General features: G+C 37.4%; 1 protein-coding gene across 4 annotated transcripts; it reads right to left on the bottom strand.

Moving 5' to 3' along the window:
• Nucleotides 1–20,326: 20,326 nt before the first annotated feature.
• LOC131070717 (uncharacterized) lies at nt 20,327–120,215 on the bottom strand. 4 transcript variants are annotated; one of them, XM_059207554.1, is made up of 12 exons: nt 119,877–120,215; nt 119,695–119,745; nt 78,573–78,785; nt 56,532–56,604; nt 56,179–56,291; nt 56,017–56,061; nt 55,653–55,820; nt 55,474–55,517; nt 52,340–55,381; nt 52,117–52,221; nt 51,661–51,838; nt 20,327–21,150 (listed from the first exon to the last, which is right to left on the bottom strand). In XM_059207554.1, the coding sequence occupies exons 1-12, from the start codon at nt 119,970–119,972 to the stop codon at nt 20,944–20,946; spliced, it is 4,335 nt and encodes a 1,444-aa protein (XP_059063537.1). In that variant the 5' UTR covers nt 119,973–120,215; the 3' UTR covers nt 20,327–20,943. The 4 variants fall into 4 exon arrangements, with proteins under 4 accessions (XP_059063537.1, XP_057862305.1, XP_057862304.1 ...); XM_058006322.2 differs by having other exon boundaries at nt 55,474–55,511; nt 55,934–56,071; XM_058006321.2 differs by having other exon boundaries at nt 55,934–56,071; nt 119,877–120,214.
• Between the last annotated feature and the right edge of the window lie 18,206 nt (nt 120,216–138,421).

Here is a 138,421-nt window from a genome sequence, read left to right on the forward strand (position 1 = left end):
CACCGGATAGAGATGCAGTCACCATGTGATGAGATGCCTGATAGTGAATGTGTATGTTTCAAGATATGTTGCATAGACAAGGAAGCCACATGAGTGCATTGCAGGATGCAGATGACAAGGATCCACTACCACCAGTAAGTGAAACTTATCTCCTATTATGAAAAGTGTGCATCATAGCTATGTGAGATAAGGAAGAAGAGTAAAAAGCGAGTGTTTGAAGGCTCGCACCAGATTTAATGGTGAAACATCGGGATGCCTCAAGTGCATGAAATCTGGAATATGCACTAGACCGAAAAAGTAGGCATGATGAGTTGTCGGGACATATGAAGTGTGATGGGTTTGTCACTTTGACAAACCGGTTGAGATGATTTCCAGGTTGATGAAGAAAAAGGCAAGGTTGAGAAACTGTAGATAGAGAGTGCAATCGGCATGCAGATGCCTCAGATCAAAATAGTAGAAGGTTGATGACATGGTATCATCAAAGTGTTTACTGGTATGTATGTTCACCGGTAATATGGACAAGGTGCATATGCAAAAGACTCCCATATGATGAAGATGTGCATAAGGAATGTTAGCAAGAGTGATGACCGGTTGAGTGTTCCATCGGAAGAGAAGCGGAGAGCAAGGATAATGACAGACCGTTTAAGGGTTTAACCGACAGGGTTAGTAAGTCGGTAGAGGAACCTGGTAATGGAGTTGGTCGGTGATCCCATCCATACCTACATAGATGTTCAAGAAAAGGTGGATGTTGACTTGGTTTCTACATAGATCTATGAAGTGGTATGCATGCATAGGTCAGTGTGTTGAGTTGGTGAAGCGTTACGTCGCGAGGTAGTTGGTGACAGGTCGACATTTATGTCTACTGCAAGATTCACGAGATGCATAGCAGTGCTTTGCGGCTCGAGGTCAAACCGACAACAAAGAACTATCATAGACTGGTTGAGCAGATCGAGGAAGGTGAAGGAAACCACAAAACCATTCTTGGTGATTGACCAAGAAATCCGCTGACAAGTTAAGCGCAAGATGCTAAAAATAGAAGGTGTGTTCTAGAAGGCACAAAAATGGTGGGTTTGATTGATTAGTTACAGTTCATCAATCTAGGCAATCAGATCGGATGAGATCTAATTGGTTTTGGTTTGCCTCGAGGTTGATGAGGAAACCCTAACCACTTGGAATTTGAATTCTTTTGGTGGGCAAACCAGGTTATAAATATGCAAGCCAAAATTGATGAAGCCTGCCATTGAATGAGAGAGTGTTGCTGCATGTAAGAAGAAATCAGTAAGTGTTCAACGAGTATCAGAGGAGAGATTGAGTGTGAGGGAGAATAGGGTTGAAGTGTTCAATCGGAAATGGAAGTGCAGAATTGGAAGTAACCATACCGACAGAGAAGAAGTGAAGAAGACTGAAGAGAAGGAAGGCATAGAACCCGCAGAGTGTAGTACCAGTGGAGAGCAATGGTGTAGCAAAGAGAATAGAGAACCGGTAAAGTGTAGAACTAATAGAGAGAAGAACTGGCAGAGAAGGAGAAGAGGCTAAACCAGCAAGAGTGCAACAGAGAGTAAGGTTACAGCAGTGTGAGGGTTAGCAAAGAACTGGTAGTGAACTCGATAGAAGATCCAGCAGAGAGATTTGCAGAAGAGTTACAAAATCCATTTGCAACAAGGCTATTAACTTGTAAATGATTATGATTATTGAGTACCACTAAGTTGGAGCTTAGTGCAGGGGTTGTAGCTCCTTGGGTTGGTGCCCTAAATCAGGGGTTGGTGCTCCTTGCGTTGGATTGGTGTCCTAAACATTGTAATCAGAGATTCATTGTGAGGTTGGATTGGAGTGTTGGTGTTATGTTATTCTCCCTTTATGTGTGATTGCATTTGTGTTAGTCTCCCACCTAACCAATAAGTTTGCATTCAGTTAGATCTACTAACCGGTATAATCACATAGGATAGTTAAAGGGAAATGTTTGAGAACCATTGATTCACCCCCCTCTCAATGGTACATTGTGTCTAACAATTGCAATCAGAGACCTAGGTTCCCAGTTGATAAGCTTTCTCTAGCTTGGGTATATTATAGCTTAAGGACACAATGGTCTGTTTAGTGTCAATCCCTAGTCTGATATTTGATGGTTCAAACTATTCTATTTGGAGTTGTAGAATGGAAGTCTACTTCTCCTCCCTAGGGTTTGATGTGTGGATGTCTGTTGTAAATGGTTGTCCCAGTAAAGTCAGTCCTCCCACCAATTCAAATGTAAAGAGAAGAAACCAGTGCAATAATACAGCAATGAAGGCTATACTTTGTGGTTTATCTGATGATGTTTCCTCACAAGTGGATAGATGCAGATCAGCAAAGAGCCTATGGGACATAATGAAGAATCTCTATGGAAATGAGCCTACTACTGCATAACCGGTTTGTGAAGATAGAATGAGAAATGCATCTCATGTATCTGCTGATGATGGAGGCAGATCTGCTAGCAGCCACAGCAATGATGATGAAGGAACCCACCTCTTCATGGCTCAAGAATCAGAAGATGAGAAACACACATCTGAGAATGGTCATGCAAATCACTCCTATCGGAAAGATGTGTTTGGCAGTGATAGTGAAGTTGAAGAAGAAGAGGAAGCAGAAGTTGATCTTGAAGGTGAACTTGTAAATGCACTTAAATAACTCAGTAGAGTAAGAAATGAATACAAGTTATTCGATAATTTTTCTATAGTGGAGCAGAACTGGTTGATCAAATGCCTTGAAGAATCTAAGAAATGTATCTTAGAGTTGAAAACTCAAGAAGAAGACACCAAGGAGTGTCGGTGTAAAGATCTAGCATCTAAGATAGAGGTAAGAGATAAATAATATCAGCAACTGGTTGGAGAAATGGAGATTCTCCGAAATGAACTTGAGAAATGTCAGGATGAGCTCAAGGTAAGAATCTGGTTTGATGGCAGTAGTGATGTCTTCGACAAAATATCGAAAAAGAAAAAGCATACCAAGGACACCGAAGGATTAGGAAGCGGTCTCGGTGAATGCTCTGCCAGCAAGAATGTCCCCCACAATGACATTTTGTTCATCTCCTCAAATGGAGAAAATAAGGGATAGACCTTCACCATTAGAAATGCTCCCCAGAAGAAGGTTGATCTAACCACAACCGGTGAAGACATGTAGACAATAATGAAGATCGGTGCTGCAAGAAGGAGGAACAATGCAAATCCCAAAGGAAAAGGGAAGATGGGAGAAGATAGCTTCTTCAGAAGCAAGAACATGAAAATATAGCAAAGAAGATCTCCTACCAGTAGAGTTCAAGGAAATTCTACCACCCACAAGACAAAGCAATTATGGGAAAAGAAGAAAACAGATGGAATAGTTGTATAGAATGGACAACCTATAATCCATCTCTGGAGAAGAAGAAATGGAGATACTAAACTGATAAGATCTCCCCATGCATGGTTGAATAAGTTTGTAAGTTATAAACCTTCCTTCTCTGGTTATTGTTTTGCATGTAATGGACATGGCCATAGGGCAGAAGAATGTAGAAAGGGATCTAGAAGGAACAAGTTAGGACCTCACAGTTATCATGCATATGATAAAAATGCATCAAGGGTTAGATACATGCATAACTCCTCTCCCGGTTATGCAAATAGTGTGTGTTATAACAGCAATAGATATGGCCATAGAATTTATGAATGCGGGAAGAAGAACTTGTAGTCACATGGAAGTCGGTATAGTAGCTATGCTCAACATAGAAATGGATGCAAAGAATATTGAATTCAAATACTTGCATGGAACCAAAGGAGAAATAACCCTGCAGGATCAAGAGGTCCACCCGTTCCAGTTGCTTGTCACATCAACATGACTAAAAGAAGATGCTCAAACCGGTATGTTAGAAGGTTCCCAATCATGAATTTGGGATTGATGTTGTGTGCTACTATAGGAATGCTTCCAGTTTTGATGCAAAATCTGGAAATGGAAGGACCCATCAGCAAAAAAAGGTAAGACCTGCTCCCAAGACTGAAAATGGCAAGAAGAATGTGACCAAGCAGGATTGGAGGAAGAAGCAAAAAGATGCATCCATGGACCCGCACTGTGCATTCAATGCACATGTGATATCTCCTAAGGCTTAAAGGAGATGCGAGACCTTAGGGGGAGTAGTACACTGACCATATCATTCACCCCCTCAATGAAGAAGGACACATAAAAGAACAAGATGTTGTCGATATGAAGGAAGAAAATGAGATGATAAGTGTGTGTAGTGACGGCCTTGGCTACACATCTATAGATCAGAGTTGAATCATTGTTGCATGTGTCAATAGATGGAGATTAACAATTGGAATTAGATGCAAAGTGACAAAAAATGTCAAGAGTTACAGGGAGGTGCTCTAGTAGTGATGATGGACCAGTACAGGAAACCGGTATGTGCAGGATGTTACTGGTATGAATGCTAACAGGTACTTGCAGGTTATGTAAGACAATGAGGTTAGAGATCATAGTATTAGCCCTGGTAGCATGGAATGAGGAGTTTATATCTCAGGTGGTGTTGATGAAGACTAAAAGACATATGTTGGCTCGGTTGTTGATCATGCAGGCATGCATGTTTTTGGACTAATCAATTTAATTTATGGCATGATAATGATATTGTATGGCATTGTGTACATCCAAGATCATGTCATAGGTTGTGGTGGATATAATGGAGCTGAAAGATCATCAGATGATCACATATGCATAGCTCAACCGGTATATGGAGTTGATTAGAGCCCCAGTATTCGACCTGACCGGCATCGAGGACCTGAGATGCATGACTCGGGGGGAGTTCAAGTGCTTATGAAGCTAATTTGACATGCTTGAACTTGTGAGTGTACTGACTGCCTAAACTGCAGATGATGGAAATTATTGTAGGAATACCCAAGAGAATTTCATGGTTAAGGGTATCTACTTTTCATTTGGTTGGTTGTATTCATAGTACAATCACACTTGATTCTAAAGAAATTTGGGATCAGTCGAGGGAAGCTGCAGTTTGACCGACAGGTAAGTAGCATTCACAAACACATTCTTCTGCAAATTGAGTGCTTTAAAAAATTAGTATCAAATTTGCATGCTCAGTTGGTGTCATTTGATGGTTGAGTCCTCCATCTCAAGAGTTGTGACTTGAGAGGATGTAACAAAGTATGAAGGTTAAAGGAGGAGATGCATCCGGTAAAGACAAAGGGGAGAAAGATTTATGTCCGTTCTCGGTAGATATAAGGAGGAGTAAAACCCTGATAGTTCCCTTTGCCATTGTTTTCAAAGGGGGAGAAATATTTTATAGTATAGCACGTACTACATGTGTGAGGATCCATGGATTATACAAAGGGGGAGAGTTGGATCACACAAGAGGAAAAGAGAATATGTAGTATGTTGGATACAACATGTGATGACATCAATTCCAAAGGGGGAGATTATTTTCATTGTGTTGTCATTGATGTCAATCGGTATAGAAGGACAACCGGTATGGGAGTATAGTTGATGTGCAGTCATTGATGTCAACTAGTGTTGCAGGTCACCAGTAAGGAAGAGATTGTCATTCAGATGAATGACCACTAGAGTCGTCGGTACACAAGTTATTGTTTGCCTTGTGTGGATGAAGTGGACAGGTTATTGGTACAGTCTATAACCAAAAAGGAAAGGTTGTCAATTGGTAAGAGTTGTATTGACAGTGAGTAGTTGCCAACCAGCAAGCTTATGACCAGTGTACAAGAAGGATGAGCAAGATGTTGGCAGTTGATTGTGATGAAGAGGTGGAATGTTACCTAAATCGCATCAACACTGAAGGAGAAGGATGTAGAGGTCACTAGTATGTTGTGTGGATGATGAACATCAGGACTCCCACCAGATAGAGATGTAGTCACCATGTGAAGAGATGCCTGATAGTGAATGTGCCTTCTTGAAGATATGTTGCACAAACAAGGAAACCACATAAGTGCATTGCAGGATACAGATGACAAGGAATCACTACCACCAATAAGTGGAAATTATCTCCTATTATGCAAAGTGTGCATCATAGTTATGTGAGATAAGTAAGAAGAGTTAAAAGTAGGTGTTTGAAGGCTCACACCGTATTTACTGGTGAAACATCGGGATGCCTCAAATGCATGAAATCAGGAATATGCACTGGACCAACAAAGTAGGCATGATGAGTTGTCGGGACAAATAAAGTGTGATGGGTTTGTCACTTTGACAAACCGATTGAGATGATGTCTAGGTTGATGAAGAAGAAGGCAAGGCTGAGTAGCTGTAGATAGAGAGTGCAATCGGCATGCAGATGCCTTAGATGGAAACAGTTGAAGGTTGATGACATGGTGACATCAAAGTGTTTGCCATTATGTATGTTTACTCGTAATATGGACAAGGTACATATGCAGAAGACTCCCATCTGATGAAGATGTGCATAAGGAAGGTTAGCAAGAGTGTTGACTGGTTGAGTGTTCCATCAGAAGAGAAGCAAAGTGCAAGGATAATGATAGACCAGTTAAGGGTTTAATCGGCAAGGTTAGTAAGTTGGTAGAGGATCCTAATAATGGAGTTGGTCGGTGATCCCATCCATACTAACATAGATGTTCAAGCAAAGGTAGATGTCGACTCAGTTGCCACGTGGAGATGAAGTGGCATGCATGCAGATGTCGGTGTGTTGTCGTTGAAGTGTCAGTCAACGAGGTAGCTGGTGACACGTTGACATTTATGTTGACTGCAAGATTCACGAGATGCACAACGGTAGTTTGCGGCTCGAGGTCAAACAGATAGCAAAGAACCAGCACAGACTAGTTCAGAAGATTGAGGAGGGTGAAGGAAACCGAAAAACCATTCTTGGTGATCTACCAAGAAATCCATTGACAAGTTAAGAGTAGGATGCTAAAAATAGAAGGTGTGTTCTAGAAGGCACGAAAATGGCAGGGTTGATTGATGTGTTACAATTCATCAATCTAGGAGATCCGATCAGATGAGATCTGATTGGTTTTGGTTTTCCTCAAGGTCAATGAGGAAACCCTAACCACCTGGAATTTGAATTAACTTTTGGCAGGAAAACCAGGTTATAAATATGCAAGCCAAAATCGATGAATCATGTCGTTGAATGAGAGTTGTGTTGCATGTAAGAAGAAATCAGTCAAGTGCTCAACAAGTATCAAAGGAGAGACTGGGTGTGAGGGAGAACAAGGTTGAAGTGTTTAACCAGCAATGGAAGTGCAGAACCAGCAATAACCATATCGGTAGAAAATAAGTGAAGAAAACTGCAGAGAAGGAAGGCATAGAAACAGCAAAGTGTATTACCGGTGGAGAGCAACGGTGTAGTAGAGATAAGAGGAAACCGGTAAAGTGTAGTACCGGTAGAGAGAAGAATTGGGAGAGAATGAGAAGAGGTTGAACCGGAAAGAGTACAGAAAAGAGTAAGGTTGCATCAGTGTGAGGGTTAGCAGCGAATCGGAAGTGAAATGAATAGAAGATCCAGCAAAGAGATTTGCAGACGAGTTACAAAATCCATTTGTAACAAGGCTATTAACTTGTAAATGATTATTTTTATTTAAGACCACTGAGTTGGAGCTCGGTGTAGGGGTTGTAGGTCCTTGGGTTGGTGCCCTAAATCAGGGGTTGGTGCTCCTTGGGTTGGAGCCCTAAATCAGGGGTTGTTGATCCTTGGGTTGGTCCCCTAAAAATTGTAATCATAGATTCATTGTGAGGCTGGATTGGAGCAATAGACTCCAGCAGCATTTCTCACCGAGGTTTTTCCCATCCTAGGTTTTCCTCATATATGTTGGTGTTATGCAATGCTCTCTTTATGTGTGACTGCATTTGTGTTAGTCTCCCACCTAACCGGTAAGTCTGCATTCAGTTAGATCTACTAACCGGTATACTCACATAGGATAGTTAAAGGGAAAAGTTTGAGAATCATTGATTCACCCCCCTCTTAGTGGAACATTGTGTCTAACATCCTTAGCAGATGCACAGTTCATGACCTTGACAAACTCTTTATCTGATAGCATGTTTAGCCTTTGTTTTGTTCTCATACTCCTTCTTAGCATCTGGATCAATGGGACGAACATTAGGGACAGTATACCCATTCTTAACAAACATCCACACATCAAAACCAAGGGAGGAAATATAAGTCTCCATTCTTCTACTCTAGAAGGAATAGTTAGATCCATCAAACATGGGGGCTTTTGAGGAGGCGTACTCATTTCTTGCCATTGTGTTCTTTGACCAGAATCTACCCAAGCTACAGAAAGTTTTAATCAATCGAGAACATATGCTCTAATACCAATTGTTGAACACAATGTACTAGTGAGAGGGGGTGAATCAGTGGTTCTTGAAAATCTTCTCTTTAAACCTCTCCAAAGTCGGTTAGACATCTTTCACTGACCAAGACTCACTATCGGTTCAACACACCTTACCAGTATAACCTAACTTCACCGGTGGACCTTCATACCTACTGACCTCTTCTTTGCTGGTGGATCAACTTGGTCTTCCATCAAACATGTTGATCCATCCAGTGAATCCATTTATCAATTGCATTATACTTCTCCTTGTCTATCGGTGATCACATCCCTTTATTCTCCTTTGCTTGCTTGTCAGTGGTCCTTCTTTACTGGCAGATGCTTCACTTCATGTTTACCGGTAACATACCTTTAATGTCTACCTACACACTCCAACCTTCATATTGGTTGACATCATTATTCACTTCACCCATACCAGTCACCACTACCTACTCACCGGTGACCATTCCATATTGGTTGACATCAATGACAACATAATGCCAACAATAACTTTTAACAAAATTTTGTTTTCTATCTGACTCACTCTCATATTGTTCTAAATCATGTTGTAAAGTCAATAATTTATCTTCTAAAACCATACATTCTTCAAATTTAGACAAAAATTTCAAAAGTGTTACCTCTTCCCTTTTCTTACCTTCTTCAATTTCACTTTAACTTAATGTTCATCTGATTTCCTTCTTCAAGATCCTTCTTTAAGACTTCAACATCTTTCAATGTTGAAACCTTGTGCTGAGAGTTTTCCTTCTTCAATTTGTTGATTTCTTCAAGGGCGCATAGTAATTCTCCTTCAAGATCTATTTCACCTTCTTCAAAATCATCTTCATCACTCTGATCTAGTGATCAAATTCTCATGAACAATACTTCACCATCCAATTCATTACAATCTTTGAATTTAATTTTTTTTCATTAACACACAAACTCTTCTTCCTTGAAAAGTTTTGTTGTTTGTAGAAAGTTTTGCCTTTATACTTCTTGAAATCTTCCTCATTGTCTAGATCATCTTTGGTATAAGGACACTTGGCAACAAAGTGTCTAGTTTCCCACAGTTAAAGCATTTCAAAGATTATTTCCCTCTTGTTATCTTAAATCTCCTTTTTATCCTCTTTACAAGCTCTTCATCTACATAAATTTTTTACTCTAAAGTTTCTTCCTTTGCCATCCTAATTACTTTGAATGCAGATTCCCTTTTGGTAGTTTCTTCATCAATAGTTCTCATCTTATAAGCAATTAATATTCCATGTAAATCATCAATAGTGTGTTTTAAGATCCCTAGCTTCTTCTATAGCAGAATCTTAGCATTGTACCTTGAGGGAAGTGATCTTAATACCTTTTGCACAACTATTTTGTCCTCCACTTTTTCTCCAAGGCCTCTTATAGCATTCACTATCTTGTCTACTATCAACAAATACTCTCCAATTTGTTCTTCATCTTTCATCTTTAAGATTTCAAAATGAACCTTGTAGGTTTGAAGCTTGGCATGTTTCACTTTGTCATCTCCTTCATAAATACTCTTCAACTTGTCCCAAATATCCTTGGTTGTTTTACAATGCATAACCTTGACAACCTCTCTGTTAGATAAACCACACAATAAAGCATTTTTGGCTTTAGCATTAGTTTCATAATCTTTTTTATCTACAATATCAGTTAAAGGAAGTTTAGGCATAGTATAACCATTTTCTATTGCCATCCTAACATCAAATCCTAAGGAATAAATATAACTTTTCATTCTAATGCTCCAAAAAGCATAATTGGTGTCATCAAAGAGAGATGCCTTATTAGAAGATGAACCTTTCAAACTAGTCATGTGTTCTATTGCCAAAACCTACTTAGACTGATTAAGTCTTCTCCAAGTACCGACTCTAATACTAATTGTAGAACATAGGTTTACTATTGAGAGGGGGGGTGAATCAGTATTAATTGAAACTAAAAAACTTTTTGATCAATTAAATTCTTTTGTAAAATTGATTTTAAATTGAAACTAAAATAACAATGCAAATCAATCACACAAGGAACAACTGCACAAGATTTGACGTGGAAACCCAAGATAGGAAAAACCACAGTGAGTAACTCTGCTAGGATCTACTGTCCTAATCCACCCTCACAAATAAAATAAAATATAATCTTTAAGGGCATCAAACCTAAGGAGACACCAAACCCCTATCTTAAGAGTACCAACTCTTTCAACCCCCTAACTTTTCAAAGTAAGCACTGACTCCGCCCTTTTATGATACCAAATTTGTGAAAAGAAAAATTGAATTACAACAATATTAGTGATTCAATTAAACTATCTTCATCCAAATATTAGTTTATATCATAAATTCAGATTGTCATAATTTGATTGTCTTCACTCTTCAAATAGAAAGCATCACAAAGATTTGAAAGCTTGAAATTATTTGAAACTAATTGCATCTTGATTGCAAGTCTTTGCAATTTCAGTTCTTATTCTGAATCAGATTCAGAATTGTCTTCAATGTCTATTCAACATTCTCAAATTTGTATGCAACACATCTCACCAAAGAAATATACATAGGACAATCTTCATTGTAAATTTATAACACTTTATCAACCTTACATCTCTATGAACATCGTGCAAACAACCTTTCAAATTATGAAAGATATTTTTTATCCTTCGGATTGAGATCTCACAGAAACGCATTCTAATTTATTTCCTTTCTTAGCACTTACACATTTTTCTTTATTTTCATACCCTCTTAACCTTTGAACAATGCATATATAGTAAGTGAATGCAAGCTGGGGAAGTTATAACTGTCAACATAACTACCTCATGGTTCAAACTACTTTCAACTAACCATAATAAATTATTCATAAACCAAAACATTTTCAAAGACTTGTCAAAAAAGTCCTAAGAATAAGAATAATGATTAGTTGTAACTTGAAAAAAATTATAACTTCTAACTTCCACTAAAACTATCCTTTTCATTATAAACATATTCATTTCAAGAACCACATGTTGCTACAAGATAGACATTAGATCTTATGTTCAATTGTTCCAAAAATAGCAACAAAATAATGGTAATGATATTGATTTATGTATTCTCATCAACACTATTATGTTCTTTATTCAATTTTTCCAGTTACTTCTTATATATCCGTTGTTGATATTATTAATACTGTTGCCAATCTATAGATATCAAAATTCATATTAGAAACTACAAGCATTACTAGCCCAAACTAGGTGAGCAAGCATACATCAATGACAAATATGCCAACAAAGACATCTTGGATAGTTGTGTGGGTAGAAGCACAAGGAATAGGCAATATGAAGAGTACTTGGTTAAATGGAAAGGAAGACATGTTGAAGATTCATCATAGCTATCTAAGGAAGAGGTTGATTGTATTGGTTATCCTCAAAGTTACCCGAGGACGCGTCCCGACCTGAAAACCCTCGTCCCTGTCCCGGGGACGTTTCGGGGACTTGGGGACGTTCAGGGGATGTTTCCCCCCGTCCCCAAATTGCCTTGTATTTTCAGGGGACGTCCCCAAAACGGGGGGACGCCTGCCCTAGCTCTGGGGGACGTCCGTACGTCCCGGGAACGGTTGGGTATGGCTGGGACGTCCCCAATCCGTCCCGGGGATGGCAAACATCCCCCATATCTAAGGCCCTTAAAAAATATTTAAAAAATAAAAAAAAATTGTATTTTCAATTTTTTATTTAAATTTTCTAATATAGGCCCCTTATTAATTCAAATTGTTATTAAAAATAAAAAAATTAGAAGATAACATTAATTTAATTCATAATTTTGGAAATGAAACTATATGGCAGCAGTGTAGCCTTTGGGCATTTTAACACAGAGATTAGAAAATAAGTTTTTTAATTTTTTGGGCATTTAGCAGTGTAGTCAATAGAAAAATAACACCCAATGCCTTTATTAAAGAATAAGTTTTTTTGGCCTCGCGGGGTGCTGCCCCTCGACCCCGCCCTGTATCGTGACAAGGAGCGTGCAAGGGGCGTTGCCCCTTGACCCCACCTTGGGGGCGCCGCCCCCAAACCCCTGTTGAAAAATATGGGGGGAAACTGTGTCGATAGAAGTAGGGAAAATTTAACCTCTGAGTCTATTGATATGCATATTGAAAATGTTAATGAATTGAAATTCTGATTTATGAATGCATAATTGCATATTGTCTATTGAGTATTAACAATGTTGTATGTTCAGAATTTACATTCTAAAATGTTTTCAACTTTTCATAGTAACATACACATGCTATATCCATGTTGTATTGTTTTCATATGAATATAATGTATGTATGCATGCTTTATCCATGTTTTCATATGAACATTTAGAATTTTGAAATTTTCCTATATATTTTAAATTTTTCCTATATTTTATATAGCTATCCCCTTTGCCGTCCCCCGCCATCCCCAAATTTGGCAAAAAAAATTGTCGTCTCCTGTCGTCCCCATCCCGGAAACTCGAGGTAACTTTGGTTATCCTCAAAACACCTGAGATGTGACAAGGTCACTTCTCAAATTACCCCAGGTGTCTGATGCAGGAGCATCCACGGTGTAAAGAAATATTGCATCACTTAAAAATATTATTTAAATTTTCAATAAGGTCTATTTTTAGCAAGGTTACTATTTTTAGTAATTTTGTATTTGTGCATGTATGGACCTAAAAATTGACCCCAAGAAATAGAATGTAAAATCTAATTATTGGAGAAAAAATCATCTCAATATCAGGTATTGTTTGGGAGATATTAATGTTTCAATGTTCAAAAATCCTATAAAAATATTCAACTTGAATTTTGGACCCTTAAATGATTGAATTGGACCTCAATGAAAGTCTTATCAATTCTTGATAAGGGTAAAGCATGGTGTAGATCTCTTTGAAATCTTCAATTAAAAATAAAAAAGATGTTGAATTGGGTTCCCAGATGAAAAGATATGGCCTCCGAAAGGTTTCCTACTTTAGGAGTTAAAAATAAAAATTCTCAAAATAATCCAATGAATGCGAAAACCCATTTTGTAAATATTCTTGGCATATTCCAATATAAAGAAATGGGATACAAAAGTAGTCATCCTCAAAAGGGAGAGTTAAACTTTCCAAAACATTCTAGGGCAATTAAACTTCCCAATATAAAGAAGACAAATGAAGGTTTTAAAGAGTAATTCTAGTAGTGTAAATTGTGGTCTGGCTTACAAATTATTGTAATGAAAAGGCCCATGTGGTTGTAACATGTTATTTTCTTAATTTTGTAATTTAATTTCATTGAGATAATAGAAAGATAGTGTTTCCTTTCTTGCATTTTCTATTCATTCTCTGTTGTTGTTGTGTGTTTGGGTTTGTACGAGGAGTACCCTTCTTCAAAATTTGACTTTCTTTCCTATGCAATATGCATGTTTCACAATAAAAACACAAAGATGTTGTAATAAGAGTTTTTTCATCCATACATGCAATAGGGGTGTTATCAATAAAGTTGATGTTGCAAACTTGTTAACTAGGTAACAAGTTGTAGCAACCACTTCTACCCAAAACTTATATTCTAAATCAGCTCACCAAAGAATCTCTCGACCTTCTCCATCGTCGGTCATGTTCATTCTTTCTACAACTCCATTCTATTGAGGAGAGTAGAGTTTTTTATGCTTCTCAATCTCACACTCCTTGAATCTATCAATCTTCAAAACAAAATTCATAATCAGTATGCATCCTTGAAACATTAATCTTCCTACAAGCTTGATTTTTTAAATGATTCTTGAACTCCTTAAATTGACTAAAGACTTAAGATTACCACTAAGAAAATATATGTAACCTAAATAATCATCTATAAAAGACTAAGAACTTAAAGAAGCATTAATAGAACCAAATACATCTAGTTAAATGAAATCTAACGCCCCAAAAGATTTATAAGAACTAGAATAAGTTCAACATGGTTCTATTTACCGTTTATAGTCTTCACAAAAATCATTTGAAAGCGCAATCATTCTTCCCTTAACTGTCATATGGAAGGAAGCACCAAAGTCTAGCATTGATGCACCTTTAAATGCATGTCTTGCCATGGCCACAACATCCTATGAAGATTTATCAAAATGACACAATCGTGACTCAGAGGGTCCTCAAAGAGAACAATTTGGATCATGCAGCAAGTGTAACACAACGGAAGCAACAACACATCATTGAGAAAATGCAAATTCAAACATCCTGATGTAGGAGCACCAGTGTAGTTAATACCAATAAGCAGTTAGCAGTGGAATTGCTTGGAGATTGTGGCATTTCTTCATGTTTGAGATTTTAGCGTTGTGGATTTGCAATTATCGCCTTGAGTTCGTTGTCTTTATCATGTTCAAGATTCATGGCCTTTGGATTTAATTCTGGTGAGATATCGATTTTGGTATTGGCCCGGTTGATGTGTTCTTACCGGTTAGTCTTGCAGTGTGTGGGTCGAGGATGATTTCAAGTTGTGGTTGATTTCCGTGACTTGCGGATCGTTGCAAATGTTGTTTTGGGCCTTGGTCTGTATTTTTGGAGGTTCACGCATCATTTTATGCCTTTTGTGATGTTCTTAGTGATTTGATCCAACATGTTACCATTAGCACATTTCATTATGAACCAGTTGGTCTTTGGACCGACTTGATCGAGTTATTATTATTTGCGGATGGTATAAAAAGGAGTTGTGTGAATCGTTTGGAGGGATAGAAGACATAAGATAGAGGATAGAAGTTCGAGATCGAGTGAAGATGTAGATCCGGCCAGATTCTAGTCCGATAGGATTGAAGCCGGAAGGACTGAGGTCCGGATTAGGGTTTAACCGACAAACTGTTACTGGAGGCTGAATTGATGTGTAGATGATCTATGGATCTTATAGTTGTGTTGTAAGCATTATTTTTAATCATGGGTTGTGGTCCAACATGTGGCATAAGTAATTCATCAAACTGTTATAAAATTGTTCATACTGTTTACCGATTATGTATTTTCTGATGTTACCGATTGCTAATTCTGCTTTATCTGGTGTTGTGTTACCGGTTATCAGTATATCTTGCATGGTGTTTATGTCAGTCTGCAAGGATGGGATGTCCTTCAATGGATCTCCCTACCTTGACTGCATCACAACTACAACATCATATATTCATCATAAACTAGCCAATGACATATGGTATACATGCAGGCTTACAGGCATAGAACAGCATACATTCCAGAAAACAATCCATCTGGACCTCCAAGAGGTATCCAAATTACATAACATGAATCATTATCATACAATCTCTCTCTTCTCTTCCAAAGGATTGAATATAACAACATATATAGCATCTGGAACACATCCGAGTTGCCCACAAAGATCGCATTCTCCAAGACAGGAAAATGAAACATGTAAACTAGGTCGAACCCAAAATGTGAAGATCTCCTCCACAAAGAACGCAAATGAAGTGCAGAAGGAAGGTTGACCAAGGGCTCAGGAACATCGAATGATGTGCCAATTAGATCTGCAAGCCAAGAAATCGCTCTACAAGAGAAGAAATCTCCAACTAGCCGTTAAACTCAAAACTACTACTGGAACCAAGAAACAACCAATCCGGAAGGGCTAACTTGTCGGAAAAGAGTCCAAATGAACTGGAAATATGGAACAAGAAATAAGAACACTTTGGGAAGCCATGAATCTGATCCACAACAACAAAAAAAATGAACAACAACTAGAGAATTCTGAAAGAAACACAGAAACTACAACACGAAATAAGAACAATTGAAAAACAAATATATTTTTGGTTGATGCAAGATTGATCATAAACCGAGGATGCTCCTACATCACAAAATCATCAATTTTTTCTTTTCCTTTTTGCAATCTCTTGTGAAGTGCTAGTCTTTTCGTAGCTCCAACACTTAGTCGTGTACTTCTAAAAGACATAGATCTCCAGTAGAATCTAGATATAGGTTTTTCTTTCTCTGTATCCTTGTATTTCTCCTTCGATCTTCTATAAACTAACAAGGCAAGGATACATAAGCATTTCACTACATATCTAATAAGGATAAAGCGGCCATTACATTATCCATATAAATCTTTAATTGTCATACCTACTTGTAATCCCACAAATCTAACAAAAACATAAAGAGAGTTATAAAGATCCTCTTTTATCTCATTCCAATGAGGTGTAACTAAGTCATGATCGTATTGAAAATACTTAAGTGCTTAGTCATAATAGAGCAATTATCATTCATTCTAAAGGCATATAGCTTCTTTCTCAAGAAAAGTTTGTTAACAAAGGATTAAGTATTGTATGTGTCTCAACTTCTTCCAAAGAGCTTGTGACAAGTTCTATACATTCAAGAATACTAGATCTACAAATTGGCCTAGTGAGGTTATTCGCCTTTTTATACAATAGATTCTAATCAGCATTTGGCATTGCTAACAATTCGGATCTAGATATAGCAATCCATAGATGTTTGTCCACAAGTGTATCCTTCACCTTGAACTTTCACAACTCTAAGTTAAGTGTCAATAAGCCTATCCATCTATACCCTCAATGTAATTGTCATTTTCCTACAACAAGATTTCCTTCTATGCAAGCTTAAACTCAAATCAAAATTAGACCAAAAAACCATCATTAACACCTAGGAGTTGAAATGAACTAGTTGTGCCTCCAAATGAAAAGAAACAAAGGTGTGAAATATGTTTATTGCTCTCATCTATGAGAGAAATGAAAAAATAAAATTGATCATGCAAGGAAATTAACACAAAAACAATCATACCATTAAAAATGACTAACGAAAAAAGCCCTTTCAAAAGAAACATGTCACTCCAAACAACTCAATGTATTGATCAATAATCAACATAGTTATAATACACTTGCAATGTCTAGACCTTTACAAGTGTAATCACCAACATGTACATCTAAAGTAATTCTGACATAATAATACATACAAAACTCGTTATAAGACCTCCATCAATACCAACAAATAAAAAGATAAATATCAAACAAAAATCCAAACACGGTTTTCTAAAATCATATGCCAAAACCTTTACAAGAGTAATCACCAACATGTATATATGGAGCAAGTTTGACAACATAATAATACCCATAAAAAATCACTATAAAACTTCCATTATTAGCATTTAATAATCATCAAATATCAAACCACAAACCAAGTGTGGCTTTTCCAAAACCATGTGCTGGAACTACGACTCAAAAGTGACACCATATTTGGCCCAAATATCAACACACAAGTTGGTTGTGATCTTCTAAGCTAAAAATATAATAAGTTACACCAAGAATCATACCCTACCATAGAATGTCATATGTAATTCTTTATTTTAACATATTAAAACTCGTTCAAAGATGTCTTATGAAAAGCATCATAGACTATCATAATGACAATCAAGATTCCAATATAACCCCCTTTAAATACTCATACATATCAAAAAAAATATCATAAGATCTACCTTACAATATCATAAGATGCTCTTACACATAATGATAACGCTAAGTGTTCTTACATCTTCTTGCACATTACAAAAGATCTAACATGTGACAAAAAATGTCACCTCAAAGTGGTACACCCTCTTTTCCATATGAAAACAAAATGTCCATATTTCTTTTCTTCAAAGAATCATTCCAATTTAAAAAAATGTATTTTATAACTTCCCTTAATCAATACCTTACAAAATAATTTTTTTGTCATATCCAACATTACAAGTGGTGAGTATGTCATCATTGATTCCTTCAAATGTGCTACTCGATTCCATTAGTGCCCCTTCCACCCCCAACCCCAACCCCCAACCCCCACATTTCTTGAAGGTATGCATCACAACTAACTTGATACTAGTATGGTCAAGGTGCAAAGACCCCACCACCAAGTCCAAATTAAGGACTTTGTGACCACTCACACCTTAATGTTAAATGTCATTTTTCATAATTCTAAAATTATATTTTCTATGGCACCAAATCCTCGTTATATTTTAACAAATATTTGTTCTTTAAGAACTAATGGTGAAGAGGGGTGATATGACCAATCTATATGATGAGCATTGCAAGGTAGAATTTGTTCTTTAGAGAACTAATGGTGAATAACTAATGGTGAAGAGGAGTGACCAATCTATATGATGAGGGTTGCATGGTTGAATATTCTTTTTATTTATTTTCTTCTATATTGTTAACTTTTTTAAAACCCTTTCGACAACCATCAAACACTCAAAAACATTTATGAAAACTTGATATCATTCACTATTGCCTCACTCTAACAGCTTCCTCCACTTCATACATAGCACGAGTTGTCGATGATATACAAATTAAGAAATATATGAGCAACACCTTCCTAAAGTTAAGAAAGCATGCAACCAAGTACACTAACAGTTGTTTTAATAGTCTATTCTGCCTCCAATACCCTGTATATATTCCAAATATTTGTTCTTTAAGAACTAATGGTGAAGAGGGGTGATATGACCAATCTATATGATGAGCGTTGCAAGGTAGAATTTGTTCTTTATAGAACTAATGGTGAATAACTAATGGTGAAGAGGAGTGACCAATCTATATGATGAGGGTTGCATGGTTGAATATTCTTTTTATTTATTTTCTTCTATATTGTTAACTTTTTTAAAACCCTTTCGACAACCAACAAACACTCAAAAACATTTATGAAAACTTGATATCATTCACTATTGCCTCACTCTAACAGCTTCCTCCACTTCATACATAGCACGAGTTGTCGATGATATACAAATTAAAAAATATATGAGCAACACCTTCCTAAAGTTAAGAAAGCATGCAACCAAGCATGCAACCAAGTACACTAACAGTTGTTTTAATAGTCTATTCTGCCTCCAATACCCTGTATATATTCCTTCTTTCTTCCAAGGTTAACCGTTTGTGTGTGCTATCGTGTTGTTTGTTTGTTCAACACTAAATAAAACCATTATCATGACAAAGACAAATGTGGTAACTATCGACATCCCCTAGAGGGACTAACAGAAGCCCCCAAGCCAAATGTCGGAAACATCAGAGCATCCCCCAAAAATCTTCATATGGAAAAGGCATGCTAGAGACATCCCCTGCTTCTGCAGAACATTCCAAAAATGTCCTAACTCCATTTTTGGTGTTTGGAGGGTGACAAGGAGTTCCAGAACCATTTCATCTCCATCCTTGTCCTTTCTGAAACTCTCCAATTTCAAGGGAGGGAGCACCACTGTGGAACACTAGCTCAAACACCTATAATTTACTGCAAGCACCTGGTACTAGTGGGTGTGCAAGGTAAGTGAACCGAACCCTTCCCTTGGTATGTTCAGAATAAAGGTATATGTTGCAGATACATAATAATGCTTAAATTAGTCTTATTCTGGACAATCGCTTTGAACTTAAGTTTAAGTGGCATATTTATAATTTATAAACCAGTTTCATGCCTCTACACATTATGTTAGTCACAATAAAAAGCTTCACTCCTTCAGTAACACTCAAACTAATAATCCATGTGATATACCTATATTTTATAAATAAAACTTATATAGACAATGCCAAAAGATATCAAATTTAAAGAATCCTTACCTTTAGCATAGCTTAATAAATTTCATATGATTAATATTTATTAGAATTTAATTTTTTAAATATGAAATGATTTGCATGCAAAAAAAATAAAAATAAAAAATAAAAAAATAGAAGTTTCTTTTAAATTTAGACTTTAAAAGATAATTTTTTAAATTAAAAATTTCTTTTAAATCTACATTTTAAAATATAATTTTTTAAGACAATATTTTTAAATCTAGATTTAAAAATATATATTTTTTACATTTAATAAATAATGTAAATAATAATAGAAAGTTGTTTTTTAATTTAAATTATAGTTTTTAAATTTTCCGTTGTCATAATAAATATTAATAATAGAAAGTTGTCTTTTAAGTTGATTTTAGTTAGTAAAAAGTTTTTTAAATAGTATGAATGATGAATATGTCATCGTTCTATTTATAATTAGATATCCTAAAATCAGCATCATTGCTAGCACAGTTTCCAATGTGACATTTAAACCTTTAATTTCCTATATGCCAGATCATAAAAGATCATTTTTAGATATTTAAAATTGTTAATATGATATAAATCATTAGGTTTAAATATAATTAATCACAATAAATTTGAGAGGTTACAAAGCAATTGAAGAATTTCCATGTCTAGTCACATTCCTTGACAAACTCGAGTGATAGGACAAAAAATGTTTACGTGATCCTGGTTTTCTGCATACAATACATGAGCTGGTGTCTGAAATCTTTGGACAAAAATAGTCAAAGAATGCTCAGTAAGTTGCAAACCTGATTTGAATTGACAATATCCATTTAGATGAATTTGATTCCCAGCATATATTCATAGGGAACTCAAAGCAGGCAGATATTGCACAATATATTGACAGGAAAAATCCATTCTACCTGAGACAAACTCAGCAATATCATGATTGCCAATGTAATACAGAATAAACTTTTACATTCGTCTATTTTTAAGCTTTGATCCAGAAGAGCGAATAATATTGTTCCTGGATGTTCAGCAATGTTGTATACTTTACAAAACTGAAGGCGGCCTTGGCTATTTTACAACTTCCAGCAAAAGTGCCAGAAAGAATTGCCAAAAAATATAGGGCTGTGCACCACCTCCACAATTAAATGTCACCGAGAAGATAGTGCAAACCAAAATTTGAGAAAAGAATGTAAATCAACATGTAATCACACTCTACCTCCTGCGACTAAGGAAAAACTCATAATCAGATTGTTTGCTAATAACCGAAGTTCTATCTTTCTTGGCACACCCTCTTGCCATCGTGGATGCTGTTTCTTCAAGAGTCTTCAACCTTTCTCTAAGCACGTCAGAAGGATTTGCAGAAATGTTTCCTTTCATCACATGTTCAAATTGTTTTCTCGGCATAAACCAACCCTCAGCCTGCACATGGGAAAAAGTATTAAACTTGCTTCAATTGAACAAACTTCAAATCAACCGAATTTGAAAGTCATAAAATTCAATATTAAAGTTCACAACAAAAGCCACAGGCAACTAGACATTTTCAACTTATTTACTCTCCAACAAAGCAATTCAGCCAACTGATGAAAACTTTGCCTAGAGTGCCATCCAAAACTTGAGTAACAGTTCCTACATCCACATATGTTGTGTGGCCTAGAAATGGCACTAAAATACCTCAAATTGGGAGAATGTATGGTATTCTTTTCTAAAAAATATCAGAATACACTGAATACTATAAATTTTGCGAGAAAATTATAGCTAGAGTACATAGTACACCAAGAAAAAGAATACATTTCAGGTCCAATTAGTCAATGATACAAATTTATTTTCTGAAGTTCTATATGGCCACATTAAATCCCACCTTCCAAAGAAAGGAAAATCATTTAAACTAAATTATATTACATACAATCCCTGCAGATGGCTTACAAAACCACAGGTCACAAAACATGGTTGCTCTCCAAAGAACAGGTCTACAAAGAAACCATGGAGACATTGACCAATACAAAAGTCAAATATGCCTAACGAACTAGAAATCCAAGCACCCTAAGGTTAAAAGCACAATGTCTAGAAAACACACACTGAACTTACGTGCATTTCATTTTGTTTTACTATTTTAGTAATCTTGGCAAACAACAATTAACAAAACTGGAAAGTGGAAACTTGTAGTGGCTTAGGTTCTATACACCATAGTCTCCTTAAAGTTATTTAAGTTCCCCGACAAACAACACTTAACAGAACTGGAAAGTGGAAACTTGTAGTGGCTTAGGTTCTATCCACCATAGTCTCCTTAAAGTTGATTGAAGTTCCCCAATCCAGTGGCCTCTGAAAAGATTGTCCATCTGAAAAGTGTGAACGTAAAGTCATGCAGAGAATCCAATCCATAACGACAAACTATGTTTAGCATTCAAACTGTTATATATAGAATACAAATTACAAAAATGAGTAACTGAGTCAAAATGCTCATCTCAATAAACACCTTGCATAATAACTAATAAAATAGCATGTCAGAGACTACAATTAAACTATCAGTTTATGTAATTAACACTTTTCCCATGTCTGGGACGTTTTGGGGATGAGGGTACAGAATGTCCCCAATCCATTTTTTCTTTGTAGGGTGTTCCCTATTTTTTTATACTTTTGGGACACCATCGTGTCCCCAAGACAGCCAGGAGATGCCATAAGTCCCTCAACTGAAGCTGTTTTATGCATGTTAATCTACAGTTAGATGTTTTCAAAATCCATGAAAACTGTGAGCCCTTAATGCATTTTCAAATAGCAATAGAAAGGAAATAAATCTGTAATGCCCTGGATGTGAAACGTAATTTTCTATCTTGATGTAATCGTGGTCACCGTTGCTGGTTTTGCCTATTGGGGTCAATGATGTCATCATCGTAATTCACAACCACTGCCGAAATTGTCAATGGCTGCCACCACCATGTTGATCTTGCTCTTGCTACACATGATGTTTACCACTTTAAATGCCCTGATAGTCTCCACCAAAACAACACCAAAGCTCTTGTCTGATAGGTGGAAGTTCTGGTGGCATTACAGGTCCCCTGTGGAACAATGGATATAAGTAGGCACCTCCATCAGTCACCTACTTTGGAGCAAGTATTAGGGGGCTTGAAGTCCCTGTGATGGTGGGGTTAATGGTGGAATGGAGATACGCCAAGGCATTGGCAGTTTCAATCGATACATGCAAGTCAAAAATAAGGTATAAAGACTTCTCCAAATATTTGCATCCTTTCCTTCAAAACTTTCGATATTTATATAAAGCTGTTAGTCATGCATCACATTACTTGCAAGTTCGTCTATATCCATTATTTTAACAGCATAAATGGCTTTGTCACTGTCAAGTATGATAAGTCATCATTATGTACCTTCATCAGTAAACCTTGTGGTTGTGTAGTTATGCTCTGGACTCTAATCATCTAGGATAACATGTCAGCAACCTTCAAGGAAGATATCTCATACACCATATATCATAATGGTGGTGATTGATATTATGCTTTTGAAAATATCAAAACTGGAATTGCAAACCATGATTGCCATTTGTAACGTTTAATATTTCGTTAAAGAGTTGGTAATAATAAACACAAAACTGGGCATATTGAAGCCATGTGAATGATTTGGAAGATATATTTCAGTTGAGTATTTAGTATTACATTTTAACAGATTCGTTCAGTTTGTTCAGCTTATTTAAATTTACTTTTAATATGTTTGTATTTTAAAATTTAGATCTTAATTTTTATATGTTATTTAAAGTAGTAGTACCCCCCACCATCCAAAAAAACTTTGGTGCCCCCAAAGTCCCAAAATACAGGTTATTATATGCCTACAAATTATCTATAGTTCAGATATAAATGAATGGTACAAGCTAGCAAGCACACAGTTATGACCGCAATACTGCACATCAATTTTTAGCATTTCAAAGATGCATGCTAAATTTGGCAGGCAATAAATATGGCTTAATTAAAAACGATGATTGATTTTTTTTCACTTTAAAGCTTTGGTTTAAAAATAGATAATGATGAATTTCCATTCAACATATTAAGTGGTGCAGAGGCTGGAAAGATATATTTTAAAAGAGAATTCTGTATCATTTTTTTTAATTTTGACTTTATATTTAAATTATTTTTAGTTTTTTTAATATATTTGTATTTGACCATTCAAAACCTAATTTTTATATATTATTTTTGTAGCCATCCCCCATCATCCTCAAAGTTATATTATAATGAATGCATGGTTAAGCTGGCACGCACCCAGTTATGACCATGATACAGCATGTCGATATTTGAGCTTCTCAAAGATATATGGCAAATTTGGCAAGCGATAAACATAATATGGCTTAATTAACAATTATTTGTTTTCCTCCATTCCTTCAAGTTATATCATTTCAATTTCCTTCTTAAATAGCCGCTGGCACAGACCAATAACCAATACAGATTAATATTCGATTAATCAAATTAGATCTCTGATCCAGGCAGTAGACATGACTTAAGATCACTATCTCCTAGTGGCAATTTTAGTAACATGTAGACATGCAATATTCTGAGGGAAGAAAATCTTGTGCACAATGCTTGGCTAAGGGACATGCCAATTCAGCACGCACAGTGTTGTTGATGTGTTTTTTGTACACATGCGAACACAAAATAAAATACCTAGAGGTACCTTATCCTCTCTTGAACAAAGTTCCTGACTGCTGAAGATCTCGCCGAAGGATCAATCGAGGCAACTCCAAGGTTCTTGTATGTAGGTTCTCTACGTGTGGATAAGCTTCTCGCAGTATGATATGATTTTGCTGGAATCACAAGAGGACTTACATTCGATGACCTGAACGTCTGATTTGCTGGAATCACAAGTCCTATTTACTAACTGGAAGACAAACAAATGGCAAAAGATACAAAGTTCAAGAAGTCTACTCTAAGACCTAGAATGCGAGAAGATGGATGAATGACTAGGTGGAATCCTACTGGGCTGGGTCTCACCATCAGGTTGAACAATCCAACACCAACTCAGTGCGATCTTCTAAGGGATGTTTCAAATATATCCAAATCGTACACCATCAGATACTGATCACCATTCAAGATAATGCGTGAACAACAGAGGTGTTATGACTAGAGATTAAGCTCGTTCTATGCCAGTTGACCACGCAAGGCGCTCTTACAGTCAGCAAAAGGCTAGTGGTTTAGACTAGGTAGATTCCACGCGAGTACATTCAATCTAATCATTTATCATCTACAATGAAGATTCAACAAGAGACCATGCGTATTGCAAAGAAACGACACATTTCACCATATCTTCAATGAAAAGGGGGTTCATTTACAATCAAGGCAACAATTTCTTGCCTTCTCTTCCTACTTTACTCTAATTTCTATTCTATTCACTATTGATCCTTAGCTATGCTAACCTCTATGAACTAGCTATTAACCTTTACAAATAAGGAGCCAAGGCTTTATATAGGGAGCCCTTTACAAACAGACGGCTCTGATTGATTTAGAATCAAAGGCTAGGATTACAAGATAGAAACCCTAATTAGGGTTTGTTACAACAAACTTCCCTAGCCAATGAGAAAATTACATTCTAGGAGTGAGGACCAATAGAAAACAAGGGTCGGTGCCTCGAAGTTTGTGTCGTCCCCAATGAGTCAGGTACATTGAATCTGGACACGTTGAGGTGGACCAATCCGACTGGAGGAGTGATGATTGGGATGCCACCTTGTTTGACACTTGTAACTTGGTTGATGTTCAATTTGATGAGGCTGAGAAGCTAACTTTAATTAACTCTTCTGAAACTATCTGCTTCTTCAACGGACCTTTGCTTTGACCTCCTTTGTCTTTGATGAGCTAGATGGATGGTGTACCTTTCCTTGAAATGCTGGCATCGCCTTCCTTTGTCATCTTGTGGTTTCTTAGTGTGGCAAAGTGAAAGTTCTAGAGGTAGCTGGCAATTCCTTGAACACCTTGAGTCTTCCCTTTTGCCTGTGGAACGTCCTTGACGATGATGGACTAGAATTGGTCGTCCTTGATGATGTTGGATTGGAATTGGTCGTCCTTGATGATGCTGGACTGGAATTGGTCGTCCTTGATGATGTTGGACTGGAAGAGGTCGTCCTTGCCCTGGCTTAATTTTCTCCATCTGCAAAATAAACCAAAAGGTGATTAAGTACATATGACATGTTCATTTCAACAAAGCATTTTCACCTTAAATCATCAACAAGAAGACTTTAAAATAAAGTTCGTTCAAAATCCTTCCCAGGGACAAGCCCTATAAGAATTTCACTCTGGACCCTTTGGAAGGGTCAGGAGCGAAATTTGCTATTTTGCCCAATTTAGACCTCTTTTCAACATTATCTCACGACTAGCCCTTCGCCTAGCCCAAACAAAGTGAAAAATAGCAGTTTCCAAGGATTTCCCCCTGGACCCTTTGGAAGGGTCGGGAGCAATTTCCTTGATTTTGTCTTAACTCCCTCATTTTTTCACTCCAAAATCCTCTTAATGGTGAGCATATGCTAGTTTTAGCTCAACAAAGCCTAGGAATTCAACTTTTTAGCTTCCACCAAGGGCAAATTAGGTGATTATAAGAATTTCACTCTCAACCCTTTGGAAGGGTCAGGAGCGAAATTCACCTTTTGCTTGCTTATCCACACTCAATTTCATTTTCTTCACTTCAACTCATCTAGACTCCCTCATTTTGAATCCACTTCTCAACTTGGCAATAGTTGTTTGATCCTCACAAGGCCCTAAAAGGAAAATTCGCTCAAAAACCTAGCCAAGGACAAGACCTATCTAGAATTTCGCTCTAGACCCTTTGGAAGGGTCAGGAGCGAAATTCAAGTATTAGCTCAAAATTCACATTTTTGATAGTCAAAAATCTTTCCAAGGCAATCCAAAGAGCTTTTCTCACCTAGGTCTAGGCCTAACTTCACTCAAATTTTGGAGAAAAAGATGGTTTTTAGGGTTTTCACTCTGGACCCTTTGGAAGGGTCAGGAGCGAAAAATCTTGGTTAAGCTCAATTCCTTCAATTTCAATGATTTCTTAGCAACTTGAAGTCATTCCTAAGGACCTCTCCCATCACAATTCACCTTAGTCTACACTAGGCATGGCACAAAATTCGGAAAAAAGGTTGTTTTGAGAAAATTCGCTCTGGACCCTTTGGAAGGGTTAGGAGCGAATTTCTCATTCTTGACTTGACTCTTTATCCTTTCAATCACATTCTTCCTTGCAAGATAAAATTCCATTGTTTCTCATCCAAGGAATAAAGTTTTAAGCCCAAGCAAGGTTAAAAAAATAGGTTTGTAAGGAATTTTGCTCTGGACGCTTTGGAAGGGTCAGGAGCGAAAATCATGATTTGGGTTTGATTGTTCATTTTTCAAACTTCAATCTTGTTTTGGGAGCAAACATAGACCACTCTCCTTGCATCTCCATCATGGTCCTGACTTTGGCTAAGGGGAAAATGAGTGTTTTCAAGAATTTCGCTCTGGACCCTCTAGAAGGGTCAAGAGCGAATTTCTTCCTCTAGCCCAAAATCATCATTTTTGGAGACAACAATCCATTCAAGGGCAATCTCAAGGGCTTCTATCATCTTTGTCTAGGCCTGGCTTGGCACAAATATGAAAGGAATAGGTGGATTTTAGAATTTCGCTCTGGACCCTTTGGAAGGGTTAGGAGCGAAATTCATGATTTGAGCTTATTTTCTCATTCTCTCAACTCTAATCCACCTCCAAGAACTAAGGATACATCGCCTCACTCCTATCTAGGCCATAAAAACCAAAAACTTAACTTGTCTTGCAAGGAAAATAGGTGTTTTTAGGAATTTCGCTCTGGACCCTTTGGAAGGGTCAGGAGCGAAATTCATGATTTGGCTCAATTCCTTCAAATTTGATAATCACTGGCAAGTCAAAGTCACACCTAAGGACACTCCCAATCCTAATTCACCTTGAACCACCCTAGACTTGGCATAAAATTGAGGGAAAAGAGTGATTTTGGGGAATTTCGCTCTGGACCCTTTGGAAGGGTCAGGAGCGAAATTCACACTCTAGAGTTGACATCTCATCTTTTCAACTCCAACCTTCTTTGTAAGGCAAAAATACATCATTCTCCACCCAAGGAACAAGGTTTGAAGCCCAAACAAGGGAGCAAATGAGGTTTATAATGAATTTCACTCTGGCCCCTTTGGAAGGGTCAAGAGCGAAATTCACGCTCTGGGCAAAATCTTCATCTTTCAAAGCGTCCAACTCCCTCTCAAGGCAAGAACATACCAATCCACCTTCCAACTTGCCTTAGAGACCAACACTTAGCCAAAATTAGGAAGGAAATGAGGGTTATGAGGATTTTCGCTCTGGACCCTTAGGAAGTGTCAGGAGCGAAAATCCACCTCTAGGCTAATTTCCATCACTTTGTAGTCTTAAACCTTCTCTCCAAGGCAAACATGCATCCAAGTCTCCTCAACTATGCCTCAAAAATCCAAAACTTGGCCATATGAAGGAGCAAAATAGAGGAAAAGGTGAATTTCGCTCTGGACCCTTTGGAAGGGTCAGGAGCGAAATTCATGCTTTAGACAAAATCCACACTTTCAAACATCTCAAATCACTTCCTAAGGCAAGAATATGTCAATTTGCCCTTACCATGCCCAAGGAATCAAGGTTTCTAGTGCAAACAAGGAGAAAAAAGGTGTCTAGGGAGAATTTCGCTCTGGACCCTTTGGAAGGGTCAGGAGCGAAAATCTTATTTAGGCTCAAATCTTGATTTCATTTCTCACATTTCTTCATCCAAACAAGTGTTTTGCCCTCAATAATGTCTGGGAATGAGTTAGTTTCTAAGTTTGGGTCAAACTAGAATGTCTTATGGAGAATTTCGCTTTGGACCCTTTGGAAGGGTCAGGAGCGAAATTCGACATTTTGGTCTCTCCGTCAGGATTCATGTATGGAATATAACATTTAAGTATAAGTGATTTTCTTATACTTTAAGTTATATTCCATATATACTATCAGGATGTTTGAGAGTGGTTTCGGACCTCCAGGAGTTATAATGCAAAATCTAGTTTTTGGAGGATTCTTCAGTTTTCCAGACTTGGTCAAATTTCAAGATCAGGAAGACATTCCAGACAGCCAAATTTCAAGGCATTTGAAGATCAGGATGACATTCCAGACTTCACCACTCACCAATTTGACCTTACTCAGACCTTCAAGGATGATACTCACTCACCAATCATGACACAATTAGCAACAAGAGCAAAATCGGGCCCTAAGGAAGACTCTCAAAGAAACCCTAATTCTGGGGCCCTATGGACTCACCCTAGCTCAAACAGAGCCTGACATCCTAGTGATCCCCCTAGCGACACTCAAAATGCAAAGGCTAACAAACAAAACCCTAAAAAACCTAGAAAAACAAACCCCAAAAAGCAAAAAGTAGGGGTCCCCATTTATAATGGGGCGATGTGTGAATACGTCACAACAGGTGTGCACAAAACATCTGACAGTAAGCAACTCCGCACTAATATGCTTGGCAACCAACAGTGAGAAACTCAACACTTGGGCAATGGAAACCCAAATAATAGTAGTTCCACAATTGTTCACTCAACATCTCAAAATGAGCCACATAGAGTCCTGAATGCCTCAAACTTCCAAACAGTTGTACTCCCAAACAGTTCAACTCCAGACAACTTGACTGTTGATAGCTCAATTCCCATACAGTTCGATTCTAGACAGCTTGATTGCAGATTGCTTCTTTCCCATACAGCCCAACTCCAGATGCTCTGCAATCCAAGGGTCACCCAATGTGTTTTATTGCATGTCCATTACGATATGGAAGGTTACTAGCTAATTATCATGTTTTCATCCAGAGGCCAACATATGAAGCAGTTTTGAAACACCTTCATGACCAGTTTTGAAACACCTTCTGCATCGAAAGGGAATCCCTCCATAGTTCAAAGATTGGACCAAAGACCCCTTAGAAGATTAGAGAAAAATATCACAAGGCAACCCTTTTGAAGCATCCAAATCAACCAATATACAAGCAAAGGTGGAGTCGAGAACATCAAAGGATCCATCATCCACCATCAAAAAATCTCCAAGGGCTTGACCCACTTCCTCTAAAACAGAATCATTACATAGATGAAGGGGAAGATTAGGTAACCTGACCCAAGTTGGAATCTTATTAAATGTTTCAGTAGACGGGTTGAAATCAAAATGCCAGGGCTTAATCATTAACAAATATTTCTCCTCCCAGCTAAAAAAATTATCACAAAGGATTTTGGTTATGTCCTAAGCATTATCAAACTTAGCAACAAAAAACCCCTTAGCCATGGGGAAGATATGGACTTTACCAGTAATAAGGGGCTCCCATTGATCCGAGATCCATGTGTGCAACTAAGGGAGGTGTTGACGTGTATTTTGTACACAATCATACACAGAATAAAATACCGACAGGCATCTTATCCTCTCTTGAGAAAATAGTCTCTAACTGCTGAAGATCTGCAAAAAGGATCAGTTAGATGGACTCCAAGGTTCTTTTAGTGGGGTCTCCACGTGTGGACAAGCTTTTTAGTGGTATGATGTGATTTGCTGTTTCCTCCAAGGCGTCTTACGTATTCAAAGCTCGATGATTTTACTAATCTAAAGGTACTTTCAAAAAAAAATGAAAAAGATAGGGCTTAAGAGGTCTAATCTAGCCTAACCCTATGAACGACTTAGCATGAATGAGATTTGGCAAGACTCAACCAACTTCAATTTTGCCATAAGATAACAACTTAATTGAAATTAGTGCGATCTTCTAAGGTAATAATGGTATTCAATACATCAAAGACCGAGGACACTACTATGAAAGTACATCTCCTAGATGCAAAAATGCTTGAAGGTTAAGGACTCAAAATGTTTTCCAGTCGACCACGCAAGGCGTTCCTACAATCAGCAAGAAGCTAGTGGTTTGGATTGTGAATCTTACCAAATATCAAACCTCACACTTAGCCTTTCAAATTAACAAACTACTTTGATTGAGCATGATTCAAGTACATCCAACAACCATGAAGATAACTTATGAAATTTGCAACAAAACACCATAACTTCAATATTTTATTGATTTCCAAGTCATCATATACAACAATTGCTTGAACTTCTCTCTTCAAAACTCAATCTTGCTACAAAATAAAAATTGCTTACAACTCTAATCTCTCTATTCCACTCTCAACTCTATTCTCTATTTTTCTATTGACTATTCTATTACAAATGAAATGGAAAATGGGGGTATAAATAGCATCCCCAGTTACAATGAAAGGTCCAGATTGAAAGTAAATCAATGGACAAGATCATGACACCTAAACCCTAATTAGGGTTTGTTACAAATGACCTCCTTTTTACTGAACAATATTAAATACATAGCCAAATATTAAATTTGGCACAAAAATCTAGGAGGTATCAACCAATGAGAAATAAGATGTCATGTCATCTGTAACAACCTTTCATCTAGAATCTTATTCCCTTTCCAATTCTCTTTCTTAGCATATGCAATGAATTTCGTCACGATTCCTTCGATTTCTGTGCTTGGAATCTCGGGAAGATTCTTGATACTCTCTTCTAAGTGGATAACCTGATCAAATGCATCTAGAAGAGTTGTGTCCCAAGTGGGTTCAAGTTCCTTCGTTCTATCAATCAGGAGCATGGTAGCATACATCTGATCATATTGCTCATCTGTAACATCTGCGTCCTTGCGAAAGATGATCTTGATTCTAACTTCAAATTCTTGTAAATCCACATCTGTCTCGACCTCGATCCTTCTGCCAAGAATGGTACGAAGTACCTCAAATACTCTGTCCTGGATCGGATTGATCACCTCCTCAACTTGACCACATCTAACACTGATGTCCTCAAAGAGAACACTCTTTATATGGAGTAAGGTTGACCACTGAAACAAACTGTGAGAATCACCTTCCAAGATCTTCTCTTGTGCTAAAATTCTTCTGGATGTATGTCTTATAACTTTCAAGACAGGGATGACAACATCCTTGGTATGGGCAAATGCAGCTACTATTGCCATCAATCTGTGGATTATCTCAAGAACTTGGATAGCCTGATGGGTGATCTTCGACATCCTTGTAACAAACTCAATGGCCACCGTGTGAGATCTATCCATCCAACTACACGTACGCTGGACCATATTCCTGAATCTTTCTGCTTCATTGATTGATTGAAGGGGCAATGCCTGCAATGGTGATCTAACTGGATCCTGACGTCCCAAAGGTTCATTGATGTGACTGAAATATGTCCTCCATGCACCGACCTCTTTCTCAAGCTTTCTATTCTTTTCTACTTCTCTAAACTTATCCTTCAATGCCTCAAATGTGTCGGTGGCATCATCTAAAGTCTGCTCTGCTGTGGACGGTCCTAACTCAATAGTCTGTATATGATAGTCCTCTGCTAGGATCTCATCCTCATATTTGTCTGCTGCCGATGTAGCTATCTGCAGTTTTCTAGATCCAGTCTCATCTCGAATCATCTTGGACATCTTTGTAGCCTTCTTCTTCTCTGTTGTCATATGTGAACGTCCCACGAGGCTCTCTAAATCAATTGCACTGTCTTCATCCTCAATTACGATTACCTTAGTCAATCTTTCCTTCAACCAATCTGGGATATTCGATCTTGTCTCTTGAACTTGAATCTCTTTATGTACTATTTCTTCTTGTCTGGGAGGAGATGTTACTTCATTATCATTATCTAAATCATAGTCTTGGAGGGATCCATCGGATGAAACATGCTGTGCCTGTTCCTCTTCCTGTCTATCATTCTGTACCATCGATTCCATGGATTCTTCCACTCGAACTGTTCTATCCTCTGGCCTGGAAGAAGTACCTGGTGTTTGATCTCTGTTGGCACCATGCTTTTTCTTGGAAGGTTCTTTCTTCTCTGATCTTTCCTTTCTCTTCGAACCTCTCGAATGGAGATTGCCCTCACTGGCACATCGAAGGTTACCTTCACCTGAATTCCTAGGATTAGGATTGCCTTCACTAACACTGGCTCCACCTTCGGCTGGCTTTTCTTCCAAAGTAAAAGACATGGCTATGCCTTGTTCTCTCAACTTCTGATGCTGAACGTCTACCCATCTGCGAGTACAAGACAAGACTGGTGCCATCAAATCATTTAAATCCACGGTCTCGGGTTCATTCCAATTCAAACTTATTGTTTTGCTTTCTCTATCATATGAAGATTGGATGTGCCTGCCGTTGTCCTGAGCTTGGTCGGCTACTCTGTAAATCTTACATTTCCTGATGAAATCCAAAGGCAATCTAGAATGTATCTTTTGTTTCACTTCGAGATCATTTAGGAGATTCATCATAAAATCTTCAATCTGGTACTCATGTCTAAATCTTCTACCGACTGTCTCCTCTAAATGTCCATGTGGATCAAAACTATTCCTCCAGGCAAAAGATGAAAAAGGATACAAGGCTAACTCCCTCTCTGCGTCATCCATGGCTGAGACATTGGGACATACCTCAACTGAATTACCCAAAATAATAGGTACCTGAACTCCATTCTGATGTCTGTGTCTGAATGCCTTCACATATGCTGCCAACTGCCTTGTTACTTCAAGTAACACAATTCTATCTGTCGGGTACCTTGGCAACATGTATGGAGGTAAAGGACATCCATACACTCTAATGTAAGTGAACTTGGGAAACTGAATGAACCAAGCACCGTACCTCTTGATTAACTCCTGGGCATCCTGAGATAATCTGTTGTGAATCCCTCCTTGCAACGTCCTTGTGATGTTCATCGTGAAAGTATCATTGATTAACTTGTAGTTCTTCCCTGGTGGATGATGCAAGTAGGTATAGGATTCACAAACTCTGCCCTCGCCAGGTCCTCTTCCAATCACTCCTCTGTGAGGTAGTCCTGCGTACTCAACGCTCCTAATTAAGGCATAGATGACGTATGAACTCATGTGGAAGGACTTAGTAGCCCTGAGTCTTCTCAACTGTACGTCTAAGCAATGGCTAATTATCCTAGCCCAATGTATTGTACCCTTTCCTTGAACAATCACCTGGATGAAGTAAAACATCCATTTCTCAAAATAGAAGGCATGAGGTGCTCCTGTAACTCTGTTGAGCATGGTGATCAAATCTCTGTACTCCTCTTGGAAATCGATCCTGTGTGGTGTGTTCGGTACTTTGCTCAGACGGGGACGACTCTTAAGTAGCCAGTTCTTGTTGATTATGCTTAGGCAAGCATCTGGATCATCATCGTACACTGATCTGGCTCCTTCAATGCTCTTGTATATCATGTCCCTGTGCTCTGGAAGATGGAAGGCTTCACTTATGGCTTCCTCTGAAAGGTACGCCAAAATGTTTCCCTCATTGGACACAATTGTCCTGGACTGTGGATTGTAATGACGGGCACACTCGATCATCAACTCGTGACACTGAATGGCTGGAGGAAAACCGGCCGCCTTAATGATGCCACTCTCTATTATTCTCCGGGCGACAGGTGATGGCTTGCCGATGTAAGGGACCTCCCGGAACTTCTTTGTACTAAAGTTCCCCAAGTTTGTATCTCCAATGTTACTCCACTTGGACACGATCTTGGTCTCCACTTCTTCAGTCTTCTGATCTTCTTTCATGAGAGCCGAGCGACTGGTGGATGCTCCCGCCTTTGGGGTCGCCATACCTACACAACATTTCATTATGAGAAATAGATTTTTGCAATAAATAAAGTAGATAAAAGAGATAAATTTTAGGAAACCTTATGATAAGTCTCTAGAGTTATCACTTCCTAAAATACAACGATTGAGCTAAGAGAAATTCAAGACTCAAAAATTTCAAAATTTTGAAATATGGCGAGGAATGAATAAAACAATAACAATTAAATCGCCATACCTCGATAGAGAGCTAACTCTAGAATGCAAAAACAAAATTTGCCTAGGCAAAATTGAGGTATAAAGTAATCTTCAATATGATCTCCTCAAAATTGACTTCGCCACCTCTGGATAGAATGTGATCTTCACTTATCGCCTTGGACGTGGTCTCAAATGGATTTTCAAGTTCGCACAAATAAATCTCCAAGTCTTTAGCAAATTCGCCTTAGGCGTGGTCTTGGATGGATCTTCAAATTCGCAACACCTTGGGAATGTCTACGCCACCTTTGGTTTGCAATCGCACCACCTTTGAATGTCTAAGTGCGCCACCCTTGGATGAATGAAACTCGCACCACCCTTGAACACACTTCGCACTATATTCGCCTCCCTTAATTCGCATGTAGAGAAGGTAAAATAATGATGTAGAAATGATAACTTTTACCCCCCTTATATAGCGCTTGCATCCTTTACCCCTTAGGCCGACTTAATAAAAATAAAACCATTTTTTGAATGATTTTTAAATGATTTGCAATGAAATAATAAGGCCGACCTCCACATATGAGCGATTGAAATCGATTTTTTATTAATTAAATAATTATTTATTAATGCCTTGCGTTTTTTTAATTGAGGATTTCGATTTTAAATAAAGGCAAAAATAATTAATACATGTTAACGCCATATTAAATGCCAATAAAAAATGGATTTTCGATTTTTTAAATTGATTTAGCATTTAAAGAAATTCAAATTGTTTAATTTGGCGCCAAAATATGAAAATAAAAGGACGTACCTCATCGCTCTGGTCCCTTGGAGAGGGACAGGAGCGATCCATGATTGTGGTCTAGATTCTTGCGTTTTTAACGTTCAACTCCTTCATTTTCACCTCCCAAATCGATCATCTGGTGGTCCTTTGAATTTGAATGCCTCTCTTGTGCGAGCAAATGCATCTCATGATCATTATCGCCCTGGTCCCTTGGAGAGGGACAGGAGCGATCTCCATGTTTTTGCTTGAAATTCTCCATTTTGGTACGATCCTTTCCTTGCATCAACTTTTGAATGTCATTTAGAACCCTGTGCGCCCTTGATTTTAAAAGAATATCATGCGCTTTGTCTAACATCGCCCTTGTCCCTTGGAGAGGGACAGGAGCGATCTCCATGTCTTTATGTTCATCTTGTATCTTTGACCTTCGAACTTATCAATGCTTGTGTCCTTTGCGCACGTCCCACTCGCTTTTGCAAGTTACCTTCGATGTTATAAGGATCATCGCCCTTGTCCCTTGGAGAGGGACAGGAGCGATCCACATTTCTCCTTGGTCTTGGCGATTTTAAAACTTCGATCTCCTTTGCAATGTCTTTCAAACGTCGTCCTTCGCATTTCCTATCCTCATTTCGCCTTGATCTTTGAAGGAACGTGAGTGTTTTGATAGGATCGCCCTGGTCCTTGTCCAAAGGACAGGAGCGATGTGAGGCCTTTACACCATTTGGCGATGTTTGGACGTTCAAAACTCTTGTCTATCACCTTGTTATCATACCATGGACCCTCCAGAACATTGCAATATATTGTCCTTACGTGGATTTTGCATGAATTGATCAATACATCTAATATCGCTCTGGTCCCTTCCTGAAGGACAGGAGCGAAGTCCATTATTAGGTGCTTGTTCTTGTTTTTACCAACTTGCAATCATCTTCATTGCGTGGAATGATGTCCTTTCGACCCTCTTGGTAACTCGAAACTTTTTTGTCTTTTGAAATCTACGCCATTATGTAGGTATCGCTCTGGTCCCTTCCTGAAGGACAGGAGCGATCTGGGTCTTAGAGCGCAAATCCTTCCTTGTGATGATCTTTGCAACGTTGCGCTTGATGGAAATGCCTTGAGATGTCTTCGCCACCCTTCGTCTTGACTTGGATCGGCCTTGAACTTTGGAGGGACGACCTTGAACTTTGGAGGGACGTATCATCACCATTGTATCGCCCTGGTCCCTTGGAGAGGGACAGGAGCGATCCTCCCTTTGTGGCCTTCATCTTACTTTGCCAGGTTCCAAGTTTATATTCAACGGAGTCGTCCTTCTTCACTCTATCCGCCCATGCCTTTACATTGTTTGTAACTTTGCAAGAAAAGCAATTATATCAAAAATCGCTCTGGTCCCTTCCTGAGGGACAGGAGCGAACTAGGCATTTAACACTGTTATGGACGTCCCAAAAATCTTTAATTTATATTCAACGCATTCATCTCATATTCTCCTTCGTTTTTGAACGTAAACTTGCCTTGACCCTTGTCTGGATTTTGCAAAATGGAGGAAATCGCTCTAGTCCCTGGGAGAGGGACGAGAGCTACAAGGTACCTCGCCCTGGTCCCTTGGAGAGGGACAGGAGCGATTTATTCAATATAGATCATTCTCCTTCGTTTTTGCATATCAAATTATATTCATTTGGCAAAGCATCTTCCTTCGGGCGTCCTCAAATTGTTAATTTATCAAAATCTTGCAAGGACAAAACGAAATTTGAATCGTAGCTCCGGTCCTTCACTGAGGGACAGGAGCGATTTTCTTCCTGGAGGCCTTTCTGTGCTCATGAAAATCTTCAATTTATATTCAATGGAAAGATCTTGTCGTTCTCTATCACTTCAAACGTAAAATTTGTCTGGACTCTGCAAGGATGATGAGATATTTGAAATTGAGCTCCCGTCCTTCACTGAGGGACAGGAGCGATTTTGCTCCTACAGGCCAAAATAACAAGATTTTTCACATTTTAACACTTCACGAGGCGAAAACAAATCAATTCCAATGCCCAGGATCAAACTTCAAAAAAAGTCAAAATTTGGTCAAAATATTCAGTCAGACAAAAATTCATATTGACGGTCACTATTTAGACAAGTTTAAGCTCTGCATGAACATTCCAATTGAAAATTAGACCATTTTGGCGAATTCATTGCATTCAAAATTTGCATTCTAGAAAAGAAGCTCAAAAGCTCTCAAAAATGACTGGATTTTGGCTTGAAAAGGCAAAATTTAAAACCCTAAGGCTTGGCCCTAAATCCAGACAACTAACTGACTGACAAAACCCTAAAAAACGAAAGCGAAAACGAGCGAAAAACAAGCAAAAAGAGGGGGTCCCCATTTGTGATGGGGCGATGTGTGAAATGGTCACAACAGGAGGGAGGGCCAGAAACCTCGAAACTGACAGATCACACCATGCAGGGAGAGAATGGAAGCATTATAATCGATTTCCTCTACTGTATCATCTTTCAAATTAACGAAGATGACATTAGCAACAGTGATGAACCCAAACTGCTGCCTACCAAGCCGAAACCTCCGTGCACCCTGTCCAACGGACTCATTCGGCAGTATGCCAGAACCCCTTGCTCCTTGTGAAGAGCCATCAGCCCCGGGGCGAGAGGAAATGCCCTTCCCTGCAACCAAAATGGCAGATCCATTCACAACAACCCCATCACAGTTTGCAGAGGACTTGCACGTTTGGGTCGAAGAACCGATGAAATTTCCACCCCTAGCCCCATGCGAAAAGCCATCAGCCCCAGGGCGGGAGGAAATTCCCCTCCCGGCATCCACAGAGGCAGATCGGTTCATTGCAGAAGGAACAGAAACAGTCCCATCACGGTTCGATGCAACTGTAGGGGCACACTTGAGCGTTTGGGCAGAGAACCATTAAACCTGCCATTCAAATTTCCAGACATCTTGGTCAAGTTAAAACTTTATGGTTTGAACCAAGGATGTAAGCACTACAGGCAAGAAGCCCCACTATTTCTCCAAGGTTCTCCCCAAGGTAAAGCGTGCTCCATTGTTAACACGGTAGAGACGAACCTGTGGGGTTTGAACCTAGGTTGTAGACACTACAAGCAAGACGCCCCACCATTTCACCAAAGGGTCATCCCCAAAACTTTATGGTTTGAACCAAAGATGTAAGCCCTACAGGCAAGAAGCCTCAATATTTCTCCAAGGTTATCCCCAAGGTAAAGCATGCTCCATTGTTAACACGGTAGAGATGAACCCATGGGGTTTGAACCTAGGCTATAGGCACTACAGGCAAGAAGCCCCACAATTTCACCAAAGGGTCATCCCCAAAACTTTATGGTTTGAACCACGAATGTAAGGACTATAGGCAAGAAGCCCTACTATTTCTCCAAGGTTTTCCCCAAGGTAAAGCATGCTCCATTGTTAACACAGTAGAGACGAACCCATGGGGTTTCAACCTAGGTTATAGGCACTACAGTTAAGAAGCCCCACCATTAAAGCTTTATGGTTTGAACCAAGGATGTAAGCACTACAGGCAAGCCCCACTATTTATCCAAGGTTCTCCCCAAGGTAAAGCATGCTCCATTGTTAACACGGTAGAGATGAACTCGTGGAGTTTGAACTTAGGTTGCAAGCACTACAGGCAAAAAGCCCCACCATTCCACCAAAGGGTCATCCCCTCAAATGGTTTGAACCAAGGATGTAAGCACTACAGACAAGAAGCCCCACTATTTCTCCAGGTTTCTACCCAAGGTAAAGCATGCTCCATTGTTAACACGGTAGAGACGAACCTGTGGGGTTTGAACCTAGGTTGTAGGCACTACAAGCAAGAAGCCCCACCATTTCACCTAAGGGTCATCCCCATTCGGCTGCACAATGTGGCTTTGAAAAAAAGGCTAGGTCAGCTACTTGGTGGAATGGTGCTTCTCATCAGCATTACACGGTTGAGAAGAAATCTGATCAACCTAGGAGCTTTTCTGAGGTGGTTGCTAGGGAACCACAGGCTCCTGAGGCCTCTTCTCCGGTTGATATTGTGCTTGAGTCTTCGGCTGAAACCCCTACTGTGAGAATGATTGGGCTTCAGGAGGTTAATTTTGGCATTGGCGCTCCGGATTCTGGTTGCCTTTGTGATATGGCCATGTCAACAGGACAGATTTCAGTTGATAACTCTGGGAATGAGGCTGTTGGCTTTCTTTCACAGAATAATGGTGGGATGGATTGGCATAACTTGGCAGCACACATTGAAGAGGGTTGGATTTCTATTAAGGGCAAGAAAGCAAAATGCTCTAAGCCTCCTTTTGACATGACTATCCGCTCCCACAAGAGTAGCTCTAAAAGCAAATCTTGATGACTCTTTGTGTGGGGGCTGGTTGCAAGCTGGCTGTAAGTTGTCCTCTTTGCAGCTGTGTGGCTGACTGCATGATGTTCCTTCTACAGGCTTTTGTCCTAGGTTGTTTGTGCCTTCATGTTTATTTTGTTTAGACAACTTTCTTGTAGAGCATTCCAGATCCTTTCAAAATCTAATTGTATAGGGTTTCGAGTCCCTTCAAAACTTGTTTTTCCTTTAATCAAAAACATATGAAGCCAAGAGATGTGGGTCATTATTATCATAGCAGAGTATCTTATTTTGCAACATCCTGCATCAATTCAAGGAGTTAGTATCAAAAACATAGACCATTCTTAAGTTGATCTTCTACACCAATTCAGGGAAAAACCATCAAAGAAATATTTACAACCTCACAACATTCTAGGGAATGTGTATCAAAAAAATTTATTGCTTGATCAATGCCCATTGTTTAAATCTAACCAGTACATGCATGTCTTCATTGTTGTAGTCATTGGAAAAGCAAGCGAGAATCCAAAGAATTACCAAAACGCTTTCAAAGTCTCAAAAGCAAGAAACAACAAATGCAGGTTTACATGGGGGCACATCCCCCACCTCCAAACCATGCCCATGTCCCTGACCTCGTCCTCCCCAACATCCTCAGTACAGCAAGATGGCAAGGGGCATCCCTTAGCCATCCCTTGTCACAAGGGAAACCAGGGACGTCTTGCAAAAATCTACGTCCCCACAATGTTCTAAGCAAATTTAAGGAATATTTATAAAAATGAATTCTTACTCAATCAATACCTAATGTTGAATACTAACGATATGCATGCATGTCTTTGTTAGTGTAGTCATGGAAAATGCAAGCAAGAATCCAAAGAATCACCGACTGAAAGACACATTTTCAAAGTTTCCAAACAAAGAACCAATGCCTACAAGGATATACTACATCTCAAAAGCAAGAAGCAACAATTGCTCGGGGTTAAATGGAGACACATCTTCCCCCTCCCAACCCAAATCCCCATCCCACCTAGCATCCTCAGTATACCGAGATGACAGAGGGCATTCCCTATCACCAGGGAAACCAGGGGCACATCCTCAAGATGACTAGAGATGTCTAAGACAACCCTCAACCATCTCAAGAGTGGTCTGAATTATTTTTACAAAAGCAAAATCTTTGTACAAAGAGAAAACATGTGATGGCATAGAATTGTCAAAAGAAAGCTTAAAATTTTGGGATGACTGCATATGGACATAGAATGGAAGCATGCAATTGTTGAACAACACATATGGCTATAGAATGAAAGTGTAATGACAACATACATTTCTTACTCTTGTCATCAACATGAAATTGTTTGACCACATGCAACTGTAAAAAGAAAACTTATAGTTGTTGAATGACTACATACAACAGTGAGTGAAAATATACTCTTATTAACCAGCATATAGGACAATAGCAAGAGCAGCACCGAGTGCAGCACCAGCAACAAGAGGCAATGATGAGGCAGCTTCCACATTCACATCCAAAAGCTCCAGAGAGGCGAGAGTCAACGATTGTGTGAAGATTTTAGACAGCGTCTAGATATCCTCTAAAGAGTCAAACAAATGCCCCTACGTAGAAGAGGCGGGTGACTAGGCTCGAGGCGACAAAACAGGAGTTGTAACACCGACCTTTGTAAGAGGGACGGAGACAAACTCCGAAGAAGGTGGAACCTCCTCGACAAAACAAACAGAAGCATAAAAAGGAATAGTCATTGAAGCAGACAATGAAACAGATGAAGAGATTACCAAAGCTGATTTCCATCGATGAAATTCCAGAACGAGATCCTGCTCGAACTTGCGCTTAGGTTCTACTAGAGACACGGGCCTCCAATCAATCGTAGCATTTTGAAAGATTCCTAGAAAACACTGATATAGATGTGGCTGCAAAGCTGGAGGATCAAACAAGGCTGCACTGGACACCACTTGTGTATTCAACATGCCGAGTGGCTGAGAAAGCAGAGGCACATCGAGAAAAGAGGTGATAAGAGGAGGCTCCAAGGAGTTAGCAATGAAAACCTGGACCCACTTAGGGTGAGGCTTGCCAACAATTCTTGAAGCAAACAAGAGCAAGATGAAAGACGAAGCTGACGATACGAAAAAGGGAACAAGGCAAGCAAGCGCGGAAAGAGCAAAGATAGGAGCAAATACTAATAACTCACTCATAGCCTTCAAAGCAATCTCATGCTCGCAAACCATCATTTGTCGATGGTACTTACGCTCATGTGCAAGTTGGTTCCGGTGTAGGTGGGGATCAGGAATGGAGCTTGAGAAGGAGCAATGGCACCATACTCCATAGGAGACGCCTCCAAGACCATTACCGGTGAAGGAGGCCCAACCGATGAAGTAGGAGGTGCAATTGAAGATAGACACCACAAATACAACCACGAGTGCCCTTCCTCTTTTTGCACCAAGAGCAGTCAAAGGAATAGGGGGTACCTTCGGAGGAAGTGATGTAGGAGCCAATGGTGACGAGTGAACACGAGGTGAACACTTACCTTTAGCGTACCCAACAAGGCGAGGCATATCATATAGGATCGGAAGCTCAAAGAGTGGGTAGGTTGCAGACTTTGTCAACACAACTGTATTTCCCTTGTCTGCATCCAAAGTAGTCACGAAAACGGAAGACATCATCGAGGGCTAGCCAACCCCAAGTGGGCAAGGAAGTCTACCCTTAGGAACAGGTCTATCGCCAACCCTCAATGAAGAAGGAACATAAGACACTACCTGCTGCAACACAAGAGCAGACAAGGAATATGCAACAAATACCGATGCAAGAAGAGGCAACGAATACTCAAGCTGAACCGACTAAGGAGCCAACTCCCCCGTCTTATATTGATAGTACGCTCTATACATTAAATCACCATGAGGAAGCAAAGGCCCAACCGGAACAAGCCAAAAGTGATCCAATGAAAAATCCCCATGGGCTACCAGTGGTCGATATCTAGTATCTTGGACAACATGCGCCAAGCCCTCGCGAGGAAACTTTAAGCACTTATGAATCACTGAGGAGATCACATCCATGGCAATCAACCAAGGGATAGCTAATTTAACCTGAAAAGGATTCGATTCAGGAATAATAATGAACATACTTGATACGACCTTGGGTCTCACCAAGACCTTCACGGTGATATTTCCCAAAGGGCTAAGAGAACTTGTTATGTGTATGAAGGGTTGCATGACACTCATCGTATATGTGCCTATGCCAACCATTAACAAACAAGGCCTCCTCCATAATAACATCAACTCTACACAAAGGATTAACCATCATACCTGTAACAGTCTAATTGTTTAACTTCGTAAGGATATAAACATCATATCTTAGCCTATGCCAACCATTAACAAACAAGGCCTTCTCTATAATAACATCAACTCTACACGAAGGATCAACCATCACACCTATAACAGTCTAACAGTTTAACTTCACAAGGATATACAAAGGAGCAGATTCTCAACAATAAGGGGCATCCAAAGAGGTGAAAGATATATCAATGGTTTCTGCCCTCTGGCTAGGAGGCGAGATCGGAGTGATAGTGACCATATTAAAATACAAGCTTGCGCTTGATTCTGGACCCAAAGATGATGCAAAAACAAAGTTAGATGAATGAGGTGGAAAAGGATCCGTGTATATTTGCAACTCACTATTTGCCTTGTCAATAGACTTATCAAATTTTTGTTTCCTCTCACCAACCCAAATAGCTCCATTGTCCATGCGATCTTCGACAAGATGTCTAAGATGAATGCAATGCTCGGTGTCATGTCCAGGCACATGGTGAAACAAACAAGATTTTGAACAATCATACTGTTGATGTGTTTTTTGGACACCTCTAACACAGAATAAAATGCTAAGTATTATATCCTCTCTTGAACAAAATCCTCCCAAGTGCTAAACTATGTGATCAAATGGGATGACTCTAAGATTTTGAATGTCCCGTCTTGACATGCTCTTGGATAGACTCAGTGTGTATGATGTGGTATTGCTGGAATCACAAAAGGGCCTTACATTTTGCATGAACTTTCTCGAATGCTACTGGAATGTGGAATTTAACTTGATTTGGAAAAAAAAGGGGATTGGGGGTTTAGAGAAGTCATCATAATTCCTAGAATGTAAGAGACTGAATGATTTAATGAAACTCAACCATGCTTTGTTTCGCCATGCAAGGAACAACTACGCAAAGCTAGTGCGATCTCTAAGGAGAGCAAAATGTTGTTCAAATTACTACAAAAGGCATAAACACCATCAATGTAATGCATATCAATGAGCGAGTAGCAATCAAAGTTAAGCTCATGTAGAGAGTTCAGTTGACCATGCAAGGTACAATCAGCAAAATACTAGTATGAACATACGAATTTCACCACTAATAATCCACAATAGCTTTCATCCATCTAATCAACATGAAAATAAATAAATAAAGGCCATGCAAATTGTTGAATCAACACATGAAATTCATCATATCTTCAATGAAAATGATATGTTTCTTGCAACAAAGTCTTGTCAACAATCTCCTTTTCTCGTACTCTACTCTACCTATCTGCTATCTAATGTATATTGATCAACTATCAACTACTAACTATTTTCTCTATTACTCTATTAACCTTACAAATGAGAAAACTAAGACTTATATAGATAGCTCTTTACAATGAGTGGCTCATATTGATTCACAATCAATGGCCAAGATTCCAAGATGAAAACCCTGATTAGAATTTGTTACAAAAACCTCCTTTTCGGCCAATGAGAATATTACATTTAGGTCCAACATTGAATGTGAACCAATAGAAACTGAGGTTAGGTATCTTGAATTTTGTGCCTCCATTGAATGAGTCAAATAAATTGAACCCAGACGTATTGACATGGAGTCCTCTGGTTGGTTGGTGATGACAAGGATGCCTCCTCAATTTGCTCTGTAGACTTGGTACCTCATCACATTTGTAAATAGTTGAGCAATCTCTCTTGATACTCAACATCTCCAAGCTTGGTGTGATGATGATGGGATGCATCATCTTGGTCAAGTCAACCCTTTAACCTTGCTTGCCTATCTTGCCTTGATTAACCTGTCTTGATCAACTTGCCTTCCTACTAGCTGACTTCTTGATGACATTTGATCATGAATCCCCATCACTTTGAAGTCCTTCACCTGAAGTATCAGCAATGATTCTTGGATTTCCGAAGGAAATTCAAGATTATAAACATTTTCCTCTGCATGGGAAGGTCCTAATATTGTCCTCGTTTTGTAAAGCAATCTTTAGGTTGTAATTTTGAAGTGATGATGCCTGATTCCTTATGTTTGATTTCCTCCTGATGTTGAATCCTTATATGTATATCTCTCAACACTTAAAACAAATTTAACCCTAGCAACTTAGCATCTTTCCTTGCAAACTGACTACATTGACAATATTGACATCTTTGACAACAATCTTGGTAGCTAAAGACCAAGACACCTAACAAAATGATTAACCTAAAAAGCAAAAAAGTGGGGGCCCCCATTTGGTGATGTATAAAAATGTCACAACACATACCACCGAGGGTATGGTTTGTTGTCAAGCAAAGGTCTAACCTCATAAAAGGTTATCAAGTTATCTTTTAACAATCTTTGCATTATACTCGAATAAAAGTCATTTAACTTTGTAAAGACTCTATTTCACTCGATTCCTGTGCAGATCTCTCAGTTGCCTAAGGTACAATAACAACATTAGCCACAACTTTATTCTTTCTAGACCCTTCCAAGGAAGACATACCCCCAAAGGTGCCAGCATGAGAGTTCGAAGTGGATTCTTCGAACTAAATCACCGTATGTTGGTAGTCAATGCAGAACACAAAATAGCAAAATTATGATATCTATTAAGGGACAATTTTCTCTCAATGTTGGTTGCAGATTACCGATGAACATCCTTTACAAGTCGCTATCTGGCAAGGCAAAAGGAATTCTGGTAGAGATAGACTGGTATCAAGAGATGAAACCAATGATCCTCTTAGCTATGGTGACCCTGCTACCAATGTTTGCTTGAAACCATTTTGAGGAACAAATCCATGAGCTGATCAAATGTTTGGATTGAATGATACAGCAAGGAACTATACCATTCTAACACAAATCCCTTAATGGAGCGAGAGAATAGTTTAAGCAAAACAAATCCAAACTATGATAGTTACTACACTTGGTCATAAAGGAATAAATATGCACATTGGGAAGCCCTTCTCCATTGGTAGCTATGGTGACCCTGCTACCAATGTTTGCTTGAAACCATTTCAAGAACAAATCCATGAGCTGATCAAAGATTGGATTGAATGATACAGCAAGGAGCTATACCATTCTAACACAGTTCCCTTAATAGACCGAGAGAATAGTTTAAGCAAAACAAAATCCAAACTATGATAGTCACTACACATGGTCATAAAGGAATCAATATGCACATCGGGATCCCCTTCTCCATTAAATTGATCAAACTTCAATGCCTCAACCCCCTGGGGAAGGATGGTATTAAGGATACTCAAGTCAAGCAGGCTCTTGAGATAATAGGCAAGTAGTGAAGATTGACCAGAGGCAGATGCAAGATTTGTGAGTTGTTGTAACTATTCCATGTTTTGCAATATGGTGTTTAAAATTGGATTAGCAAGTGGAGGGGGTGGAGGTGCGCCATGCACACTAGCGGATGCATGAGTGTAGCAACCACCACCAACACTAGCATGAGGTCCAGTACCACCACCAGAGGTAGTACCAGCCCCAATGCCAACACTAATGGAAGCAGTGTGAGTTGTCGCAGAAGCAATAGTAGAGCTATTAGACATACCAATGTATCCTAGGGAAATACAAGTGGCATTGAAACTAGGAATCTAGGGATATCAATTGTAGGTCCAATGTCAACCACACATATCATCACTCCAAGCATGTCAACATTGATCTAAGAATTAATATCAACGAGCTGACTATACTGAGAGGGTGCATCTACGAGGGGCACATGACTCTTAACAATTAAGGATAATGCCCTCAACATCTCCAAGCCTCTGCTATATGAAATTAGCATATCCATTAAGGTATTTACCACATTCTTGGCTTGGGGGAGAACGTTTTCCCGATTCAAGAACCCTTCGAAGTCTCTCAGGTTCTCCTCTAATGATGAGTTCAGTCATATTGGACAATGACTACAGAATCATGGTCAGCAGCAAGAGATCCCGAGGGACTATTTACAAAAGTAGTATTTTATGATCCTGAGGTAGAGAAGCCCCAAGTCATAACACTCTTAAGGGGATGAGAAGCGAAGAGATCATTTGGATCTGGCATTTCTGTAAACATCAGACCGGGTCAAGTGGAACTATAACGATCAGGAGGGATACTTTGCCTAGAAGTCCTCACAACAACTCCAGTGGCAGTCTGAAGACAAGCACTACAACACTCCGACCACACTACGAGCATGCAATAAAGGATTCTTAACGCAAAGTAGCACGCTATTTGGTTTAGGGAAAAGTTTTTGAAGACTAAGTTCTTTTTACTTTTAGTAAAATTTAAAAAGACAAAATACACACACAACGAAACAACACTCAAATGGTTCACATCAAGTTCACCAAAATGTGGAGGAGAAAATTAAACATCCTCAAGTGATAAAATCCTAGAGGAGCAAATAAGCCTACTACACCTCACTAAACTGGTACTCTGGTGAGCCAGGAGATACAAACTACTTGACTACCAAAGCCTATAACAGAGTTTACTTGATAAAAGGCATATCAAACGTGAGAGAATACATCACAAAGACTCTCTAGTAACCTCTGCACAATCCATGCCTAAGGACATGCGCATGGGTCGAAGACATAAGCACAGTGTGCTAGAATCACGTACGGACAGAATACAAAGATACACACCGAAACTACAAACTGATGTTTAGATATATCAAATAGACTTCTAAGTTAAATGAAAGAGTGACAGAGCGAAAACCAGTGTAATGTTGAATATAAAAGAAGAGAAACAGAAGAAGGGTGTCTCATAGTTGGTCCACGACTGAAGCCTCCAGCTAGCTCCCAAGCTCACTTTGATAACTTACACACAAGGCGGGCAAAGACTAAATGTTGGGGTTGTGTCTTAGAGGTCTGCCACAGTCAGACCCCCACTTTGGTGTCTGTAACACTAAAACGGCCACCTTCAGTCTGCAGATTCGCAGGACATTAACGCGGCGCGCAAACGTCTCTGTTGCGTACTAGCGAACGAGAGTTGAACAATCAATGAAGTCAAGAAAAGGCCAAGGCAAAGGCTGACCATGCAAACCATGCAGACAAAAGGACAAAAAGATAAAGAAGTTCCCCATTCAGTGTAAAGCGAAGGCGCTTACGTAGTGTGGAATTGCATAGGGTGCAATTCACGACACTACATATACATCTTTTCATAAGTAATTTTTCAAGTACTATATGTATATCAGCACTTCCACTTGCAAAATATTCTATAGGAATATTCCTTCCATACAACTACAAGACAAAATTCTCAAGGCCCTAAACAGAATGCTCCAAAATCAATGATTTGATAGTATTCTTAGCAGTTTGGGGTGCTTCAAACTTAATGTTAAGTTTAGCTATGATGAAAAATGCATCAAAACTTGTGTGACCTACAGAATATCACGAACAGCTCACTGCTTCAAACCCACATAGATCTAACATCGAATGTCAACTTGGGATGTAACAAAAGGAAAAATCAGCTTATTCGAACACTTTAGACACAATGGTGAGATAAACTTAATCTACTCCACCAATTACCAAAACAAAGCCACAAAATAGAACTCTTAATCTTCAATGGAAATAGACACACCTTGGCTCACCAAAAAGGCTCTAATACCATGTAAGATCTTGCAAAAAATGTTTTATATCATGTAAGATTTGTTGATGAAGCAAACAATCCCATAATTTTGATGACAGTAGCAATCACAATAGCAAAAGCACAAAGAGAATTAAATTGCAAAATGCAATATGAAAGCTATTGCAAAATTGAGGATGCATTACAATGAGATGCCTCCAATATCTGCACCGATGTGCAAAAGGAGAGATGAAGTACAATGAGTTTAATGGATCAATATCTGCACCAATGTGCAAGAGGAGAGATCTAGTACCATGAGATGAATGGATAAGTGTCAGCAAGAGGTGGGCATTTGAATAATTGCAACCAAATGGGAATTAGTCAAAACCAATGTAGAATAAAGATGTACACATGTAGTACATCTCCACCAAAGATGGAAAGGACAACCACAGCTATTAAATGCATGTACAACCCACTTAACGAGATACCTCCACAAGTAAGTTTGTCCCATCCTGGGTGCATAATATGCAATAAACTAATTAAATGAATGCACCAACATTAAACATTCTAGGTACATGATATTCTAAGAAGTTCGAGCTCTATGTTTCTATGGCAAATTGTCGCAGCACCATGCTGTTTATTTGACAGCAGGGTTTTATCTCTGCTTTAATGTTGTGTCTATCAGGTATCAGATGTTTGATTGTGAACCCACATCTTTAACTTTTACATTTGCCCTTTGAGACACCACATAAACTTTGTGAATTTGACTCTTCTTGTCTCAGTTTATAGAAGCCTGTTTTGCTCTTTTTTAATTGTTCAATGGGGGAGGATCTCGACTGCTCGCTCCAACCCCTGCCTCTAATCCCTCGCCCTCACCGGGGGAGTGAACTGTGAATCTGATACATCAAGTATCCAAGATTTTGATAAGTGTCCCCGTTTGCTTTCCTTGGTCTATTGGAAGGATGTCCTTTCTTGTGATTGTCTGGTGAGCAAACTATATTGCCAATCTGCCAAGTAAATGAGATATCGACAAGTGTCATCATTTCATTCACTCAGCGTACCAGTCTTCTACTATATTGGTTTTGTTCTGTTCTGTTGCTTTTACATCACGGTGAATATTTGAATCTTAATAATTTAAAAATTCCCTTTCAATTCTTGTACTTTATTGGGTTTATTCTATGGTTTTGCTATTACATTATACTTTACAGTGAATATTTAAATCTTAAATACTTCCTTTCTACTTTTGGTTTTCTTGAACACCCTTTTTGTTACGACCCAATTTTAGCCATCAGATCAGACTTAAGCTTTTCATCAAAGTGGGAAGATGAAGTGTCTGTTCAACACACATCTTGGTGAACAATGATTGATTTATCTTGCTGCCATATCAAACTCATATATCTATAGATGGCAGTCAAGTTCACCATATCAGGAAATACAAAGCAGAGTGCATTTCAGCTTTCACATTCTTCACTGAGCAGAGAAGAGTTGGTTCATCAAGAGTTTCCATTATTCCAAGTTCCCAAGATCAATACCAGTGCCATTTTCCCACTTTCTCGGGCAATAAAGGATCGCCAGGATATGAGTTATGATAAATTGCACATCTTTGAGCTCAATGACCAAGTCTACAAAATGATTTTAAAAGAGAACCAGAATAACAAATTTGGTAGACATCAGCGTATTAGAGATTTTAAGTGGAACTCAAATAAAAAAGCTCAGTCAACTTACAACAAGCCTAATTAACCAAGATTGTGCCAAGTCACAGTATCTAAAGGAAAGAAAACAATGGTAAGACGAATTAATGCATGAGATTTTAAGATGCCTAACTATGCAGACCCCTAGAAGAAAAAATAATGGGCAAAGAAGGTTAAATTGTTAAGTGGTAGATGTCATTTTTCTTATTAAATCACCACCAGTACTGCAATTAAATATACTCTCTCAAGAAATTTAGAAGAGTTCTGAAATTACAAAACTAACCAGACTACCAAGATCATACAGAATAAATTGAAGAATATCACAGCTGAAGACTACAAATAGCAGCGAACGGAAAGCAAGACAGTCAAACAGTACATACTGGAGCACAAGATACCAATTTTTCTCTCAATCTGTCATCTCTCAAAAATTACAATCAATTATTTGAATTTCACAATTCATGAGCACAAAACCACTGTCCTCTTATGCTCCACAACCCATCTTGGACAGAGAATGATATCCACTGAATATTAGAGTTTTAAGGAAAGAAATGCAATTATTGTTTGTGATTTGAGCTATCGGTATTACCAAAGGGTCAACAAATGTTTAAGAGCAGTCAACAACGTGCTGAAGAATTTTGTTTGGGTAAATCCGAGAGAGTTACCAAGATAAGTTCTACTCTCCGAATCACTCTTAAATCTTAAATTCAATATTATAATGAAATATGTTCAGTTTTAATAAAGTTATTAATATATTACCATTCTCATTTTAATTGAAAATTGGGGACATTACAGTTTAGGGCTTCGAATCAATGAACATGTGCTTTGTAGTGTTGATTTATTCCCTGGGTGTCTATTCATTAAATGCTAATGGATGAGTTTTACATGTCAATAAAAATTTTGTTACAGCAATATTAAAATTGTCGTCATTATTTGAGCATTTTTTGTCTAATGAAATAAATCTTAAATATGTTTCAGTGTGCAGCATCCCTAGCATATCCAGGTAGTGCCATTTGCGTTAAAGATGGTATGTGGAATATGCAATAAATTCAGTGTTTTTTTGCCAATCTGAATTAAAATATTTTCTCCCTTTCCCTTTGTCTCTTTTCTATTTTTCTTTTGGAATTAAGAATCACCATGTAGATATGTTAGTGTAATAACACTTGTCCATTATTTTGCAGATTGATTCTTTCTATTTTACATAGTTTATAATAAACACTGAGAGGGTGTCTGACAACAATTGCACTCATAAACCAGTAAGGTCACTAAATGAGAGGAACTCTATTCCTTTACATGCGCAAAATAACCCATCAACAAAACTGAATTCAACATTATATTAATTTTGTCTTACAATTACAAAGTCTCCTTAACTAAGTGTAATAATTGTTGATGACATCCAACACCACATCTAAATACTGTGCAACATTTTGAACAATAGAGTCATTTAGAAGCATGTTAATATGTGCATGTCCAATTAAACTACTTTGAAAGATTACAAAAGAAAAGCTAAAGCTTGCCTGAGCACTGTAACTTTGCAGACCAACCACTGGGGCCACAATACAAGAACCAATGTCTCCAACAAGTGTTGATGAGGTATCTCTATGAACAAAATGACCAAGAGAGTGGTAAGTCAAAAATGCTGCACGTAGTTGCCCCTCTGGTATTCGATAGATTGGATACCAGGCTACTGAGAACCTGAAAAGGATGGAGAGCAATACAATTTAAATAAGTGAGCAAGAAAGAACTTGTAATCCAAATGAAAACCTGTAAAGGATACCAGGCTACTACAAACCTTAAAGGGATGGCAGGCAAACCAATTTAAACAATCAAGAAAGAAAGCAGTTGTAATCCAGATGAGCATATAATTTAGTACTCATAAGCACTCTACTTGAAACAATGTAATGGAGATTAAACTAAACAAACTTTTTAAGATAAAATTTGATCTAGTAGATCAGGCAAATATATAAACTAACCATGAAGCGGGATGCAAATCTTGTAGCTTTATTGACTCCAAGATATGTGGATCACCAAATGATTGGGAGCTTGAATCGGCATCACCATTGATCAATTCTCTAATTCTGGATCACATTAAAAATAAAGAGAGAATCAGAAAAGGCATATTGGCAGATTGATTACCATATCTAAAGAAACCTAAGAAACAACCACCAAAAATAGCTTGGAACAATATATACTTACTTCTCAAACATCGGTCTGCGCTGCTGTGGCAACTGAGACTCAAAAAACTCAAAAAGAATTTCCATTTCACCATGGCGAGAATATGATAACAATGTGCTGCAAGAATAGTTATCAGCATTGGAAGATATATTTGAAGTATCAGCTGAGCACAAACAGACAGGTGCAGATGTTGTTTCTGCTGCAAAAGGTTTCGGCAGAAGAGTTGAAAGAATGGGAAGGTTTGCAAAATGAGAAAGGTATGAATCTTCAACCTTATTTATTTTCTCATTAGTTTCCTGCCTTTCGGTGTTGGCTGCACCTTTGTAAAATGATTGAGATGAACCTGAGAATCCAAACAATTGTATTCCCGAAAGATAAGGTACAAAATAAGCTCGAAAAAAACCATCTATACTAGACCTCCCTGTTTGTCTAAATTCCTCAGCCTTTACTTCCAAACCATAGTTACCAACCTCCTCAAACCAATGCCAGATGTTTGTAAGTGGAATGTCAGCAATTTGGCATCTGCACACCAAATTTGTTATCCCTAGTTTCTTAGAATGAGAACTACACTTATCTGCACAAGGTAATGACTTAATTTCAGGTGATACAGAATCAAGAACTTTCTCAAATTCTGCAAGAGGACCACCAAGGGCATGTGTTATACTTTCTAAAGCTAGTTGAGACTCGTATGAAGTAAGGATAGAACCTGAAATGGCTTGTGCCATATTTTCAAATTCTACATTGGATGAGGATGCAGAAAGGCTAATATAAGATGGACATCTGCATGAGACCTCAAAAACATGTTGATTATTTACCACATTCATTTGGCCTACATGATTACAAGCATCAGTTTCTTCTACTGAAACGGGAGATTTCAATCCAATTTTGGATAATGCATGCAATTTATGGGTTTCATTTGAAACCTCACAGTCATTATTTTCAATATCCATATACTGTGTATCCACTGCTCCTGTGTTGGGAGTACAAGCCATTACCATTGCTGCACTTATTGCTCCAACAGGAACTTTCTCTTGGGCAACATGTTGCAGGTTAAAGCATTGATCAAGATCATTTTCACCAGACACCCTTAGACGCACATCCATAGATTTGCTTTCTTTCTGAAATGGGGAATGAAAAGAGCTTCCATCAACAAGTTGAACATCTGAAATATGCAGAGCTGATGTCATTTGATCTCCCGGATTCTTTGTAGGCATCAAAACTTGATCTGATGAATTTGATACTCTTGAAGAAGAAAACATCCAGTTCAATTGACCTTGAATAGGTGAACTTGTGCTTGCCAAAGTGAAATCATCTCTATTTGGCTGTAATGCGTCTCCATTTTGACATGGTGTGGATGGTGCCAAACTTGATTTCCACTCATCATTGCGGTCAGTATCATGCGTTTCAGTATTTTGATGTGAAATGTTGCTATCACCAGTAGTAGACCTTCTAGGATGGTTGTTTTGGCATGAGAGGTGTAAAGTTCCTTTCTGACTAGATTGGATGGGTATCTCAGAACAACAGCACCCTGTCTTCTTTTCCTCAAAATCCTTCCCTGTTTTTGTGGCATCTCTACGTGTAATGTGTGTAGTCTTCCCGTCCCGACTCCATCCTGAATTGTCATCTCTCACACACTGAGATCTGTTTGAATCCTCTTTAACCCTAACCCTGGTTAGGGGATCATGGGAATCTCTACGATTCCAGGAATCATTTGATTTTTGTTTGCTATGCTTGGATAAAACATTGCCATACTCGCGAGAACATTTTGGAGAAATATGGAATGCAGAATTTTTTTCTGAATTCAAATTGACTGCTGACAACACATTGTTTGAATACAAAGCTGATGGTAACTGCCTGTATTCACTATCTTTAGGCTCCTGAATATGATCATTCAAAGTATTCTTCTGCACCTTCTGCCAAACAGATTGATTACTTTCCTTACCAACTCTGCTCTGTACACTCCCAATGCCACAACTACCCATACTTCCACTTGAGCAATTCACCATCACCAATCCAAAGTTACTTCCAGCAACTTTCTTGCCTCTGGCAACTTGAAATTTCTTATCATCAGTTTGAGTTTCTCTACTTCTCCCAACTTTAGGGATATGTTTACTTTTATCATGACTATCCACAGAGCATATGCCATTACTATTTCCTGTTTCAATATTATTCACTCCATCACTGCCAGGACGTGAATATACAGCATGTAAATGTCCATTAGGACTGCCACCAGTTTTAGAAGTGCTCTTAGGAAAATCTGGCAATCGCGTCCAATTACCTGTGCTATGGGAATCTGGCAATCTTCTTCCCTTGTTGACAGATCCAAATTTAGTGTTGCTAGGATCATGAATAGAACCATTGCCATTTATGACACTGGAATCAGTATGGACACCAACAAAACCTCTTGCACTTTGTGCGGAAGCTGAAAATTCCTCTGCGCTTGTTTCTTGAGATAGAGGAGCAGAATTCTTACATGACAACTGCATGTCTGCAGTTTCACCTTTTGAGGTGCTGCACAACTCTGGATCACTAGCGTCCTTGATGTTATTTTTATGAATACTTGTGACATCATTGTTCCTAACAGTGATACATCCACTTCCACAAGTGCTTGCCACATTACTGCCAGATGCAAGAGAGGATTCCTCTGAACTCTCCTTCAAAATGGGAACTTGAGTATGACCACCACTATGTTTCAATTTATTTTTGCCCTTCTTTTTCTTTTTCTTAGAGGGTTTCTTTGATGTATCATCAAATTTTGAAGTATCTGCACATTTCTCCGTTGAACTACATGCATTCACTCTATCTGTTTGGAAGTTGCTAGAGTCTTTTTCAGACTTAGAATCTTTCGATTTCCCACTAATCATGCCCTTCTTCTTTGTACATTCTGCAGTCTTGGCCTCGGATAACTCGTTTATTTTTGTGGATTTTAAAAGGTAATTTGAGTTCCACGTTTGAGCATCTTCCTTGCCGTTCTTATGACTTCCTGAAAAAGATGGACTCGAAGGAATTCCTAGCTTTATTAAAGTCTCTATTCCCACGAGAACCACAACAAGCCTTACCTGCCTGAATACATAAAATATTAAAAATAACTCAATTTAAAACCTAAAACTCTTTACTAGTGTCTGTCTTAGACACCAACCAAAAGAATTCCTCACCTCAGCTCCAAAGTTTGAGAGAATACGGCTACTAGGTCCTGCTCCTTAACAAGAAGGAAAATTTAAATTACACACAACACAAGAACCACAGAGAAGTTAGAAACAAGCATTGTCATTCAAACAAAATATCCCGTGGCAAATTTGATTTTATCTGAGATGGTCTGGTCCAGAATTCTTACTATTGAACCAGGTAAAAAAATATCTTGACTTGTAGTCTGTTTAACTAATGCAAATGCTCTATCTTTATTGATCAAAGTCTCAGTCGTATTTCCATCTACAACCTCGTCCACGCTATTCTTTCCTTTCTCACTACTGTGTCGTATCTTTTGTCCTTGTCTATAGTGGACCTGCTCAGATTGCATTAATTTTTAGATAATAATCCATTTAATGCTGCTCAAACCAAGAACCAAACCACATTCAGATTGCAATCTTGTCACACATGTTTTCGCATTGTTCTTACAGTTTGTTCAAGCGTTGACAGATGTGCTACAAGATGTCTACCAATTAAGCGATATTGAAAATGAAGTGGATGACTTCTCTTACTGAGGCGACCATATAGATCCACTTCGAACTCCTTCGAGTGAAAATCTTTATTTACCTACAAAGAGAATGAATCATCTTGATATTGTTGAAAAATCAACAGAAGAATAACGTTTGAATATATCAAAGAACAACACAGCAGATATGTTCCTGTTACAAGTTTACCTTGATGCAAAGATTGCTGACTTCTCTGCAGTCCTGACTTTCCCCTTGACAGGTTTGAGATTGTGAAGCCAAGATACACTTATCAAATGACAAATAGTATACACTGCATGGAACTGTAAAGAAAGAAAGCCCAGAGTCAATGAAGCCTGAATCCATGAAATATATTTACATAATCTTAGAGATACAATCTTGCAATTTTACATCATCCTTATATTACATCATACTAAAAACAAGCCAGAAAAGCTGTTTCCCATATACACATGTGGACATGAAAGTATAAATTGAACTGATTTAAATGGTCGGGTTTTAGTCATTGGTCTATAGAACTGAAACAAGATAAACTCAGGTCTTACTTCCAAGATCACGGATCTCCTCTGCAGTTTTGCTCTTTAAGTCAGATGGTAAATTGTCACTTTCAGTCAAAACCTACAAGAAAAAGGTGCACTCTTAAACTAGAACCAGAATACTGCCAATTGTACCACCGAAGAACATGCTACGAACATTGGTCTATCAAAGATCAGTGCTTACATCGATTAGTGTAAATAGTAAATACTAAAATAAATCAAAATCAAAGACCATTTCTGCACACAATATAAAGAATTTGAATATGTATGAAAAAGAAAAACTCTATATGCAATGTGTTTGAATTAGACAAATCATGCTCTCTTGTTTTCTCATCTCTTTCTGCTGGTATAATTAATTATTATTGCACCTTGTATTTAAGTTTACTTAGGAATGTCAATTTATCTACTCAGGTAAATCAGAAATGCTTGTCATCTCCTTGATTGATGGGATCACATGCCACCTCTACCTCACTCACATTTTGACTGACAGTAATTACGTGCCAGATTTCCCTCATAAAGATGAATTCTCTTGACACAACTACTCCTACATGATGAGTTGGTCCTCGAATTCATTGAGGCTCACCCAACCTCCCTTGGACACTTGTTATCTTGGCTCATCCATCTCACTCAAGCATATTTTTCTCAAAATCACTAACTACGTGGTACAATAATGATCATTTGCACCATAGTACTAGGATGAGGCAATTAACTATGCTAACTAAATACAAAATTGCACTCTAAACAAAGCCTTGGAAGCCATACCTCCAATCAAGCCTTGAGGGATCACAAGCTTTCAATTAAACACTTATTAGCTCTTAGATCTTGAGAATGGGCTCACATACCTTCAACAAAATGTAAAGCCATGGAACTTCAAAGCAAATTTATATTTGTGATTTATCCTAATGGGTTTGTTGGGTATCAACTTCTAGAACCTAATACTTGTGATGTGATCATTTCTAAAAAAGTGAAGCTTGAGGACTCTTCTTCCCCTACTATTGAAATTCTTATCCATCCTACACATGAAGCTATCATATAGCTAGTGATTTTAATGCTGAGATGGAGGAACCCCATCCTCTCCTTCTACACCCTCTAATCCTAACTGTCTAACACAAGCCCTACCCCTACTACAACTACAATTCCAATTTGCACCCATCAAACATTATAGGTAGTAGGTACATCAATAGGGACCCATTAGATAATAGAAATTGATCACAATATCAAGATATGCCTCATGTATACATAGCCCAAGCTTCAAATCCAATTTCAATCGAGGAAACAACTATTGCTGAATGGGTTTCAGCAATGGAAGAAGAACACTCTTCCTTGATCAAGAATAACACTTGGGACTTATTTCCACTTCCTAAGGGAAAAGGGATGGTTTGATCAAAGTAGATCTTTTGAACCAAGTATACAATAGATGGAACACTTGACAAATACAATGCACTTGTCATTAAAGAATCCTCACAAGTGCCTAGCACAGACTATATTGAGTCCTTACCAACTTCTGCAAAAAAATAATTCCATCTACATCACCCTAGCCATTGCCACCACTTATCACTGGCTCATAAAGCAGATGGAAATGAAGTATGCCTTTCTACATGGTAATCTATACAAGAAGAGATATATAGCACAACCATAGCAAAACATTCACGATTCTTCCTTGGTATGCAAATTCAAGAAGTCCCACTATGACCTTAAACAACCCTCTCGCACTTGGTATGGCAAGATGGATTCCTTCCTTTCTTTTGGTTTCACCCAATGTCACTCAAACCCTAACATCTAAATTTTGTGGAAAAATAAGCTTCTCCTCTTGGTGTTGTACATCAATGAACTTTTCATAATTGGGAGTTCTTCATCCCTCATTGGCTTCATATAATATGCTTTGCATGATAAATTCTCTACAAATGACTTGGCATTGTTAAATTACTTCTTTGAAATTGAGCTCACATAGACTAATTCTAAGATAAGTCTTGCTCAACCCAAATATGTTCTACATATTTCTCAAAGTTTTAGATGGCTACTTCTAAGACTACAACTCTGTTTTGCCAAAGTCAAATTGGAGGGCATATTATTTGTTTCATGTTGTTGATGCTACCTCGCATCAACAAATTGTGCTAAGTCTCATATACCTCACACACAAGTCCTAACATTTCATAAGTTGTTAGTTTGGTCTCTCACTTAGGCAAGAACCTTGTGAGCTTCATTACAAAGCTTCCAAGCATATATTACACAATTAGAGGACGCATTCATATGAGCTACACTTTGCAACAAGTCAAAGTAGATAGTTAGAAGGATATATAGATTTTAATTGTGTTCATGTTTTTAAGGATCGCAAGTCCACATCTAGCTATGACTTTCACCTCAGATCTGGTCCTATTTGTGGTTGTGCAAAAGCAGCATGCTATAGCTCTCACATCTACAAAGACAAAATGAAAAGGAGTTGTGCATGCCACTAGTGAGACCATTTGGCTTCATCACATTCTAACGAAGTTTGGTATCACATACCTACAATTGTTGATCATCTATAGTGATAGCCGTAGTGTCATTGCAATCTCTAGAAAATTGGTTCATTAGCAATGAACCAAGCACATTGAGATCCATATGCACAACAACAAAAACCTTATACAAGCGCAATTCATCGATGACATGCTTACCAAACCCTTTACAAAGAGCAAATTTGTTCATAGTCAAGCTCTTCTATGAGTACAAGACACTATCACTTCCAGGGGCTAACTAACTGCTCATCAACCTTCCTTTTCTTGGAAGGAGTTTTTCCAACGAATTCTCTATTTCTCTTGTCTTGTTGAGGTATGCGCATTTTCTTTGTATCTTGGGGTTCTATCAAATCATACATGAGTACCTTATATGACTTGTTTTGTTGAGACTCGTTTTATTTTTTCTAAGTTGCACATAAATGAGGGTGTTGATGTAGTTAATTATTATTGCACCTTTTATTTAAGTTTACATGGATAATTTTTGTTTTTTACTTATGTAAACTAGGAAGTAAAAGCACGTCATCTCCTTGAGTGATGGAAGTGTGTGCCACATCTACCTCACTCACTCTTTGACAACGATAATTAAGTGCCACATCTCCCTCATCAAGATGAGTTCTCTTGACACCACTACTCGTACATGTTGAGTTATTCCTCCAATAATGAGGCTCACTCAACCTCTTTGGAACGCTTGTCATCCTAGCTCATACATCCCAAAGCCTATATATATGTAGCCACTTCATTAGATCTTGAATACATATATCACAATTGGCATTCTTGCCTTTTGTTTTCTCTTGAAATTATGACATTGTAATTGTTGTTTTGCCTCTAGAAAGATTTATTAATCTCATTATAATATTTCATCATTTAATCTAACAATTTCATTTCATAGTTGCCATTTTTTCTTGAATTGAGGTAAATCAATCCTAAAGCTACCTACACACTCATGCATGCAACAAAATAATATGTTATCTCACTTTAAGATACATTCACATTCAACAAGTTCTTTTGAGTTCAACATGTCATTGAGGTTTTGCCTCTAGAAAGATTTATTAATCTCATTATAATATTTCATCATTTAATCTAACAATTTCATTTCAAAGTTGCCATTTTTTCTTGAATTGAGGTAAATCAATCCTAAAGCTACCTACACACTCATGCATGCAACAAAATAATATGTTATCTCACTTTAAGATACATTCACATTCAACAAGTTCTTTTGAGTTCAACATGTCATTTTCACAAATTGCAAGCTTGTAAGCTTTACTTAACTTTGGCAACAAGTCCGTCCCTTTGAAATTTGCAATGGGCTGACACCGATAGCACCTTTCTTACCCAATGACAATCACAAAAAGTTGCTACTTATGGCACATTTGAGTTAGCATGTTACAACCATCATGAAACATCCAATCTTTACATTTAAAACTCTGATAAATGGCAGATTGACAAATCCAAAACTTAGACATCAAGTCAAAAAACCCAAGGGTACAAAATTTGAACAATATATGGGGTAACTTTAGAAAAGTTCCCCTCATAGGATTTGAAAAGGTGACTCTAATACAAAAAATTGGCCTCTAGTTTGGCTGACATTAACAATAAGTTTTTAAATAACCTTTTTTTGTAATCAAGCCCTATTTTCCCTCCACATGCATTTAAGCAAACAATTTCGGCTACTTCAGAGTAAATGGGACTAAGACAGTACTATGGCATAGAGAAAGGGAAGAAAAAGCTTTGGAAGGTCGATGAAAAAAGAGACAAACAAAAGAACCGGTAGCCTAATGCTATATGCCAATAAACTCTCCTACAATTTAGAAGGACATCATGAGAGATATTGATCAAGCTCCAAAAAAGGTACAAAAGCACTAATCATAAAACTGTCAAGACCACATATCAACCAACGAGATTGGAAAAACAAGTGTTACTATTGTATGCAATGGATAGAAAGAATGCAATAATTGATTGTAGATAAATGTTACTATAATGCCTCCCAAAGGGGCTATTTTATAATGGACTATTGATTGTGAGTGGGAAGTAAAGGTGCTAAAAATGATAGGTTGGACTCTTAGTACAATCCAGTCACTCAATTTGATGTCAACCAAGATGAATAAAATATGTATAAAAATATACAATTTCCTACACTCACCCTATGAGAAGTGATATAACAAGATATCAGATCTATACAAATTACAACAACATTCTAGCATAAACCACAAATACCAAGTACAAAAGAGACAGCTATTGATAACCTAAGAAAACTTTTTTGGGAAAAACCTAGCCTCTAAAGCAACGAAACCAATGTATTTCTACCAGCAAAATAGTTATAATACTCAAGTTCTAAGCCTTAATATGTGGATCAACACTCCCAACCAAAGAGGAAATCATGCAAGGTGCAAACTTCTTCTACAACAACGAGCAAATGAGAGCCACACCTCCGACTCCATGTTCCCCAAGGTCTCCTCAACAAGCAACTCAAGCATAGAAGTGCTTACAATAAGCTCTACTTACAATGAGCAAGGAAAAGATGATTAAGTGATCAATAGCACCATCCCGAGCCTTCTATTTATAGAAAAGTAAACAATGAGCAATAGAAACTTACTATTCCCCATGAGACTAATCCAAAATCAAATGAAAGCCACACCTCCCAAGGTCTCCTCAACAAGCAACTCAAGCCTCCAAGGGCTTACATCAAACTTTGCTCACAATGAGCAGGTACAAGATGATCAAGTGATACCTAACACTATCACAAGCCTCCTATTTCTATGAGAGAGATAAGCAATGAGACCAATCCAAAATCAAATGATAGCCACACCTCCCACAACATGCTCCTCAACATCTCCTCAAGAAGCAACTCAAGCCTCCAAGGTTACACCAAGCTTTGCTTACAATGAGCATGTACAAATTGATCAAGTGATGACTAACACCATCACAAGCCTCCTATTTATATGCAAGAGAACAAGCTGCAAGAAAAACTTGCTCGATTCTCTTGCCAAGATTATTGAATGCACCCAAGCATCAATAATCAATGCATCAAGCATCTTTCAGTTGAGCATCCAAGTTTGCAAGAACTCCAAGGCACTCCAATTGCTCCATTAAACCAATTTGGCTTAAAATACGTGCCTCGAGCATTAAATACATCCACAATATCAAAAGCATTTAACAATGAACCCCATAAATTAAATGAATTCATCCAATGGGCCCTACAAACAAATTCACTAACGCATAACCCCTCTAATGTGCAACCAACATTAAATGCATTTGCAATGCCACAAATAAGCTCCAATAAAAAAAATGGGATTATTGAATGCACCCAAGCATCAACAATCAATGCATCAAGCATCTTTAAGTTGAGAATCCAAGTTTGCAAGAACTCCAAGGCACTCCAATTGCTCCATTAAACCAATTTGGCTTAAAATACGTGCCTCGAGCATTAAATACATCCACAATATCAAAAGCATTTAACAATGAACCCCATAAATTAAATGAATTCATCCAATGGGCCCTACAAACAAATTCACTAATGCATAACCCCTCTAATGTGCAACCAACATTAAATGCATTTGCAATGCCACAAATAAGCTCCAATAAAAAAAATGGGATTATTGAATGCACCCAAGCATCAACAATCAATGCATCAAGCATCTTTAAGTTGAGAATCCAAGTTTGCAAGAACTCCAAGGCACTCCAATTGCTCCCTTAAACCAATTTGGCTTAAAATACGTGCCTCAAGCATTAAATACATCTACAATATCAAAAGCATTTAACAATGGACCCCATAAATTAAATAAATTCTTCCAATGGGCCCTACAAACAAATTCACTAGCGCATGACCCCTCTAATGTGCAACCAACATTAAATGCATTTGCAGTGTCACAAATAAGCTCCAATAAAAAAAAAAGTGTATGCCCCACATAGACATGGACCACAACTTACAAAAATATGAAATATTTCTATGCAAAGTGTACAGTACTTTTCCCAACAAAATATATGAAGCCATCCATCCAAATGTTTGCAATACAACAATATTACTCAGATCCATATTTAAGCATCTTGAGGTTGACAATGTTTAGGTAAGTTCCCTAGTTTTGTTTAATTTTTTATATCATATGTTATTTTAAGTCTGTACTTGATTAAATTAACTTTTATATTTCAATGCTTTACTTCTTAATAAAATTTAATTTCTAATACAGATGTTATTTCTCTATTAATGTTTGTGACAGATCAATGTTACCCAAATCAATATTTAAGGATCTTGAAATTGATGCTGATTAAGTTCTCTAAGTTTGTGTTTATTTTTAAATCTGCCTTAAACATTATGATAATCAGTGACCCTTTGAGTGTTTAAAAGGCAAACAAGCAAACAAAAAGAAACTTAAATCTCAAATCATCAATTGGTTTTCCCATAGCCAAGCATATCCATGATCAAATTTACAAACCAAGATTAGCCATCCTTGGGTCGTACTATAAGTCTTGAAGTTAGCGAAGAACCTAGTCTATTATGCTCACACCAAATACATTGTTTTTTTCTTCCTCCTTTATTAATTGTGAAAACTAAATAATAAACAACTTTTCATTAATAGAAAATAAAATAAATAGTTAAACTTGACAATGTTTTTTTCAGTATAATTTTTACCTCTTAAAAAAAGAGAATAGAGAATAATTTCTCTATTTCAAATAAAATATTCATAAATAATTAATAAACAAAAAAACAAAAAAAAAACAAGGAGCCTATCAACTTGTCTCGACCTGGGAAAATGAGTATTAACATCACTACATCAAGCAAACAGTTATATTCTCTTTGTATATTCATCTAATGACTAAACCTCTTAATTCTATTCTCTTTGTCAATTTTTTGTACAAATTTGGAATTGTCTCCTATGTTCTCATGGAGAAGGGTATGAGATAATGCAACTTCCCCATACAAATAGAAATACAAGTATAGACACATTGAAATGTGTGCATTTATTCTTTTAACATTTTCTAAATGCATGATATTTGTTGGCTAACAAATTGGTCTTTTGCAAATGATTTCTAATCAAGACTCTATGCCCAAAAGAAGAACTAATCAGTCAAGCAACAATTGGGTAAACTAATTAATAGTTTCCCTCTGAATTTTTAAATGAAGGTAAAGCTCCCCTATAAAGACCAATTGAATTTTTAATTTTCAAATAACTAAGGGGGTATAATTTTGACCAGAAAGTAGTGAAGGACTAACACCTAATCTTTTGCAGAAAATGGTTCTGAATGCAGTATTAACTCAAAGATCAATAACCACATTCAGATATTCTTAATACAATTCTAAGTTAAATTAATTTCTCAGGAACAAAGATAAATCATAAGAATAATAGACACCACAAAGAGCAACAATATTCATTAACATGAAACCAAAGTTCCATATCAATATGAATTCATTAAAAACCAGATGCACCACTCAAAAATTACTTGCTCAAGACATATAGAAATGATCTACAAAAAGTAATCGTGTCTCACTCATGCCTCAAAGGAAAAGGGGGATCAAAAGTTGCCGATCCTCCAATGTTCTATTCAACTTCCTCTTATCAAACCTCCAAAACGTAATTGTCCCACAGCTTTTAAAGAAAACCGATTTTTGCGAAAATGTTACAAGTTTTCAAAAAAGAGTTACAAAAATCAAGATGATGCAAACAGATGACAACAATAGAAATGGCTTCATTGTGTGGCAGTTGCATCCCCTGACTGAGTAGATTGCTATTGTGCTTGCTTACCTTTGAAATCTTGTAGAGCTTTGATGACACTTGGGATTCCAACTTCATCGGGAATGATTACACTCTTGTTTCACAGCACCCAATAAGATTTTCCTTTTTTTATTTCTTTGGCCTTTAAGATCAACGTCTTGTGATGATTAACGCACCAAATCAATGGTGTATCTATCCTAGCCAACTCATCATGTTGATCATCACCATAGGTCTTTGGGTAGGCCAATGTATCTATGTTACTTTGTGTAGTGTCGAAAATTGCAACCCCTTTGTAATTTGACCTACATCTTTTGTAATCACTTTGGTGTCCATTCCCCTAGTAACTGAGTAGGCTCACTTCACCCCTTGCATCAGCCTTTTCCCTCTCAAGATGCTCAAGACCCCCTTTCAGCAGCTATCCTTTAGCTTATGTTTCTTGTTAGCTGTGTGCCCCCCTTGTCTCCTACTGTTTTTGAGCGTGATTCATTTGGACACTAGCACACTGCGTGGACGTCCGCACGCCGCGCATTTGTCCCGCGATATCTTGACGTTCGAATGTCGTAACTGAGCATGCCTTTCCACTTGTCACTTGCGTATGTCAGTGGAAACGACTCCAAACCTTTCAAATGGCTCGCCAACCCTCTTTTCCCTCTTCTTTCATTTCTAATCTATCATCTCTCTTCTTTCAAGCTCTCTAGTTCCTCCATGCAATCTCTCTGATTCTCTTGGCTCTCATAGCTCTCTCTCTTGCTCCTACTCTTGGTACAACAATCTCTATTTTTCTACAGCACTCTCAAGCTCTCACAATGTAATATCTATCCATTTACCCTGTCTTTGGGCATCTTGGGATTTATCACATCCCTCTTCTATCATTTATCATTTAGTTTATTTATCTATCTATCTGGTTGTCTGTGGAGGTGGAAACACCAAAACAGGGATTTGACTGAGGCAAGTCCCCAAGCAACCCCAAACATTTTTCCTTTCTAGCTTGTTTGCAGATTGCATTAAAGAAGATTCGTTTGGCTAGAGGCTTCATCTCGTGGACCGGTTGTGAGATTATCTTCTTCCTTTCCTTTGTGGCTTTCATTCTATTTATATAATCATTTTACCTTCTTTTATATACATTTATCGTATTTAAGTTAATCTAAAAAACATATCTATTACATTGTGCCCTTTTGTGCAAACTCTACATTCTGTTTATATAGGACGCTAGCACATCACGCTGCTATCCATAATCCGCGCGTGCGTCCTTGTCCAAAGAGCTATCAGAGGATGTACAAAGATATACTACATCTTGAGTGGAGAGGTCAGTTAGTGAATCTTTGAGAGGTCGTTATCCGCCTGTTGAAGAGGTTCATTTTTCCCCCTCCACTTTGAAACTCTGCTTCCAGTTCATATGTTGAGGGGTGTTGCAAATATGTGTTTTGTTGTCATTGATGTCAAACAATGTAGTATGGATATGTTCTGGTCCGAACATCTGATGTAGTGATGGGAAGTTGTCGGAGTATGGGTTGATATGGTTTTGGACCAGAGATCGATATGATTGGTTCCCTAGTTTGGTTCAGGCAGGTTGCGTTGGTTATTGATTTAGTTGATTTCAGCATTATGAAGATTGTTGGTAAGCATGTTCTGGTTGGTCTGAGTGTTGCTTGTTTTGGTCTGGATTCCTTCATTTGGGCAAATAATATAATTGGTGCAAGCTTTAGGCTATATTATCAAAATTGGTTGTGATGTATATTTGGTCTGGTGATTCTGTGGGGAATATTCTTTTGGTTCGCTATTGCTCGTTGGATGTTGGTTTAGGTCCAGCTTATGTTTCATGTTTTATATTTTGGTCTGATTAATTATCTTGATCAGAAGAGTGTGTACATGTTACAATCTTTCTTTTGGCCGACTTGGTAAGAATGTTTTTGTTCCGACGTGGTATATATGATGATTTGTTGAAAAGAATATGAGTGTATGTATGTGATAGATGTGTGAAGAGATGTGAATGAGATGCAAGCAAGTTCTGTATGCGAGATATTGATATAGAAAGATGTGAGTTTGATATGCGAAATATATATGGTGAAGTAGTGGATACTGTTGTTTATAACTAGGTAAGAGGGTTCGAATTGCCTTAAGGCAACATCTGAACCCACATAGGATTGGGTCCTATCCTAAAAGGGTAACGTGCCCCCAAGACAAGACCGGCCCCATATCTCCACGCTACACCAAAATATGTACCACGCCACAATAAATCAAATTGGCGCCAAAATGATTAAGGCCGACTTGGAGTATATGGGTTAAAAGCTCATATAAATAAAGTTAAAATGCAAACTCAATTCATTCACTTCATCTCTCATGCAATCAGCGAAATAGCTCTGCGATTGAAGGTGCGAAATATAGAAGAGGATTGTGCAAACTTGTTCAAGAAGATAGAAGGCATTTGGTATTCCTTAATGCAGACTTGGTGTATTTAGAAGGGCAAATCTGATATGATAAAAGGGATCAAATCTGAAGAGTCAAGCTAAGTAGTATATTGATGCAATTATGATTGAATACATAATCTGACCTGTGGGTCTTTAGTGCTGGGTTTTTTTCCTCCTTGGAGGTTTTCCCAGGGTATTTGTGTTATTCTCTTGCTCTATTGTTTTCATTCTTGCATCTACTTGATTATGGTTTACTTAATCTTAGTATTAAATGTTAGAAATCTGATTACTGATATGATGATTTGTTGAAAAGAATATGAGTGTATGTATGTGATAGATGTGTGAAGAGGTATGAATGAGATGCAAGCAAGTTGTGTATGTGAGATATTGATATAGAAAGATGTGAGTTTGATATGCGAAATATATATGGTGAAGTAGTGGATACCAGTAAGGGTGTGATGCAAGGAAGTCTGTCAAACGGTTTTTGCAGTACAAAAGTGGTAGTGGATATAGATGTAGTGATCCGGAAGTTTTGGTGGTCCGGATATTACAGTAAATGCACAGTGACTGTGATCAGCATTATGAGATGCTTCTATTTATGCAATTCATTTTCTAAAATTGTAATTTTGTATCTTGCCCTGAGTGCAGTTAGCTTGAGGTTTGCAAGTCCTTTTTGTATCTTGCCCCATGAGCAGTTAGCCTTGGTGTGCAAGTCTGGAGCAATGAGCTCCTTTTACAATCATTTCTATTCATAGTGGATTATCTTGTAGGTTGACTCCCACCGTGGTTTTTCCCTATGTCGGGTTTTGTTGTATTGTGTAATTGATGTAAATATTTTTGTATCGATCAATTTGTTGAATTGTGGCATTGATGTAAATATTTTGGTTCAGTTAGTAGCATATGTAAGTTGTTGATCATCCATGTGATCTGGTTCACTTGCTATTCAATTTCTGCCAGTTGTGTGGCAAATTCAAGATAAGTTCCGTTTCTTTTTTAATGATATTCTCTTTCGGTGACTGGTTGTTTCTCTGCGGTTCTTGCAACACTCTCAAATGTTGATAGTTGGCCATGCCCTAGAAGGTGTGATATTGAGACATTTTTCTGACTGATGTTCTGGGTCGATTGGATTTGGGAGCGGGGTTGGAGTTATATTGATAGGCATTTTTGATATGGGAGTTTTTTTTTTTTGAAATTTTTTTGCTCTTCTTGGTGTCACCACCTATATGAGAGGCATTTATTCTTCGCCAAATGCTTTTGGTTTGGAAAATAACTTAGGATGATTTTTATCGGCAATGTTTTTATGTATTATGTGATGGTTGTGTTATTAGTGGGAGTGGCAATGTAAAGATGCGGTTTTTCTTTTCACTGGACTAAAAACATATCTTGGTGGTATTCTCAATTTCCCGTCTTCTGTGAAATCAACATGTGTTAAAATATGTGAACTGCTTTTATTCTTCTCTTCTGATGAAAGCCGTTTTGGAGTTTTGGCAAATACGTATCTGCCTGGGATACAAAGTGCGTTCTTTCTGAATCTCCAGATGTGTAACAATAAAAAATCGATAGAGATGTTCTAGTAACGTGTCTCTTTGGATGACTGGGTGTAACATTTTTTTTTGGATAATGATTCGAAGAGAATTACAGTTTTCTTGGCTCTCATTTTCTTTTGTTTAAAAAAAAAATTTCAAAGTATGAGTCGAGTGGATTGTGGCGTTTTTATTAAAGAATAAGTGAGCAGGTTGTAATGTGTGTTGAGCTCGATGAAAAGTTTGACGCAATATGTGAGTCGTGGTTGTTCATGAAGGTAAAACAAAACAGTATTGAATGGTTTTGGTGTTGTTTTTCAATGTGAGATGCCGTTCAAAATGAGTGGTTGATTTTGGAACTGAAGTGATCATCGGCCTAAACAGAGATTTATTTTTTACTTACTAAAGTTGAAGGAAATAAGCAACAAGTATTTCTTATTTTGACTGTACTGGAGTATTTTGAAAGTCGGTTGTTGTTCTGTAATGCATTTCTTCTTTACACAGACAGAATAATATAATTAAGCTTCCAAATGTTAAGGATGAAAGATTTCAGATGAATGAGTATTGTTGCGTTGTGTATTGCATCAAAATGGTTTTATGCATTGCTGTATAAAATAGTGTTATAACTTTTGTATTTTTCAAAAATATGGTTATGGGTCTCATTGAGTTGGTGCTCAGATAGAGGTTGAAGCCTCTGATGTTTTGAGTAAGTCTTCTGAGAGTTGGTACTCTTTTGTATTCTTGGGTTGGAGCCCATTTTTTAAAGGAATTTTTTCAAGCCATGGTTTTTTTCCAGTTGGGTTTTCCACGAGATAATACTTGTGTCCTATCTAAAGTTTTTGAGATACTGATTCACCCCCCTCTCAGTATCTCCATTTTGTTTATCAAGTTTTCCACATATAAATTTGTGGTGTTCCTCTGTGATTGCTTTGTGTAATACTTCATGATGTGGTTAAGTGGATTAAAGGTGTTATATGTGTTTTTGTGTTCCGGAATTTAGTTTATGTTGATTCACCCCTGCCCTCTCAGCATCCGGTGTGTGTTCAACAAGGAGATACCAAAATTATCTTTTCTCTTCAGCTGACAAGCAATGTCTTTGAATTCTTGAATTAGCTAAGTGATCATTTTGTTGGCCTCCTTCAACAACTTGCTCTATGCCATAATTTTTTTTTACAAACACTCATATTTCCAATCTAAACTTTGAATCCACATACCACGTCGAGTGTCGTTTGAAGGAATTATGCTTCTAATCGCGGCCACATCGATATCCATTTCAATGATCTCTTGCAACAACCTCCTAGTTTCTTTATGTGTGTTCTCTTCCATTTTTGAAACAGTAATCTCGAAGATACACTATTCCTTGCTATTATCAATGCATTATATGACATGCTTAAGTTGTCAATGACATGCTTAACTTTTAACTTTTTCTTGTCAACCTGTAACTGAGTGACTAATTTTTTGTTTTTAGACAGCAGATTTAATATACAATCTGAGGAACTAGAATCTTGTGATGATGATGGATTCAATATAGGCTTTAGGCATTCTAACAATGCCTCTACCATGGCCTTAAAACCTTCTTCATCCATTTTATCTTTCTCTACTCTTCCCATAATGTTGGTTGCAGTAATCTGGAAGTTATGTAAGTCAACATCCGTGCTAGGAGATCCCAAGTCAATTCTAGTGATATTGAAATCAGCCACAGTAGCCTAGCTAGGATCCCTTTGAGAAGTAGGTTGTGCAATCTCTAAGAATAGATGATCTGAATTACCAGCATCCACTAGGCAAGAGATGGTTTTAAGCCTTTTCCTCTTGGGAACAAGGGCAGACTGTAAAACTTGAGAAATGGCATCCTTTGTCGGTTGTCTTATGGCTTCCATCTTCCTCTTGTTGGACAATGACATCTCAAGACAAGTAGGAAAAGATAAAGTCTTCATAGAACTCTACATTGCATCGAGCTAAGGAAAACGGTCCTCTTGAATGGTGGAAGTCTTATCAATATTTTGCATAGAAAAAGGAAAGGGAGATTTAGGACCACCACTCACAGTATGATCTTTACTCGTTGTCTTGGGCTAGTTTCTTTCCTTTACCATCCTACCACTACTCTTGCCCTGCCCCATCTTCATTATTTTCTTCATGTGTCCCTATATCAGGTATTGAACAATCCCCACAAGTCTTTTCCATTTCCTGGTCTTCTCCAGATGGCTCCCCATCTTTGCTCCCTTCTGGATTAGCTGGTGGTACTGAAGTAGTTGGAGTTGCAAGGGCAAGGTTAGGATCACTTGAACTACCCTGCCCTATAGATTTCTTCTTCGTTGCAGAAGTGGGCTTTTGATCATTACCCTTTTTCTTGGTAACCCACATTTGAGTTCTTCTAATGAACCCGACAATTCTTCTATCAACATCATCTTCTTCAAGTAACCTCCAATCAATCGGGTCTAATGGCTATGATTGTACATGGGAGACATAAGTGGGTTCAATCATATCAGACCCATCATCAACAATACCAGAAACATCCAGTTGAACTTGAAAATCAACTATCTATTGCAAGGTCATTCTTGACCAATCTCTTCTTCGCACCTCCAAATCATTTGAGCAGTCCTCCAACAGTGGAACATGATGATATGAAGAACCTAAATGTAGATTATTCCTGACAAAATTCTTAGCATCAAATTTTAGCATAATGACATCATAGGTATCCATTGCATATTTTTTAGCTACCTTGACAATGTTGAGAGCATTTGATTGAGACTTGCAACTGCATATCCCCAAGCTTATGGGAAACCGAATACCTACCTTCCTCCTTTCACTACACCCTTTGTTCACTTCACAAATCTATCGGCACAACTCAATCATGATGAACTTGTCATCAGCATACATGGGCACCTTAAGGGAAAAAACATCAAAACCCCAACCCTTAAGTAGGTAAAATTGCAGAATTGCAGAAAATAACTGCCATAAGTCTTGATCAGCACAGCCACCTCAAGAGAAATCCTCCTTTCTAGATGCTCTTGCATCTCTTGCACCAATTGCATAGTGAAAACATCATTTACTCTCCTGAAATTCGTATTTCTTTTTTCTAGTTGCAAACTAGGGTAAAAATCATAGATTTGTATATCGTCATCAAACTCATGTATAGTATCCAACCCAAGCCAGTGTTGAGTGCATGCTAGAGCATATATCAAATAAGAAGTCATGTACAAAAATCTATTCCATTTGAAAGAAGTGATCATACTGTGCAAACGATCACTTATTAAACTTGCCCAATCTAAGTAAGAGGTACCATTGCACATAACTTGAACAAAGAAGAACATCCATTCATCGCGGTTTAAAGCATCTTTGTCTCCCGTGAGTTTGCATAGCAAAATGATTGGAATGTTGTGATGTCCCCATCTAAACCCTTGAACCAGACATAGAATGACAATAATAAATAATTGTTAGAGTGAGGAATCTGTTATTAAAGAATATAAGATGATTAGAATATAAAAGCTCATCGATAACGGTTAGTCTAAAGACAGATAAATGAATAAATGATTAGATAAGTTTAAATTAAAGATTTAAACCTATCATTAAAAGAAACAAGCAACGTTAATACTAGTCAATACGGTGTTAATACCATTGATCATGTGACACCTAATCTTTATACCTGGCAATATAACCAGCTATGTGGAAATCATATATATAGCAAGAGTCTATCAAGTGATAAACAGCGATTCTTTATTGAATGGCAATTGAGCGATTACATATGTGGAGGCTATCGTATTTAACTATGCTCTAATGTATACAAGCTATCGTCAATGACAGTATTATTGTCGATAATGATTAATAATGTCTGACTCAGACAAGTAGGCGAACCAGCATGTGGCTCAAAAAACGACGACTGAAGGAATCAATGAAAATCCGCAAGTTAGCATTGACCTGTGATGTCGCCAATTATAAGAGATATCGTTGATATTAGCAACAGCTATAATATTACCGTGTGGGTTTGAGACGGCATGGCAATATTAGTAAGGAGTAATGGCGCTAAGAAGAAGACTAATATAATTAGTTAACTAAATAATTCGTTGCATTAAAGAGGTGCAAATGGCAAGAGACATGTTGGTTCAGTGCAACTCCGCATAACATATTTATGAGGAGTCTTTCATTCCTCCAAAAGGGGCAGCATGGACGATAGTCATTCATCACTTTATATTTGAGCATTCAAGGAGCCGCACTACAGGCAATCAGGAGTTTAAGAGGGGTCATTGGGTGCCAAGGGGAAGAGAGAGACACAGGAGAAGATAGATCGCACAAGTAAACAAGTTTGGGATATAGACAAAGCAGTACTTCAGCAATTCTACCACGATCATAATATAGGAAGGGGGGAAAACATATATATATTAAGGGAGCAGCCTTTATTATTATCTGGCAATGTGGAAGCAGACTAAAAGGAAGGAGAACCACATGGAGGGGTCTGTTGTCTGATACAGATATCAAAATTAAAGAAAGAGGACTTCAGAAGGAATTCAGATGTATTAATATTAGAATGAGTTACCAAGCTTTGTGGGCCCCAATTAATAATTATTCAGATTCTCATAGGAAAAGGATACTCAAATGGTGATAGCATCAATTAGAAAATATTTTGGAGATTCTACAATTATTTTGTTTTTTTTAGCAGCAGCTCCACTATATAAGATGGGACCCACCTGAAAGACTAGGTAAAAGGGCAGAGAAATATGTGTGAGTAAAATAAAAGACTATATATTTTAGAGGATGGATATTCCTCAATATAATATCATATAAAAGGATAGTTTTTGTAGTGACATCAAAAATAGAATTGTATTAAGGATCAATGAGCAGATATATGAAAGAGTCATCACCAGATCTATGAATACTTGCCGAAGCAGATTATGAGGGATTCATGGACTGATTTGATGGTTAAGATTGAAACATATTTGTGAAGAGTTATAAGAGACTTGGAACTGACCAAATAGCAGATTTATAATTTCAACAACAATAGAGTAAATAAATGAAGATGATTTATGGTCAAATAATAACAAGTTGAAAGGGAGAACTATTGCACAGGTTATGAAGAATCTATTTTATTATGGTTCCGATTTGGAGGTTCAGTTGACCAGAAGCAATGTATAACATTAAGGCATATATCTCAAGTACACAAATCAGAGAAAGTTATCAAGATAAGTCCTATCCTTGAACTATTCTTAAATTTTAAGTTAAATATCATAATAAAATGTCTTCAGATTGGGTAATTTTTGTATTACAGTTCTCACCTTAGTTTGGAATTGTTGTTTCAGGATTAAATTAAGGAAATTCCCAGATAGGGACATTACAAATGTCCCCCCTCAAGACCTGAAGCCAACAAGACACGATATATGATTAAATAAGTTTTAATTAAAGATTTTTACTTATTCTTATAGGCCACCAGCAATCATCACGCATCTCGATTATATGCAAAGACCAAACATAGATATAAATAAATATCGATATGTTAACAGATAGATCATACATGGGTGAAGACTAATGTATAACGATCCAAGATATCAAATACATGAATGACCAAAGATGAATATAACACAACAGATAGATGATAAACTATTATGAATAAATAGATCAATCATATGTATCTAATAAAGAAGAACGTGGTGATCAACCAATTACGAAGTTAATCAACATCGACGTCACAAAATATATTGATCAGTCTTAGAAAATATCCAGCAAGATATAATATGCAGATCGAACTTGTTTACAAGAGGATCAACTAAGGCAAGCATCAATTAATATTAATGATAAGACAACGACTTAAGCAATATCTATTTCAGAGAGATGATGATGATTAGATTGATAAAAATCATTAAGTCTACTAGCAGCGATATATTTATCATCGACTAACGCTAATAGTTATTGTTGAAAACAATTAAGAATTAGTTGACAGCGGTTATGAATAACCAATATCAAATATATCCAAAACCCAATGGCAGCAATTACTTGTTATGTCTTAAAGATAAACAACAATTAGAGATAATATGCAGTGATTATGAGAAGAAGAATAATCGGTACTCTTTGAATAACAAACCCATTATTATGGCATGACATGTTGGGAAGATGTGTCTGTCTTCCAAGGTATAAGAAGGCAATCCATCACACTTCAATCGGGATGGGGCGATTTTATGGGGTAATTCATCATGAAGCATACAGTCGGTGGTTCCGGATGTATATTGTCCAGCAATACATATCAGGACCAACGCCTTTGGAGTTTCTATATACGCACTTGATAATTCCGGCAAGCAACCATTCCAAAGGATCATATGCAATCGCGCTACCGTCACACAATCATACATAACCGTCAAACATTCATATACAGATCGAAGGTCTTAACCGACCAATACCAGTTTGATGCATATCGATATAGCCTAGTCCGACATAACCCAACATTACTATAAGCAATATTAAGAAGGCCATGACACACTTCAAGGTTCTAATTGAAACAACATATCTATACCATCGCTATAAGCAATTAAGGAAAGAGTTACCAACATACTATGCCTACCAGTGATTGAGAGATAACAGGCAGCATAAATACACTTTCATTTTAGAGACAGCAGTGATAACACTATATTGATTACATAATGTAGTATCAGATACATGGATCAAGATCATCTTGCATATATCTAATTGCTGAATCTAAGATTACAAAGATATTTGTTTTTATATCATCGTATAATAAATGTGAAATATAATCTATCATTCTTATCAATTATCATCATTTTATGAGATTTTTGGAAAGAAGTTTCTCGCCATAGATTTGCAGATCAATTGTTCCCTTAATTCCTAAGCAATACCATAAGGGGACATTACAATGATCATATACGAAATTTCCTTTTTTAGAAAGGAATTATGGATGTTCTTGGGTAATTTTGATTGACCTTTCCTTGGGTTCACAAACCACTTCTATGCAATCTCGTTTTTACATACTTTCTTTTTAGCATTGAACTCACATTGGAATATTGTGAAATTGCAATGGACATATTCCACTCCATTCGAGAGCCGAAAAAAGTTTTGAATAGTGGCATAGTCGAGAGTGACTAGGACCCAATTATCTTGTGTTTTAATCTCCCTTGTGTCTAGGTCATATCTCCTTATGCATTCCATTACTAGGTCGACACACTACACTGAGACTCGGAAAGCAGCAACTTGAAGTAAACCACTGTCAATTGGCTTCTGTGTAATCGGGTGGTGATTAGGGTTTTCAATTCTCCACTACAAAATCATCTAAATTGATGTCACCTCACTTAGTATCTCATATTTCCGGCATTGAAAATTCTAAACCATTTAGATAATCATACCCTATATACTTAAATTTCATAGTTCCTGATTATTCAACCCAAACAATGTCACAGCACCCTCTATTCCTTTAACAATTTTTGAACCCTAAGAAAAATTGAACTTCTATAAGGTTGGATAATTGATGGCTTGAGCTTACCTCTGTAACAAGGGTGTTGCTGCGGGAGATTATCGTGCCCTAGCTTCCTTTCCTCTTTCGTCTTTCAATGCAAATGTACTCACTAGCGGCAGCTTTAGGGAGGGATTTCAAAATCTCTACCCACACATTCAATACAGCACTTACCACAGCTCTGTGCACTTAATGTTCAATATCTCCCATCATTAATGTTGCTCAATCACTTTTAAAGTTGTCACAAACTACTTTTATCGGGCTCCACCTTTGGTTTAAGAACTAACCTTTAGCGGCGCTTTCCTCAAATATACTATAAAAAGGAGAGTTCATATTGTAATACTGGGAAGCGACTTTAGTTTTTGAACTCTTCTTTGGGCCCGAAGTTTTCATTAAGTTGTCTTTACAAAGCCATCAGGTTCCAACTTAGCCATTTAAACTTAGTTCTCGCAATACTGAAACTTTACTTTTCTTTGTATTCATGTGTCATTTGACAGATCGAGCTCCAACATGATTTGAGAACCATTGTCGGAGTTTGATGCTCAATGTTGAACTACAAGACTTGAAGCCAAAGCTCCACAAATAGAATAAAGCTTAGTTCAAACTAGTACTTTGAAGACCGACAAGGGAGAAGAACTTAGATCTTAGTGAAAGAAAAGGTGTCAGGTAGGGACGTGACATTATGGACTAAGCAAAAGCCGACAAGTTTCAAACAATAAAGAACATGGACTTGAACTAGTTCCAAATGGCTTGGCGAACTCTAACAAGTGTTCAATAACTGATTTGAAAACCCGACACACTAAAAAATCAGTCAAATGAATTTCACTGAACTTGAAAAATGACAAGGCAAGGCCGGAATGAAATGAAGAGTGAAATCTACACAACAAGATTCTAAGTTTTTTAATTTACTTATTAAAGTTTGAAACATTTCAAAATTTAAATACAAACCAAAGTGTCCAATTTCTCATTTGTCATGAGGATCTAAAATAATTACTCCAAATATTAGATTAAATCCAACATAGAGCAAAGACCTTGGACAGTTTGCACATTTTGTCTAGAACCTTCTAACAGTTTTAACCAATAATAGTCAAGCAAGGACAATTCGCCAGAAAAGTCATTGACCCGGTGCTGCCTGACCTGGCAGTGGCCTTGGCTGCATAGTGAACTGAAAGGGATCCATAAGTATCCAACAACTCCATCAGCACTGCTCGGGAAGGAAATCTATTGAACATTAATGTTCATAGAGAGGCTGAAGACCTCAATGACATAAAGCTTAATGCTACAAATTGTTAGGGATTTTACAGAAAACATACAAATAAGATACCGAAAAAAACAAGCATAAACCTTAGAAAGAAATGACAGAAGCAATTATAGGTTTTACCATTCAAAATTTGGGAATTAATCTAGCTCAAACACCTGTGTTCAATAAAACTCTTAATAAAAATATCTATCGTTGAAATATTTAAATATAGATATTGAGATATCTAACAATAAACAATAGAAAATACAGATAAAATGTTTAAGTTACAGATACCCTACAAATATTTCAAATTTGTTTGTAAATCCGCCCTGATTTACTGGGAATACAAATCAACAGTAATATCAACTTTTTTCATACTTTATGATATCTCAAGCTATATGATATATTTGCAAAATTCACTAAATGAAAGATGGCACTATATTTTGTTCCAAACAAATGATAGACGATATATGATATATTTCTAACCACGGTGAATTTCATGCAGATTGTTTCGGTGTCAACTCTTTTGCAGATGATAAATGTCCATAACATCACAAAATATAAACAACATTAAAACCATCAGGACACCCCAGCTGCCATTGCACAAACACCTATTGTAACAATCATACAGCAAGAAAGCTATTAAAAAAATTATTGATTTCTTGAATTTTAGTTTTATATATGTATTTCTTGCACGCACACACACATATGCCAACATGTTATTCACCATCCCCCATTATCTCCAAAACTCAGGAAAACCATCACCACGTGCTAGAAACTCGAAGAAACATATAGGATAAATCCAGGAGGATAACTCAGTTGTACATCTGTCATTCGTGACTCAAGATTCCACCCTCATGATGTATTTAGCCCAAAAAAAGGAACATAAGAACTAAAACAAAATATTAAAAACTAACAAAACTCAAAAAAGTGACAATCATCAGCTTGGGTTTGTTAGGAGCTCTAAAGAATCAAACGGATGATTAGTCAGTTACAAGATTCAAACAGCAGAATAAATCAATAAGACAAGAGGCTGTCAGCTAAAAAAAAGTTCACTGGTCAGGATCAAAGACAGAAAGTCATTACAAATACAAGAACACTAGGTGAATTGATTTTATAATTATTGAAAACTAAAAAGAAATTGTTGCCTTTTTAAAGCACATGAAAAAAATAGAATACTAGTGAAATCTCCATATGTAAAACACAAAAGATTGTAGTCAAGATAAAACCTCAGGATGAAGCAGCCTTGCAATATTGCGTTTATCTGATCGCAGAATAGCTTGCCAGGACTGCAAACACGTGACAAAGTTCCCCACAACAGGTTCGTTTGCACTCTGATCTTGGCTCGCACAATTCCAGTTGAATAAATTAATACCTGGATATGGACGATGATTGCTAGCAAAAGTTAGGCGCTGCTGATTAACTGGAATATTAAGCTTTCCCTGCAACATATGAGAGGAAAGTTTTTAGAAGCTGGATTCATCATCTCACATGATAAAAGAAACTATACTAAACAAGGATATGACAATTAAAATTAAAATTGATAATATTCTTGACAACAATGCCCCCTCAGATGAAAGAAACAATATTTAAGATTGGATATCTTAAATATCCAATCTTAATCAAACCAAAAAGATTGGATATCTTGCATTTGAAAACATCTGTGATTTAAAATTCCAGGTTTGAAGCATTTTGGGTTCACTACCTCTACTTATTCTTTTCCACTAATTTTAGTGCTAATTATGCTGCTTACTTTTTCAACCATTGTAGTCCTTCCAACACTCTTTCTTGTAGTGCTGGTAACTTCTTGTATTTTTAAGTCCCAATGGGCTACTTTGGTTGTTTGTAGGCATTCATATATTTCTTTCAGATTTTCTCAAGGCAATACGTGTCAAAAAGCTATTTAGAAGGATTCTTGGGTAAGCACAACAGGAAGTCTGTCATGAAAAAACAAATATAGAAGATAGTCAAAACAATTACAACAAAAACAGTTTTACAAGATCCAGGTGGTCCAGGTTCGGTTTGAACATGATCCGTGATCCAATCTGATCCACCTGCAAAACAAAAAGTGGGGTTGGGTTCATCCCATATGAACCCAAGACAACCCAAGAAGGATATCGAGGAATCCAAGGCAAATCCATCAATCCCCTGCAATTTATTAAAAAAAAATTGTTTTTTTTTAAAAAAATTTCTTGCTTTGCCTTTGACCTGGATGCCCCAAAATGGATTTCAAACCCTAAAAGTCACTTCCAAAACATTTCAAACACCAATACAAGTTCATTTTAGATCATTTCTATCACCAAAAACACAAATATCATTCCAAAAGGCTGAGCTTTCACTTTTGCTTGGTGAATCAACAAAACGAGTTAAAGATTGACCTCTGAACATTCTAAAATGGTTGCATTGCCTTTCCTATGTATTTGCAAGTGTCCATTAGCTGTCAAGAAAATCGTAGAAGAATATTTTTGCAAAGAGGTAAGTTTTTTCATTTTTTCCTCCATTTTTGTTTTACAGATACGAAACAAACTCTTTGCTTTGTTTTTCTTTCATTCTTCAATGTATGTATCGAAAGAGCTAGGTTTTATATATCTATTTTTTTGTTTATAAGATTTTAGTTCTTTTTAATGTGTTCTTATTAAATTTGGTGTCATTTGAATTACAATGGCATCTAGTTCTAGCTCTACAAGCTGACCTGAAGTCAAAACAGATCCAAGTTCTCCTCTATGGGAGTATGTTGATATGATACAAACAATTCCAAACTGTGGGGGGAATTCCAAACTGTGGGGGGTTATATTTGGATTTGCCAAAAGTGTGATGTTAGATAGTCAAGTTCATATAATCAGGTGAAAGCCCATTTGACTGGAATACCTAGACAAGACATCAAAACTTGCACTAAAAAGAATGGCGTAATTATACTATAGAAGCAAGTGATGGCATATCTTATGGTGCAAGAGCAAGTAGGTGAACTAGCAAGTCATATAGCGAAACATCCTTTGGCACAAATAAGATCATAGGGAACAAAGCTCCTCATACACCCATCTAATCCCAATGTCGTAGTAAAGAGAAAGTGAAGAACCCACTACAAACAAAAGACCTAACAGACCTTCAGAATCTACATTTCAAAATAGGATGTATTTATGTACATGGGTTGGCTTTCAATGTTGCTCACTCACCATATTGGCAAGAAATGGTGAGAAAAATTAATGAAGTTCAAAAAGGGTACAAAAGCCCAAGTTATGATAAGCTGTGTGGCACATGAATGGAAAAACAGGTCAAGCTCGTAGAAGATTCGTTGAAGCCCATAAGGGATTCATGGGTCGACACAGATGTGTCTATTGTTTTCAATGGGTGGAAAGATACTAATAATTGGCCATCAATCAACATCATAGCGGTGTCCCTTAAAGGGGGCAATGTATTTGAGAACCATATACTGTGAGAGCAAGAAAAAAATGGCCAATTTATTGCTAATATACCCATTGCAGCAATCGAAGAAGTGGGACCCAGTAACATTATTCAAGTCATAACAAACAACAAAGAGAATTGTAAATCTGTTGGGTTGTTAGTTTAAACTTTAGGATGCTATTCACACATTTGTTGGACACCTTGTGTGATCCACTTTCTCAATATTATGCTACAAAATTTGGGAATAAAATTGATTGGATCAAAGAGTTCTATGCAACGACTAAGAAGATCCAAATATTCATCACCAAACACCATGTGTTGCAAGGCATATTTAAATCATTTTCAAAATTGGAGCTAGTGAAAGTAAGTCATGTATTGTAAAATTTTATATTTTAGTTTCAATTTAATAACTTGAAAAAAAAATGCAAAATTAGTTATTTAAATCATAAAATGATTGTGTATTCTAATACTTCTTTACAATTTCTTTTTAGTTGTTTTATTTTTTATTTTTGAATAGGTTGTTGAGACCTATGATGGTTCAAACACAATCATCTTGAGACAACTTGCGGAATTTCAAGAAGCACTTTCTAACATGGCCATTAGCCAAACTTGGTCCATATGCTTCAAGCAAAGCAACATTGCCAAGACAACAAATATTAAGCAAATGATCCTTGATGACTCTCGATGGGATCTGCGAAGTATCTCCTTAGTTTCACTAAACCCATTTTGAGTATGATTCATTATACTACCATGGACGAGCCTTGCTTGGAAGAGATATCTAATGGCATCTACTCAATGATTGAGAATATGAAGATCATCATAAATGCAAAAGAGTAAGACCCTAAAAAGCTTTCTTCAAACAAGTCCACACAATTATTGAAGAAAGATGGAACACAATGACCAACCTGCTACATCTTGCCTTTTCATCAAGTGATACTATAATGCTGAGATTCTTTCTATGTCCATGAGGATTACCTCATATAGAGATTTTGAAGTCCCTGAAGAAAACAAGGCAAAGTTTCATAGACTCTTTCTTAATCTTGATTTGCAAGATGTAGTCACAAATGACTTCATTGATTTTGTACACTCAAATGCTCAAAGTGATGAGGCTCTTCGTGATAAGTCGAAGAAGGATACTCCACACCTACAACTCCCCTCAATCAAAGTTCTATGATAGATAAATTTGTATCTTTTATCTTTAAAGTTTCATTTATAGTTTTTTAATTTATTTTATTTTTATAATATATAACTCTATCTCTCTACTTTGTCTTCATGGGTTGCTAGGTCATTTGTATCTGAGAGGATTTAGAGCACATACACTTCCATCCACTTAGTACAGGCCAACAAATTGCAGTCAAAAAGAGCAAAGAACTTAGTGTATGTGCATTCCAACTTGCACAAGGAAGAGAAAACAAAGTTGTGGGCTATAGAGCCAAAGCATACTAACTTGGACACTTCCACTTTCCAACATATTGCACTTGAGGAATCTGAAAGTGAGGACACATTTAGTGCAAATGGTAGTGGCACCACTTGTTCTTCAAATGTTCTTACATCATCTAATGCCAATGGTGATGATAATATTGATGATTTAGAAAATCCATTTAACAACAAAAACTAAATGTTGAGCTTGATATTATAATTTTATCATTTAAAAAAAAATTTTAATTGTTTAAATGAAAAATCTCCCAGATCCACTAAACCAAACCAAGATCTTTACCAGGACTGCTAACCTTGGCAAAAATTTGAGCAGATTAAAATTCCCAAATTTTTAGATCCACTTTCTTAAATAGAATTTTGTGAATAGTAAAGTTGTTTTAAAATTAAAGCAGGTAGAATTTAATTCACTAACAAATGTGTCTGGCAGTTCATTGCTGCTACAAATTTTTGCACAACAAATGAGAACATGCTTTTTCTCCGAGTGGAAAATACAACAAATATGCAATTTTCAAAAATAACCTCCAAAAACTAGAAGAGACAAAGTGATAGGAAGGTAATCTACAACCGAGTTAGCATGTTGTTGGTTAAAATGCAAAGATTAAGCTTCGTACACAAACATGTTTCTATATAAACTTAAACAGCTATCCCACAATGACAAAAATAAAATATCGAGTTCTCAACAGATAGAAACTGTTTTATAAAATATCTAAGTTACCGGGTTCGCCCCTGGGACGCCCTGGTACGGGTCCGGGTTCGACCGGGTCCGTGGTACGGGTCCGGTTCGACCTGGGTTCGACCAGGGTTCGAAAAACCCAGGGTGGGTTCGACCCCAGTCAAACCCGGGCGGACCCAGGCGAACCCCGACGGCTGGGCGGCCCGTAAAGCTAAAAAACAAACCAAATTTTAATTTTTTTTCAGTTCCGCCTATTAAAAAGTGAAAATCATAACCTAAAAAACACTTCTAAAACACTTTATTGACACATTTCACCTCATTTGTGTTGCAAACAAATTTTTTATGAGAGCAGGTTGAAGAAAGTTTGAAGAAAATTTGGCTTCCAAGATCAAAGAGGAGGAGTTGAAGACTGATTTTAGAAGCTTCAACAAGTGTTGCAGCATCATTTCCATACATTTTCAAGCTTCCATCGGCTGCAAGAGGTAGGTTTTTAAACATTTTTTTCCAACTTTTTTTGTTTCACAAATTTTCAAACATGAAACTTGAATTTTTTTTCATTATTTAGTTTTTGTTTTTGAATATGTTTATTTTATTTCTTGCCATAGGAACTAGAATGGCATCTACATCTTCCTCCATTGGCAATGAACAAATAATTGCAAAACAAAGAAATGATCCAAATTCTCCCTTATGGAAATATGTGGACATTATAAAACAACTTCCGGGAGGTGGGGGATTCCGTTGGAAATGCCATGGATGTGATACTGAACGTAATAGTTCATATTATCGGGTGGTAGGCCATTTGTGTGGAATAAAAGGAAGAGGCATCAAAAAATGCCCTGGAAAAAATGGTAAACCTATACCAGATGAGATAGTGATGAAATATATTAGGGAGCATGAGGCGGCAGAAGAGAGGGAAGCCCGTAGATTGAACCAAACCGCATCAAAGAAAACAAGGGGAATGCAAGGCCCTTCTAATCCCAGTATTGTAGTAGCAGACCACCCCTTCTTTGCCACAAATGAACCTCAAAGTGAACCACCCTTGACACGTAAAAGAACAAAGGGGCCTTTAGAAACCGCATTCCAAAATGAGAGTAGAGACAATGCTGATCAAGATATAGTAAGGTGCATTTATGCAAATGGGTTGTCATTCAATGTTGTTCGCTCCCCATATTGGAAGCAAATGATAAAAAGTGTTAATGAGGCACCAAGAGGGTATAAGGGCCCCAGTTATGAGAAGGTACATGGAACATTATTGGAGAAAGAGGTGAAGAGGGTTGAAGATGCATTGAAACCCATAAGGGATTCATGGGTTGAGACAGGTGTAACAATTGTTTCAGATGGGTGGAAAGATGCTAAAAACCATCCCTTGATCAATGTCATAGCGGTGTCCCCTAAAGGGGCAATGTTTTTGAGAGCTGTGGATTGTGAGGGCCAAATAAAAGATGGCCAATTTATTGCAGAAATTCTCATCTCTGCCATTGAGTCTGTGGGACCTCGCAATGTTGTCCAAGTCATAACGGACAATGCAAAAAATTGTAGAGCTGCTGGTTTGTTGGTTGAGCAACGCTATGATCACATCTTTTGGACACCTTGTGCGGTACATTCACTCAATCTTATGCTACAAAGGATTGGGCAAAAAATAAAATGGATCAGAGATGTGTATGCAGAGGCTGAGGACATCCAGATGTTCATCACAAACCACCACATGTCTCTAAGGGATTTTTAGAACCTATTCAAATTTGGAGCTATTGAAGGTAAGTGAAATAGTAATTTAATTTTACATTTTTTTATTTTTTTGAATTTTCAATGTTAATAATATCATTGTGTAAGCTATATTGTGTATTCTTCTTTAAAGTTTGGCTTTATTTTTTAATCATTTGGCATTAATTTGTGTTATAGGTTGCTGAGACCCGTTTTGCATCAAACACAATCGTCTTAAGACGACTTGTGAAAGTTAGAGTGGCACTATGCAATATGGTGATCAGCACCAATTGGACTGTATGGAAACAAAGTAGCACTAAGAGGGCAGAAAAAATTAGGGATAGAATATTGAATGAGAAATGGTGGGATCTTGTTACATATCTCCTAAGTATCACTGAGCCCATCATGAGCATGATTCGCTATACAGACATGGATAGGCCTTGCATAGGTGAGATTTATGATGGCATTGATTCAATGCTTGAAAAAATAAAGGTCACTATAAATGAAAAAGAGAATGATCCTCAGGAGAAATTCTTCAAAGAACTGGAAGTAATTATTGTAGAGAGGTGGAATAAGATGACCACTCCTTTGCACCTTCTTGCCTATGCCTTGACACCTAAGTACTATAGCAATCAGTTTCTTGATAAACCAGGAAGGATTCCACCATGGAGAGATCTAGAAGTATCTGATGGGTATAAGGCAGCATTTCTTAGACTATATCCCGATGATGATTTGCGAAATGTTGTTACAAATGAGTTCATAGAATTCGCAAATGGGAATGGTCTAAGTGTTGATACACTTCGTCATAGATCCAAGAAAGATGCTCATAGCTGGTGGTACTTCCATGGCACATGCTTCCAACACCTACAACCCCTCGCTATAAAAGTTTTATCACAAGTAAGTTTAATTAATTAAAATTTTAAATTTACAAGTTTTAGTTTATTTATAGTTTACTTTGTCTTCATAGGTTGCTAGTAATTTTATTTTTATTAATGTATAACTTTAATTGTTTACTTTGTCTTCATAGGTTGCTAGTTCATCTGCTTCAGAAAGAAATTGGAGCACATACTCTTTCATCCACTCAGTAAAGCGCAATAGGCTGCTATCAAAAAGAGCGGAGAATTTAGTATATGTGCATTCCAACCTACGTCTTCTTTCACACAAACAACATGACTACACACAAGGGGAAACAAAGATGTGGGATATAGAGCCAGAGCATACTGATTTGGATGCTCCTGCTTCTCAGCTTCTTGCATTGACACTTGATGACTCGGAAATTGAGCCAACTTATAGTGCAAGTGCAAGTGGCATTGGCTCATGTAATGTCAATGTCAATGAGGAGGAGGAGGAGGAGGAGGAGGATGAAGAATTAGATGATCCATTTGATGATTAAACTTTAAGTTTATATTGCTGAAAGTTGAAACAATGATACTTGAATATTTTGTCATTTTGATATTAAACTTGATGTATATGATGCTATTATCAATTATGGTATGATCATGATGCTATGATTACAAGTTTATGTTTGTTTTGTTGTTCATATGATGCTATGTGACATGCATATTTTAATTCATGCTTATAGGCTTCACAAATATCAAAATATATATATATATAAAAAAAAATTACATGTTTTTGTACTAACGAACCCAAACGAACCCAAACCCCTTTTCAAAATTTTGCCGTACCGGCGTACCGGGTTCTTCGAACCCGAACCGGAACCCGAACCCGAACCGGCAACTTAGTAAAATATTGAGTTCTCAACAGATAGAAACTTTGAGGCTGAAGTTTCACACGTCAACTAGAATTGTTTCTTCATGTACATTTATTTCTTGTTAGTTTTTTTTGGTGCTGCTTGGCTGTTGTTCTCCTAAATCTGTGTGCAGAAAATCAGTCCTAATGTTAGTGTTGAATCTCCTGCTGGATGCAGAAGTCAAGACATATTTAAAATTGTTTTTGCTTTAACTAGTTTGTTTGTTTTTTTAAATTTTTTTACTTTTTGTTCTATGCTTCTTATTTGAGCTGGCACTGAAGCTTCCTATTTTTGTATATTTAGTGGGATTCCATATTTGTAATACAGAGAATAGTTTCCAGAAGTAAGCAGTTCCTTTATTCTGTTTATATTTTTTCTTTCTAGTTCAAGGCTCTACGTGATTGGAAGCTCGAACTTATGTATGCAAAAAAAATACAAAATCAAAAAAAAAAGTGATAAAAATAAGATCATGATTGCAGCTTAATATCGATAAAGAAAAAAAGGGTTTTAGTTGAAGAGCACACAATTATACTGAAAGAGGGGGGGGTGAATCAGTATAATAACAATTCTTTACTTTTCAAACTTAATACCATAAGCATATCAATTGCACAATATCAACAACATAAGATGCAACAATTACACAACACAAATAGAACACATGATTTGTGTGGAAACCCTTATAGGAGATAACCATGGCACAATATTGCGTATATATAAAATCTTACAATTTTGTAGAAACCAACCCACAAGAGACACCAATCCCCTCAATTCACATGCACCAACCTACAAGAGGCACCAACTCCCACAGCTAAGCACCAACTTAGTGAGAGACACCAATCCCTCCTTTAGGAAGGAACAGCTTCCGAATTCTTCAATGGATAATACTATCTTCACAAAGATCTAATTATTTATGCACTTTCTTTCACACCTTTGCTTGTGGATGGTTTAACGGTAATCTCACAATTGCTCTCCTTCATGACTTGGTTTTTAGATGATGTAATTACTTTCTTCTACAAGTCATTTTGATAAAGATACAACAACTTTCCTTCACAACCTTTCTCTCAAATGATGCAATATTTCCCTTTATAATTCTGCCCTAAGATCTACTCTATTTTCACTTACAAGTCTGTTTATAACATATTACTTTTCTTTCACAAATCTGACCATAGATCTCCTTTAAAATCTGTACATAGACCTCTATAATGGTACATTCAATGCACTTGATCTGCCATAAACCATCTAATGCACTCATAAATCTGCATATTTTTCTTCACAAACTTCATCTATATTATCTTCATAAATCTTCTCTAAATTTCTTCAATATAAATCTGAAACTCTTCATGTTTTCTGCTCTAACTCTGCTTTTACTTCTGCTCTAAATCAAAATAATATTCAATGAATTGCTTACTTTTGAATTCTCAAATGACTTCTGCTTATACCCTTCAAAGTGCACCTCTTCACCAAAAGAGGTGACCCTTCATAAATCTGCAATTTTCTTCATATTTATCCTGCTCTGCGATAATAAATCAAAATAATTTTTCGTTTTTTTTTGCTTACCTTATTTGCCTTTACTCAACTACAATTTATATACCTATGACACCTCTTATAAAGAGAGGTGTCTCTATTGTCAGCATAAATTGCCTATTGTTATGTTTGATAATATTTGTTATCTGACAAGGTATTAATTAATTGTATTGAGTGGGTTGTCAGTCTTGGGTAGTTGTGTGTCGGTTGGTTGACGGTTGTGTACCTCTCGGCAACTGTCGGGTCCTTTAAATATGTCGTGTACTGTCAAGGAAGGGGGAGGGTATTGTCGGATCTATTGTAATCCTTGGCCGACCATCTTTTGTCTCTTCTCTATAATAATTGAATGTGCGAATAAAGATATATTTTACTACCGTGTCTGTTATGCATTGGCATGTACATTATTATTTCCTGTATTTAATTTACCAGTTGTAGCAGTAAACATTTTGGCATCGTTGCCTTAAAAGAAATCGGATCAGCCTTGAGTGATTCATGTCCGTAGATCCCATCAAAGCTGAGAAGAGGCCGCAAGGTGGTCAAGACCAAGCGATTAGGTGATCTGTCAACCCTCGGCCGGAGGGAGCACAGAGACGAATCGAAGCCTGGAAGTACTCGGAGTGTTGGGACGCTGGAGGTGAACGTGTAGAGGACGCGCGCATGTTTGAGAGTGCAAGGAAAGCACCGGAACGTAGCGGTCGGAACAGGTCTTGTCAGAGGGAAAGTGGCAAGGAAGGAAAAGAGCTATGGTGCACCGACTGCAAGACAGAAGGACACACTAAGGGGAGTTGTCCAGGCAAAGCCTTCTGTGACATCTGCCAAGCAATGGGACATTCCATTAAGGAATGCCTGTACAACTTGAAAGCACGGAGCACACAAGTGCTCTACGCCCAACCCGACCAAGTCACACCGCCAGCGACACCTCCGAAGCCGGCAACAAACCCTGACGCCTCTCCTAGAGGGTACAGAAACAATTGGCAGGGTAACAACAGGTCCAACAATAACATGCCAAGGAGTAGAATCCAATACTACGCGAAGGAACGACCCATGATTCAATGCAGAAAGTGAAACGTATGGGGTCACTTTGCGTGGGAATGTCAAAATGGGGGTGACGCAGGAAGTTTGTTGTGCAAATGGTGCGGTCCAGGAAATCATGAGGACATAGATTGTCCAAAGCAAAAAGGGGTGAATATGTTGGAGGTAGAAGGGTCGGGGGAAGGCGTATTGGCAATCACAAGATTGCAAAACAAGAAAGCCATGTATCCTGACCCTCGCACGGAGAAGGAAAGACTCCAAGAAGCCAAGGCGGGTATCGAGCGGGCAATGGCAAAAGAACGGAAAGCCTCACAGCCGACTGCCAGTACACCACTCCGATCAGGACCGGAGAAAACTATCATTAAGCAAATGTTACAGACCACAATACCCATACGGGTATCCAACCTTCTACAGACCATGCCACGGTTGAGGATGTCCCTAACAAATGCAGCCAGTGACACTACTGTCGGCCAGCAACACCGGACAATGACAGAACCACATAGTACAGCTCCGGTGAAGGAACCTGGTACGGACGCCATAGACCCTATGCTACTCACGGTAAGCATTGGACGAAAACCTGCCGTGGTGGAGATGGACATAATGGGACAAAAGCTCACAAACACCATTGTGGATGGCGGGTCCGAAGTCAACATACTACCGGAGGAAACGTGGAGAAGTCTTGGCAAGCCTACTCTCTGGCCACCAACATTCCATCTCGTCGGTGCAAACCAACACAATATCAAACCTCTCGATACTCTCATGGCACAAAAGGTAGCGATCAGGACACAACAATTCCTTTTGGACTTTGTAGTCATCCCACTAGAAAGAAAAGCGTACGACGCTCTCCTGGGAAGGGACGGCTAATCATGGCTAGAGCCAATCATAGCTGGAAGAAGAATACACTCTCAATCGAGAGTGACGGTCATAAGTATGTAATCGACCTAAGGAATCAGCCCGTCAGTGAAGAGCTCACGTCATCTGACTCTGAATCGGAGGATTCAAATAGATGGGAGTGGGGTTCCGAAGGAGACAGAGGAGGGAAGGAACCCAACGACGAAGGAGTGTTGGAACTGGTTGGATGATCTGAAGATGGAGCTAGTTCGCTGGCCGGACTCTTCCATTGGCAAATGGAGGACTACAAGGTCTTCCACTCGGAGTGCCACATGCTGCAAGGGGAAACAAGTGGCGGTATGGAAGAACAGTCATTTCCCCCGGAGTACGGTAGGTACCAAGAGGGAATGGCACGGATGAACGACACGCCAGCCCACCAGTTTGAACGAGATAAACCGATCAAGTACGAGGAAAGAGATGTGAAGAAAGTTAATCTGGGTGATGACAAGGACCTGCAGGTGATACTCGTAGGGGATGACTGGAACCCCGTACTGAAGGCAGTGACTTTCAAGATATTTCTAGAATATAAGGACATCTTTGCCTAGACCTAAAAGGACTTGAAGAGGGTACCGTCGGAATTGTGCGTACATCGCATAACCCTCGTACCAGGAGCCCAACCCGTACGGAGGAGGCCGTACAGGATGATCAAGAACTATGCAACCAAAGTAAACAAGGAAATCAACAAAATGTTGGAAGCAGGGATCATATTCAAAGTGGAAACTAGTGACTGGGTTTCCCCAATAGTCATCTCTCTTAAGAAGGAAGCTAATCAGATAAGGATATGCGTGGACTTCAGGTACCTAAATGCAATAACCATCAAAGATCCATTCCCGATTCCATTCACTGACAGCATCTTGGAGGAAGTAGCTAGGCATGAGATATACACATTCCTAGATGGGTTCTCGGGATACAACCAGATAAGTATTGCAGAAGAAGACAAGCTGAAGACCACATTCGTAGTGGAGGAAGGGGTGTACGCGTATAATCGCATGCCCTTCGGGCTATGTAATCGACCTGCAACTTTCCACAGAATAATTCTACAAATCTTTGACAAAATGTCCGTAGGAAACTTCAGGGCATTCTTGGATGACTGGCCGATTTTCAACGACCAGGACACCCATTTGAAGGCTCTCGGAGAATGTATGGAGAGGTGTCGAAAAGCTAGGCCGGCTCTGAACCCAAGGAAATGCAAGTTTATGGTACCGCAAGGGAAGCTTCTTGGCCACATTGTTTGTAAGGAAGGTCTGAAGACAGACCTGGATAAGATAGGAGTGATTGTCAACATGGAGAGCCCAACAAATGTGACAAGGGTGAAATCATTCCTGGGCCACGTCGGCTACCACCAGAGATTTATCAAAGGCTTTGCACAAGTCTCTTGGGCCACGTCGGCTACTACCGGAGATTTATCAAAGGCTTTGCACAAGTCTCCTGGGCCACGTCGGCTACTACCAGAGATTTATCAAAGGCTTTGCACAAGTCTCCTGGCCCCTAGATAAGGTGACAAGGAAGGGAGAGTCGTTTGTATGGGGTACGGAGCAGGAAGAAGCCCTCAAAGAATTGAAAGATCGGCTGGTGAGTGCACCAATACTGGTATACCCGGATTGGAATAAGGAGTTTCATGTACATGTCGATGCCTCCAACTTCGCAGTTGGTGCTACCCTCACGCAAGTAGGGACACAAGGACTGGATCATTTTGTTTTCTTTGCCAGCCGACTCCTGTCAAGGGCTAAACAGAACTACAGCACAACGGAGCGAGAGGCATTGGGGATGGTGTACACCGTACAAAAGTTCCGGCACTACCTGTTGGCTACGTCGTTCACATTTTATGTGGACCATCAGGCACTAATGCATTTGGTAAATAAACCAATTATCCAGGGTAGGGTAAGTAGATGGCTACTACTCCTGCAAGAATTTACCTTCACCATTATTCTACGACTAGGAAAGTCCCATGTAATAGCCGACCACCTATCAAGGATCAGATCAGGGGAACCAGCCGAAGGGGTGAACGAGGACTTTACAGATGCACACTTGTTCCAGATTGCAATACTACCATCCTGGTACGAAAAGATCGGCCGGTACCTCTCTACCTCCACATTTCCAAGGGAGATGCCTCCAGGGGAACGGAGGAAGCTAGCACTGAAGAGTAAGACCTTCCAACTAATCAATGGGCTGCTATATAAAATGGGTCCCGACCAAATCTTGAGGAGATGTGTTATGGAGGAGGAAATCCCTGGTGTGTTGAAGGAAGCACACGACAGGTTAGCAGGCAGACATATGGGACCAGATGCAACTGCCAAGAAAGTGCTTTTGGCTGGCCTATGGTGGCCAACTCTACACACCGACACTCGAGAGTGGGTGATCGGGTGTGACACTTATCAAAGTGCGGGAAAACCACTCAAGAGGGACTTCATGCCCCTCTTTCCTTCGCAGTCGCAGGAGTGATTGAAATGATGGGGTCTGGACTTTGTGGGACCTTTGAAACCGAGTAGCATGCACAAGTACAAATATATTGTAGTAGCTACGGAATACCTCACCAAGTGGGCAAAAGCGAGGGCCTTGCCGAATAACACGGCTCTGCGTACGGCACGGTTCTTGTATGAACAGATCATCACGAGGTACGAGATACCCCTTCAAATCACGAGTGACAAGGGAGTGCACTTTGCCAACCAAGTAATTCGTACCATGACCGTACAGTTCAAAATTTTTCTCAATCTCTCTAGTCCGTACTACCCCCGAGCTAATGGGCAGGCAGAAGCAACCAACAAGGTGTTGGTGTTAATAATTTACAAATCATGTGGGGTGGAGCAAGACGGAGGGAGGAAAGGCATGAAACCCAACGATGAAGCGGTGCTCGAACTAGAAGACTGCTTTGAGGATGAGACGAGTTCTCTTAATGGATTATTTCACTGGCAGATGGAGGATTATGAAGTCTTCCACCCCGACTGTAACATGCTACAAACTGGCCAAATTGAGGAAGTACAAAGTTCGTCGTACGATATTCATCTGTGCACATCCAGCGTTGGTATGTTTGGGTTGTACGAACAATTGCCAAGTGAGCCTGTATCGTACGAACAGAGGCCGCCGAGTGGGAATGGGGAAGTATCTAAGGTGTACAAAGAAGATTCACAGTTGAGGATCTGAAATTGGATGCTGTAGAGCCTGGTGGAGATGTCCCAAAGAAGTTAATACTATACGCTAAACGGTTCACATCAGCCGAAAGTAATTCAGCTGTATGGTTCAAATCAGCCGAGAGCAAGTTGACCATACAACCCATAAGAGCCGAGAGTACATGAAGCGTATGGTCCACAGGAACCAAGAGTGAAGTTGTCGAAGGATTGTCACTGTACACCAAGAGTAAAATTTTTGAAGAATTGTCATCGTACGCAGAGAATAAAGTTGCCGAACGATTGACTAAGTCCATATCGTACGTCGTATGGTTCAGAGCAAACAAGAGCAAGTTGGCTCCTAAGAGTCCAAGTTGCGTCAACGTGATGAGGTTACCACACGAAGCTAAGAGCCCCAGCTACAACTAGAGAAGCCGAGTGCTGGAGATCCGTACGGTCAAGGGAGAGTCGAGGAAGCAGACTTGACAGCATGACAAAATCGAGAGAGGGAAAGAACATTCCCATCCAGCCATAGAAGAAGTTGAATCCGTACAGTGCAGGTGAAGAAGCAAAAATACCATACAGTGTACGGTCAACACGTACGGTCAGCGCACAGGCACAGAGCAAGGCGAGGAGTGTGTACGATGTACGACAGAGGACAATTCTGTACGGCATAGCTCACCCATATGGCATACCTTGTTCAATCAACCTGTACGGCGTAGCTCATCCACCCATTCAGTACAGCGTAGTCCATTCATTCAATCCGTACGACATACTACATAAACTGCATATCGAACATGGTACTGTGTACAGTGAAACCGTACGACAGATATCACACAGGAGGTATCGTACGACATACATGGAAGTCGTACGGATATATCGCACAGGAGGTATCGTACGACATACATGGAAGTCGTACAGACATCGTACAGGAGGCATCGCACGACATATATGGAAGTCGTACGGACATCGTACAAGAGGCGTCGTACGGTACACAAGGAAGCAATCAGGGAGAGGTCGTTCGACCACACTACAGGTACGGCAACCAAAGGCGGAGGCCGTACGGCAACCAAGAGAAATCCATACGGATCACAGGAGGAATACTGTACGGTCAAGGAAGCAGTATATAAAAAACTCAAAGGCATCAACTTTGAGTTGGATGAAGGGAGTCTCAAGCCACACACCTATGCATCATACAACCAAGAGAGAAGCACAAGCCTGTACAAAAGAACAAGTCTATACGCAAGGAGGATAAGCCCATATGGAAGGAGAACAAGTCAGAAAACACAATACCTGTACGGGAGAATGCACCCTGATCAAAATTTTGACTTCATTGGCCTCGTTCCTAACGTCTTAAAAAAACAGAAAATTGATGCACGCCATGGAGTTCCATGTGGGTTTGAAGGTTTTAATTTGGTGTTGAGCGCCCCAGGACCCTGCGAGGGGCACTGCCCCACGACCTCGCAAGGGGACCCTGCTAGGAGCGCTGCCCCTTGACCCCGTTGGGGGCGTTGCCCCAAACCCCCATTTGATTTGGCAGGTACACTACAAGTTGGGGTTGTCCAGTCGAAGTCGTTGTTTGTCGTTAGTCTTCCCAAATATTACTTGATGCTTGCTTGTCGTCTGGAAGACGACTTTTTCTTTTGGGGGGGATGATGTTGTTGGCATAAATTGCCTATTGCTATGTTTGATAATATTTGTTATCTGACAAGGTATTAATTAATTGTATTGAGTGGGTTGTCAGTCTCGGGTAGTTATGTGTCGGTTGGTTGACGGTTGTGTACCTCTCGGCAACCGTCGGGTCCTTTAAATATGTTGTGTACTGTCAAGGAAGGGGGAGGGTATTGTCGGATCTATTGTAATCCTTGGCCAACCATCTTTGGTCTCTTCTCTATAATAATTGAATGTGTGAATAAAGATATATTTTACTATCGTGTCTGGTATGCATTGGCATGTACATTATTATTTCTTGTATTTAATTTATCAGTTGTAGCGGTAAACAGTCTCTTTGAAAAGAGATAACCCTTTGAAAAGTCATCACAATTGTTAACAAATCCTTTGTAATTTTATTTATTTTCAAATGCTATCTTTAACTTTTATTTATTTTCAACTTCTTACATCTGAAACACCACCTTTCTTGCTGCATTGTAAAGAATTGATGCCGTCATTTAATTGCTGCTGCTATTTATTAATCACTGCTGTTTTCTTTTCAATTTCCACTGCTATCTTTTTTCTTAATAATAATTGCTGTCATATATATTCACTGTTCATGATAATTGCTTCTCAAAATTCATATAGTCACTGTCCTTTAGGAAGAAGTCGCTGTTGTCTTTTCAATTTCCAGTGCTGTCATTTTTCTTAATAATAATTGCTGTCATATATATTCACTGTTCGTGATGATTGCTTCTCAAAATTCATATAGTCACTGCCCTTTATGAAGAAGTCAGCCAGCATAAGCTTAATTTATTTATGCCAACAATAGGTCGGCCTAAAGGAGTAATATTTAATTTAAATTCATCATCTCTATAACTACATTTTATCTAGTCTTGAATCTGCATGTGTTTCATTTTCTAATTCTGCTCAAGTCTGCAATTAATTGTACTCCAAAATGATGCAATTTCTACCTTAATTTTTGCTCCATATCTACTATAAATCTGCAATAATGACTACTCCAAGATTGCCTTATATCTCTGCTCAAGCTGATATAAATTGCCTCAATACACTGAAATGTATTGCCTTTATTATTTTATATGCTGGTATGATTCACATCTATAACTTCTCTAAGTCTGCTATAAAGTTTCCACAAAGATTCTGCTATAAATCTTTCTAAATCTGCTCACAAACTTCCTATCTGTTGTGACATTTTCACACATCGCCCCATTGCAAATGGGGACCCCTACTTTTTAAGGTCCTTTTGGTCTTTTGGCTTTGGTTTGCCGGGTCTTTTTGCAGCAGTCTCGTCAGTCTCCTCATTTTGCAGGTGTTTGGGGCTCAATTTGATCTAGTTTGCAACTTGTTTGAGTAAATTTTGACAAGTTTGGAGCCTGTTTTGTCCATTTTAGGGTTTTGCCTTCATACCTAGATTTGAGGCCTTTCCTTCAAGGTTTTTGAAAAACTAAATTTTGCATTGGAATTAGGACCCTTCAAGGAACCTACACATGAAATTTGAGCAAATTCTGAGCAAATTTATATTTTTAGAAAGTTCCTATTTTTAGCAGTTCCCATTTTTAGTAAGTTTTTATTTTTAGTAAGCGTCTCTACATCCTGTTTTGCCCTAATCCTAACATTTTAAAGCACTTTCTCTTTTGGGAAAGTCTAATTTGGCAGGCTCTTCACAGGCAGGAACTGAAGGTTGAGCATTCCTAAACATTTCTAAATTCGGAAAGTTCGAAAAGAAAGCTAAGTGATCAAAAAGTGGCTAAAGTATAGACGCCCATTCCAAAAGTGGAAAGCATTGAAAATCTTCAAAGTCTGGCCCAAAGCACTTCAATTCCAAATGTGGCACCTTGAAAACGGTCGAAGAATGGCTAAGTCTAGATGAAACACCAAGTAAAAATCCATCACCAGAGCATTGCATCCAAATCAAAGAAACTAGAATCGCCCGGACTCGGCGAGTCCGAGTCTGAGTCATGCTCGGCGAGTCCCAGGGGCACGGACTCGGACTCGTCCGAGTCTGGCGATTACTCGCCGAGTTTGCGAGTTTGGCCCAAACTCGCCAAACTCGGCGAGTCCCGAGCCTCAGACTCGGCCGGCGTAAGGCAAACAAAAAACACAAAAAAAATTAATATGCAAAGTTTTTTGAAGTCCCTTTTTTTATGTTAATTGTCTTCTAGCCCTAAAAGTGACTTTCATTTCATTCACTTGGAAAAAAAAGGAAGAGTAAAGTGAGTTGGGAAGAAAAACAAGGGTGCATAGAAGAAAAACCAGCAAGGAGGAAGCTCAAGTTTTCTTCAATTTGTCACATTGGAGCTGCATTGTGTTTCGATTTGGTGCATCAAGAGTTGGATAGGAAGACTTTGCAGCTCGTTTCAAGCTTGTTGTAAGAGGTACGGTTGTTTTTTTGAAGATTAGTTTGTTTCTTGTATGCAAAAATTCAATTTTGTATCCATTTATTTTGAAAGTTTTACATCTTCTTTCAAAATCTTTTGTATGTGTATGTAGCATGTAGTATGTAGTTGTAGTGTTGTACTATGTAGGGTTTGTAAATTTCTTTTTTTTTAAAGTAGGGTTTGACAAACCCTACTTTATATTTTTTGAATGTATGTAATATGTATTAATTTTATTTTGTATTTGTAATGTTTTATTGCAGCAAACTTCACTTTATTATTTCAATTTGCCTCAACTTCAAGTTTCACAAAACTATCCTAAAATGTCTACTTCAGCTTCTAGACCCCCCATTAGAAAGGACCCTGCTTGGAAATATCATGAGGATTTTCCAAGGCAAGGGAAGGGGCAAACAAAATGTATGGTTTGCAAAACAATATTCCATGGAGGTATATATAGGCTGAAATACCATATTGCTGGTGTGCGTGGACATGATGCCGAACCATGCCTAAAAGCAGTCCCTGAGGCCGTACGTGATTGTTATGTAATGGTTGAGGAGATTGAAAGAAAAAATAAACAAAAGGAGGATCGAGCGGCCATTGGGAGAGAGACAGTTTTAGGAAGAGGGACACAGTTAAGTTGTGTTGGAGGCCCTTCTTCCTTACCTCCATATCGTCCCACTCAGTTTGCTATTGTTGATGCTTCCGTTTCTGCTTCTGCTTCTGCTTCTATAAGTGGCAGTGCCACCGCCACTTTTCATGCTCCTACCACTAGTAGTTGTAGTGGGAATGTTACCATTGGACCTAGGATTCCTAAATCTAGGTTGGATTTCTTCTTTGTGCCTCGCACTACTCCTGGGTCCCAACCGTCGCTTGAGGGCATGGGTTGGAACAAGGAGGTCCATGATGCTGCTAAAATGGCAGTTGGCAGGTTTTGGAGCTACAACTGTATTCCATTCTTTGTAGCCAGGTGAATGTTTTACTAACTTTTATGTTTGATAACTTTGATTGTTTTAATTTTTATACTTAACTTATCTCATTGAATTTTTATACTTAACTTATCTCATTGAGTTTCTTTGCGACAGGTCTCCTTATTGGCAACAAATGGTTGATGCCATTACCATATGCCCATTGGATGATGTGAAAAAGGATTTAGATGAACAACGCCACATATGGAGCACTAAAGGTTGCACCATCATGACTGATGGTTGGACGGATAGGAGAAATAGAACTCTCCTTAATTTTCTTGTTTCTTCTGCAGGTGATTGATTAATTTTAGTTTCATATAGTCTTTAATTTTTTATTTTTTATCTAATGGTTTATTGAATGATCATTGACCTAGCTTAATTTTTTTATTTCAGGGGGCACCGTTTTCATCAAGTCCATTGATGCCTCCGCCCATTGCAAGAATGCCACCTACCTATGTGAGCAGATAGAGGAGGTGATTGAAGATGTGGGTGAGGAGAACGTGGTACAGGTGGTGACCGACAATGCAGCAAATTATGTTGCTGCGGGTAAACTTTTGATTACAAACTAATTTTGTTTGCAAATTAATTACTATCTTGTAGTTTGTACCTCCATTAATTACAATTTACAATGCAACAAATTATGTTGCTGCAGGTAGACTATTGATGGAGAGGCACCCATCTATAGTTTGGACTCCATGTGCTGCTCATTGCATTGACCTCATGTTGGAGGATATTGGAAAAATCTCATGGGTCAAGAGATGTGTAGAAAGGGCAAGAAATGTCTACAAATTTGTATATAATCATTCATGGGTGTTGGCTCTTATGAGACAATACACAGAGCAGGAGGAGTTAGCTCGTCCAGGAATCACAAGATTTGCCACAAACTTCCTCACATTGCAGTCCATGCTTAGGTCTAAGTCTGCCTTGAGACGTATGATTGTTGGTGAGGAGTGGTCTTCCTCATCCTATGCTACCACCCCTGCAGGGATACAGATGGCAGACTGCATGTTTGATGAGCAAGGCTTTTGGGTCCCTTGTGATGAGATAGTGAAGGTAATTTTTTTATAAATTCTACAATTTAACTTCATGTTTTATAACTTATTATATGTATTCTCTTATTTGCTCATTTTTCTAAATTACACAATATTTTCAATTTTGCAGTTTGTTAAGCCCTTGGTGGTTTTGTTGCGAGTTGCGGATGGAGATAAGCCCGCAATGGGCTATATATATGAGGGCATGGATAGGGCGAAGGAGGCCATCAGATTCATCTATGGAGCACATGAGAGCAAGTATGGTCCCATTTGGGAGATCATTGATAGGAGACGGCATCATCAACTTCATAGGCCCATCCATGCGGCAGCCTATTATCTAAATCCAGCATTCCGTTTTATCCCTTCTTTCAAGGCTGATGTGGAGGTCCTTAATGGGCTATATGCAATCATGGAGAAGATAGGACCTGCTGGTACTTCTCAGATAGACCTTTTTCGAGAGCTACAGATGTTCTCAGATGCACAAGGGGAGACCTTCTCTCGTCCTGTCGCCAAAGATGGTAGGACAACTATGATGCTAGGTAAAAATAAATTGTTCGGCTTAATTTTAGTTTTATTCAATACTATATTGTAACTTGTTAAATGAGTTCATGAGTGAGACTGATTTTATTTATTTTTCTCATTTCAAACTCAGATCATTGGTGGAACTTTTTTGGCCCAGAGACACCAAATTCTCAAAAGTTGGCCATTCGCATCTTGAGCCAACCATGCAGCGCATCAGGTTGTGAGCGCAATTGGAGTATGTTTGAGCACATACACTCCAAGAGGCGCAATAGATTATCTGTGGAGAAGATGAATGATCTCGTCTTTGTTCACTACAACCTCCGCCTGAGAATGAGAAAGAATGCAATAGTTGACATGTCTCCTATCATTCTAGATGAGGTTGATCTTGAAGCAGAATGGGCCAATGAGAATCAGACAGCTCCTGGGACTCCTACAGCTATATTTAGTGATGATGACATTGATTGGATTGACCAAGTAGATATAGAGGCTGAGGCTGTAGCCATGGCAGAGGAGGAGCAAAGAGCACGAGTAGAGACAGGAAATACTTAGACTCAGAGTGACACACTTGTTCCTGATGTTGGCGAGCATGACACAGTTGTTCCTGATGTTGGTGAGCATGGCATGGTGTAACTATGGCTGCTGAATCATCCAGGACCTACTTTAAACGCCTTCGCAGGGGGCCAGGGCGAGAGGGTGCAGTTGCACAGCCCTCTAAGCCATAGGCTTGTACACTTGTAGTTGTATTTAGCATTTACTATTTACCTTTGGTATTTGTATGAAACATTTGATGATGATCATATGATGACATGGATTTTTTATTCCATGAGTTTTGTAATATTGTATACATTTGACAATATTTATATAACTATGCTTGTTATTTTCTTCAGCTACAATTTGCGTTTATGCTTATGTGATTGATGTATACTTGTGTATGTAATCAAATGAGCCGAGTTTGATGATGTTTTTGTGTCTTTAAGGTGTATTCAATAAAGAGTGTCTGAAACAAGTTTTAAAACTTTTAAAAATCTCTAAATTTCTTGAGTTTTTCACTTTCCCGAGTCCAGCCGAGTCTGACGCCGAGTCGCGAGTCCGAGTCCGGGTCGGCCTTGCCGAGTCCGAGTCGAGTCCGAATCCCGTTTCTTTGCTCAAAAGTCTCTTTTGGGAGAGGCATCTTAAAAATGTCTACAATCTGTTCTTTTGTAGCAAGATACTCCAACTTTACTTGTTGATCAAGTTCTTGTTCTCTCAAAAAGTGATATTTAATCAGAATATGCTCCATCCTAGAGTACATAACTAGGTTCTTTGATAGCACTCGTATTGTCACAGAATATGGAGATAGGATACTCATACTCAACCTTTATCGTTCAAATTATGTTTCATCCCTAGAACCTATGTGCAACAAGCCACTACTACAATATATTCCAGATTGTTGTAGATAAAGAAACTAGAGCTTGTAGCCAACTCAACCAAGATACAAGATTGTTGCCAAGGAAAAATGCTCCTCCACATGTGATTTTTCTATAATCAACAATGCGTACCCAATATGCATGCATATATGTTGTAAGGGTGAAATCTTCACCTCTTGGATACGATAATCCATGGTCCCCTTCAAATATTTCAATATCCTTTTGACATCAATGACAATTAATCTAACAAACTTTCCCTTTGCCATTGATAGCAACCCTGTAAAAAAATTCTTTTGAAAACAATCAGATAATACAACTCCCCCTAATTGAAATGCTCCACCCTACTTTACTTCTCCTCCTTTGACATCAATGGCAAAGGGTATCCAAGGTTAACTAGGTAAGACGAATAGCTCCCCCTAAACACATGTCCCTCTTGAAAAAAAAAAATTAGTAAATGGATGAGCATGACATCGCTCCCAATTTTTCCCTCGGGTACTCAAAAGCCTCTTGTGGAAGAGGCTTCGTGAAAATGTCAACGATCTATTCTCTTGTAGCAATAAAATCCAACTTTACTTGTTGATCAAGTACTTGTTCTCACAAAAACTGTTTCTTACTCAACTAGGATACAAGATTGTCGCAAAGGAAAAAATGCTCCTCCATTTGTGCTTTTTATATCATCAACAATGCCTACCCAATCCGCATCTGTATATGTTGGAAGGGTGAATTCTTCACCTCTTGGATATCATAATCCAAAATCCATAGTCCCCTTCAAGTATTTCAATATCCTTTTGACTACATGTACATGGGTTGTTTCCTTTGAAGATGCTTGAAGTTGTGCCACCAAATCAACAACTTGCATGAGATCGGGCCTTGCTGCTGTTAGATATAGCACACTTTCAATCATAGATTTATACATAGTTTGATTTCTTGCAGGAGATTCATCATCTTTGCTTAATTTACAACCAATAACCATATGAGTGCTTACTAGATTATACTCTTCCATCCTCAACTTCTTTAACATCTCCTTAACATATTTGGTTTGCAAAATAAAGATTCCCTTATCAAAATGGAAAATATGCAAACTAAGGAAAAAAGATAACCAAGCATTGACATTTCAAACTCATTTTGCATGTTCAATGTGAACTCTTGACACATCTTATCACTGCTACCCCCAAAAATGACATCATCAACATAGACCACAATAATCAACAAGTCACCTCCTTCATTCTTGATATACAGATTGCTATCTACAATTCCTCTTTTGAAACCTTACTCTTGAAGATACCTATCTAGCATCGAGTACAAAGCCCTCGAGGCTTGCTTTAGTCCATTGAGTACTTTCTTTAGTCTACAAACATAATCCTCATTCTCTAATAGAAGGAATCCTTCACCTTGTTCAATGTACACTTCTTCCAAATTTCCATTTAGGGAGGATTTATTTTACATCCATCTGATAGACTTTGAAATTCTTAAAACTAGTAAGGCCTAAGAACAACCTCATGGTTTCCATGCAAGTAACAGGAGCAAATGTTTCTTCGAAATCAACTCCTTCAACTTCAGTGTATCATTTGCCATCCTCATTTAGCTTGTTTATGAGAACCACTTAGTGCCAATCACATTTTTATCCTTAGCTCTTGCAACAAGTTCCCAACTTTCAATTTTCTTGATTTGATACAATTCTTCTTCCATAGCCTTTATCCAATGCTTGTCTTCACTTGCTTCTAAAAAGTTCTTTGGTTCAACTTTGGAAAGCAAACACGGGTTTATATATTATGATGTACTAGCAAGACTTCTTGTCTTAATTTTGTGCCTTTGTCTCCAGTAATCAAATTTTCAAGATGGTTCTTTTAAAAATATCTAGATGGTGTCTTGCGCAGTGCATTGGATGGAGTTTCAAATTTCTTTGCTCAACTTCTTCGACTTCAATTTCTTCCTCCATTCCATTCTTTTAGAAACTTTCTTCCTTTTCATAATCAATTTCTCGTACTCTCTCCTTTTGATCGCTTTCTTCGTTGACTCTCACATTGGCACTTTCAACAATTTTGTACAATCTTTGGTTATAGCTTGTAAGCCTTACTCCTTGTGGAATATTCAAGGAAGACACCTTCAACGCTTCTAGAATCAAATTCTCCCAAATCTTCCTCATCTCTTCTTATATGCATTTGCTTGATTTGAAATGTAGACAGCTGTATGAACCACTTCTTACCAAAACATATCAAATATCTTGGATTCATTTAGCACAACTCTTGCCATTCCTTGAAATGTTCTATTCTTCCTCTCAACTACTACATTTTGTTGTGGAGTTCTTTTGGCTGAATATTGTCTATTTATCCTATGCTATTCACTGAATTCTTCAAATTCATTTGAGGTGAATTGTCCTCCTTTATTAGGACTAAGGCAATTGATCTTTGACCCTTTCTCATTCTCTACTAAGGCTTTGAATGACTTAAACTTCTCAAAGGCTTCAGATTTTTCTTTAAGAAAAGCTACCCAAGTCATCCTAGAATAATCATCAATCAACAGCATAAAATAACTCTCACCTTGCAAGTTTTTTGTTCTTGCTGGCCCACACAAATTGATGTGAACAAATTTCAAAGGCTTTGACATAGAATACTCATTAGATTTAAAGCTTGTCCTTGTTTGTTTACCATATTGACACTATTTGCAAATAATATTAAGGGTCTTGCTATCTTTAGCATGTCCCTTATGACTTGCTTTTTGCTGATATTCACAATGTTATCAAAGTTCAGGTGTCCCTCTTGTGCTACAGCCAACTCGCATCTTCTTTCCCCATATAGCATTTTTCACTTTTGACTTCACTAAGGATGTAGAGATTGCCAACTTTTCTATAAGCATCAGCTATCAATCTTTCATTTTTCTTGATTTTATATCCTCTAGAATAAAACGTGAAGGTGTGCCCTTGGTCACACATTTGACTCACGCTTAGGAGATTATGCTTCAACCCCTCAACATATAGGACATGTCATAGCATTGTCCCCAAATTTCAACATTCGTTCATTGATTTTCTTCAAAGAGAAATTTTCTTTGTCACCAATCATGTAGGTTCAGCAACCACTATCAACATACCATTGGTCTTTCTCATCTTGAGCATGTAGTTCAACTTGTACAAGCATGGATCTTTCCTTCATTTCTTGCTCCTCCTTCCAAACCTTATTTGATTCATCCTTTTTCTTGTTGCGAACATCCTCCTTAATTTGTCTCAGAGGCTCAATAGAAGCGATACAAAACTTTGCTATGTGCCCAAAATTGTTGCACTTATAGCATATGACATTATAATCCACAAGAGGGGCGAACGAATTATAGTTCCTCTTAGTGAATTCAAAAGCATTCCTTGTACGAACTCTACAATTTACTGATTTATGCCCAAACTGATTACATGAAAAGCAATGACCATGAAAAGAATATTGAAACCTGGTTGTGCGTAGTGGTTGTCTTTGAGAAAAAGACTTTTTGTAGTTGTCCTTGTTTACATTTGGAGGTGGATCATCCTTCTTGTTCTCTTCCCTTTAAAGAGTCTCAACATAGCTTTTTTGTTTTTCTTCATCCATCTTCTTTGGTAGATCCACAACATTAGAACTTGCAACAGAACTTGCAACAGCCTTATTTTGATTTTCATCAAATTAAATACCAATTTTGATGAATGGTAATCTTTGCGCATTAATAAGATCATCCAACATTTTGGTACTTTTATCAAACTTCATACTTCAATTTAGTGATTCTTTTGTCTTCTCCAATTCCTTAAGGAAACGATTTCAAGTTTTAACTTCTCACAAACTGATTCATTGACTTTTAGCTGATGCCTTAAGACTTCTTCAATTCACTTTGCCTCCTCAACTTGAGTCTTTAAATCCATAATCATCTTTTCTGATTCTTTAAGTAGCTTCATCTTTAACTCATCATCTTCTTGAAGTTGAGTTTTTAGCTTTTAATTCCACTTCTTGAGTCTTTTGATTTCATCTAGGGCAACAATAAGTTCTTCCTCTAGATCTACTATTGTTGCCTCCTCTCCTTCAAGCTCCTTTTCTTTCGTTTCTTTATCTTTTCCTTCTAGTACATCTTCATTTGTCTCTATGACAATAAACAGAATTTCTCTATCACTTTTGGAGAAGCTTTAGTCACTTTCATCGGATGAACTATTGCTTTCTTTAAAATATAGGCTCTTCTTATGTCTTCAAGAGTTCTTCGTGTTCTCATGTTTCCCTCAACTGTACATTTTCCTATTATATTGATGCTTCTTTCCTTTTCTTTTGCTGTAATTTTCTTCCTCTTCACTACTATCATTTCCAACCTATGGACATTTGGCAATGAACTAAACTATATTGCAAAAATTAAAACATTTAAGAGTATACTAACCTTTGTGCTTGATAGATCCTTTCTTGAATTTCTTTACAAAGTTAGCATCTTCTTAATCGCTTAAACTTCCACTTGATATGGGTCCTTCGTTCTTCATCCTTCTTGATGCTTTGAAGGCAGCTTCTCATTTTGGTGTTGTTCCTTTCTCAATCCTCATTTCATATGCAGTGAGAATGCCATGCAACTTGTCCATCTTCAAAGTGCCTAGATCCTTCATTTCTTAAATGGCAGACTTTCACATAAAATCTCATGGGCAGAGATTTTGAAACCTTTTGCAAGACAACTTCATCCTCAATATTTATCTAAGACCACAAATAGTATTTACAATTTCATCCATGCGGATAAAATACGCAGCAACATTTTCTTCGTTTTTCACCTTCAAACTTTCAAATTGTCTCCTGTGGATTTGGAGCTTTTCCTTTTTCACTTTGTCGTCTCCTTCATAAGCCTTGTGAGATTTACCCCACATTTCTTTTGCCAATGTGCAATGCATGACTTTGACAAATTCTAATTCATTTAAACCACTAAGAATTGCATTTATAGCTTTAGCATTATTCTCACTTGTCCTCTTTCGTCTAGATCCATTGGTGGAATAGATGTTGCCACAAAGCCATCCATAACAAATTGCCATATATCAAAACCATGAGTCATCAAATAAGTACACATCCTTACACTCCAAAAAGCATAGTTGTTCCCATTGAACAATGGGGCTCAGTTTGCAGAGAAACATTATTGACTTGCCATGTGTGTTCTTAAGATATTTCCTTCAAGCAGTTAGGTTTTTTCAAAGGAGCCCACTCTTATACCAATTGGAAACACACACACACACACTTATATTGAGAGAGAGGTGTAAATCAGAATAAGACCAACTTTTACAATTTATAAACTTTAGCAATCACAAAGTAATAATCAAAAGCATCCACACGATTAAGATCTAACAATTTTGAATCCCATGGGCTAAAGACATCCCCAAGCTCTTCCAATCGAGGGTGGTAGTGCATCATCTGCTTTTCATTTTGAATTTGGATGCCCCAAGTTTTGCTTGTCTATAATGTCCCCTCTTTCCTAGACGATCACTCAAATGTTGAGATTTGCCTTATATCCATCTCCATAGGCAAATCCAGTGGATAGGAAATGTAATTCCTAGCATGGGCGGACTTTACACGCTAGAGATTGGCTTTTAAATGCTTATTTAATGAGCAAATAATGTTATTTTATTATAGAGTTACTTTTTCTAAAAATAGAAGCTTTCATTAAAGTAACTTTATGAAGTTTAATTATAAAGTTACTAAGTCAAATTATAACATCATAAAGTAACTTTATAACATCAAATTATAAAGTTAAGTGGAAATTATTTTATAAAGTAAAAACTTTATTACCACTAACCTGGATGCACCCCTTACTTGGATGCACATGTAGACTTGAAAACAAAATTAAATATGACTAAGGGGGGCGTTGGGGTCCAAAAAAAGAAAAGGCTTATTAAAAGAGAATTCATTCTCTTATTTGCTCATTATGTACATGTATTTTTCAGAACTCTTTCTCAGAGCAGTTTTGCCAGGTATTTTCCAGAGGAAGAAAACCCATGGAGAATCGTGAATTGGACGAAAACCCAGCTCACCATTGAGGGAAATCTACACAGGGTTCCCATTTGTGCTTCATTTGAGGAATTTTCAGGCAGATTTTACAAGTTTCTTACAGCAATAAAGCATCAAGGGTTTGGTGCATTCAGATCAATCAATTTTAATAAAAATAAATGCTTCCTGCAGGTCGAATGGACATTGTTTGATGAAAATGTCTGCAAGAGACTCACTGAAATTGACTGCAGCAGTTATTGGTTGATGGGTGAACAGATTTGGAGAGTTAGGAACTTCCTTTACCAGCCATACATTTCCCAAGCCAGTCGTACCGTCTCCTGCAGGCCGTACCATCCAGAAATGGCACTGGGATTTATGCAGATTTCTTGATCAGTAATTGTCAACAGCAATTTGGAATTCATTCAGGCATCAGGGGTATTTTATGGATCAGTTTGCTTTGACAAATTGAAGATTTTCCAGTTTCATTCAATAATTTTGCCTACAGGCCAGGCATAGGGTCTAGTACTTCTACTGTTTCTTCCAATATTTGTTTTCAAAAATTATTGTTGATGCAAATAAAACCAGTTGGCGCCACTGTAGCAAGTTGGATGCCCTTATACTGTGATCTCCTTGGATTCATCAATAAAACTCCTCACCTGATTGAGCGCTGTACTCCGGGTATGCTATTCTTCATTTATGGTGTCTCAATCTTTTACTATAGAATATATGTATTGCTGTTCCAAATAAATCAGAACTCAGAATTTTCTCTCAGTCCCTTATAAATTTATAATTTGGTTCAAAAAGCATTGCTATCTTGCATATGTTTCATGGTTGAACTCCAAACTATCAACTGGCATTGAAAACACAAACCAAACTTTGAAAAATAAACTGAAAACCACTTCAATCAGCACTTAGAAAATCTGAAAAAATTTGGATCAGAATTGGGAGGGGATCTTTAATCTTCACCACCATTGGGCCACATTGGGAAGGGACTTTCTCAGAACGGTAATTGGCATTGACACTGAAGACAACCGGCAATGGGTTCATTGCTTCATTGAGATGGTGCTCTCCGATAATTTTATGGGGAACGATTGACAGTGCCTTTTTTCTCTCAACTCCTGCTTTTTGTCGGTAAGCATAACTTTGGTGATCTTCTAGGCCAATTTTTTGGGATACTTCCATTTTTTGTATGAATGTGAGCCCGGGACATTTTGTCTCTCTTGGTTGTCTGGGCTGTGTCTTTTTTGATGGGGCATCTGTGGGTTGACTTCTTTTTGGGATGACTTAGTATAGTTGCATCCTATGTAACTACTGCAAATTTCAATACTACTATAATACACTCTCACTGCAGTTTATTGATCAAAAAAAAGAAAAAGATATAACAATTTAGAACACAAGTGACAAATTGATGTCAAATTTGTATTATTTATGGTAGTTTTATTTAGCATATGAATATGTGGTATTCTAAATTTATTTTTTGTTTTAAGGCTGCAAATGAGTATATATTTATGTTTTTTGTACAATTGTACCCAAATGTATCCATCCGCTGAGAAAATTTCTGATGTACTGGCATACTCTACCCACGTACACATACCCATACCCGATTCTGATTCAGCAACCTAGATTATATATGAAACTCCTCATTTTACCTCTATTAAAGAGAGGTTCTCTATGGCTTCTCTTTAAAGTGGTCTTTCATTATCTTCCATCTACAAAAGCCTCATTTTTTAAGAACTGAAGATATTGCAAGCACTATAACATTTCAAGTTGCCATTTTCATTAATACGAGTAGGGTTTTCTTCTTTAAAATGGCTTCCTCAGTTCAAAAGTCTTGTCTCACTTTGTTGTGGTATGAATTTATTTTAATTTGTTAATTTATCTATTTTTGCATATGATTTAATGTTTAGTAATTGATATTGGCATATTTTTTTCAAACACCATGGCATTTTGATACTTGATACAATACATCTATCGATTACATAAAAAACTTCAACATGCAACATCTAAACCAACATTAACTAGAAAAAGAAAAAACCATATGTTGACAGAAAAGGCAGGGTGTATTACTTTTCCTAGGTCTAATAACTCTGGAACCTTGCCTTCATAGGGATGAAATAAGTAATGAGCTGCCTAACAAATGTAATCATTCCTTTAACCAGTTAGAAATTAATCAAAGTATTTTCATCTCTACTAAAGAGTGATTTGGCCAACTTATGCCAAAAGTTATTTCCGTCTGGCAGGTTTATGAGACCACATGAGGGTACAATTACATAAAAGCATTTCCAGCTGAACAAGTTGAGAAAACTGTGAAAAATCAAAAAAAGTATGGCACGTTATCACTCTGTGAGTTCAGAGCATGCGGAGCAATGGCTCAAAAACATTCTCATTGCACAGAAAACAGTTGTTCTGCTTAGTGATAGCAAGGTCTCTTTGTATTTATGTACATTTTAACATATTATCCTCCATCTCCACAAGCTAAATCTTGCTGTTGAAACCTGCATACATAATTATACAGTTATTATTAAAGTCTGAATTTCACGAGTGCTGAAAATTTTCTCATTTAAATTCCGAGTATGACCATCTGCAAATTATTGCACCCAAGTTAGATAAGTTTTACCCTAAATTTGCACTGCCCAACAAAATTTTCGTTCGATTTATGCCAAAAATCAGTTGGAGATGGAATTCTTTTATGGCAAGTCAAATCAAATCTCACTAAACTCAGTATTTTCTCGCCTGTTCCTAACAGCTTTTTGTTGGGATCCTTGCACTTAATTTCATCTATGAATGTTATACGTTTTTCAAACCTGAATATCTGCAAACTCACAAGATTGAAGATGTGAGTGCTCGTCCACACCTAACTAAAAATTGTAAGGAAGACCTGTTGGCTGGAAAAAATGGTAGTTATAGACATGCTACTTGACTTAGGCGCAGAAAAGCATATTACTGCTTATACTTTCAGCTTGGCCCACAAGAGGTTGAAGAATACTATCCATATAGACAAAAGTCTGCGGAGTGAAACAACTAACAATGTCCGGTTAGCATTTTGTAACATATAACAGTATTTATTACAAAATAAAACTGGTATACCTATCTTTAGAGGAATATAGGTAAAGTATATCGAAAACATCATATTTGTTCATCATTCCACTTAAAAAATTACTATATTATTATATTATAATTAATATTAAATCATTATTATATTATGATATTGTAATTAATATTAATTATTATTAAAATATGATTATATTATTATGTTTAAATATATTCTTGTTATTATACATCATTACCAAGAGATGCGTCTCCAATACCAAAATGTCTCAAGGACTGGGACGTCTCCCATCCCGAAAACGTCCCTATAAACGTCTCCCATCCCGAAAACGTCCCTATAAACGTCTTGGCTTGCAGGGTTCACAAGGTTGCCATCTCTCAATGTTTTCGCAAGTCTCCCATCACGCCTAAGCCATCTCACCAAATTTCCATCATGCCTAAGCTATCACAAAGGAAGAATTCGCGCATAAGTTGTTGCCGCAATTAGACAACCTGTGGAGATTTACTGCTTGTAAAAGCAACAGAGTTTAATTTGAATCTTTTTATCATTTTGCCTTAATTACGGTTACACTATGAAATCTATTATTTATTCCATAATCACAATCTTATTCAATAGTTAGGGTTACAAAGTTCTGGAATGATTTTTCCGTGGCATGTTTTCTAAATTTGCGTTTTCATTTTTAAATTTCTAATCAATATCAGAGTTACCCGGGGACGCGTCCCCGGCCTAAAAACCCCCGTCCCCATCTCGGGGACGTTTCGGGGACTTGGGGACGGCCAGGGGACGTTTCCCCCTATCCCCAAATTGTCCTACATTTTGAGGGGACATCCCCGAAACGGGGGGACGCCTGCCCTAGCTCTGGGGGACGTCTGTACGTCCCGGGGACGACTGGGGACGGCTGGGACATCCCCAACCCGTCCCGGGGACAGCCAGACGTCCCCCATATCTAAGGCCATTAAAAAATATTAAAAAAATAAAAAAAGTTGTATTTTCAATTATTTTTTTTAATTTTCTAATATAGGCCCCTTATTAATTCAAATTGTTATTAAAAATTAAAAAAATTAAAAGATAACATTAATTAAATTTTAAATTTATTAATTTAATTCATAATTTTGACAATGAAACTATATGGCAGCAGTGTAGCCTTTGGGCATTTTGACATAGAGATTAGAAAATTGCCCAAAAATCGCCAAACTCGGCGAGTCAATAGAAAAATAACACCCAACGCCTTTATTAAAGAATAAGTTTTTTTGGCCTTGCGGGGCACTGCCCCTCGACCCCGCCCTGTATCGCGACAGGGAGCGCACCCGGGGCGCTGCCCCCAAACCCCCGTTGAAAAATAGGGGTGGAAACTGCATCGATAGAAGTAGGGAAAATTTAACCTCTTTGTTTTGACATTTTGATTTTGTATGTTATTTCTTTAATATCTATTATGATATGCATATTGACAATGTGAATGAATTTAAATTCTGATTTATGAATGCATAATTGCATATTGTCTATTGAGTATTAACAATGTTGTATGTTCAGAATTTACATTCTAAAATGTTTTCAACTTTTCATAGTATCATACACATGCTATATCCATGTTTTATTGTTTTCATATGAATATAATGTATGTATGCATGCTTTATCCATGTTTTCATATGAACATTTAGAATTTTGAAATTTTCCTATATATTTTAAATTTTTCCTATATTTCGTCCAAGGGGTTGAGCTTAACTGGTTAAAACACTGGGTTCTCATTGTGGAGACCCAAGTTCAATTCCCAATAGGGACATCTAAAGTGAAATTCTAAGTTGTGACTCTTGGCCTTCCAAAGGATGGGGAAGTTCTTGGGGTCAATAATAATAATTCAAAGATATGTAATGGGGATGGGGCCCTCTACTGTGGCCCCACTGGTTCATAGCTCCAGTCAAAAGTTATTCAGGCTTTGGCCAATTACCTATCAAAAAAAAAATTTCCTATATTTTATATAGTCGTCCCCTTTCCAGTCCCTCGCCGTCCCCAAATTTGGCAAAAAAATTTGCCATCCCGGAAACACGTCCCGCCGTCCCCTGCCGTCCCTGTCCCAGAATCTCGGGGTAACGTTGATCAATATATAAAGAGAGAGCATTTGAATATTTAAAAAAAAAATAGAATGTAAGTATTTTTATATATATGGTTTCATTATTTTAAAACAAATAAATTAATTAATAATGTATATTAGATAAAAGGTATTTTATATATTAGATAAATAATATTATTTGTTAAATAAATAAATAGTAAATATTATTTTTATTTAAAATACAATTTCTAACATTATAAGTTTATTTAATATTAATATGTTTCTTTATATTTATTTGGTCTTAATAATGGATAATAAACTAATAATATACTAATCTAATTTTTAATATATTATAAATATTTCCCGTTAATGGGGTTGGGCTAGTTAATCACCCTTCTTCCTCCAAGAATGATATCAGATGGAAGGCCCCAGAGTTTGGATGGATCAAAATAAATTTTGATGGGGCAGCCAAAGGCAATCCAGGCCTGGGTGGAATGGAATGTGTTGCTAGGGATGAGAATGGCAATATTATTGTGAAAAATCTATGGCCTTAGGGGAGACTACAAATAACATGGCAGAATTCAGAGCAGCACTGCTTGGACAGAAGATGGGGGTGAAGATTGGAGCCAAGAAAATTCATCTAGAAGGTGACTCAATGATAGAGATTAATGCTATTTGAAAGAATCAAACACCTAATTGGATGCTAGCGCGATGGTTACATCCGATTAAAGAATCAATTAGCAAATTTGAAGATTTCAAAATAAATCACATTTATAGAGAAGGGAATGACTTGGCAGATAGATTAGCCAAGCAAGCATCTGAAATTGAAGGATAAAGCTAAAGGAAAGTTAAATATTTTGCTGAGGTGGCGAAGTTAAGCTGACCTCTTTGGACGGTCAATTAGACTGGTCGGTTGGCATTGAAGTATGATGATAATGATGATAGGACTTTTAAACCATATTGATGACTCTAAGCTCGTAGGATGGGATATGAAAATTGAAGATCGATATCTGCATTCAGGTGATTTGAGTTGATTATGGAGGACGATTGCATATTTCAAAATTAGAGATCATTAATGGCACATCTTGTTCGCTACATCCTTCAACAAAATGGGAGGCAATAGATAAATTTTAAAAATTGACAAAATTAATGTGGGAGGTGGCGAACAGGTTGGCATACTAAGCCACAACTATGGTGGATCGGAGAGAACAAATAGGTTGAGATTTTGGCTATGGTGGTGCCTCCTTGACAACTCAACGGGGGAAAGTAGATTTGAAAAGTATGTTTGATAGGTACTTATGAATTGGTATTGAGTTTGATGCTAGGGATTTTATAAGGTACTTGATAGCAAGGAAAGGACAACCAGAGGACAGGCATTTATATCCAAGTGATGTGAGAGGGTGGCATAGGAGGTGAAATGTCCTACAGATAATTAAATCAATTATGATCTAACATTCCTCAGGGGGGTGGCGGACTCCAAATAACTCAAACGACATTTATGGACTTGAGTGAATTTTCAAAACTAAATACTAAATTAGAAAGAGCTGAGCTTTTTGGAAATAAGTCAAGTAAAACTGGAGGGTGGAGTACAGTTGTAGGGTAGACTGTTGCAGAACACAGATGTGGAGACCCCTATCCATTTAACTTCAGCCAAAAGGCAAAAGGCATTTCTAGGGGAGATCGGAAACAAGAGACTTGAAGCCATCATGCGGCATGATCACCCACTAGTTGTTCATGCGATGAGGACCATTTTCATAGATGAATTCTTATCTGCAGATCATAAATACAGAGCCAACACAAATATCTCCTCCATGTTTCTAGCGATTTCTATAGATTTGGGTTTTAGCAAAGAAAAAGCAAGACTTCTATACAAAAGGGTCTTTAAAGGGCAAGTTTTAGGGAGCATGGAAGAAGTGATGATGAATATTGATGACCATAAACGTATTCCCATGCCCAAAGATTTCTTCAAAATGCATCCCGATGTCTCCAAATTCCCCTTAGTCCCGATTAATGAGGAGGAATACCAAGACAATTAGCATGTGGTGACGAGGACTAGATTTTTTGTTCAATTGGATGCGGATTGAGACGAATGAAGACCCTGAGTGGGCTAAATCATATGTCCAACTAGAGGGGCTCGAGTGGGAAACGCAAGTTGATGGCATTCATCCAGACAATGTGGCAGAGATGGCAAGTGGATAACTTCAAGATTTTGTTTGAGGTCAAGGAATTTTTGTTAGAAGTTTTCAATCTATGGTTAAGTTGTAAGGGTTTCATTTGTGTTTGTTTGGGCAAGCTTAGGGCGATATTAGATCCATTTTTCTACAGCTGGGGATCTCTTTTAGGTTTTGCAAGACATATGTTTTATGGCCTCCATTAATCTTTTCCAAAATTAATCTAATGGGAGTTGGCACTTCCCGCAATTTAACTACCAACAACATATATATATTATAAATATTTAAAGTCAATGTTAAACTTTAACACTGTTCTTGTTTTCAAAGTTCCATGTCTTGATATTTTCTACAAATTATTGTATTATATTAAAAAAATTGATGTATCCAAGGTGTCTCCAAGTACCCTTGTCTCCTATTTTTGACAATTAGCCATACCGGTACCAGTCACCAACATCTCCAAGTACCCCCATATCTTGGTAACCCTATTATTATACTATTATAATTTTATATTTTCAAACTCTTTACAAAAGCAAAAAAGCTTTTAGTACCAAATCATTATTATATTATTATATTTATATATTTTTATTAAACTCTTGACAAAAGCAAAAAAATCTATTAAGACTACATTATTATTATTATTTTGTTCATTATTCGTTCTTATCCTTAAGAAAAAAGTGGTCTTTATATGTAGGGACATTTCAATCCCCCATAATCAATAATATTATTTCTAATATTAGAGGAATATAGGTAAAGTACGCGAAAAGATATCATATTTGTTCATTATTCCACTTATTGTATCTAAAATTAAATTATTATTAAGCTATGACAATATTATTATGTTTTAATATATTCTTATTTTTATATTTCCATTAAACTCTTTACAAAAGTAAAAAAACTTTTACTACCAAATTATTATTACTATTATATTATTATATTTTTATACTTCTACTAAACTCTTGACCAAAGAAAATAATCTATTAAGACTACATTATTATTATTATATTATCATATCATTATATTTTTATTTTATATTCATTCATAATAATATTGATTATATTGGATTGAGATAATTACGAAGTTAACTGATTTCATGATGGAGATAGAGAGAATTGATTGATCAGTTAAACTCAAAATAAGTGGTAGTTGAGAGGTGGAAGTGAAGATATAATTAGAATTAAATAATTTACAATAATCTAAAATTACAAAATATTTTTTTGCTTTTCATGCATATAAGTGTCACAAACAAGTCATAATAGATGCTTCTAGTTTTTTATTGACAGACGTTTTTTCATCCATAAGTGAGTATAATACGCCTTCAGAGTAATAAGTGATATTTTCAAGTTTCAACTATAGGCTATGCTTCTATAAATGTCTCTATGTTATTCTCATAATTATCTTTTACAAGCTGCTGAAAGACTATCGTTACATGTATTAAACACATTTTTTTGTCTTGTGGCCTGCAAAAAACCCTTATATAGGGTGACATTCAGCACATATTTACATTCTTTTCTATTATCAACAATTTATAGTTGCTTATTAAAAAATATTACAATTCACACTTAAATGCTGTTTTAGAACATGTAAGGTTGAGGCTATTAGCCCTTTGTGCATTTTTTAATATTTTATTTTTCATTCTGTAATAGAGTTGGTTAAGGCACAGCCTTAACTTATATGTAACATATTTGTATTTTCTGTCAATCTGACTGCAATCTAGCATGAAAAGTTGCTTGTATTCAAGACAAGCAGTAGCATACATTTCATGTGTGCCATTAAATAATCCCAAACCCACAATGCCTTATGCTTTAGTAATCCTTTACGAATTTATCACAGAGATACCATTTAAAATCTAACAGTAGCCTCCATGTTTATTGCTATCCGAAGAACCAGATTTTTTGAAGAATTAATGTGAATTTGAGTATATTCAACATGGTTTTACTGTTTTGTAGGTACACTAATGACATTCTTTTGGAATGCTTGTCCATGTAAAATTATTGACCATTAATAAATCTTCACTTTTTTTGCATTTAGTTTTCATTCTTGAAGAAGACTTCTAATCGGTTGTGTTTGAGCTTATTTGTTAAAACATTTTGGATTCTAGATTCAAGAATTCTTCATAAACCATCTTCAGGATTTAGAATATGTGATTGTTGGTGTCATGTCCCCAACACAAGTCATGAGGCTTAACTATGCATTGGCTGTCCTTTCCTTGGATTGCCCAAGAGGAAGAGGAATTAAAAAATCACTGGATAAGTGTCAGAGTCTTTCGCTTCTTTGGTTTATTCTCTATTCTATTCTTAAGTTGTGAGCACGTCTTTTTATGCAACTTAAGTGATTTATAGTTGTGGGCATGTCTTTTTATGCAGCTTAAGTGACTCTTAGCCTAAAGACTTAATATTTCCCCCCTTTTGAACTGTAAAGAACCAAACTAAATGCATACAAAAAAAAAAACTAGCCAGAGCCAGATATATTCCAGCAAGAAATAATTTTATTTTTAATTGATTCATACATTTCACATACAAATTGAAATACATTGAACTGATACAGCTCACTGGGTGCACCCAGCATGCGAGTCTGAATGCCTTATATGTTTGAAGCGCCTGGACTCTCAGCAGTCTGCAAAATCAGAAACTTGACGTTTTTGACGATCCTGGGTAATCTGCATGCTCCTGCCAGAATTCTGTACCACAAACTGCCCTGAGGATTTCCCTGCCCAAGGTTTAGACTGAACCATCTGTAGATTTCTGCCTCCCAGCATTCAGAGCTACTGAAAGCAGCATCACATTACTAGGAAAGAAATTGAGTTTGTTTGCAATTTACAAGAGCATCTTCTCTTTTGCCTTGTGCCTTTTTAATTATCCCAGATCCCACCAATTTAAAATCATATGCAGTCATCCTCAAACAATGGCAGTTAATCAATTCTCAATTGATGGCAGTTGACTGCCAAGCCCCTCCAGAAATCAAGAACAGTTAACTGATCAGTCTATCCCTCAATCACAGGTGGTTAACTAAGAAGCCAACTGTCAAAGCCACTCCTCAATGAATCAGAAACCAGACAGTTCACTGAACACGTGCCCATCCCATTGCAGTCCTAACCATCTATGCTACTTACATGCTGACAGACCACAAAATCAAGAGGGGACATTACATTAACCCTGCAACCACCATAGACTGAATGCTTTTGCATGTTAATAAAGGTCAGTCACCTCTATTCAGAAGTCCCTTAAGCACAAACAGCCATAATTTATTCACATCAGAAAACAATTAATATAACTTTCGGCCATCACAGTAATCATTAAAAAGAAATTCTGACACATACTGTCCTCAATTTGTTTGACTTTGCAAGCTCAGAGACAAATATGTTTTTCTATAGATTACTAGGGATGGCACAGGCTACCTACTGGTTCGAAAAGAGAACTAGATATATATACACTACATAACTGAATACACCTGTTGCACATGCTTTCAGCTTGGCCTTGGGGAGATCTAACACTGGCACTCACAGTACCAACCAAAAGAATACCTTAACAAGTGAACAATATCACCTACCTATATCAAAAGCCCTTGAAGCACACCTACCTTCAATTTCTTGAAATCTGCTGGGTTTGTAAGTTTGGGTGAAATTCGGATTTAGGTAATTTATGCTACAGTTTTGTCCTGAATTTCTGAGAACTGGCAGGCTCAAAGATACATGCCCATCCATCTCCTGCTAATGGTCACATAGGAGACTTGCAATTAAGAAAAAGAGGTATATATACATACGCTATACAATTGAGTATACTCATCGCACATACATTCAACCTGGCCCCATGGAGATTCAACCCCGCAATCATGACTCCCAACTGAAAGGATGCCTAAGCATGCGAGTACCAGTGACCTGCCTCTGTCCAAAGTGCCTGAAGCACACCCACCTATAATTTGTCTGTGTAAGAACACTGTAACTACAATATACATGCATTCGTGAGTTTGTGAAATTGGCCCATTTTAGACTTCTTTTCCTACACTACAGTATTGTCCTAAATATCTGGGAACTGGCAGACTCAAAGACACATAGTCCAACTAATTTCCAACTAATGATTGTATAGAAAGCACGTTGGTTAGGGAAAACAGATACATACATACACACTAAATAACTGAATGAACTCATTTTGTTTCCATTGGCTTGAACAACAGAGATTCAGTTGATCTGACTGATAGCAAACCGTTCAACCTTCAGGTTGAAAACAACCATGCATGGTAAACCTTCAAACTTTAAACCTACAGACTGAATGCCTTCACATTTGACCACCCGTTCCTCAACTCTGCCCAAAATTCCCCAAAGCACACCCAACCATTTGCTCCAAATATTCTGTCCACATTACCATGCTAAACCTTATGCTTTAGAAGCTGTCTAATCCAGAATTATTTGCTTCTACAATATGCACACTAAAGCTATTTGCTCGTCAATCCATCCAAATGGGCACACTGACATTATCTGCTTCTACAATTTGTCCACATCAACAGATTAAACCTATTTGCTCCACGAATGTGTCGACACCAGCACAACATAAATATTTCTTCTTACAATCTATCCAAATCAGAAAATTACAACCAGATATCCCTATAGCACCGTGTCACTGGAATCTAACAAAACTATGAAATATTGCCCTAATTCAAGGCAATATGAGTTCTATGAGACATACTCAAGATATATGCTCCTACAATATGTCCAGAGCAGCACCCTAAAACTATATGCACCTTAAATCTATTGACAGCAGCACACTAAACTCTATGCTCCTACAATCTGTCCAATTCAGCACACTGTAACTGTTCATGTCAACAATATGGCCACATCGGCCAACTAAAACTACTTAATCTTGCAATCTGATTGCATCGGCACACTATAGATATTTCTAATTTCTCCTTGCAATCTATCCACACTAGAGATTGCAACCAGTTGCCCCTGTTGCACTAACGCGGAAGAATCTAACAATGCTGGGAAAAAATTAAATAATTCATCGCAACATAGCTCTGAAAAACACACTAAAGCTATATGCTGTTACAACTGCCCAAGCCAGCACACTAGAATCTGACAATGCCGTGAGAAAATTACCTAATTCGTGGCAACATGAGCTCTGAAAAACAAAATAAAGTTATATGCTTCAACAATCCTTCCTAGCCAGCACGCTAAAACCATACGCTCCTACAATTTGTTCAATGCAACACACTATAACTAACTATCTGCTTCTACAATATCTCTACGTCGGCGCACTAAACCAATTTGCTCCTACAGTTTATCCACGTCCGCAGGCTCTACGCATTTCTCCATAGAATCTAACCGAACCTGACAATTACAACTGGTTGACCCTATTAGCATGTGACACCTGAATCTAACAATGCAGCCAAATATTTTACTAATTCACGGCAACACTATCACTGGAAGTATCGCTCTTGGTTCACGAAACCCCAAAATTTAAGGCGAAAAAAAGAACAATTAAACAAAGGAAAAACAATCTATCGCCAAATTATTATAAATTCCCCAAACGACCTCAATAAATTTCCAACGTTTTGGCATAAAGTTAAAAAACAGTCTTGAAAAAAGTAAAACTAAAATAAAGCATATAAAGAGTGGAAATCTTGAGGGCATGTTTAGGGTTCAAAGAACACTCAAACCTGGATTTGTTTCTTCCAATTTGCAAGAAATGCCGCAGGGTCCAAAACAACCTGCCGAAAGACGAAGGCCAATCAAACCGATTAACGGAAACGACTGTTTTTAAAAGAATAAATAAACTAAGAAGGGTTTTCATTTGTCTGATAGAAGCCCGGCAGGTTATCGATCCAGCAATCTAACCTACCGTTGAGGTCGCAGAAAAATTGTTGTTATTGTTGTCGTTGTCCCAGTCACCGTTGAAGCTGATGATGGGCCTTCCCCCATCAAATACAGTGTACATGTGCAACCCCCACTTCTCTCTGGACCTCAATTTTTCCTCGTAACAGCCGGTAATTAGACGGTCAACTCCGCTATCGTCTCCAAATTGTTGCAGTGTTGGTTATAAGGACCATACGAGATTTTCTTTACATTGTTTGTTCTACCTTTTATACACTGTCGTGGAGGAGGGGGCCGAAAAAGCAAAAGAAACAAAAATAAATAAATAAATAAAAATATTCTCCACGAAATTGGGAATTAACTAGGTTGCAAAAAATGCAAACTCTTAACAACTGGTCTTTTACCAATCCATCTGACACTTTTAATCACACAATTTTTGGCTTTGGGGGTTGATTTGGCATGCTTCCGGCAAAACCGAGATATGTGTATTTATTTATTTAATAAAAAATGAATATTTTTATTATCGGGAAAATATTGATGGACTTTTAGTAAAACCAAACAAATCGAATAGACACGCGAAAAAGCTTGGCTTTGTGGTGATTGGGAATTGGAATGGCGGATTTCCATGTGTTTTTTGCTTTGCCCTTTTCGTCTGTTTTTAGTACTAACCATATCTTTCCTTACCACTGGTTAGGTGTGTGTTTTTATAATGCTATATGAACGTGAGACAAATTGACTCCTAATGTTTAATATTTTTAGCTAACTCAATCCATATCTACACATCTTTAAGAGCAATTTTCAACTATCGGTCTCTTATTCGTTTATTGGAGTCAAATTTGTGGTGTAGTAATGAATTTGGCTCAAATTTGGGTAGTAGAGATAAATCAAAAAGTTGAATTTATTAATGATTTAATCAATCTTTTTTTTCAATTAGTCTATATTTGACGATTTGAGTTCAAAATATTTGAATTTGTGTATTAATTGTATAAAATGATGAATCTTAATTTACTTTTATACATTTATATTATTATAAAAGAGTTATGTTACATGTTGCATCGTCATATTCATGCTTTAGCATCAATATGATATTGTATGCACTTGTCTTGAATGTATTATACGATTATTTGGCATGTCCTCAATCTTATTAAAATCATTGAATGGATTCGAAAAGCTTTGACAAGGAAAATATTCTTTTTAGCAAACTCCAAAAGATGTTTGTGAACACTAATAGTCTTCAAATATAAATTTTAAACAAAAGATAGACATGTTTTGAATGAGTGATTATGCATTTAAATCATTTTTATGAGTGAGATGTGAATTTGTAATCAAAGTTCATTTTTGCATTAAAAATTTAAATCCAAAAGGAAAAGATTAGATATGTAAACATAAATTTAAGAAGAACAAATTTTGAAAATAGTCTAGTTCTTATTTCATCCATCTACTTCCCACAAATCTAATATTAAGTGATTGTTTAAATTTTGTGAACAAAATAATTAATAACTACTTATTGACAATCAAGATCAATTGAGTACTTTCACCCCTCTTAAGTTCTAGGTTTCTAAATTCTATTATATAATTTGTTACAAGTCTAAATTATTTAATTGGGTTGCATTGCTTTTATTTTCCAAAAATGCAATTCCAATAAGAAACTGAATTTGGTCATTTAGGTTTCAGTATACTTCTAAAATAATTTTATTTTATTAGATTAGGATAACAATATGTTAAGTTGACTCATTCATTATGATTGTAACACTTGCACTAGCTAATTTAATCTAACTTTAGGGTTTGCATCAAGGGTTTTATATTTATACTTTTATAAGAATTCATTATATTCATTGTAAACTATCCAATTCATTACAGGTTAATCTACTTATCAAATTCCTCTTCAAAACAATTCTCTCTCAACGTTGCATAGCATTAATTGAGGTTTCTTCTCTTCGGATGTGATAGGTGTTTTGTTTGTAGGTGATTCATGAACTTGTGGGATTGAACAAATAATTCCAACATGGTATCAAAGCTAATAATCTCCTAAGTTTTGATGAAGAGGCAAATCAATGGTTGTCTTACTTCCACCTCCTTGTATTGCCTTCAATAACCTCACCATCCTTCTCTCTTCGAGGTCTAGTTCCCCTTCTATATTTCCTTCATTCTGATTATCATCTGCTTCATCATTTGCTTCAGCATCTTCTTCCCCATTCTCTCTTTGTGGCCCTCTTCTAGATCCTCTCTCCAAGGCTTTCAACCTTGCCTGCAATGTTGCATTCTCCCTTCTCATTTGTCTCATCTCCCTATCCCTTGTTGCTTCTTGTTCTCTCCTTTTTCTCCTCTCCATTTCCAAGGTCTCTTTCAACTCTTGGTTCTCCCTTGCTATTTGTTGTTTTGGAGGCATCTTGTCTATACCCCAACTCACTACGCAAATTCTCCCTCTTCCTTACTTCCCACAAGAACCTACTAGTGGCTCTGATACCACTATGATGCAGAGGTATCTGGTCCTAAATACTTCATGGGATAAGAATCTTAATAGGTATACTCAAAACCTTCAATCCACGTAAGGCTTTCACTCCTTATAAGCACGCCAACCCACTCAAACTTGGATTTTGATTCTCAAAACTCTTTCAACCCTTCTAAGGGACTTAAAACACTTGGTATATCTCAAATAAACACTCCAAACTTTCCTTTTGTGGAGTTTTGACTCTTAACACCAAACTGCCCTTTCTAGGCTTCAATCCTACTTGCCCTACCAATCAAGTAATTTGGCACTTAACTCACAAAATTTCAAAAACACTTAACCAGAAAATTACATTTCCTGATACCCTTTTGATAGTAAAATAACATATGTCAAACTTAGGTATGACTCATTTGGACCAACTGTACGGACCAGTACCCTGCTACTGCACATTTAGGTTTAATTGGGCCACTTTTACAAAGCAACCCTATCAAAAACTTCAATCCATAATTCCCAACCCCAAAAAAATCTTAATACATGTCTCCAAACACCATATTATCCATGTTTCATGAGGTTCCATGCCAATCTACCCAACCAAACACTAAACCCTTATTTTTAGGAACCCACACCTAGGGTTTTCACAAACTCACACTTTCAAACACTTTGAGACCCAACCAAAGGATCCAAAACCTTATATTCAACCTTCATACACATAATCCACCATAAAATATTGTCCTTGTTAAATGAAATCTTTCAAACCTTCACATGGCACCGATTACTCACTAATTCAACTTGTGACTCTCCACCCATAAGGCACTCTCCTTACATATTCATGATCGCCCCTGCATTCTAAACATCAAAAACACTTATAGTACACATTTTAGACTCATCCCACGAGTTACAGAAGTTACATAAAGTAGGATGAGTCAATTACACATTTTGACTCTCAAAACCCCTCAAAATCGTCACCTACGGCAATATTTAGGAAAATCAGTATAAATGGATCAAATTTGAATGTAAAACCTTCAATAATAGCCCCAAATCAAATCATAAACCCTAATTTACACTTCCCAATCCATGATCAATCAAAAATGAAGCAAATAGATAAGAGTTTCAGTCCAAATAAGGGCAGATTTTAACCAAAATGTGCAGGGAACCGTGAGTTTTCATTAACAGTCAAAGACTATTACATTTGCATCTACATACCTACTCATTTTTGGCATGGAAACCAACTTTTAAATACATATGCTTCCCTGAGAAATGACTCCAACCACCTAACTACCTATTACCTTAACAATCACTTAAATCCCTTGTTTTGCTAACTAACCATTGGGGTTTGAATTCAAATTATGAATTTTCACTCCAAAGTAAATTTAACTATTTCTACTTATGGAAAAGGCTTCAAAATGCCTTGATTAGGAAATTTATGATTGAAAACAACTATTCTATGACTCCTAAGCCCCAAATACCCACATTACAACTATTGGGTTACTTGACCCTTATTACATCATTAAGGACATTATAGGTCCTTTGACTCTAACATCAAAAATAATTACATTTTATGCCTCAAAGGCTTGATTACATCATATTTAGTTCCACATGACCCTTGATAACATCTCTTATGCCAAAATGGCTTCTTGGACCTCCATGGGTCATATGGTGCTCTTGCACCAAGTTCCTATCCAATTTTTGAACGATTTGTCTTGACGAGGAAAATCGACTCATTTTGGAGAAAAATAATTTTTTAGTTTTCTTCATAGCCACAAAAAACTGGGATCACACTTGTTTCCCAAGATTCATCATATTTTGCAATAAAACCCAAAAAGCAAAAAAAGAGCTAAAAATAACAAATAAACAAAAAAAAAGCAAAAGGAAATCAAGATTCGGCCATAAATTTCTTTGAAATTTTTTGAGAAAAATGATTTTTGGGTTTTGTCCATAGCCTCAAAAAAATGTCTGGGTATTACTGGATTTGCAAGCAATGATTAGATTTCCAAAAGTCAAATTAGAAAGGTCATGTATGTTGGTCATCAATTGGCTAAATCTAGCATGTTCCTTTTGCCATAACTTTTGCATATGACATCCAATTTAAAAAAAAAATGGTCAGATTGTTGGTTTCGAGCCTAATCCAATGGTGCTAGAATTTTTGCAAATTTTGTTCTTGGTGAATTCTACATGCATATGACGTTAGACCTAACTATTCGTGCTTGGAGGACCATAACTTTCACATTGGGACTCCATTTTTTTGTGATTCTTGCGACATTGAAAAGCTAGTTTAGTCCTTTACATAGATCTCAGACCCTTTTATCTAAAATCTCCACTAGGTATCTACTTTTCAACCAAATCTTAAATCTTTTTTAGGTTCCTTTTTTAGATAACATGAAAATTAAGTTTCTATTTGTATTGAGGGTATTTGTTTTGTACCGCTTTAGAGATTATCTTACGGAGTGAATCATGTATAAGGGTTGTGGATGTAAAAATTGTAGGAGAAATCAACATGGGCATCGATGGCATCCTCATGTCTCACATAACACTATTCAACTCTTTCTTGAGAGTGCATTTGGTCCATCATATGTTATGACTTCAAAATCTCAAGTTGCTCCTTTTTCAGCTATAGAGACAATTCTTGTACCTTCGTAGGTTGAGACTCTTATTCTTGTTAAGTGAGATAATTTATCTTGTGTTGCTAATTTATTGAGTCCTAATAGTGATTTATTGCAGCAGTTAATTGATTGTCTTCCCGATTGGGATTCCTATTTGACAAACATTGCTTCATTGTTTATGGAGTCTCACATTTCATCTTTGGAGGACACATTTGAGGGTTTATCTCTCCTATTTGATGACATTCATGGCACAACTATTGTTGCATCATGTTTGACTTTGGAGTTTATTAAAAATTAGTTTCTGTTGGTTCCTTGTTTGCCATCTTCTATTATGATCGGGCATTTACCTAATTGGTTTGTGGCATCTTCATCATCCAAGGACTTGACAACACGTGAGCAGTTTTTAGAAACATTATCATGCATTTGTACTTGGTTTATCTTCTTCCCAAGTGGAAAAATGATGTTTGTAGGCATTGAACTATGTTTTGTCTTCAAGCACTCACCATTTCTGCATAACATTATACATTATGGGGGGGTTATATAGTCTATATCTTTCCTTCTTATGGAGGAATACTTGATTGTATATACATGATGTATGTAGCAATCTGGGGGTATCATTAAGCCCCTTGTACATCATTATTTCAAGTGTTGTTTCTTTTCTCTGGTTATGAGATATTGCATTAGTTTGTATGTGGGTGTCTCATCGGACCTTATTGTTGAGACCCATTCATGCATGCATTCATATTAGATTTTTAGATACTTCTTACGTTCATCTTAAGGGGTGGTGTCAGAGTAATTGGGACATTATATAATTAATCATAATTAGGTCCTTATTACTTTATTAACTTAAGTTGAACTTGGGTGTTTTTTCCTTTTATTAAATTAGGTCGATAATAGCTTAAATTGTCTCGTTTATTATGTCTGTGACACTTGGCACTAACTAATTTTATCTAGCTTTAGGATTTGCATCAAAGATTTTATCTTTATTCTTTTGTAAGCATTCATTATATTCATTGTAAACTATCCAATTCATTGCAAGCTAATCTAATTATCAAAAACCTCTTTGGATCAATTCTCTCTCAAGGTTGTATAGCATTAGTCATGGCTTCTTATCTTCATATGTGATAGGTGCTTTTCTTGTAGGTGATTCATGGGCCTACGAGATTCAACAAATAACTCCAATAGTTTTGACCTTCTTTATATCTCTAATTTGTAAATATGATATCTATAATTTTTTTACTTTTTGTCTTATATTTGATTAGAGTTTAAATTCACCTTTGTGCCTCATTGATTTATATTAATTAGGGTTTGAAATATTATTATTTATTATGTGTTAGATCCTTATCTACTCACTCTCCCTTGTGCATGCTAATATTTATCATGGATGTATTGTCTTCTTTCCTATCCAAGTCTACTTATCATGTCATTATGCTCTATGGTGATGATATATATTTCATGAATTATAATAGTGACCTAATTATTACTTTATACCTATACTCATTTCATACACATAGGGATGATACTTTAAGTTGAGATTACAATTATAGTACATTCTAGTAGCTATACATGATGTTGTTGAGTGATGTAGGAGCAACCGGGCCAACATGCAATCTTACATCGCCCACAAAAAAAAATCAATTCATTTTTAGTTTTTTGGTTTGTTTCATGGTTTCAGACATCTCTCTATAGCTGGAATTCATGGATTGGATCAAATTTGCAAAATTAAAGTTTCTGCACTTGAGTACTTTTAACTGCCAGGGAAGAATTTCATGAGAAAATTTATTATTTAAAATTGGTGAAGGTTGGTATCAAATCCTTTTGCAAGGGAGATATTAAAAGTTTTTTGCAAAGTGTGAAAAATATTTCAAAGTCACATTCTTTGTGGGTTGGTATAAATTAATATGTCAATAAATTATCAACATTTTTAATTTCTAGAGTTTTATAAAAGATGGAGAAAAATATTTTGAAGGAAAGCTTCATAAGGTGATTCCACACATTCTGACCAAGTATCATATAAAAATTCCCATCCAGTAAAAAGTTATGCAAAAAATCATTTTTGGACCACCAATGTAACTAATGCGCTTAAAATGTGGTTTAAAGAATGTTGGTTGGAGGAAGTAAGTTCTCTTTCTAAGTCAAGGGAAAATGAATAAAATGGTGCAATAATATCTCAATGATTTCAAAGCTATTTTCATTTTTATGGAAAAACATCTTACACTTATAAGAGTATTATTTAATCCCATTCAGAAAGGAATAAATGTATTTAAGTGGAAAAATAATTGCTAGATTGAAAGAGAGCATTAATAGTTGTCATGATATTTTAAAAAACAAATAATCATAAAAAGGTAAAGTGGGTTGTGTTGGAAGAAAGTGGTGAGCCATGGAAATAAAAATGGGTAGCCATGTTTGAGTTTAAAAATTAAAAAAAATAATGGACTATTGTATTGAATAGGAAGTATAGTTAATTAAGAGGGGAGAAAAGTGAATTCAAAAAGTTAAACAATAAAGCTTAGAGTAAGTTGTCAAACTTCAGGTAGAAAATGAATGCCTAACTACAGAAGGTGAGAGGGGGTAAATCACATATTGTAGGAAAAATAAAACTCCTTTTAAGTCTTATGTTCTAGTTAAATATTAATGCACATTTCATCACAAGTTTTTCATTGATTTGATAACAGGGAGGAGACGACATGATAGAAGGAAAGTAATTGCAAAGGATATGTGAGTTTTGAATGTGTGAATGTTATTTAAAGAAATATTTGTCTATTATATAATTTCAAATATGGGTTTATTTTATTTTAAATATATTTGGATGGGAATTAAATAGAATTATATTTATTTTCTTCCAAGTTTCTTGTGTTGAGAGAAATTGAATGAGCATTGTGGCTACAAAGATCAACACTTTATTTTTTGAGTTCTTGATCTTCAACTATATTGTTGAGCCTTTTGATGTTATTGTTTCTACATGTCACAAAAGCTATTTACCATACTCTTTAATTTGTCTTTCTTTAGTGATACATTTGGTGAAGAGTTTAGAGATAATGATATGTGTGAGCAACCTTCTTGTATATATAAAGATATTTCTTATGGTGATAGTTCTTTTATAATGTTGAGAAATAAATAGGTTGAATACCAAAGATTATGAAAACAATCTCTATCCAATAAACTAATCAAAAGATGAGATTCAAAGCTTGGATAGCAATAACATGAAAATTTGAAACTCATATGCAAATCTAAAACTTAAGTTGCCTTAATTATGGAAAACGCATGATTAGATGCCAAAAATCAACCTATTAACCATGCTTAATAAACCTATCTTATCTGAAATTATAAAAAAAATAATAATGATTAACATCAACATAAGATAGTAACAATAAGGCATAAATCATTACAAAACATCCACACACAACACATAATTTACGAGGAGAAACCCTTGCAAGACAAAACTCCACCAAGAAGAGAGGACAAGCTTGTATTAACAACAATAAATGCGCTTACAATACAATCTCTTTGCCTTCACCATAGAAGCACCTAGGTACATGTGAACAACCTCCTTATGTCTCCTATCTGTCCTTTGTTCTTGTAGAGCAATATGTGTTCAAATTTGTTACATTCAATTACATTAAAAAAATTTCACCCAAAGGCTAAATTTATAGAATGGCAAGAGCTCATAAACCATCAATAAAGGTTCTCAGAGAAGACTCTCCATTCTACATGACCACAACCCTTGGAATGCCTTGACAAAACTTGAAAAAACATCAATTTAGCCTCCAATACCTTCCCTCCATCATGGACACCTATACTTGCAAGATAAACATTACATTAAATGTAATAAACGACTGCAAACCAAGAGACGCCTATTGCCTCTTCCATGCTCCCACCCCACTTGGAGAAGCCCACAGGTCAATCTTTTTCTACTTTCTTAAGTCATTAAATCTCTTGTTGTCGACTTCCATGAGTGGGGAAAACAATATTAATAATTATGTTCACAACCCACTTTAGCTATTGCTAGTGGAACCCATCACCTCTTATGAATTTATTACAAATAATGGTGATAATTAAATATTGCAAATTAAAAGTGTCTAAATGTGATATTTGAATCTGATAATGGTGCGCACAACCACTTGGCTTTGAAATCCACACTACGTTGTCTTCTATTGGAGACTACAAACACTCTCTTTGCGGATGTGCTCTCCATCAAAGAATTTCCAATAAATCCATTTTTGGAGGTAAATAAGTAACATCTTTGATTGGGTATTTTTATGGTAAATTTGTTGTTGTTATTTATTTATTTAGGATTTTCTTTCCCATTTTTTAAGTCTTGAATACAAAAATTTTACACATACGAGAACACCATTTCAAATGTTTGAACTTATAAAACTAATTTAATTTGTTTAAGATATGTCTTTATAAAAATCAAAATTAAAATATAGGAATTTATCTTTTAATTATATTAAAATCTATTAATTTATCCTTTAATCTTTGTATAATTCAACATGGAACCTTTTGTTTGAACATAAGTCTTCACTATAAATGCCTAGGTTCATCCCATAACGATCATCTTTTAAGCTTCAACAAGCAAGATTTAGATTCACTTTTTTTTCTTGTTGGTGTTTTTTGAATCCTTCTTTCAAATCTTGTTTTATGATAAATTCTTCTTCTATTAATTTCTCTAGTTTCTCAAACCGAGGGAAATCGTCTGCCAATAAAAGAAATTGCTTCTAATTTTCTCATTAGTTTTTTGAAACTTGTAGGTGATTAAAATATTAGTCTTTTAAGGGCACCTTCCCTTGACAATAGAAGTCCTAGGGGTAAGTGCACCAAGATGGTGAACAGAAAAGTGGCCACATGCAAAAAAAAACAAAAAAACTCATAACCCGTGTGTGTTCTGAAAATTCAAAAACGTGCTACCAAGCCTAGCCAAAAACAATTAAAAAATAGAAAGTTCTTCAAAACTCGTATGGGTTTTGAGGAACATTACGTTTTATAATAAAAAATCAAAAGTTCCTCAAAACCCATACGAGTTTTGAGAAACATAATATTTTTTGGTAACCCGTGGAAAAGTAGCAAGAGGAAGCCAAAAACCCATAGAACCCGCACGGGTTTGGAGTCATTTTGGATTTTTCCAGCATTAAGAGCAATTTTCAACAATGGTGCCCCGTCAAACAGGTAAGATTTGACTGGTTTGATTATTTTTGTTTGCATTTTAATTGAAGTGGGGTTTTTTAATTGATTTAAGTTTTGTTTTTATTAATTTGATGTCAAATTCTACAAGCAAACTCCAAAAATGAAATAGACAACAAAGACCTCCTCTTGCACAAGCAACACAAGCAAACCCTGTAATCATTACACATGAGCAAAAAGAAAACCCTCAAGACGTTGCTCCACATCCATAAAATCCTCAAAATGTTGCTCCTCAACAACCACCGTCACCCCGAAACCCTCCACGTCCTCCATTAGATCGTGTAGATACCACACAAGAGGATCTCATCAATCACCTTACACAAAATAGTGCCCAAATTTATATATTGGTGAATAGGTTGAGGTCCTCTAGTCTTGAGCACCACTCAACCCTCGCCACAATGCTAGAAATAATGGCCAATAGTGCAAATGAGGTATCTAGGGAGGTTACAAAATGGGGTTCATGGAGGGATAGATGTCAAACATTTTATGCGGATGGGTTGTCATATGATCAAGTGAAAAAAAAGGGCATACTTAAAGCTGACATGTGTGTTATTTTCACCGATCTTATTACCAGTAACAACCTAGAACTAAATACGACTCGGTTTCCTATACATTGTTGTGTTCATGATAGACTAAAAGAAGCTTTTTGGGATAGGTGGTATATGTTCTTTGACCAACCACCTTGTAATAATTGGGAGGTGCCTCTATATTTTTTGAGAAAGTTGAATTGTGAGTTTATCCTCGACGAGAAGCCAAATTACTTTGACATCCGACAATTTCAGGGTAGAGGGAGAGGCTTTGTGCAAGATAGACCTAGGGCCCATAGGGTGGTACAACCATGACATGGGAGGTGTACATCTCCTAAACCCATGGTTCATGTCACTATCCCTATATCCTTGAAGGAGTCTATGGAATTACAGACTCTTCAGGCAGCTGCATCATTGATTGATGTCATTATTCAACATGGCACATAGTTGGTCAAAGCAGAGGATGTACCAGCACTTGTGACACCTCCTTCATCAACACCACCTCATGCATCATTTGGCACGGGCCAACCCATTCAGCATATGTGCGCCACCTACCAGGGTTTTTTTCTGGTGTAGACACTGATGCGGATGAGGATGGTTCAACATCTCATTTGTGTACATGTTGCGGGAGTAGATGCCATGCTTCCACTACAGAGGATGTGGCCCTCATCGACGACCTGATGAATATGTTGTTCCCTCACTATCAGACACAGGTGCGTTTAATTCTGTTTATGACATGTTCTCAATTAAGTGACTAAATATTATAAAAATAAATGAATTTTTATTTTTAGAATTATTTAAAGTGACATATAAATAAAATGCATTGCAAGGTGTAGCAAGTGGTGGGAGTACACTGCATACTTTTCAGTCGACTCCACGATCATGAGTAGTTTCGCCACCGAAGGTAAAGATTTATAAATTTGTTAAAAATATAATAATACATTGGTTTCAAAATATCTTTTGTTAATAGGCCTGCTAATGGGCTTTTGAGGGCTTATCCTCCTAGGGTGGGTGGTAAAGGTCATGTGTGGATTCCGCCAGACAGGGGATGAACCAAGATCAACTTTGATGGGGCATCAAGGGGGAATCTCAGGATCTCTGGTGCAGGGGTCATAGCTTGTGATGAGAAAGGTAGTATTATTGCTCTTGGAGCAAAGAGATTGGTGGATGGTACTAATAATGAAGCTGAGTGGCAGGCGTCAATTGAAGCAATTCTTTTGGCAAAAAATTCTAGGTGCAAAAATTTCATCTTGAACGGGACTCCCAGATAGTGGTGAATGGCATTGCTAGGGGCAGGATGGAGGCTTGGCACCTGGATAAACATATCAGAAGAATCAATAACCTTCTGAATGGGTTTGAATATTTTAAAGTATCGCATGTTCTAAGGGAAGCGAATGTTGAGCCTGATATGCTATTGAACGTAGGTGCAAATGGTTCCTTGGTTGATCATTTTAATTTGGGCCCCTTATAGTTTGGATGAAGGTGCTTTGAGTTTGAAAGGGGAACCCGAGACGTGGTGTTGAGATTTATGTGAACAGTTTTAGATACGCATGATTGAGGGGTGGGGATGGCTCATGTGGTTTGTGTTCATCGCACTGGTAGTAAGTTGCATAATGGTGGTGCAAGTACAATGATGTCAATGTATGGAATTTTGGATTACTGGTGATGTGTGGTATGAGGTGGTGTGTGAGATGAAATAGATGGATGGGGTGGCTGCAAATTGTTTATTTAGGCGCTCATTTTCTTTTGTGGCACTGCGCAGAGGACTGTATTGGCTCTTGCAAGTACTATGTTTTGGCTGTGAGATAGGGGAAGGATGGAAGCAAATTTATCGCTACTTACACAAGGCCAAATGCCTACTTTTCGAGGCACAATTTCAAGCAACTACCTGAAGAATGTTTTTAGGGTGGATGAGGAAGATTTTTGGAGGGTTGTTCGCCTGTTGTTTGGGGATGAATTCCTGGACACTGACTGTCGCCTGTGAACAAATTTGGATGTTTTGTCCATATTTGTGGCTCTGGCTCTGATGGTGGGAAGTTCAAAGGAGGAGGTTTTGGGGGTGGCGTCCCTAGTGCTGAGACTGAAATGGTCGGGTGGCCTGACAAAGGTGGTGGCACGCGCGGAGATTGGAATGGGTCTGAGAATGGAGAAAGGGTCGTGGAGGCACTTAGACGAGCAGAATGATGCAGTCCAGCCTTTGGTGGTGTGGTCGGCTTCTCGCTCGATGGAATCCTAGTTGGAGGATGCAACGAATGGGTGGCGGGAAATTGTGGACTTTGTGCTAAAGTTGGGACCGATGGAGAGAGAGAAATTGTGTGGCAAGTAGACCCCGATGAATTCGCAGGCTTCGATTGGTGAAGATGGGTGGTCGTTGGTGCATCACCAAATCCAGCGGAAGAGTGCGAAGGTTGCGGAACACAATGAGCTGCGAGGTAGACGCCCGAGAACCACGACATGTGTTGGGATGGCGCTACCCGAGGCAGGACCCAGTCAGGCCATTCCCAACTTCTCTAGGGAGGAAGCCCTTGGTTGGTTCCAGTAGGTTGGTTTCCTGTAGGTCGTCAGTTTTTTGGGTGGGGATCCCCTGTTGCAAGGAATGTATCCTGAAGGGTAGGCTTTGTTGGTGTGGTTTCTGTCTTGGGTTCCTTTTGTTATTGTAGGGGTGAGACCTCATTTTGTGGATCGATGCAGAGCAGATGAAGGCATGTATATTTTCCTTTCAAGCAATATAAAACTTAAACCTGTTATCAATAAAAAATAAATAAAAATCTTTTTGTTAGGATTATTGGCAGTCCCAAAGATACTAAGAGGGGGGGCTGAATCAGTATCTAACCGGTTAGCAGAATATTTAAACTTATTAAGAGCTTTGCATCTCAAAATAGTGTACCGGTAAATAAGAATTAATGCAGCAAATAAAAATAATAGAGACAACATAGAGAACACACCATAACACAAGATATTTAACGAGGAAACCCAATGTGGGAAAAACTTCGGTGGGATTTGTGACCCACAATATTCACTCACTGGCCAACGATTAAATATTAATTACGATGAGGGGCCTGCACATGCCGGAAGCCCAACTGCTTAGAGCACGCTGCTTAATAAGAGTCACACTGACTACAAAAGTGGATTATGAAATCCAATAGAATTTACTGCTTCAAATCAGCATCAACTATGCCAAGTTCAGTACTGGTTCAAGCTCATTCCATTACCAAAACCTTCGTTGTCAACTATATCACCTTATACACAATTTTCATACTTCTATACATGCTTACTTCTCTAAAATGAGCTATAAGATCTCATATATATATACATGAGTCTTTTGCAATATGCCATGTCATCTTTACAAAAGATAATTACATTTAAATACAATAAACAAAAGTTTATTCCCTATCGGCTGGGGTGTCGGTATACATTGTTTCCGCTGCCAGTGAAGTTTTTGTCGATGTATGTAGATGTCTATTGCCAGTGCCGGTAACTATCGGTGGCTTACCAGATGAATACCAGTTGGTTGCCAGTTGGTTGCCATCAATGACAACATCAACTATTCTCATAAGAGTGTAGAATGCCAACACTTTTGTTAATATATATGTATCATTACTTGGTGTTTTATAGGGCTTATCAAGGGATGAGATGTCCTAGCTTGATGATATCATGCTTTCAACCATTGACTTTGGTCTAGATAGCTATGCGGTACCATTTAGATTTATAAATTTTTTACTTAGGTGATATATTAAATACATGCTCTTTTCCCTTATGTTAATTTTTTTCTGTTAGTTTACCCCACCTGCCTCGAGGACATCTCATGTGAGAAAGCCATCCTCTAGCACTCTAAGGCAAAAGAATACATCTTCCCAGACACCCAAATGACAGAAGGTAATTCAGTACAATTTAAATTAATTTGTGTAAATGTATTATGATTAAACATGTATATGTAAATATTGATAAATGCACTTAATTTATTTGTTCTATATACAGAAACATATAGGGCTTACAGAATTAATGAATGCACCTGATGTCGATGAGGTTCAGTAGAGGGAAGTGGTGATATCTTCATAATCACTTTGGATTGCATTCTTGCTTGTTCGAAATAACTAAATCATTTTATGTCTATATCATATGTTATCATTTTTCATATAGGAAATGGCTGCATCAGATTCAACTAGGCCTCCTAAGGTTATAGGAGAACTATACGAGGCTTCAGTGTGCATTTGTTCTACATATCTTAAAAATATTTGTTCTATCTAATTTGTCAACAACTTTGGCTTATTAACTTGTATAGTTGTCTTTAACCCATTACAACCCCCTTCCAAACTTCCTACTGATGTTCTACCATTCCATTACATTAGAAGTCCTACACGTATAATATGGGATCCAACACGACAAAGGGAAAAGGTACGTTTGTCTTAGATCAACTCATTTTCACTAAGTGCACAACGGAGTTGAAACCCTCTTGTTAACTCCTTTTGGATCACTTACCATGGATATAGGAAATGATCGTAACTGATTCATCTATGACTTTGCCTCCTACAACCATAGCACATCCATCTGAGGCTCTGGTATGCTTTAGTTTTTTAGTCTATTCATTTTTAGCTATTATGTGTTATTTGACATATATGTTATTAACTTGTATTAATGTTGTTTTACCTTTTACAGCCCCCTTCGGGACTTCCCACGGATCCTCAACCTCACCCAATTGTAGAAGACAAAGATGAGGTAATCAACATTTCAACTTCAAACAATTTAGAGTTCAGTATTTAGTTATTTTGATGTTATATTAAGAAAATATATCTAATTCAACATTTGAATTGTCCTTGTGCAACCACCTGTAGAGCCACGTACTGCTTCGAAGAGGCTCGATTTTGATGATCTGTCATAGTCATAGATACCGATAGAGACATATAGTTGTATTTGTGGTCATTGAAGGACCAATTGTTTTATACATTCAACATTTGTATATGTATATATCAACCTTGACAAACATGGTACATGCCACATTTTTGTAACTATTATTGATTTGGCATCTATGTCATTTTTTGATATGTACACAATTATTATTCAAATTTGATATATATGAAACTTGATATTCGATCCAATTTGTTCATTGATATATATATGAAATTTGAAATTTGATCCATTTTGATATATATGAAACTTAGTTATTTGCTATGGAAATGTGATCAAACTTGTTCATTATGTATATGTCTTGAAATGTGATCCAATTTTTTCATTACATGTAACTCATATGGCATATACTTTTAAACTAGGTTGCTCATATTATGTATACCTAAGTACCAACATTGATAATGCTCATATTGTGTATTTTAATTGAGTGAATTTGCTTTGAGTCCTTTTGAGGATTGATGAAAGTAATTTGCATGAGTTTGAACATTTGAATGTGCAATGAAGTAATCTTTAGCTCTTTGCCTCACCTTTGAGTCTGTCTTGGATTTCAAAGTTTTACTTCATGACTTCACCTTTGGAGCGAACTTCAAGTGTGAGAGTTTAGCAGTGAACTTTGGCTTCAAGCAACTAGGAGCGAAATACATATTTCAAGTATCAAAAGAGTTGAGTGAAGTTTCTTGCTTCATGAATTGGTGTTTATGAGTGAAGTTGATAACTTTAAGGGCTGCAAGCTTCAAATGAAATTCTTTACTTCATGTTTGACCTAAGAGGAGCGAAATCATTCACTTCAAGGGTTGCTAAGGAGGAACAAAATTGTTGCTTCATGAATTGGGGAAATGAAGCGAAGTTATGCTTCATACATTTGGGAATAGGAGTGAAGGCATCTACTTCTCGAGTTGAGTGTGAGGAGTGAAGTTTCAACTTCATTTTCAAACACATTAGAGAGAACTTCATCTTCACCTTTGAGCATAATGAGTGAACTTTGTGATGGAGAGGAGATGAGCGAACTTCATGTTCAAGAGGAGATGAGTGAACTTCAACTTCAAGAGGAGATGAGCGAGCTTCATGTTCAAGAAGAGATGAGCGAACTTCAACTTCAAGAGGAGATGAGTGAACTTCAACTTCAAGAGGAGATGAGCGTACTTCATCTGCAAGAGGAGATGAGCAAACTTCGTGTTGGAAGATAGACGAGCGAAGTTCATGATTTAGTAAGGTAAAGTTATCTTGAGGGTAAAGTTGAATCAACTTCATGTGCTAAAGGAAATGAGAGAAATGCTTACTTCTTGAATTGAAGGGAGTAAGTGAGGTTTTAACTTCGTGTTCAAAGAAGAATGAGCAAACTTCAACTTTGAGATGATAAGAGAAAACTTCAACTTTGAGTTCAAACAATTAAGAGCGAAATGACAACCTCGTGAGTTGAAAGTTTAAATTAAAATTGCTATTTCACGTATCATGATTTAAAGCGATGTTATTACTTCATGTGTTTGAGATAAGGAGCGAACTTCGTGCATGAAGAGATTGGAATGAAGTTATTGTTTCATAAACTCATGCTTCAGAGTGAAGTTTTCATGTATTGAACAAGGAGAGCGAAGTTTTATTACTTCATGAGTTGAGAAAAAACAACATAACTTCAAGAGTTGATATTATGGAGCAAATTTCATCATTTCAAGAATCATTTAAGACAAGATTTGAGCACCCAAAGAAAATTTGAAATTTATCTAAGGATGAGTCGGCTTAGGTAAGGTTTTCATTTAAATTTTATTCCATAACAAGTCGGCCTTAGGGTAAGAGACACACCTATTCATCCAAATCTCCTACAAAAGAAGAGTTGAAGCAATCATTTTAACATCAAATCAAACCAATTGTCTCTTCTTTCATAAAAAACCATCAATGAGAGGTGGCAAAATAGTGCATCTTTTGTTCTGCTCGTCGTGGGAACTAACCATCAGCGCGAGCACGTCTGGGTGGTTGGGTTCACGCTAGGTGTTCCCTTGTCTCACTCCCCAAGACATTCGAACGTTCTGAGCCACCCAATGGCGACGCTTTCCCTTGAACACTCAAAGTGGAAAAAATGGTCAAACTTTGACATTGCGTAACTTGGAGACTATGACACTTATGGATGATTCATTTGAACCTACGGTATCGTGTTGTCTCTTCCTAAAAAATCCTCTCTTGGTTTTGGACAACTCGATTTCGTTTTCTTGTGGTGATATTTTTTTCTGTCGCATCAAAAATCGTCAGTGAGAGGTGGCAAAATAGTGCATCTTTCGTTCTACTCATTGTGGGAATGAACTGTCAGCGCGAGTGCATCTAGGTGGTTGGGTTTATGCTAGGTGTGCCCTTGTCTCACTCCCCAAGACTTTCGATCGTTCCGATCCATCTCATAGCGACGCTTTCCCTTGAGCGCTCAAAGTGGGAAAAAAGGTCAAGATTTGACGTCGTGTAACTCGGAGACCATGGCACTTATGGATGATCCATTTGAACCTATGGGGTCATGTTTTTTCTTCCTAAAAAATCCTCTCTCGGTTTCAGAAAACTCAATTTCATTTTCTTGTGATGATATTTTTTGTGTCGCGTCAAAAACTGTTAGTGAAAGGTGGCAAAATAGTGCATCTTTTGTTCTGCTCATTGTGGGAACGAACTGTTAGCACAAGCGCATCCAAGTGGTCAGGTTTACGTTAGGTGTGCCCTTGTCTTTCTCCCCAAGATGTCCGATCGTTCCGAGCCACTTCGTAGCGATACTTTTCCTTGAGCACTCAAAGTGGGAAAAAAAAGTCAAACTCTGACGTTGCGTAACTCGGAGACCGTGGAACTTATGGACGAGTCATTTAAACCTACAGGATCATATTGTCTTTGCCTAAAAAAGATTCTCAGTTTCGGACAACTTGATTCTATTTTCTTGTGGTGAGAT

The sequence above is a fragment of the Cryptomeria japonica genome, chromosome 6, assembly GCF_030272615.1.
Source record: "Cryptomeria japonica chromosome 6, Sugi_1.0, whole genome shotgun sequence".
NCBI lineage: Eukaryota > Viridiplantae > Streptophyta > Pinopsida > Cupressales > Cupressaceae > Cryptomeria > Cryptomeria japonica.

Coding starts and splice junctions, on each gene's coding strand:
- LOC131070717 (XM_058006321.2), bottom strand. CDS start 119,972: ATGTACACTGTATTTGATGGGGGAAGGCCCATCATCAGCTTCAACGGT. Junction 56,292..56,531: donor GGAGATCCGTGATCTTGGAA/GTAAGACCTGAG, acceptor CTTTCTTTACAG/TTCCATGCAGTGTATACTAT. Junction 51,839..52,116: donor GATTTGCATCCCGCTTCATG/GTTAGTTTATAT, acceptor CATCCTTTTCAG/GTTCTCAGTAGCCTGGTATC.